This window comes from Pituophis catenifer, unplaced genomic scaffold, assembly GCF_029215685.1.
Source record: "Pituophis catenifer annectens isolate HBS135680 unplaced genomic scaffold, rPitCat1.0.hap2 SCAF_5, whole genome shotgun sequence".
Taxonomy (NCBI): domain Eukaryota; kingdom Metazoa; phylum Chordata; class Lepidosauria; order Squamata; family Colubridae; genus Pituophis; species Pituophis catenifer.
In genome coordinates this window covers 87,325,705-87,469,883 of record NW_027256885.1, presented here as the reverse complement: position 1 = coordinate 87,469,883, position 144,179 = coordinate 87,325,705, and the positions used below count along the sequence as shown (strand labels likewise).

General features: G+C 44.0%; 2 protein-coding genes across 2 annotated transcripts; both read left to right on the top strand.

Moving 5' to 3' along the window:
* Positions 1-27,557: 27,557 nt before the first annotated feature.
* LOC139317441 (protein orai-2-like) lies at positions 27,558-28,134 on the top strand. The gene has a single exon (XM_070944503.1). It carries the CDS (start codon positions 27,558-27,560, stop codon positions 28,119-28,121), a length of 564 nt encoding a protein of 187 aa, XP_070800604.1. The 3' UTR covers positions 28,122-28,134.
* A 37,561-nt stretch (positions 28,135-65,695) lies between these two features.
* SETD1A (SET domain containing 1A, histone lysine methyltransferase) lies at positions 65,696-131,923 on the top strand. The gene is made up of 18 exons (XM_070944520.1): positions 65,696-65,833; positions 89,532-89,627; positions 90,454-90,724; positions 90,807-90,913; positions 91,362-91,582; positions 91,716-92,742; positions 99,499-100,404; positions 101,510-101,686; positions 101,838-101,925; positions 102,331-102,464; positions 105,894-105,966; positions 108,182-108,454; positions 111,288-112,730; positions 114,371-114,540; positions 115,832-115,942; positions 116,645-116,764; positions 130,676-130,813; positions 131,344-131,923. Exons 1-18 carry the CDS (start codon positions 65,696-65,698, stop codon positions 131,515-131,517), a joined length of 5,667 nt encoding a protein of 1,888 aa, XP_070800621.1. The 3' UTR covers positions 131,518-131,923.
* The last annotated feature ends 12,256 nt before the right edge of the window (positions 131,924-144,179 follow it).

Below are 144,179 nucleotides of genomic sequence, written 5' to 3'. Positions count from 1 at the left end.
GAAAAGGAACTGTTTATGTTGAAGAGCTCGATGCATTCATTACTGATGTTTATTATATACCAACAGCAACTAGTAATTTGCTTAGTCAGAGTCACTTGTCTAGAGCATTAAAGTTCCAGGTTCACCACCTTGAAAAAGCAAGTTACATAGTTAAAAATTGAGATATTGTTGCTGAAACCATGTTAATTGGTGGTGTTTATTACTTAAAGCCAAAGCCTAAATCGCAAACACAGGCAAGTATACAAACTCCAAAAGAGGAGAGCACAGGCCCAAAGAGAGATGCTCCAGTGAGAGATCCTGTTGCTACTCCAAAGGCTCCTAAAGCCAACAAAAAGAAAATTAGGAAGCAGGTTGCTCAGAGCAAGCCTGAGGTTCCTCATAAAAATGTTAATGTTGAGAATTCACTAACTGGTAAACCTTTGCATTCCATGTGTATCCATAAATGGCATAGAAGATTGGGGCATGCCAGTTTCCGTGTTCTTAGGAAGATGCTGGAGTTCGCAAAAGGTTTGGATCTAAAGGGGTGTAAGGTGTTTTTGGATTGTGCTGTCTGCAAGAAAGCCAAATCCAAAGCAGCAGCCATTCCCAAACGTGCTACACGCCTGTCAACACGCATTTTTTATTTGGTTCACACTGACATAGTTGGTCCTTTTCCACAACATTTTTTAACAATTGTTGATAATTACTCTAGATATGGATATGTATATCCTATGAAAGAAAAATCTGAGACCTTTCAGATCTTTAAAGATTTTGCTGCTCTTGTTTCTACCCAACACCAAGTAAGCATTGCCAGAATCCAGAGTGATCGTGGTGCTGAATTCATGTCTGAGCGTTTCCAGGACTGGATGCGTAAGAATGGAATTCTTCATCAGACATCAGCTCCTTACACACTGGCTCATAACGGAGTCGTAGAACAACGACGAGGGGTACTGCAAACCATGATGCGTTGTCTCCTAGAAGACGCCAACCTTAGTATGCCGTACTGGGGTGAAGCTATCAAATATGCAAATTACATTGTCAACCGTACTTGGAGCAGCGTAATAAATCAGACTCCTTTCTTCATGTTGTATGGGTACAAGCCCGATCTCAAAAACATCCATATTTTTGGTTCATACGCTATGGTGAAGATTCCCTTAGCTCAAAGAAGAAAAGGAGGTCCAGCAGCAAAGAGACTGAGATTTATGGGTATTGATGATAACTCAAAATGGAGCAAATTTATTGACTCTAAACATGTAATTGTGATTTCCCAATCTGCTAATTTTGAGGAAGATGTTGACTGGTCCAGGATTCATTCCAATGATCCTGGAGTTTATTTTCCTAGAGATGATACTGCTGATGCTGCGCAGATTGATGATCAAGATTCCACTAGTTCTTCTCAACCTGATGTTCCGTCTTCGCAAGCCGCGGATGCTAATGCTAGCGACGAATGTGAGGATGAGGATGAAGCAGAAGAAGAATGGACTGTTGTTCCGAGACATTCCAAGAGGGTCACAAAAGGAATCCCTCCACAACGATATTCTTGGCAACTGACAAAAACACCCTTGCCTTTGATTTTCAATGTTACACTTCCACCTGATACGTTTACACAAATCAAGCATCTTCCTGATTCAGAGCAAGAGAAATGGTATGAGGCAATGCAGGTTGAAATGGACAGTCTAAAGAAACTTAAAGTGTTTACACCTGCAAAACCTCCAGCAAACAAAAGGGTCATTGGCACTCGATGGGTCTACAGAATCAAAAAGAAGCCAAATGGTGAGTCATTGTACAAGGCCAGACTTGTAGCTCAGGGTTTCGCTCAACGTTATCCTGAGGACTACACAAATACCTATTCACCAACAGTCAGAACTGAGAGTGTAAAAATTTCTTTAGCAACTGCAACTATCCTTGGTTTAGAAGTTTTCCAGTTCGATGTTGACACGACTTATCTACATGCTGACCTAGATGAAGAGATCTACGTGAGAGGCCCTCCAGGGTTCCGACAGCAAGAAGGGGATACCTGGTTTCTAAACAAAAGTCTTTATAGTCTGAAACAGTCTGGTTTAATGTGGTACTTATGTCTTACTTATAAACTAAATTCAATGGGCTTTATTAAGTCCGAAACTGATTAGTGTGTGTTCACAAAAAGATCTAACAGTACATATGAGATAGTTCTTGTTTTTTTTTTTTATTGAAAAAGTTTTCAAATACAAATTTTCCCCCTTTTTTCCTTCCCCCCTCCTCCCTAACCCCCCCTCGCCACCCATCCCCCCGTGACTTCTTCACACCAAAAACCTAATTCATAACAGATTACATAATATTTTACCATCGCCTTACTCCCTCCTCTATATACTGACCCTTACTTACTAAAAATATTATTAATATTGTTACTTTCCCCTTTTACCATACATTTCAAAAAAAAAAAGCAGTCTGCTATAACATTGTATGATAACTTCTAGTTTAGCATAATATTATTATAACTCCCAATTTAGCAATAAACTGCCCTTTTTGTCCTCCCCAAAACTTATATCTATGTATTATTACAACATTTCAAAGCAACCTTCCACTTTAAGACTGTATAATAGATCCTACTTTAACATTTATTCTTTGTGTATATTAATATAACATTTCAAAGCAGCCTTCCCCATAAATCCTAATTTAACATTTATTCAACTCTATCCATTTCCTCCACTACCCTAAATATATCACTTAAACATCCCTTTTCTTAAGCTAATCCATCAGTAGACTAACATATTTCCACCCACTTTCCTACAAAATTATCATGCACAACAATTCTTAATATCTTGAATCCACTGCCCACTCTGCTAATATATATATATATATATGTATATATTCCGTTATTTAAAAAAAAAAAGGACAATAACTTTAAATTTATAATCCATATAATATCTTCTTTGATGTCTTTCCACTGGATTGTTGAGTCCCTCATCCATAATTGGGTAACGTAGCATCCTGGTGCAACAGTTTGTTCAAAGTCTTCAGTCATCATCTGCCCCCATCAGTAATGAATATCCTCATATATATATAAAAGTAAAAACAACCACCCGAGTGACATTATGATTGTATTCCATATAGTTGTAATTGTGGCTTTCATCAGGATTATTAATTCCCATCATCGTAATGGGTAACAACCAGATCTTCTGCATGCCCCAACGTAGCTCTCTTGCCTTGTAGCTCAGAATAGTTATAATATATTTATCAATACAAGAAAAAAATCCAAAATAGATAATTCAAATCCAACAGTTTAAGGCTCTTTTCACATCCCAAAATTACGGCATTGCAGAGGTCTGTCACTGTCCTCAGGATGATATTAACCAATACTTCGCCTCCACTATCTTTTCACATATTCATTCATTTTTTTAAAATCACTGGCTTCACCGTTGCTTAATTTAGAAATTTCTGTTTTTATGAGACCTATTTCTTTTTTTCTTTTCTTTTTGTGGGTTTAATTTCCATCCTGTTTTCCTTTCTACAAGTTGTATATCAACTGATCGGTTTTCATTCTGCTTTATAAGTTGATCTTGTTGGTTTTGTTTTTGTATCTCATATTTCTTTTTTGCCAATTGCATATCAGCTAATTGATTTCCATACTTGTCTTTAACTTGGTGAATCATCACGTTGAAATCAGATGCCGCTTCTCTCATATTTGTAGATAATCCAGCTGGAGTATCGAGAGAATCCAAAGACAATTTGTCTACCGCAACCTCTGTAATTCGATGTTTTCCCTTTATTTCCAACTCCTTCTGCTTATCCTGTATTGTGCCTATAGATGTTAAGTTCATTTTCAAAATTTTTTGATAAAATTCTTCCGCTTTTTCAACAGTATCTAATTGGTATCTTTCTCCTTGATATCTCAATATTATGCCAACTGGGGCATCCCACCTAAATGGAATATTTCTGTATTTTAACTCAGTCACCAGAAAACCAAATTTCTTCCTTTCCATTAACATCTTGGGGGGGAGCTCTTTGTAGATCCATATCTTTCTTCCATACAATTGCAAAGTAGAATTGAAGGAATTTTGCACAATATTATTCCTAATTTCCTTATCTGTAAAATAAATCACCACATCTCTAGGCAATTGCCTTTGCTTTGCAATCCAGGAGTTTATTCTGTACACTCTGTCAATCCTACAAAACACTTCCTCAGGTTGAACCTTTAAAATCCCAGCCAGAATTTCAGAAGATATTTTCCTTAAATCATCTCTGTTATTTTCCTGCAAACCTCTGAGTCTGATCGCATATTCTGTAAAATTGTAATGCACCATTAGGACCTCTCTTTCAATCCGTTGTTGTAAATTTTCTGCATTACAAGACTTTTGTTCAACCTCCATTTTAGATTTTTCTTCTGAGCTATTGTCTTGAATATTTGTCAAATCATTTTCAATTTTTTGTATTTTATTATCCAAATTGTCCTCAATTTCTTCCACTTTAGACTCTAATAAGTTAGTATTTTCATCCAACTTAATCATAAATCCTACAAAACCATTAGCCATTTTTATAATCTTTCGATCCAGAATATCAAACTTTAATTGCACTAATTCTTTAACTTCCTGCTTAAATTTTTCAAAGTTCTGATTCACAATCTCATCCCTTCTTACAATCTCCTCCAAAAGAAATTCAATTATATTAAAATCAGTTTTCTGAGACTGGAGCTTTAAAACTTGGTCACGTAATTTGTTAATGGGGGAATCCCCCCCCATTGCTTGTTTGTCCGGCTTTAATGCCATGTTTCAACACAGACAAACTATTTTTTTTAAAAAAAAAGAAAAGAGAGGCAGCAGAGAAAAAAAAAAAACTTCTTTCCAACCAAGATCAAAATCAAATCTCCAGGAAGAGAAAAAACACAAAAGTAGAGCTTTATTTTCAAGTGTAGCCAAAAATATTTATTCAGCTACTTTGTATCTCAATAGGAAACGGAAGGACTCTCCCTTTCAGCCCCTTCTCAAGCCTCGGCAATCGCCCTTTTTAAAGATTCTTTTTTCCTTTTCCTTTTCCTTCTTCAATAATTGTTATAAAATAAGTGAGATACTTGCAATTCAGGGTCACAGGTCCAGCTCAAATCCCTTCAAATGTAACCAGGAGCATTTATTCTGCTACTTTGTAACTTAATAAGAAACGGAAGGACTTTCTCTTTTCAGCTTCCCTGCTCCAGTTTCGGCAATCGCCATTTTAAAAGGTCTTTTTTACTTTGTTGAATATCCTTTGCGAAATAAGTATTAATACTTGCAATTTAGGGTCACAGGTCCAGATCCAAATCTCATCATCTTTAGTTAATCTGTTAAATATCTTAAGAAGCTTGTCTTCGTAGCCTTGTTCTGCAAAAAGGCAGAAGTCTCCCAACGCCCGGAGCGGGCGGCGAGTGCTATAGGGAGCTTCCTCCGCCCGCCCCCAAGAGTAAAAAAAAACCCCTGGGGGCTACGGAGAGCTCTACCTACACTCACCTGCTCTATCCCACATTTCCTCCTGGAAATGGGGTTTTTCGAGCCGCCTTTGCGCTGTACAGGCGGCTCTTTACAGGCGAAGGGGCTGGCGGTCCCGAGAGACCGTCTGGTGGCTACGAAGAGCAAACCGGAAGCCTCGAGATAGTTCTTGTTTATGTTGATGATATTGTTTATATTGGTCCAATTAAGAAAATGAGTGAAGTTTTTGCCAAAGCTTTGCAGAGATATTTCACATTGAAATCATTGGGTCATATTAGCTGTCAGCCTCCTCTGGAACCACCTGTGCTCCGCCGAACAAACACCACACGCACACACTCAAAGGTGAAGCTATCCGGTTTAATTGTAGCTTACACGGTGGTCATACAGTAAGCACTGAAGTTTTCTGATGAAAAACAAAGTCGGAGACGCCCGATTCCTCCGCTTATCTGGCTTTATAGAACGCCCCCAAGCGCCCCGCCCTTGCTCAATTGTGCATTTAAAGTGACCGCGCTATTTACTCCTTCAGTTACTTCCGGATCTCGCTGTCCCTCGTATTGAAGGGCGTTTGTTTCCTTTGACATTGTTTTATTGACGCTGTCCCCAGATTCCCTATACCGTCCACCACCTGATATCACCGTGCCCAGCTAAATGCTACAACACTCCCCTTCACTGTGTCTCTATTCTTCTGGCTTGTCACAGTCCCCGGGATCATGTGTCGAGGGAATGGCTGACACTCGACATGCGCCCCCCCCCCCCCCAGGTCTCTTCCTGTAGGGACATAAAAACATTCGGTTATTCTTATTAAGTGGGAAAGTGTCCACCTGGTTTGTTTGGATATGTTTCATGGAATTGTTTTAGTAATCGTGGAGCATCTATATCCTTCGTTTTCACCCATGTTGCTTCTGATATAGGGTATCCCTTCCAATGTACTAAATACCTAAGCTTCCCATGATATATCTTAGAATCGAGGATCTTTTTAATTTCGTATGAGCTTCCTGTCACGGGCCCTGGACGTGTTCCTGTCTCTCTTATTTTGGCTGCTGGTTTTAGGAGACTACTGTGGAATACTGGGTGTATTCTTTTCAGTAAGGGGGGGTAGTTGTAAGGATACCGTTACAGGATTTATTATTTTGGTGATGGGAAAGGGACCTATATACTTTGGACCTAATTTTTTACTGGGCATACGCAGATTGATATATTTTGTGGACAAATACACTTTTTCTCCTATTTTGAAGGGTAGGTTATCTCGTCTCCATTTGTTTACTTGGGTTTTGTACGCTTCAGAAGCTTTTTCTAATGCATTTTTGATGTGTGGCCAACTCTGTTTAACCTTCTCTGTCCATTCTTTGGGACTATGGGAACTAGTCATTTGTACATCTAGATCGGGGATGGCCGGGAACTCTTTTCCAGAAACTACCAGGAAGGGTGTATAACCTGTACTGCTGTGCACGGTGTTATTATATGCTGATTCTGCGAAAGGTAAGAGTTTGTACCAGTCTGTTTGTTGGTATGACACATAAGAACGTAGATACCTTTCTACCATGGCATTGGCTCTTTCAGCGGCTCCGTTGGTATTTGGGTGAAACGCAGAGCTCAGTCCCTGTTCTGTTCCTAATTGTCCTAGGAAACGTCTCCAGAACTGGGCGGTAAATTGGGGACCTCTGTCTGAGATTATACGTTTGGGTGTGCCATGAAGTTGATATACGTGTTGGACAAATAGTTTCGCTAGACGCCCTGCGGACGGTAGTCCTTTACAGGGGACAAAATGCGCCTGTTTGGAAAACAGGTCAATAATAGTCCATATTACATTGTGTCCTTTGCTGGGAGGCAATTCAACTATGAAATCCATGGCTATATCTTCCCAAGGCCTCTGTGGTTCAGCCATGGACTGTAATAAATCAGACGGTTTCCCTGACAAGGTTTTAGCTCTTATACAGACGGGACAGCCTTGTACATATGTCTCTACCTGTTTTTGCATACGTGGCCACCAGAACTGTCTCCTCACTAGATGCATCGTTTTCACGAAACCAAAATGCCCTGCTGTTTTTACATCGTGGCATTGTCGTAACACCTTATCTCTCAATCCTTCGGGGATATATAATTTATCTCCTTTCCACATTAGTCCTCTTCTCTGTGTCACTATCTGGGGATTGGTCTTCAACCAACTGTCTGTTGCTAATTTTTTCCTCAACTCCACTATCCAGGTTGTGGAGAGCGGGAATACGTCCCTTCCTTGCTTTCCTGTCTGTTTATAAGGTATTAAGGCTTGTGTTATCTCCTCTTTTTGGCTCTCAAATTGCGGCATGCGCGATAGGGCATCAGCTAAATAGTTCTTTCCCCCTGGTATCGCTTTCATCTTGATGGTAAATCTGCAGAAATATTGCGCCCAACGTGCCTGTTTCGGGGACAGTTTATGAGGCGATTGAAGTGCCTCTAGATTTTTGTGATCCATCCATACCTCAGATTCTACCTTAGTCCCTTCTAGCAAATGCCTCCACGTTTGCAAGGCCCATTTTATGGCATACGCCTCTTTTTCCCAAACCGTCCAATTTCGTTCTGTATCGGTTAGTTTTCGGGAGGTGTAGGCACATAGTTGAAGAACCCCATGTTCATTTCTTTGTAGGAGAACACCTCCTACCGCCACATCACTTGCATCCTCCTGGATTACAAAGGGTTTCGATGTGTTAGGATGTCTTAGTATGGGTTCATTAGCGAAGAGGGTTTTCAATGTGTCAAATGCACGTTGACATATCGTCCAATTGATTTTTTGTTGTGGGTTGCCTTTCCCGACTGCAATTTTTCTCATCTTTAAGAGATCAGTCAACGGTAAAGCCACCTTAGCAAATGAGGGGATAAATCTTCTATAAAAATTTGCAAAGCCCAGAAAACTTTGTAACTGTTTTCGGGTCTTTGGAGCCTGCCATTCCAACACTGTCTTAACCTTATTTGGGTCCATTTCAATCCCTTTTTCTGAAATCCTAAACCCCAAGTAATCTATCTCTGTCTTGTGAAATTCGCATTTCGATAGCTTTACATACAACTGAGCCTTCAACAACTTCAGTAATATTTGCCGTACCAGACGAACGTGTTCTTCTAGGGTATTGGAGTATATTAGAATATCGTCTAGATATACGAGAACTCCGCGATACAGGTGGTCATAGAGTATACTATTGATAAACTGCATAAAAACTGCAGGGGCCCCCTGTAGACCAAATGGCATGACCCGGAACTTATAGCTGCCCAAAGGGCAGTTAAATGTGGTCTTCCATTCATCACCCGCTTTTACCCGGACCCTGTAATATGCTTCTCGGAGGTCCAATTTAGTAAAGATCTTCCCTGTCGTGAGAGTGGAAAGCAAATCTGTCATAAGGGGTAAGGGATAAAGGGGTTCCATACAGACAGTGTTTAATCCCCGAAAATCAACACACAATCTTAGCCCTCCATCTTTCTTCTCCTTAAACAGAACTGGCGCTGCCATATGCGCACGACTGGGCGAGATAAAACCCCTGGCTAGGTTCTGATCTATATAACGCCACAATTCCTCTAATTCAAGGGGAGTCATGGAATACATGCGGGGTTTAGGTAGACTAACACCTGGTTTCAACTCTATCGCACAGTCTGTAGGACGGTGGGGTGGAAGGGTCTCACATTCCTTCTCGCTAAACACACGCCATAGACCTCTGTATACGTGTGGGACTTTTTCTAGACAGGACATCTCCCTTCCAGTCGCTCCTACATCTCTACTGTCTTCAGGTGGATCAGGGCCTACTGCCAAGCGTAATTTGTGAAAACCTCCTTCCCACCAAATGGTAGGTTTCCACTTATCTAACCATGATAGGCCTAGAATGATGGGTTCAATCATTTTTTCTACAACCAGAAATCGTACTACTTCCTGATGATTCCCGATCTCAAGTGTCACAGGCTCTGTAACATGGGTAGCCGGTTGTCCTCCTAGCGTTGAACCATCCATTTGCTCAAAGTAAATAGGTTTCTGCAATCTCACTAGACGGAGTCCAAGACTGTCTGCTATCGCCCTTCGTAAAAGGCAACGGGTGCAACCGGTATCTACTAAGGCCCCTTGCTGTTCCAGTCTACCCGAACCAGGGTGTTTTAGTGTCACCTGGATAACGAAAGGTCGGACAGGATCACATACCATAGGATCCATGTGTTCCGTTTCCTCCTCAACGTTCCCCTCCTCCGTCGGTGTTCGGATGATGTCAGGAGAGCCACCATTGCCATCACGACCATTGGCCTCACCACCTCTTGTTTGAGCCACGATATGAGAGCGCTCCGATAGTCTGGAACGGAAACCCGCCCGCCTACCGGAACCTGATGCCTGGATGTCTGGGGCCCGGAGAGGCGGGAGTGGGCAATCAAGCGCTCTGTGGCCCTCCTGGTCACACCAGTAACATCGGAATGGTCTTCGTGAGGCAATACCACCTCTTACTCCTATAGGCATATATGTTCGAATGCCTCCCCACCCTGTTGGCGGCTTCTCCAACACCTTCCGTGGTGGGGTCATGGTGTCGCTTCGCATCCGGAACTCCTTCAGGCCTACATCCAATTCGACAGCCGCTTTATACCAGGCTGTTATGTAAGGACCAAGGCCCCTATAAACGCAGGCCTGACGTAGGTCTCTATCCAGCCCCTTATGGAAATGGTGAACTAATAAACGTTCGGGCCAGCCCCTCAACCGATTAGCCAAGGTACGAAATTCCTTTACATAGTCTTTAGCCGCTTGTCCATTTTGTTTTAGTGAAACTAGATCACTTTTGACAATGGCCTGGGTGCTGGCATCGTCCTCAAATCGACTCCGTAATGCTTCCAGGAACAGTCCCAAATCTGCCAGTTCTCGAGCGTGCATGGTGTGTAAACTGGCCACCCAGTCAGCTGCCTCACCTGTCAACACCGTTGTAACCGCTACTACTCTGGCCCACTGAGAGGAATAATAGTGCCCATAAGCATCCATGTAGCTGATCACCTGGCTTAGAAAGAGGGCTACACAGTCTGGATTCCCATCGAACGTGGCTTGTAAGGGAGGGAGACCCCATGGTATTTGCTGTACCCAAGGCCCTGGGATCCATGCAGGTGCTGGATCCCGTTCACGCCTGGACCGCTCTCCACCCCGAGGGGCTCTTTGTTCCCGTGAGTGGGACCGTCTAGCAGGCTCACCTTCCTGGTCCTCACAATGCCCCTGACTATGTGGCTGTCGTCGTGTACCATGTATCCCCTCGCTTGACAAGGAACCCCCCCCCGGGGAGCAGGGTCTTCATCCCTTCCGCCCCTGTATCGACTACGGTCTACTCGCAGCTTTGGACTGGCCAAACGCACCCTGGATTCGGACATTCTGCCTGTTGATGCTCCCACCCCACTTTGCCACGTATTTGACTGGTCTGCCCCGGGCGCCCAGGGCTGCCAAGAGGGGGCATCCCGGAAGCTAGCTTCCCCAAACCTCTCCCTCAACATATCCATGGTGGTTACACCGGGGCCGGAAGAATAACTCCAGTCCCCCTCTTCCTCCTCCTCCGTCCATCTCCTTTCCCGCCACCCTTGGAATTGAGGGGCTAGAGGGGGGTTAGCTGACGTCTGAAACCCCAACTTCCCCAGTATAGCGGTACTTTGCCACCAATTTCCAGATGGTTTTGGAGCAGCTTCAGTCCCCAATGAATCCTGTCTTTCCTGCTTGTCTTCTGGGGGCGGGGGTGACACCACTCTCTGTTTGGGGTGTACCACTGGCTGTTCGCAATGCTCCTCCGTCTCCACGTTCTCCCCCTCCTCTGCCTCCAGCTCCGTCCCCAAATCCAACACCGTGGCATCATCCGTCACGCCCTCTGCCATCACAGCTGCTTGCAGTCCTCAGACAGAAGAATAAAGCATCTCCGATTTTCTGTCAGCCTCCTCTGGAACCACCTGTGCTCCGCCGAACAAACACCACACGCACACACTCAAAGGTGAAGCTATCCGGTTTAATCGTAGCTTACACGGTGGTCATACAGTAAGCACTGAAGTTTTCTGATGAAAAACAAAGTCGGAGACGCCCGATTCCTCTGCTTATCTGGCTTTATAGAACGCCCCCAAGCGCCCCGCCCTTGCTCAATTGTGCATTTAAAGTGACCGCGCTATTTACTCCTTCAGTTACTTCCGGATCTCGCTGTCCCTCATATTGAAGGGCGTTTGTTTCCTTTGACATCGTTTTATTGACGCTGTCCCCAGATTCCCTATACTGTCCACCACCTGATATCACCGTGCCCTGCTAAACGCTACAACACCCCCCTTCACCGTGTCTCTGTTCTTCTGGCTTGTCACAGTCCCCGGGATCATGTGTCGAGGGAATGGCTGACACTCGACATTAGCACTTATTTAGGTGTTCAGATTGACAAAACACAGAAGGGGTTTAGTCTTTCACAAGAGGATAAAATTGAACAAATTTTGCATCATTGCAACATGAAGGATGCTAACACAACAAAGACACCCATGCAAACAGATTTTCACAACTTGACACATGAAGCAAGTACTGAGTTCAAGGATCAAACACTTTATCGTTCAGTTATTGGGTCACTGTTGTATATTAGTAGTTGGACCAGACCCGACATTGCACTTAGTGTTAATCTCTTGTCTCGACACGTAGGTAAGGCAAAACAGTTTCATTGGACATGTGTTAAGAAATTATTGAAATACCTAAAGCACACTAAACATATGAAGTTATTGTTAGAACTAACACATACTGATTATGCAGAATTATGTTGTTATGCAGATTCTGATTGGGCGAGTGATAAGAATTCACGTAAAAGTACTTCAGGTTATATGATGTTCTTAAATGGATGTCCTGTTTATTGGCAAGTGCGTAAACAGAATTTTGTTTCTTGTTCATCTACTGAAGCTGAATATGCTTGTGTTTCAGATGCATGTAATTCTCTAACATGGTTTGATGCTTTGGTCACAGATATCTGGACACGTCCAATCTGACCGATCACAGTGATGGAAGACAATGAATCGGTGGTTTATATTTCTGAATCACATTTCACAGGTTCTAGGTCCAGACACATTGACATCCGTTATCAAAACATAAAACAATTAGTGAAAAAAGGTTTTGTTAAATTGCAGTATGTATCTACACATGATCAAATTGCTGATATGCTCAACAAACCGCTTCCAGCAGCTCAACACGAGTATCTGCGTAAGAAGATGTGCCTTATTTGATGATGTACCTGATATTCGCTCAACTGGCAAAGAAGGGGTTGTCACTGTGTTTTTGTATTTACCAGATGAGCTTTTATTTTTGGACTTTCAGACTTACCGTAGCTTGCCAAGTTCTTATCAGTAAGCTAACTGCGCATGTCCACATTCTTTCACTTTCTTCTATCTTTCTTTGTTCTCCGGCCAGGAGAGGTGGCCGGGAAAGCTTTGCCAAGATGTAATTAATTAGCTAGTAAGATGTTTTATTTTCTTTATAACAAATAAATAAGTTTTTCTTAGAAAATATATCTTCGGGTTTATTTTCTTAAAGTATACTTCAAGGAAATGGTCACGATCTATTCTCTAATCAAGGTGCAATTACCCAAAAGCAGAATGGGATTAATTGCCACCCTGACAATCATGTCACCCCTAGTCCTTCTCTTCAGAAATTGTATTTCTCCAGCAGATTCCACACACCTGGAGGTGTGCTAGGATGCTTAGGGGTGTAATGGGATCATATATGGTGATCCAGAAAGAACCTTATAGTCTTATAGTCCTTAACTTACAATTAGTTCAGTGATTGTTCAAAGTCACAATGGCATTGAAAAAAGTGACTTACGACCTTTTTTCACACTTGTGACTGTTGCAGCATCCCCATGGTCATGTGACCAAAATTCAGACACTTGGCAATTGGTTCATATTTGGGAGGGTCGCAATGTCCCTGGGCCATGTGATCACCCATTGTGATCTTCTGACAAGAAAAATCAATGGGGAAGCCAGATTCACTTAACTGTGTTACTAACTTGACAACTGCAGTGATTCACTTAACTACTGTGGCAAGAAAGGTTGTAAAATGGAACAAAACTCACTTAACTGTCTCGCTTAGCAACAAAAAGTTTGGGCTCAATTGTGGTCGTAAGTCAAGGACTACCTGTACTTTTTAACAAGGCAGCTTCACCTGGGATTGGGTTAGAAAATTTGGTCTGCCCTGGGTTTCAGAAAATAGGATTGTATCTTTAAAAGCAGCTGCAAAAGATAGAGATGAGAGAAATATGAGGCAGCTTTCAGTCTCTGGGAATAGAGGTGGCTGTTGGCAGGAGGCCCGTCATAGTTCGTAGGAGCCAAAATTGGAATGTTTGTCAAAGTCCCTCTGGGATCTGAATTGCACTTTTCACGCAATTGCTCTCAGAATGGAACATCTTAATAAACTTGACTAAACTAAATCACAACCTACTGATGAGATTGTCATCTGGGTCGTTCCTAAATATGATAGGCAGCCCAAGGGCCAGGTTTTCAAATTCTTAGAAGAAAAGTCTAGTGTAGCATTTTTTCAACCTGAGCCACTTTAAGATGGGCGGACTTCAACTCCCAGAATTCCCCAGCCAGCATGAATTCTGGGAGTTGAAGTCCACCCATCTTAAGTGCCTCAGGTTGAGAAACACTTGTCTTCTGATATCATTACAGGTAGTCCTCAATTTATGACCACAATTGAGCCCAACATTTTTGTTGTTAAGTGAGACATTTGTTAAGTGAGTTTTGCCCCACTTTACAACCTTTCTTGCCACAGTTGTTAAGTGAATCGCTGCAGTTGATAAGTTACTAACACAGTTGTTAAGTGAATCTGGCTTTCCCATTGTCGGAAGGTTGCAAAAGGGGATCACATCTTTATCTTCATTTGATTTATATACCGCCCTATGGGGGGTTGTGGGGTTTTTTAAAATTGTCTTTTTGTAATCTTTTAAGGGGCTTAGGGCGGGGGGGGTGGGGAGGGAGGGGCATAGGTCAGGCTCGTTACAGGGGCATGGAACGGAAGGCGGGGAGCGGGGTGTGGAGGAGCTCAGTGTGGATAGGGTGGAGGGCAATTCTATCAGGACCGTGGTTGGGAGGGGCAGATATGGCGGGAGTAGGGGGCCACATCAGGTGGTGGGTGCACGCACCCGCTAGCTCCAAGCAGTGGCATGCCTCGGCCCCCATGACTCTTCTCGTCTCCCCGGCTGTCCAGAGTCTCAGAGCCCAGGCCTTAGACTGATGCTGTGCAACGCCAGGTCCGTGGTTAATAAGGCCCCCCTCATTTGTGAGTTAATACAGGAGGGGGGTGCGGACCTGGCAGGTATTACAGAGACCTGGCTGGGCCAAGAGGGGGGGTCCCCCTCATAGAGATGTGCCCACCAGGTTTCCGCGCATTCCATCAGCCAAGGGCCCAGGGCAGGGGTGGGGGGGGTGGCGGTCGTTATAAAGGAAGGTCTTGATCCGAGGGAGGCCACTGTACCTCAGATAGCCGGATGTGAGTCTCTCCTGGTGAAGTGGGGCCATGGGATGCAGGTGGGCCTGCTGATCGCGTACCTGGCTCCCTGCCATGTGACAGTGGCCCTGCCCGAGCTTCTCGACGTTATTGCCGGGGTGGCGGTTGATACCTCCAGACTTTTGGTCATGGGGGATTTCAACCTGCCGTCTACCAGTGAGGCGTCTGGGATGGCTCGGGAGTTTATGGCTTCCATGACAGCCATGGACCTGACACAATTAATTCATGGCCCCACTCACGTGGGAGGACACACTCTGGACTTGGTTTTTATCTCTGGTCAGTGGCTGAGTGGTCTGGATATAGGGGATATAGTTATTGAACCCCTGTCATGGTCGGACCATTCTCTCCTGAGACTGGACCTTTTGACCGCTGCACCCCAATGCAGGGAGGCGGAACCGACCAGGTGGTTCCGCCCCAGGCGCCTGATGGATCCTGATAGGTTCCAGAGGGAGCTTGGGCCAGTTCCTGAAACTCTGGCTCACGACTCGGCTGAAGATCTGGTGGCTGCCTGGGATAGGACGGCCACCGGTGCTCTGGACCGAGTCGTGCCTTTGCGGCCTCTGACCTGACGCCGAACTGGCAAGGCCCCTTGGTTTTCCGAGGAGCTGAGGGAGATGAAGTGCCGGAAAAGATGCCTAGAGAGTGGTTGGAGGGCTAGTCGCTCCGAATCCGACCGAACACTAGTTAGGTCTCATATTAAGACCTATCTAGTGGCGATAAAAGCGGCAAAGTGTAACCACTTTTCCACTCTTATTGCATCGGCAGATAACCGCCCAGCCGCCTTGTTTAGGGTGACTCGCTTCCTCCTACATCAGGGAGTGCGGGAAGACCCCTTGCAAGGGCAGGCTGAAGATTTTGCACAGTATCTGCACGATAAAATCGCTCAGATTCGGGAAGGCTTGGACTCTGACTGGGTAGATCCTGGCGGGGTGACTGAGGCTGGTCTTGAGAAAGTTACCTGGGATGAGTTCGACCCTGTGACTCCTGAGGACGTGGACAGGATCCTGGGGAGGTTAAACACAACCACATGTTTATTGGACCCGTGCCCCTCCTGGCTGGTACTGGCCACCCGGGAGGTAACACGAGGCTGGCTCCAGAGGATTATAAATGCTTCTCTGAGAGAGGGTTTCTTGCCTCCCACCTTGAAAGAGGCGGTGGTGAGGCCCCTCCTCAAGAAGCCTTCTCTGGACCCGGCCGTTTTGGCAAACTACCATCCGGTCTCCAACCTTCGCTTTGTTGCGAAGGTTGTGGAGAGTGTGGTTGCGCGACAGCTCCCACAGTTCCTGGATGAAACCATCTAGATCCGTGCCAGTCCGGCTTCAGGCCTGGGTACAGCACGGAGACGGCATTGGTCGCATTGGTGGATGATCTCTGGAGGGCTTGGGACAGGGGTTGTTCCTCTGTTCTGGTCCTGTTAGACCTCTCAGCGGCTTTTGATACCATCGACCATGGTATCATGCTGCGCCGGCTGGAGGGATTGGGGGTGGGAGGCACCGTGCTGCGGTGGTTCTCCTCCTATCTCTCTGACCGGTCGCAGTCTGTGTTGGCAGGGGGGCAGAGGTCGACCTCGAGGCGCCTTGCTTGCGGGGTGCTGCAAGGGTCGGTCATCTCGCCGCTCCTGTTCAACATTTATGTGAAGCCGCTGGGTGAGATCATCCATGGTTTTGGGGTGCGATGCCATCTGTACACTGATGACACTCAGCTGTACATTTCCACCCCAGACCACCCCAATGATGCCCTCGAAGTGATGTCCCAGTGTCTGGAGGCTGTGCGGGTCTGGATGGGGAGGAACAGGCTTCGGCTCAATCCTTCCAAGACTGAGTGGCTGTGGATGCCAGAGTCCCGGTATAGCCAGCTGGTGCCATCGCTGGCTATTGGGGGCGAGTCACTGACCCCCACAGAGGGGGCTCGCAACTTGGGCGTCCTCCTGGACACACGGCTGTCTTTAGAAGAGCATATGACGGCCGTGGCCAGGGGGGCTTTTTATCAGGTTCGCCTGATACGCCAGTTGCGCCCCTTTCTGGATCGGGACTCCTTGTGCACAGTCACTCATGCCTTGGTTACGTCACGCCTGGACTACTGCAACGCTCTCTACATGGGGCTCCCCCTGAGGAGCACCCGGAGGCTCCAGCTGGTGCAGAATGCGGCCGCGCGGGTGATTATGGGAGCGACGTGGTGCTCCCATGTAACACCTCTCCTGCGCGAGCTGCATTGGCTCCCGGTGATCTTCCGGGTGCGCTTTAAGGTGTTGGTTCTCATCTTTAAAGCACTCCATGGCTTAGGGCCAGGGTATTTGCGAGACCGCCTGCTGCTACCGATAACCTCCCACCGGCCAATACGCTCTCACAGAGAGGGCCTCGTCGGGGTGCCGTCGGTCAGGCAATGTCGGCTGGCGGCCCCCAGGGGGCGAGCCTTCTCTGTGGGGGCACCCGCCCTGTGGAATGAGCTGCCTCCTGGAATACGATTGATCCCGGACCTCCGGACCTTCCGTAAAGCCCTGAAGACGTTTTTATTTCATCAAGCCGGCCTAGCCTAAATGGTTTTTAATTGGGATTTTAAATTTTATGGATTTGGGGTTTTAAATTGGGTAGCCAGTGATTTAATTCTTTTTAATTATCTTAACTTTTGCATTTGTATGTTTTTTAATTTTGGCTGTTCACCGCCCTGAGTCCCTTCTGGGAGAAGGGCGGTATACAAATTAAATAAATAAATAAATAAATAAATAAATAAATAAATAAATAAATAAATAAATACTCCCGAAGGACTCAGGGCGGTGAACAGCCAAAACAGTAAAAATACATAAATACAAAATTTAAAAACAGAATAAAATCGAATTAGACAATTTGGCCCAGACAGATTAAAACACGACATGACAGTGGGACACAGCAACGGTCCTAAGTATGAACCCGTTGCCAAGCATATGAATGTTGATCACATGATCATGGGGATGCTGCAAAGGTCATAACTCTGAAAAATGGTCATAAATCACTTTTTTCAGTGCTGTTGTCACTTTGAACGGTCACTTAAATGAACTGTTGTTAGTCAAGGAGTACCTGTACTGTCACCCAACATTTACGTGGAGGCCTCTGTGCGTTTCCTAAGTGGGGAGATCCCTTTCTTCTGTTCCATTTCTCTTGCTAAGCAGGAAGTAGAAGAGAAAGGACACCAAATTGGGGTTTGGAGACAGCCCTTTTTTTAATGCTAGGATTTTCAGGAGGGCGCCATTAAAAATCTAGAGCTGGATGTTCCCATCCTGGAACTGAGCATGAAGTCGGTGTCCTCTACCTCCTCCTTCAAGTCTTCTTATTTATCCCCAGGCAGCACCTGCTACCTTGTCAGACTTTCGGCCAACCAGCTGTCACCACTCCATTTAACTCTGGCCCACTTTTGGAAAATAAACTGCTCATTTCTTGCCTCTCTTCCCCCTCCTATCCAGTAACTTGATTCATGGCTTCCAGTTGGGTGCTTTCCTGGGACATATTAACCCTGGAAATGGGCCTGGTGGCTCAGCAGACTGATAGCATTGTGATTAACACCAGCTGTCTGCAATTACTGTAAGTTTGAATCTCACCAGGCTCAAGGTTGACTCAGCCTTCCATCCTTTCTAAGGTAGGTGAAATGAGGACCCAGTTTGTGGGGGCAATAAGCTGACTTTGTATAAATATACAAAAGTATGAAGGCTATTGCTTAACGCATTGTAAGCTGCCCTGAGTCTCCGGAGAAGGGCGGCATATAAATCAAATTAAAAAAAAAAAAAAAAAAAACCTTGTTGTGAGACCCACTGAAGTGCTTGGAGAGACTTCCTTTTGTGCATCTGGAGAGGCTCCCCTTTTCAAGAACTTTTAAAAAATCCTGTTTACTCATCTGCCAGAAGGTGTTGATCAGATGGAGGGAGCCATTTTGATGGAGCTTAAAGCCAGTCTCCTCTTCCATCTCCTTCCTCTCCTCCCCCTGCCCCAAATTATCTGGGGAAACTGCCAAGGAACTGGAATTTAAGCCAAAGCTGAAGCTATAACCAGTCAGACCAGAATATGGGACACTGCCCCCCCCCCCACTTTTCTTCAGGCAGCACACTCATGTGCTAAATTGGGGATTAATAGCTTTAAGAGGCACTATGGACCATACTTGGCTGTAGAGGTAAGCACCAGGACAAATTGCACATGGTCTCCTCTTTTTGCAACTGAGATTCCTGCAGAGGTGGTAGAACTGCAACACAACTGGCGAGATTTATTGTTATAAGCTGGATCTAGCCCAATAACTCAAAGTCAGACTTCAATTCTTTTCTGTAGCTTTATTGTAGGCTTAATGGTACTGGAGGTCACTGACCTTGTACCTTTTCCTTTCAGGTATACATCTGGAATACCATGTGGACCACGTGGTCGGAGCTTTTATACCCAGGAGGAGGGGCAAAGAGGTAAGGAGTGGTTACAGGGGTTATGGGATATGTGGTCAGTTAACCCTTGCAGGCCCAGGTGATCAGGGAGATGTAGTAGTTAGACATTTACCATGACAAAACCCCCTCTAAATGTCTAACTGGGTACCTGGGGAAGTGGTTGTATACATACAGAGAATATACACGCATAGGCATGGATTACATGTAAACACGCATTTTAGACATGAGGTACGCATGCTGTTTATGTGGTAGGGGTTTAGTGAGAATATCTGCTGTTTGCTCCTCTGTGTCACAGTGTACTGCCTTAATGAAACCTATTTCTGAAAACTGCCTGACGTGTTTGTATTTAATGTCAATGTGCCTAGACCACTGACCTATAGCATCGGCCTTTGAGATCTCTATCGCTGCCTTGTTGTCTTCGTGGATGACTATTGGATATGAGGGTTCAGCCCAGATGTTGCAGAGCAGGTCATCGAACCACACTAAGTTGTTTGCGGCCTTGGATAGGCAAACAAATTCTGCTTCCGTAGTTGATGTGGCCACCAGTTTTTGCTTTCCAGTGTACCAATGGATGGGGCAATTGTTGAGTAGTAGCACGTAGCCAGAGGTGCTTTTTCTGCACTCTATGTCCCCAGCCCAATCAGCGTCAGCATAGCAGGTTAGCTTTGGTTTCTCGGATGTTTCTGGCTCTAGGCAGAGTAGGGCATCCGCGCTGAATTTTAAGTATCTAAGTAGTCTTTTGATGGCGTTCCAGTGTGTTACCGTGGGTTTGCTTACATGTCTGGACAGCAGATTGACGGCCAAGGCGATGTCGGGCCTGGTCCAGTTGGATATATACAGCAGTGACCCTATCGTTGATCTATACAACTTATTGTCTGTGAAAGGTTCAGATTCCTCGTACATAGTCTTCAGGAACTCTGGTTGCATGGGAGTCTCGCTGGGTTTTGCTTCGGACATGTTGCATTTGGACAGCAGCTCGATGATCTTTTCTCTCTGGGAGAGGCGGAAACCCTTGTTGGTTTTTATCACTTGGACCCCTAGGTATTTATCGATCTTTCCAAGTGACTTTAGGGAGAAGTGGCTACCCAGCTCAGTGGCGAACTTGTCACATCTGTCCTTGTGTTTGCTGATGTACAAGATATCGTCCACGTAAACGAGCACACCTTCGAATGTGTTGTTTTCTCTCTTCGTGAAGAAGCATTTGTCGGCTGAGGTGGCCTCAAAGCCCATGGATCTGAGAGCTTTGGCTAGGCAGTCATACCACCTTTGCCCGACTGCTTGAGCCCGTACAGGCTTTTGTTCAGCAGCCAGGTTTGGTTCTTGCCCTCGTTGTACCCAGGCGGCGCTTTAACGTATATCTCTTTGTCCAACTCGGCGTGCAGGTACGCTGTTTGTACGTCGAATTGGAAAACCTCCAAGCCCAGGATGGTGGCCACCACCAGGGCGCTTTTGACACTCTCCACCCTGATGGTAGGCGAGTAGGTGTCTGTATAGTCTTCGGGGTATCTTTGGGCGAAACCCTGCGTGACCAGTCTTGCCTTGTACAGGACCTTGTTGTCTTCTAATGTCTTGACTCTGAACACCCATTTGGTTCTTATTGGTTTTTTGTCCTCTGGAATTTGGGCAGGTGAGTATACTTGGAGGTTCCTTAGGCTCTCCATCTCTTTCTCCATGGCAGACATCCATTTTTCTTTCTCTTTCTGGGGGAGCCCGAGGATGTCCTCGTATGAGCTGGGCGTGAAATGGGTGTTGTGGATGGCCATGACGTAGTCCTCCAGCTTCCTTGGCAGCTTGTTTCTGGTTTCTCTGATTGGCCTGCTGGGGGTTGGCTCGGTTTCCTGCATGTTGTCTGCCTCTTTGTCTGTCAGGTCATCTATCTTCAGGGAAGGGTGCCCTTCTTTCCACTCTTTGATGCTTGCCTTGCGATTGTTGGCTTTATGCCCTCCGACCTCTCTGACCTCCTTTTCCCCTTGGCCATGTTCGAATGTGACCCTATTGGTGGGAATGTCGTTGGAGTGTACCCTCGACCAGTTTGCATTTTTGTGGAAACTGGCTTACCTGGAAACCACAAAACAGTTGTTGTTGTCGACAAATCTGTAGCCCTTTGTGCCCGGTTCGTAACCCACGAATCTCAGTCTCTTTGATAATTTTTCCCCTTTCTTTCTTAATTGCCTGGGGATGTGGACATCGGCTGGTGCGCCGAATATGTGTAAGTGTGCGATGCTGGGCTTTCTGTTGTATAACATCTCGTATGGTGTCTTATTGATAGAGCTTGACCACAGTCTATTCAGGGTGTAATTGGCGTAGTGTAGTGCCTCTGACCAGAAATGCTGCCCCATCCCAGCATCCTCCAGGGCGCACCTCATCATGGTTTGCAATACCTCGTTCTTTCTCTCTGAGACTCCATTTTGGAAGGGGGAGAAAGGTGAAGAGGTGTAATGCGCTATGCCCTGTTCTCTCAGCCACCTCGTGAATTCCTTGGCCATGAATTCTGAGCCCCTGTCTGTCATTATTTGCCTTATTCTCATGTTATGTTGCATATCTACTCTTCTGTGGAATTCTTTAAACCTTTGGAATACTTTGTTTTTGTGTCTGAGGGAGTAGACATACCCGTATCTGGTGTAGTCATCCACAATCGTGAGGAAGAATCGCTTCCTATGCCCTACAGAGGGTTTCAATGGCCCTACCAAGTCCATATGCACCAATTGGAAGGGGGACTCTGTGATTCGTTTGGATCCCCTGGGGATGGCCTTAACCTTGATCTTAGAACGCTTACAGATCGAACACTCCAAGTAGTTTTCGCAGTTCTTTACTTTGAGACCCTCGGTACATTCCGTCATTTTCTTTACAATGGGGAAACTTATGTGTCCCAGCCTCCTGTGGAGGAGGTGGGCGCAGTTATCATGCAATGGCTTACCGATAGATACAGACTTGTTGGCATTCTCATGGCCACTTCCTGCCTCTTGCTGCACCCCCTCTATTTCTGGACACTCATCTACTTTGTGGTTCGTGTTGGTATCAATGCCTTCTTCCTCTCTTGCGTTGGGTGTGAAGTAGGGAAGTCCCTCATGTATGGTTACCTTTCCTATCTCTTTCCCTTGCTTGATCAAGTGTGCCTTTCCATCTTTGAATTTTATCTCTATGTTTGTGTCCCGTGTCAGCTTTGTGATGGCTAGCACGTTGTGGGGTATCTCTGGCACGTACAGTACCCCTTTTAAATCCCCTATCTGTGTGATGTGTACGTATCCTTTCCCCACTACTTTGACCTTGCTTTGGTTTGCCACCTTTATTTCTGAGTCTACTTCTGTGAGTGAGTCTAGCAGCTCTGGGTTACAAGTAGTGTGACTTGTGGCTCCTGAGTCCAGGAGCCATGTGTTTCTCTCTGCCTTATGTTTGTCATTTGGGTCATCGTGCCTGATCCCATACATGGAGCCAGAGTTACTGTCCCTGGAGTGGTCTCTGCGCTTGTGGTGTTTCCTGGGGTTGGGTGACCACCCTCGACCCTTTCCTTTGGGTACCTGCGTTCAGGTGACCTCCCCCCTCTGCTGTCGTGTTGTCCCCTGTCCCTATGGTTCCTGGGGCAATCCCTCTTTAAGTGGTTCCTTGACCCACAAGAATAACATTCTGAGGTATCCCTGGCCCTATCTTGGAAATCCACCCTCTTCGTGGGTCTAGGATCCCTTCTGGACAGTTGGAGGTCCCTCCTCAGAGTGTCCTCTGCAACGAGCTGACTGGTCAGTGTGCCTAGTGTTAGGTATTGCAAGCTGAGGCTATTTAGTTGGGTTATGAAGCTGTCCCAACTGCTATCAAGAGAGTTTATGATTATGCTTATCATGCTCTCTTCAGTGATTATTTCCCCCCTCTGCATGAGCTCTGCCCTTGTAGCATTCATCTTTAAAATGTGCTCACTCATGGGGACCCCTGCCTTGTGCTTGGTGGAGTGGAACTCCCTAGATATTCTAGTGGTAGTGGCTCTACTCTGGCTATAAAACAGGTTACATAGTTTTTGCATAACATCATAAACAGTCAGGTTGTCCTCAATAGATGGATACATAGCAGATGGAATGGAGGTTAACATGATACAAAATGCCCTGTGATGAATACAGTCAATTTCCAGTGACCAGGGCTTTTGGGGAGGTCTGTTAGCTAGGAACAGTGCATTCTCTCTCATGAGAGCAACTCTTAATTGTTGACTCCACTCTATAACATTACCCCCATCTAACTGTAATTTTGGCAAATTGGCATAATTTGCCCCAGAAATGTTAGTAAGGTTACTTACTGGGGGCAGCTGTCCATGGTCCAAACTGTGATTGAACTCACAATAAGGCTTTGGGATGTCTGTGGCCATTCTGTACTTGCTTGGATCTATGTAGCTTGCTTCTCTTGTTACAGGCAGGTACTGGGCATGCGTGAAACTCATTCCGCGCTGGAGTCCATCGGGTGAGGTTCCTGTTGCTGGAGCTCTCAGGCCTAGGCCTAGGCCTGTCGGTGGGAGGCTGGACCCACCCCCGGTGGGTCCGAAGGTTCCTCCTGAAGGTGGACACCACTGCTGGATGGCCGGATCCCTGGCGAAGAAGGGGAGAAGGTGAGGAGGCAACGCGGTCGTAAGTCGAGGACTTCTGCGGGTCGGCGGCGCGGCAGCAGCGGAGGTCGTAGGTTGAGGATTCCCTGCACCCAGCGGCTCGGCAGTAATGGCGGCGGCGGTGGATCCTCCGTCGTGGTCGCTGGTCCCTGGTCGCGTGGATCAGCCTGGTGGATATCGTGGCGTGGGTGAGTAGCCGGTTCTTCTCTTCTCCCTCAGGCCTCGCGTAGTTGGTGTAGCGGGTGGCGAGTTCGAGTCCTGCGGTTGATCCTTCCTGCAGGTGGGCGGTTTTTTGTGCCGGTTGTTGGTGTTCGCGGTGCCTTTTGTTGGTTGTGGCTCGGTCGCCTGGTCGTCGTTGGTTGTCCTGGCCTTCTTGTGTTTTCCAGGATTTTTCTTCGATTTTTTGAGTGCTGCAGGAGGCTCGAAAGCGGAGCCGAGGGCAGCGGTGATGATCTCGATTGCCTTTTGCAACTCGAGATCGGTAGGCATTTTTTTCTTAGTTATTGTGGTCTCTTCGTGGTCGCTTTCAGAGCTGGGCTCTTCGTTGTCGCTTTCTGAGTCCCCTTCGTCTCTTTCGGGGTTCGGGCATTTTCGCGCCAAGGGATTCAAATCCTGGCATCCCATTGGCTGGTGCTCGTCCCAAGATGGCCGCCGGGAAGAGGGCACAGAAATGGATTCGGCCAGCTCGGGATCTTCGGGTTGGGGTGGCTTACCCTTTTTTGCTGGCTTTTCTCTCTCGGTGGTCTTTGGTGCCTCAATCGCTGCTTCTTGCTGCTTGAAGAGGCTTTGAAGGTCCGCAATGAGGTTCTCTTTGTTGCTGCTTGCCTCCATCAGTTTCAGGATGGAGAGTTTGAATTTATTCATTTTCTGTGCTGTTTCTCCTTCCAGGGCGGTGATTTCCTTGGATGGCCCCTCTTCATCTGATTGTGAGTCCAGGCTGGAGTCCTGTTCGCTTCCAGCTTCTGTCTCCTCCATGGCTGTGGCTTTGGTTGTAAGTTTCTCAGCCATCTTCTTGGTAAGAGCTCTGGTCTGTACTCTGTCTGCTTCTTCAGGGTAGATGTTGGGTTCAGTCATTATCTGGAGTTATGGGCAACCGACCTCTGCTACCATTTTGTTATAAGCTGGATCTAGCCCAATAACTCAAAGTCAGACTTCAATTCTTTTCTGTAGCTTTATTGTAGGCTTAATGGTACTGGAGGTCACTGACCTTGTACCTTTTCCTTTCAGGTATACATCTGGAATACCATGTGGACCACGTGGTCGGAGCTTTTATACCCAGGAGGAGGGGCAAAGAGGTAAGGAGTGGTTACAGGGGTTATGGGATATGTGGTCAGTTAACCCTTGCAGGGCCGGGTGATCAGGGAGATGTAGTAGTTAGACATTTACCATGACATTTATTTACTGTTGTTCTGCATTATTTTCCAATCAACTCATAGAGAATTGGGATCATCATCTAAGCAGCCCCAAGGAAGCTTGAAAACGGTAGTTTTTGATCAAACTTGGCTGGGCCTCAGTCATTCCAACTGCAGCAAGGGCACAACTGAGGGCCGATAGCTGAGGGCCATACTAATATAGGTAGCCCTCGACTTACCACAATTGAGCCCAAAATTTCTGTTGTTCAGTGAGATATTTAAGTGAGTTTTGCCCCATTTTACGACTTTTCTTGCCAGAGTTGTGTAAGTGAATCACTGCAATTGTTAAGTTAGAAACTCAATGGTTAAGTGAATCTGACTTCCCCATTGACTTGGCTTGTGAGAAAGTCACAAAAGGGGATCACATGACCCTGGGACACTGCAACCATCATAAATAGGAGTCAGTTGCCAGGCGTCTGAATTTTGATCACATGATCATGGGGATGCTGCAATGGTCATAAATTGTGAAATATGGTCATAAGTCACTTTTTCAGTGCTATTGTAACTTTGAACGTCACTAAACAAACTGTTGTAAGTCGAGGGCTACCTGTAACTGCCCCAATCGAGGACTTCATGTATAGATGTGGATGAGAGAGAAGGAGAGAGAAGGAGAAAGAGAGAAGAGGGGAGAGAGATAGAGATGCTTACCTGAATAAGTGAACTGTTCAGATGTGTTGAACATAAGCTCCTATTATCCCTGGCTAGCTTGAGATGGCCATCAGACCAGGATGGCACCAGATTGAAGAAGTCTAAGAAACAATTAGATCAGTGCTTCTTAAACTTGGCAACTTTTAAGTTATGTGGACTTCAGCTCCCAGAATTCCCCAGTCAACCATGCTGGCTGGGGAATTCTGGGAGCTGAAGTCCACTCAATGTAAAGTTGTTAAGGTTAAAAGGTTACGGCTGATTTAGATCTGGACATGGGAGCATAAATTGCCTAAACCAATGTGAGTGCTGTGCTGGTTTGAAACACATTTTCCCTTCAGCTCTTGCTGTTTTTCATTTTTCTTTTACTAGTTGAAAAAGAAAACATTACAAAGCCAGTGTATCTCTCTGGAAGGAACTGGAAGCTACCATTCTAAACAGACCTACTAGGGAGCGGGACTCCTTGATCTCCCAGGGAATTATTTCTGAGCAAACAGGGTTAGAATAACTTTGCTCCTGTGGCTCCTCCTGAGTTCAAAGCAGGGTGGGTTTTAAAAAAAAAGTTAGTCAAATTGTGCTGTGTTTACAACAAAGCTTCCTTGGTATTATTATGAGGTTTGTTTTTTAAAAAAATAGACGTATAAAAAAGGGAAGTTGCATGCAACGTAGCAAAGTACCAATCTTGGTTATTTAGTTGATTCAAGAAGGTCTCCAAGCATGACAGTGACCGCCTTGCATTCATGGAAATAAAAATGGGGGGTGCACAGAGTCTTGTCACTCTAGTGCTTTTTGCAAAACCAGCCATCCAGCCTCCTTGCCCCAAGACAAAAATAGGTGGCTTGTTCTACTTGTTTGATTTTTATGATGTCTTCAGATCAGTGGCAACTTCCTGAACTACCTTAGTCCTTGCAGTTTTCCAAGCAAGATTTCAGAAGTGGTTTACCATTGCCTTCTTCCTCAGGTTGACATAGAATGGCTGGCCCAAGGCCATCCCGCTAACTTCGTGTCCATGGCAGGACTAGAATTCCTGGTCTCCCGGTTTCTAGCCTGATGCCTTAACCCAGTATTTCTCAATCTTGTCATCTTTGAAATGTGTGGACCTCAACTCCCAGAATTCTTCAGCCAATATGGCTGGCTGCGGAATTCTGAGAATTGAAGTCCACACATCTTAAAGTTGCTAAATTGAGAAACACTGCCTTAACCACTACATCAAATTAGCTCAAATGTAGTTTGAGTAAGGAAAAACATCTAGAGGCACAGTAGAAGGAAGAATTGGTGATGGGGTGCAAAGCTTATTGGTTTACTTTCCAGTAAATGTCTCTGGACCAACTGATGGTTTGAACACTGGTAAAAAGGTCTCTAATTCCACATCTGCCATTACCCACCCACCCACCCACCCACCCACCCCCAAAATTATCTGCTCTGTTGAACTAAGATTAGTAAAACTAGATAAGTCGTGGGTTATCCTGCTGGAATAAAGACAGCGCCAAGATATTTGGCTTTTTAAAAACCAGTTGACAGCAAAAAAAAATTAAAAGCTGAGTTCACATTTGCACTGAGCCAGGAAGTTCATTGAATGGCATCCAGCGGTTACTTTAAGTTACAACAATCTGTCCTTCTCCAGGTAGCTATGGTGGAGGTGCAACTGGAAGACTACAACTACTCTTGGGAGCTGTTGGTGGCCTTCAGTGCCTGCACGACAGTGCTGGTGGCCATCCATCTCTTCACTCTTATGGTCAGCACTTGCATCTTGTCTAATATCGAAGCTGTCAGTAACATCCACATCCTCAGTTCGGTCAACGAGTCTCCCCATGAACAAATGCACCACGATATTGAGCTGGCCTGGGGCTTCTCCACGGCCTTGGGGATCTTCCTTTTCCTCACTGAAGTGGTGTTGATCTGCTGGGTCAAGTTTATGCCTGTCGGCAACATGGAGATGAGCAGGAAGTGCTGCACTCTGGAAATGCTCCATGATGGGAACACCACAGCCTCTGCAGACAGCTCTGGCTGGAATGCTGCCATGGCCTCCACGGTGATTACGGTTCCAGTTGGAGTCGTGTTCATCAACTTTGCTTTGCATTTCTACCGCTCCTTGGTGGGACACAAAACTGATCGGCACCAGCAAGAGCTGGAAGAACTTAACCAGATCAAATATCAGTTGGATGGAAAAGCCACAGCTCTGCAAGTGGTGTGAGTTGGCAGCCTCACTTGAACTGAAACTGATGTGAACTTTTAGAGAGAAAGGCCCCATCGGTTGCATCCTGATTTTGTCTCAACAGAAAAACTTGTTAAGTAACTGCCACTGTTGGAATTTAACCCCAAAGCTGTGATGTTGATGTCACTCCAGTCTCCAACATCCAACAACATTTGTTTGCATTTCCTAGGAAACTATTTTCAAGCCCAGAACTTGTTGAAATGGGCTGCTCCTGAAAGCCAGGGAGTGAAATCTAGGGAGCCTTCCCTGGGGAACTTCCTTGTTTGGTAGATTTTTGATTGTACAGTAAAATGTTTGCAGGAGGCAGTTGTTGGGAAAAAAGGACAGCTTTGGTCTCTCCAGGGGTGAGACTGTTGCTTTGTCCTCTAAGATTTCAACTTTTTCTGCAGAACGGGAGAAGACAATCAAAAGGTCTTTGGTATTTCTGACACTTCAAAATGGGTGGGTTTGAAAAGGTTAGTGCAGTCCATTCATTTGCAGTCCAAGGCTGCTTGGCTCCACTGGGAGATGGCTTCTGTTGTGGCCTGTCAGCCGCTGGCCCCTTCAGCAGCTGAATCAGATGAGAAGGCGGCGTGGGAGTCAGGGTTAGCATCAAGGCAATCTGAGAGCTCCGAGGGGGAAGAGGGAATGGAGCTGTCAGAGATAGAGGCAGGGGCAGAGGCAGAGGCAGAGCCTGGGCTGTCCATCAGCCCTCAGATGGACAATCAACAGCTCCCAGGTCTGGAGGTGACTGATGAGGAAGAGGAGGAACAGTGCCTGACGCGTGGATGTGCAGAAGGCAGAGAAGAGAAGAGCAGTGGAAATCTATGGGCCGGTCCTTGGGACGGAAGAGCCACCGCTGCTAGCGAAGCCCCACCCTAGCTCTGGGGATAAAAGGCAGGGGGCGGAGATGAATAGGTGTGGCAGACAACTATTCATCTTCCTGCTGATCCGCCATTGATAGCCTGCACTTCTGACTCCTGTCTGGAAATTATCAGAATTCTTCTTGGAATCTGCAGCGCCTTCTGAGCATGTGTGTTTGTGTCTCTGCTGCTGGAAGAAAGCTAGCGCACCTTCCAGGACTTCCTTGGCAAGTATGGGAAGAGAGAGAGAATGTGGGTCCAGCCTGAGGGAGAGAAGGGGAGAGGAGAGACTTCTGTGGGTCCAGCCTGAGGGAGAGAAGAGGATAGGAGAGGCTTCTATGGGTCAAGCCTGAGGGAGAGAAGGGGAAAGGAGAGGCCGATCGTAACTACTCATTAATTTTCAAACTCTGTTGATTTATCAAGCCCAATCACATAGTTTTGTAGCGGAGCACGGGTATTCAGCTAGTATGAAATAAAATCATGCAGCTAAAGCAACTACAAATGTGGCTTTGAAAGCTACAGTAATAAGGGAGTAGAAAATAAAAGATGAATGGGGACTATTTCTGAGAAGAGATGGAAGCCAAAACCAGGAAGGACCATCCTATTTCTGCCTGTCAAGTCTTCTTTTTAAGGATCAGCCAGAAGCTAAACCTTATTGCCATCTAGTGGAAAAAAATAATAGTGCTTTACTACATACACTCCACATAGCAAAGCAGTTTTTAGGAAGCAAAATACCATAATATGTTGAAATCAGATGTCTGCTTTCACTGTATGAACACAGTCAGGTTTTTTTATCACACACACACAAACACACATTTTTCTGGCTCAAATGTTAAAAATATTTTTTGTTACATTTTTAACTTGATAATGTGAATGTTAATTATAATCCCAATTTATATCCCCTTTTGATAAGGACAATAGGAATGAGATGGCAGGTACTTCTTTAGGCACCACATCAAAAGAATTTCAAGGTTAGTATATTGATGCATAGTGAAAAGTGGGTTTATTATTCTAAATTTTAGAATGCTGCTGTTCACTACCATTCACAACTAAATATAGATGTCAAGCCATTTAAAGAGAAAAAAAAGTTTAAAAAATGCTTTTTAAATTTAAAAAGCTATTACATTGAAATAATTACTCCTCAAAGCTAGCAAGCAGTTTACTAACTTTACAGTTTACCTAGGTGTCAAAGCAATGATGTTAACCAGGTTTTTCTGAATGGTCAAAAGTTCTAGGGCTGTAGAATTTATTCATGTTTGCTTCACTTTTTTTGAAAGAAATAACCCAAGGCTTATTTTCTTTTCTTTATTTTTATCTTGAGGTAGAAATGAGGTAAATATAGCAAATAAGGTGAATAAAAGAAATAATCATTCCAAGTCAGGTACATAAAGTCAGATCAAATATATGAACTCTGAATAACTTTCTCTATTGAACTTTGAGAGAACCTCTCTATTCACATGAGTATACGTGCTTGTTAGAGGCAGCTGAACTCCATTATTGGTAAATATATCTTCTGATGAGGCCCAGCTGTCATCCATCAGGAAAGCTAAGAGTGGGGTTCTGGTGAATGACTGACTCGGATAAAGAAAAGAAGCTGAGCAATTAGTTCATGGATTTCCCCATAATTACTTGACCTATGACACTGTGTCAAACACACTGATTCTATACATCTTCTTAATAGAATCAAAAACTACGGAAATTCAGATATATGTGAACATCTGAACGGTTATACATGGGAGACAGAAGGTTACTTATTGTTTAAAGTATAGCCATAATTTCTGCATTTAAACATTACAGCACTTAAAGGAAAGTTGTAAACTATAAAGTGATGGGTTAGTAAAGTTGTAATAGTTTAATAATTAGTAATTGATGGAGTAGTGAAAATGTGTAGCCACAATAATTTTATTAACTAGTATGTAATGGTTTGGTAATTAGTAAAGTGTAATGTAAGTATAATGTATTTTTAATGTAACCATATATGGAAGCCGGAAGGGCTCATAGAACTCTTTGTCTTGAAAACATATATAAATCGTGAAATCATAATTCATCCTTGTTCAGATTTGCAAGAACCAAAAACTGCACTGAACCTTTGCGCAAATAAATGCATCTGTCTGACCCAGGAATGTGTTTCAGCCTTTCATTTCTACAACAATCTATCTATCTATCCATCCACCCATCCACCCACCCAAAGTAATTCTTATTAGTTTAGTAACAATAAGAAGCTCAACACAAAGGTAAAGTGCTGTTTCAATATTTCAAAAGATACCTGAATTTCTTAAAATACAGATTAGAAGATGTCCGGCCTTCAGGAAAATTTGCAAAAAAAGAATTCCATTTTTTTCTTCTAGTCAAATATACTATTATTATATTGGGAATATGAAATTCTTACAGAACAATTACAAATAATCCAGAATTTTTTAATCATATTTTTATACTACCCATGTTATCTAAGTGACTTTGGGTGGCTTACAGTAAAAAACTCAGTTCAAATGAGTTCAACTATAGGAAACTAATTTCTGCCTATCCTTTACTCAATCTCCTTATTTTCTCTTAAACTACTCTCCATTTTTTTCCTTTTATACAAAAACACTCATTTCCATTATGGCCTGTCCTCTGATTTGCTAAAAATTTAGTGGAATTTCTTCATATGTTCTAGTACAATGAACAAACTGCTTCACCATTTTAATTCACATGTCTTATAAGCCATCAACAGAATTTTGTTTGTTCATGAAAGAATTTCTTATTCATAGCCTGTTTTTCCTTCAAGAGCTCAAATACCACAAGCATAAATACTCCTATCTCCTGCTTTATCCCCACAGCAATAATCTTGTGACATAAGTCGGGCTGAGAGTGACCGGCCCAAAATCACCCAGCAAATGTCTATGGTGAGGGGCGACATGTACCTGGATCTTCCAGATCCGTGATGGCGAACCTATGGCATGCGTGCCGGAAGTGGCATGCAGAGCCATCTCTCTGGGCACACCAGCCATCGCCTATTGCTCTTCCGGGTTCCGGCATGTTATAGAAATGAAAGACTGGAAAACATTCCTGGGTCAGACAGATGCATTTTATTTGCGCAAAGGTTCAGTGCAGTGTTTGGTTCTTGCAAATCTGAACAAAGAAAAAGCTCTGACTTCATGGCTTTTATATGTTTTCAAGACAAGGAGTTCTATGAGCCCTTCCGGCTTCCATATATGGTTACATTATGAATACATTATACTTACATTACACTTTACTAATTACCAAACCATTACCTACTACTTAATACAATTATTTTGGCTACACATTTTCACTACTCCATGATTAAACCATTACAACTTTAACTAACCCATCACTTTATGTTTTACAACTGTCCTTTAAGTGCTGTAATGTTTAAATGCAGAAATTTATGGCTATACTTTAAGCAATAAGTAACTTTCTGTTTCCTATGCATGTCCTTTCAGATGTTCCCATACAGCTGTATTTCCGTAGTTTAAGAAGAAGAAGAAGATTAAGAAGATATATAGAATCAGTGTGTTTGACACAGTATCATAGGTCAAGTAATTATGAGGAAATCTATGATGTAATTGCTTAGCTTCTTCTCCTTATCAGAGTCAGTCATCCACCAGAACACCATTCTTAGCTTTCCTGATGGATGACAGCTAGGCCCTCTCAGAAGATCTATTACCAATAATGAAGTTCAGCTGCCTCTAACAAGCACGTTTCTCTCTTATAATAATGTGAATAGAGAGGGTCCTTCAGAGTTCAATAGAGAAGGTCCTTCAGAGTTCATGGATCTGATTTTATGTATCTGACTTGGTATGATTCTTATTTTACTCACATTATTTCTTATTTGCTAGAATTCCTACTTTATTCACATCATTTCCCCCCTGTGGAAGTTTTTTCATGCATAAACTTCCATTACTTCCTACATAACACTCTATGTCCTTTAATACACAAAGCTAACATATAATATCCCCCAACATATGACTAATCTAGGCAAGAGATAGGTCTGTCTTGATCTTTTACTCTCCTAATCTATGGAGGTACTCCCTCCATTCTTTCCCAGACCCCATTTCGACATATGTGTCTGTATCTCTTTCACTGCTCTGATAGATAGCTGTTTCAGCACAGGGATTGCACAAGGAATAAAAGCTAGGCCCGCCACAGCACATATCAACAAGAATAACATTTGTTTAGAGGCTTCCTGTCTGGCTTCCGGCGCCGCCAGACGGTCCTCCGTGACCGCCGCCCCGTTGCCTGTAAAAGAGCCGCCTTTACATCTGAAAGGCGGCTCGAAAAACTCAATTTCCTGATGGAAATGTGAGTCTGAGCGGGCGGGGGTGGGTAGAGCCCTCTGCGAAGTCCCCAGAGTCTTTTTTAACTCTTGGGGATGGGCAGGTTGGAGCTCCCTATTGTCCCTTGCCGCCGCTCCGGGCATCGAGTGCAATCTGCTTTTTTTGCAGAGCCAGGCGCTGGAACCGGATCAATTAACGAAACTAACAGATGGACTTATTAAAAAAGATGAGACTTGGATTTTGGACCCTAAATCGCAAGTATCCTTAATGAATTTACAAGCATTTTAAAGTGAAAGAGGAAAAAAAAAAAAAAGCTTTAAAATGGCCGCTGAGGCTTGAGAAGTAGAAGAAAGTTGAAACTAAGAGTCCTTCCATAACAGATACAAAGTAGCGGAATATATACTGTTGGCTACAATTTGAAAGAAAAAGAGCTATTTTAAGTTCCTCTCTTCTTGGAGATTTGTACTTGATCTTGTTTGGGGGGTAAAAAAGAACAGCTTGCTGGAAGGATGGCGTTACTAATGAAATCTGATAGACAAGAAAGGGGGGGGCGCTCCCCCACCCACAACTGTTTGAGCAAGCGCTGAGCCTACAGACTTTGCAGAATGGTTTTAATTTAAAAGAACTTATTCAGGAGGAAATGGCAAAATGTTATGAGACTGTGAACCAGAAATTTGAAAATTTAAGGCAGGAAATTAAAGAAATGATACAACAAAAGTATGACAATTTGCAACAAAAGATTGTAAGACTGACTAATGGTTTTTCAGAAATTGTTATAAAGCTGGATACAAATATTAAATTGTTAGAGTCCAAAATGGAGAAAATTGATGATTTGGACAATAAAATATTAAGAATTGAAAAGGACTTAATAAATATTCGAGATAATAGCTCAGAACTAAAGTCTAAAAAGGAAGATGGTCACGAGACTTATAATGCAGAAGATATAAAGCAAGGAATTGAAAGAGAGGTTGTAATGCTGCAATACAGAATTACAGAATTTGCGATCAGAATTAGAGGCTTACAGGAGAATAATAGTGATGATTTAAGAAAAACATCTGCTCAAGTTTTGGCTGGGATCTTAAAGGTTCATCCTGAGGAGGTATTCAGTAAAATTAATAAGGCTTATAGAGTGAATTCCTGGATTGCAAAACAAAGGCAACTGCCTAGAGATGTGGTGATTTACTTTACAGACAAAGAGATAAGGAATGATATTGTGCAAAAATCTTTTAATTCTACTTTACAACTGAATGGGAGAAAAATCTGGATATTTAAGGAATTACCGCCTAAGATGGTAAGAGATAGAAAGAAATTTGGTCTATTGGTGACTGAGTTAAGAAGACAAAATATTCTATTCAGGTGGGATGTCCCAGTGGGTATAATACTGAGATATCAAGGAATAAGATATCAGATAAATACTGTTGAAAAAGCGGAAGAATTTTATCATAAGGTACTTAAAAAGCAAAATCAACAAGCGACAGAAATTCAAGAAAAGCAGAAGGAGATGGAGACAATGAAGAAACAACAAGTTAATGAGGTCTCCACAGATGAGCAGCTTTTGGATTCTTCTTCAGAGGTCTCAGCTGGATTATTTAATATAAGAGAGGCGGTTCCGGATCCTATTGTAATGATTTGTCAAACCACAAACCAGCATGGAAGCCAATTAGTTGGTATACAATTTACAGAACCAGAAAGATCTCAGCCACAAAAGCAAACTCAACAGGATCAAGTTATACACCAGCAAAACCAAATAGTTGATATACAATCCACAGAAAGGAATTTAGGATGGAGATCCAACCCACAAAAAATCAAGAAAAGAAGAAGTAGGTCTCACAAACATAAAAAATTTTAAACTAAACAACAGTAATGCCAGTTACTTATGAGAGGACTGAATATATGAAAAGATAATTGGCAAAGTATTGGTTTATTTTATCCTGAGGATAGGGCAGATCTCTGCAGTGCTGAATTATTTTGGGATGTGAAAAAGGCCCTAAATTGAATGGTTGGAAACATCTTGTTTGATTTTCGGATTTCTGGATAAATATATTAAGTGTATGTCGAGTTATATGGCAAGAGATTTACTGGATTGGGGCACGCAGAAGATCTGGTTGTTACCCTATTACGATGGTTGGAATTAATAATCTGGATAAAAGACACCTCCATAAACATTATACGGAATATAATTATAAAGTCACTCGGGTGGTTGTTGGGGGCTCTTTTTGTTTCTTTCTTCCAATATGAAGATATTCGTTACTGATGGGGGCAGATGGTAATTGAAGATTCTGAAAATACTGTTGGAATAAGGATGCGATGTTACCCTAACATGGGTGATGGAATTTATCATCCAGTTGAAGGATAATACAGAAGATGTTATATGGATTACAAGCAAAAAGTTTTTTTTTTCCTTTTAGGATTTTATTTACATAAGGGAATATTCTTCTAGGGGAGTGGGCAGAAGAATAAAGATATTAAGAATAATTATGGTAATTTTGTAGGAAAGTGGGTGGAGATAGGATAGGTTATGGATTGTTTAGTTTAAAGAAAAGGGATATTATGTTTAGATGTGAATGTATGTAATGAAGGGGGGGAATGAAATGGGTAGTTGAACTGAATAAGTGTTAAATTGGGATTTATTGAATAGTATTAGAGTGGAAGTATGCCTTGAAATGTTATATCGTATGGGGGGTAGTAAAAGGGTAGATTACGAGCGGAAATTGTTAAATTGGGAGATATAATAATATCATTATGTTAAATCAGGAGTTACTAGATATTGTTATAATAGAATATCACTTTGAAATGCATATTATAGCATAGTATAAGGGGGGCATGATAATTTTATTAGAAAGAAAGGGTCAGTATATGGAGATGGAGTAAGTGGATAGCAAAGTATGATATAATCTGTTATGAATTTGGCTTTTATTATGAAGAAGTCAAAGGGGAAGGGGGGTGAGGGGGGTTAGGGAGGAGGGGGGGAAAAAAAGGGGGAAAAATTTGTATTTGAAAAACTTTTTCAATAAAAAAAAAAAAAAGAATAACATTTGTTTAATCCACCCGGATCCAGGCACCCAAGAAAACCACATGTCCGTTGTTTGTAACCTTTGACCTATCTTGGATGCCCTATCCTGCAATTCCTTGGCAATTCCTCTGACCACACCTGATTTATTCATATAGAAGCAACAATCTTCTCCCAGAAATACACACACACCTCCTCTCTCTGCGGTTAGGAGGTCTAAGGCACGTCGATTTTGTAGGACCACTGCTGCCAATGAATCTATCTGGTCTTGGACTTCTACCAGGGTTCCAGCGATTTGGTTCAGGCTTTCTTGGAACTCCTCTGATAATTGCTGAAACTCTATTACTGAGTGTGTTACCCCACCTATACCTGTTCTCACAGCAGTTCCTATTCCCATGATTACTAATAGTGGGACTAGGATTGGTACCCGTTTCTGAACATGCCCCATGAGAGGAACAGGGATGGTATGTTCTCCACTGACAACACCTATTTTAGGAAAAAGGTGTACTAGTGTGCATGTTCCAGTCCAATTTGTTGGCAAACATAAATACGCATCTTTTCCGCAGAAGAAGAAAACTCCCTTTTCCCCTACACACACGCCTATGTTCATGGAGAAAGCATGGGTCCGATGGTTCTTTTCATTAGTCCAGACCCCCAAAGTCCCTGCCACAAACCTTCCAGCCAGTGGCTGTAATGGGACTTCTAGTGAAGGGTCCCTTTGCTTATCTCTGAGGATTGGGCCTTCAAAAAGATATCGGGAGGTAGTATTCCCAGGGGGAAAGAGGATACATAAACCTGTGCTGGATCTAATGGAGAGCCAGATAGGGAAGCGAGGGGGTTGGAATAGACTGGGGCACCTTTCCTGGGATACATTCCCAGATCCCTTCCATCCTCCCCATCTTGTGACGGTGGCAGTAGGTGGTAGTGAGAAAGTGACCTTATGATGAGATGAGTGATGTGCAGAAGGAAAAAGATCTTTGGTTAGTTTTACATCCATAAGGTCTGTTCTAGGACCAAAGTACACTTCTGATGGACATTGTTCTTCTGTCAGGGATCCTACAGGCCTACCAGGTTTCTGATATCTCTTTACACACAGATAAGGTGTTCCTATGAGTTCCACACCAGTGGCTATTGGGCCAGCAATGGGGAGGCGGCTTTTTCCCAGCCGTTGGAATGCCTTAGAAAAATCTCCTTGTATCGGAGATACTGGTGCTTTGTTTCTACTATCTTTTTCAAGGACTATTGTAGCCTTTGTCCTAGCCCAGAGTTGTGGCTTGACAGGAACGGCATGATAAGATGAGGGGCTGGCAGATAAACACAACCAGCATTTTTGACCTAGGGTAGGATCATACTGATTAACAAGGTTTTGACCCAATTCCAGTATCCTTGATATGTAGTCTCCTCTTCTTAGTTGTTGCAGGGGCCCGTTCTCCTTTTCTATTCCCCCCTGTACAGGGATTGTTAAACTCTTGATCTCAGGTCTAGGAGTTGGTTTAGGTCTAAGGCTCCCTCCCCACCTTCTGATACCACATTGTTGGCGGGAGTGGACTTGACCCAAAGTGTCCCCATTCAGTGTCCTGATGTTGTTAGTTCCCCTGGGATTCTTGACATCTTTAATTCCTTCTACAGGGACAAGGGGAATTTCTTGAACACCCACACAACATGGGAAACTACTGTTCAAGCTAGCATCACTCACTAGACCCTTGGCTAATAGTACCCACAGCCCTAAATAAATCAGTGACCTTATTCCCACACCCACAAGGCCTTAAGAGCACAAGACCCAAAGTTTACAAACTCACCAGGTCAGAAAGAGATTTAGAAGTATACGTAACTTGGGAGAGGTCAATATCAATCGTATCCCTAGGTTTCCCACAGAACTGGTCCTTATATATATAAAACAATACCCCCAGAAGTGCTAAACCAGTGGTTGCCCAGAGTCCCCACACCCAATCTTCCTCAACCATGAGTGTTTTTTTAATAATTGCTTACTGGATACTATCACTGTTAATGGGTTTTACATTACAATTTACAATCTTGGAATGTTGTCTTCCTCTGTTCCAAGCTTCGGCCGTGCGCTGGGAACCAGCTTTCGGGGTGGTTCAGCAAGGCTGACGATCACCACCGTGCGTTGAGAGTCCATTGCCGGTAGGACTCAGCAGGGTATATTCTTCTTAAACTTCAGCACCAATGGCCTGTCAGTTTTTGTCACCTGGTATGTGACTGGATCACTCTGGTCTGCGGGCTTCAGTCTCGTCCAGTGGATCCAGGATCTTCCTTCTAAGGTCTTAACTGCAAGAGGTGAACACATCACAACAGTATATGGCCCTTTCCATCTAGGTTTTAAAGGCTCATTTTTCCAATGTTTTATCCATACTCTATCACCTGGTTTGTAGTTGTGACCTGCAGTCGTAATAGGGGGAGGTCTACATTCCTGCATATAATGCCTCAGTTTGTTGACATGATTGTTGTGCTGTTGTAACTGTAAAAGTAATTTTCTTGCTTCTACCCCCACTTTTTGAACTAAATCTGGCCAGCCTTGAAAGTGGTGCTTGAACAAGGCAGGGGGTCTCCCATACAGAAGTTCGAAAGGAGACAGCTGGTATTTGGTTTGTGGGGCTGTTCTAAAAATGTACAAGGCCATGGAGAAAACTTGAAGCCATGGCAAGTGGGTTTCTAAGCACAGTTTTGTAATGATTGCTTTCAATGAGCGATTAGCGCATTCAATCTTCTTTCCCGATTGTGGCCGAAACACACAGTGATACCTCCATTTCAGCCCTGCAGCTTCAGCCAGGTGGCGATTTACACGTTGCACAAATTCTGGGCCATTGTCAGAGCTGATGGTAGATGGACATCCAAATCTAGGGATTATTTCCTTTAAAAGAAAGCATGCTACTTGTATAGCTAACTTATTTTGAGTGGGGAAGGCCTCAATCCATCCAGAGTAAGTGTCAATGAAAATGAGCAAAGCTTTATAACCATTGCATTTGGGCATATCAGTAAAGTCCACAACTAAATAGTCCATGGGTAAGTAGGAGATTGGCTGCTGTCCTGGTGGTAAACGCGGTCCTTGCTTAGCATTTACTTGTGCACACGTAGGACATTGGGAAGTTGCTTTGGCAACCAGACTCTGCAAGTTAGGTATGTAGAATGTTGCTTGCAACTGTTGGGCCAACGCAGTTTTGCCACTATGTGAGGTTTGGTGTGCCTCTGATACTAAAGGCCAGGCGAGTGAAACTGGTACCACTAGGCGATTGTCTGGAAGGGTATACCATCCCTTCACCAGATTGGCTTTCAAATCTCCTTCGGCTTTTTCCTTCTCTACCTGAGTATAGGTGGGATAAGATCTTTCAATGTAGGATTCGATTTCTTGTGCCATATAGAGATAATAATCATTCTTATCCAGGGGCAGGTGTGCTGCCAATTTGGCCTCTCTATCAGCAAATCGATTGCCTTGTGCAACGAGTGTGTCCGTCTTCTGATGACCCAGACTGTCACATGTAAATGCCTTATTCTCTAATATGTAAATAGTATATGAACGGGATATCAGGGGTTAATTTATTCTTCACTTCTTAATGTATTCATATTTCACCACTCCCATACCTAGCTCCACCCATTGTATATATAAGGAGCTGCACACACTCTCTTCTTTGCTTCTATCTGTGAATATTCAGTGAATATAGAATGCCTTATGTAAATAAAAGAAAATATATTTGAACTCTTAACTCTTATATAATTTATTGAGTCTGATCCTGAAAATATTGCAACAAGCTGGTAGCAGAGGATGGTTGAATTGACTCAATAAAAACTTAAATATGTCTAAGAGAGATAGGCCCAACACCAGGGCATACAGCAAAGAAATGGAAACGGATCAAGAAATAATAGATGAGTCCACAAATGCGATTTCGAGAGAATCCGAAGAATACACAACTGAAGACGAAGAAATAATAGATGAAGATGATGACCGAGAGGAAATTAAAATAGAAAACAACGAACTCAGGTCAGAAATATTAAAACTGTTAAAGAGCCAGAAAAATGATGAAAGCCTCATCGCGAACCTCCAAGACATGTTGAAAAACAGCGGAGCAGCGAGAGAGAAGCACATCGATACCGAAAAGTCAAAAGACTCCAAAATAGTAAGTGATACGACTACAGAAAAGAACGCTATAAAGAAGAAAAACGGTGATCCCGCGCAAAATTTTGAATGGCAGCCATCTTGGTTTCAACAGACCTCCAGAGTGAGCGAAGCAGAGCCAATAAAAAAACTTGATTCAAAACTTCTGGCGCGAAAGGCACTACTAGATAATGAAAACGAAAAAGAAAAATCAAACACCTCAGAAGAATCAGAATCAGAAAGTGAAGGTGATTCAACAGATACTCAAATAAAGTCAGCAATGAAGACGCTTTTTGCTGCATTTGGACCAAAACTAAAAATTACCAAAAAGTCAACCAGAAAACGAACGAGCAAGCCAACGTCTCAAAATCTACCCGCTCCCATCCTGACGACGAGAGCACCGACGCCTGAACCAAGAGAGCCCTGCAAATACCGTCCCACACCGCAGACCGATGCAAGCACCAACGCTCTCAAGAGAAGAAAAAGAACAAACGCCATCGTCAGAACCCCTAAGATCGAGCCGGAGACCGATTCATCTGAGGAGGAGCTGAACGAGCGAGCCGCAACGACGAGAACCTCTCACGACGACTCCAGGAACAAAATGAGCAACGCGCATGCGCGAGACTACGCAGACGGCCCGGGAAGACATGAGTTGCCGAAAGGACCCTGCAGACTCGTCGCGAGCATTCCCACGCCGTTTTGTAATTTCCACCATTTACAAGACCACGGACTACCTCCGGTTGTAAGTAATGGACCTAATAATGTCGGAAACTTGCCCAGTGACTTCCCAAAGCTGAGAATAGATGGCATTAATTTACAAGAATGGTATCAGCAGCTCCAGGTTGTCTTTATGAAAGAAAACTTACTGTTTTTCATCACTAATCCCCCAAAAAGACCTTGGACTTTAAAGTTAGACTGCTTACACCATAGAGCATTTTTCTTATTAATTTCTAGTGTATCTCCTGCCATGTATCACAGCATTAAGCAAAATCTGACTGTCTCAGAAATTATTCAATGCATGTTCAATTTGTTTCACAGTGATAGTGTAGCTACCACCACAAGAATGTCTAAAGATTTCTTTTCTTCTAGGATAAAACCAGGGGTTTCCATAAGTGAACATTTAATATCTTTAAACAAAATAAGAGCTGAACTGCATTTAAGGGGGGAGGTGATTTCAGACCAAACAATGAAAAGTGTTATCATCAACTCACTTGACCCATCATGGAACAATTATATGTCACATTTAGACACAATCAATCTAGGATACTTATCCATAGAAAGCCTATCCAATAAGTTAATAGCTGAAGACAATTCAAGGAAGAGTCGCTCTAACAATCACATAGAACACAAATCATATAGAAAAGTAGCTTTCCAAGAAAGATATAATGAAACATTCAGATGCCACAATTGTGGATCCAGGGAACACAATAGAAGAGATTGTCCCAAAATTACAAAAGAAAGACATAGGTCAGAACACAGAAACAAATACACCTATAGACAGTCTTCCATTGATAGACATAGATATAGAAGCCCACCAAATTACAAAGAGTATAGAGGGGGCAGAGATAATTCAAAGGACAGAAAATCTGGTTCACTAAAGGGACTAAACAAGCAAGACAACACTAACATACAGCAAACTGAGGATAATAATTGGCTTATTGATTCTGGAGCAACCAATCATACCACTAATAATAAAAATATATTATCTTCATTTATAGAAGATAAATTTGTAATAAAGGTAGCTAACCAAGAAAAGGTCCAAGTATTAGGTAGAGGGAATGTGACCTTACCTGGTCTAGGAAAAATAGAGGGGGTATTACTGATACCTGAGATACCTCATAACATATTAAGTGCCATAAAACTAAGCAGAGATTCTGATATTAATATTGTGTTTTCAAAAGGAAAAGCAACTTTGGAGAAAAATAAAACAGATATAGGTACAGTAATGATTAAAGGAGGCCTACCTTATTTAATAACTAAGGAGAAATGGTTACACAACATTGATTCAAATATGGAAGATTGTATTGAACCAGATAATGGAAACATTAGCAACAGTGACAATGATGAATGTAAAATAGCTCATGATAACAAGGATGCACATAATGAGAAAAAACCAAAAATAGGTAAGCCAATTCATGATGAGTGTGCTCATGTCTTACATAGGAAGTTAGGACATGCCAGTTTTCCTGTAGTACAGAAAATGACTGAACACGCAGAAGGTGTTAAAATAAAAAATTGTGAAAACTATTTGGAATGCTCAGTATGTAAATCTACAAAACTAAAAACTAGTCCCAGGCCTAGAAAATCAACAAGGTCAACTAACAAAATTTTTGATTTAGTACACATGGACCTGGTTGGTCCACTAACTCCATCAATCATTTATAAAAAACGTTACTTCTTAACTATTGTGGATGACTATAGTCGCTATGGATTTGTTTACACATTAAAACACAAAGATGAAACCTTTCAAAAATTTAAAGAGTTTTACAAACGCGTAGAAACACAACACAATATCAAAATAAAACAAATAATGACAGATAGGGGATGTGAATTCATGTCTAAGGAATTCTCCCAATGGCTGAAGGACAAAGGAATGTTACATTACACATCTAGTCCATTTTCCGCGTTCCAGAACGGAATTGCAGAGAGGAAGAACTCAACATTACAAACCATGATTAGATGCACATTGGAAGATGCTGGCTTAAGCAAACAATTCTGGTCAGAAGCCCTACAATATTCCAATTACACACAAAATAGAACCTGGTCCAGCATTATAAATAAGACACCATATGAAGTGATGTATAATAGGAAACCAAAAATAGCGCACATGCACATATTTGGAGTCACCGCAGACGTACACATACCTAAACAATTAAGAAGAAAGGGAGAAAATAAGTCTAGAAGACTTAGATTTATGGGATATGAGACAGGTACAAAAGGATACAGATTCATTGATAATAATAACAAATTTGTAGTTTCCAGAACAGCTGTGTTTCATGAACAGGCCAACTGGTCTAAAATACATCTTAATGAAATATTCCCAAGCAACAACACAGATACAAAATCCCAAGAGAAAAGAACTGTAGAAAAGCAAAATGACAACAAACATAGAAACAAAACTAAGACATGGACAAACAGTCAACTCAAAATAAAGACAGATACATTAACAAAAAAGGAAGCAAGATATTTGCATGACAATAATAGTAAACCTGAGAAAACAATTAGAAACACTAGAAACCAAATGCCAAACAAATACAAAGATTATATAATGCATATGGATGGAGAATCTACGACACCTAACACATATGAGGAAGTGTTAAAACTTCCTCCTAAAGAAAAAGAAAAGTGGGAATTAGCAATGGCAAAAGAGATGGAAAGTTTACAAGGATTAAATGTATTTACACCTGCAATTGCACCAAAAGACAAAACAATTATTGGCACTAGGTGGATATATAAAATTAAAAATTTAGAGGGAAGTAATACTCTATACAAAGCTAGATTAGTTGCACAAGGTTATGCACAGAAATATCCAGAGGACTATACTGACACATACTCCCCCACAGTAAGAACTGAAAGTGTCAAAATGGCTCTAGTTGTAGCATCAGCACTCAATCTCGATGTATTCCAGTATGACATACAGACTGCATATTTACACGCAAAATTAGATAAGGAAATATATGTAAGAGCACCTCACAGTCAATACACAAATAAGAATGAGATTTGGTTATTAAACAAAAGTCTATATGGGTTAAAACAATCTGGTAAACGATGGTATGATTGTTTAGTGAAAGTACTTAAAACTATGGAATTCAATGCTACTACTGCTGATAATTGTTTCTTTGTTAAAAAGGGTAATGATTACATAGAATTTGTATTGATCTATGTGGATGACATTTTATATATAGGTAAACATAAAGAAAGAAGAGAAACATTTGTAACAAAGTTAAATGAACATTTCTCATTGAAATCCTTAGGTAAAGTAAATAAGTACCTTGGTGTTCAAATTAGTAAAACTAGAAGGGGATTCAAGCTTTCTCAGAAAGATAAGATCATAGAACTTTTGAACAAATGTAATCTAAAAGATGCAAAACCCTGTGACACTCCAATGCAAACTGATTTCCTAAGAAATGCTGATGAATCATCCCCTGAATTCAAAGATAACACGTTCTATAGATCAATCATAGGTTCACTTCTTTACATTTCTAATTGGACAAGACCTGATATCGCTTTACCCCTCAATTTATTATCCAGACATGTCAGCAAACCAACAATGTATCATTGGGAAGCTGTTAAAAGAATATTAAGATATTTAAAAAATACTTTAGATTTTTGCCTAATGTTAGAACCTAATAATATCAAGGAACCGAAACTCACATGTTACGCAGATGCAGATTGGGCTGGAGACACTTCATGCAGAAAAAGTACATCTGGTTACTTATTTCTCCTAAACGGTTGTCCAGTTTACTGGTACACTGGCAAACAAGATTTAGTGGCCACTTCAACGACAGAAGCGGAATATGTTTGTTTATCTAAAGCAGCAAATAACCTTGTATGGTTTAATGATCTAATTTCTGATGTTTGGAAAAAACCTGCTCTACCTTTTGTCATGCATGAAGACAATAAAGCAGCCATTGAAATATCTAGATCTGACGCCATTGGACAGAGATCTAGACATATAGACATAAAATTTAAACATGTGAGACAATTATCTCAAGATGGATTTATTAAAGCAGTGCATTGTGAGACATCAGAACAATTAGCTGACATATTGACAAAGCCTTTGCCATCTAAACAACATAAATACTTGACTTCCAAGTTATATGTATTATATTGTTCTGAATCTGAATGTAATAAATGTAGCATATCGAATCGGCATTTAGAGGGGGATTTGTCACATGTAAATGCCTTATTCTCTAATATGTAAATAGTATATGAACGGGATATCAGGGGTTAATTTATTCTTCACTTCTTAATGTATTCATATTTCACCACTCCCATACCTAGCTCCACCCATTGTATATATAAGGAGCTGCACACACTCTCTTCTTTGCTTCTATCTGTGAATATTCAGTGAATATAGAATGCCTTATGTAAATAAAAGAAAATATATTTGAACTCTTAACTCTTATATAATTTATTGAGTCTGATCCTGAAAATATTGCAACACAGACAATGGATGACAGCTAAGGATTTGGGAAGTTGTGCAGCAGAAATCAACCTTTTAATTAAAGGGGCATGTTGGATTAATTTGCCTGTAGAGTCAGTGAAGCCCCTTTCCTTTTAAATAGCCGCATGTGCTTGAATAGTCAAAAAGGCATATTTACTGTCCATGTACACATTAATAGTCTTGTCTGTGGCTAATTCTAATGCTCGGATGAGTCCCCACAACTCAGCTGCTTGGGCACTGGTACCTACTGGAAGAGGGGCACTTTCAATAACTGCATGTTGGCTAACTATAGCATATCCTGCATAACGAGCTCCTTTTTCCATAAAGCTTGAGCCATCAGTGAACCAGGTAAGCTGGGCATTTGGAAGAGGGGTGTCAGTCAAGTCTGGTCTACAGGAATACTGATGATCTAACACATGTAGGCAGTCATGCAGCGGGAGGGATGCATCAGGTACAGGCATGAGAGTAGCTGGATTAATAGTGGCACATTGGTGAAGACTTATCTGGGGGTTTTCTAACAGCAGAGCCTGATATTTATGCAATCTCTGGTTACTTATCCACAAGTGTCCTTTGTTTTCTAGGATAGTTTGCAACGCATGGGATGTGTAGACTGCTACTTCTGAGGTAAAAGTCAGTTTGTTTGTGTCTCTCATAAGTTCTGCCACAGCGGCCAAAATTTTAAGACAGTGTGGCCAGCCTGGAGCCGGGCTGTCCAACTGTTTGGACAAGTAAGCCACCGGTTGTTGCCATGATCCTTGCTGTTGAGTTAATACCCCTAGTGCCACATTTTGACGGACATCTACATAAAGACGGAAGGGTTTGGAAAGGTCTGGCAACCCTAACGCTGGAGAGGATGTAAGTGCTTCCTTTAAATGACCTAATGAATTTGCTTGTTCCTTGCTCCATTCAAAAGGGTCTGTTTCTGCTCCCTGGGTTGATGCATACAGAGGTTTGGCAAGTAAGGCAAAATTGGGAATCCATAAGCGGCAAAAGCCCATGACTCCCAAAATGCCTCGCAGTTCTTTTTGATTTTTCGGTGGGGGCAGTTGCAAAATTGCCTGTTTCCTAGGTAAGCCTAAATTTCTCTGACCTTGAGACAGAGTGTATCCCAAATATGTAACGTCTTTCTTTACTAATTGAGCCTTTTTCCTTGAAGCTCTGTATCCACAGTCTCTCAGTAATTCAAGGAGGGTTTGGGTATTTTTGAAACAGTTATCCTGAGTGGTTCCTGTTACTAATACATCATCTACATATTGGAGGAGACAGTCCCCTTCCTGAACAGGATGGAAGTACTACAAGTCCAGAGCCAAGGCGTGCCCAAAAAGGGAAGGAGAATTCTTAAAGCCTTGGAGTAATCTTGTCCAGGTATACTGACAATGTCTATGCAGTTTAGAGTCTTTCCACTCAAAGGCAAACAAGTCTTGGCTATCAGGGTGTAAGGGTATAGTGAAGAAAGCATCTTTCAGGTCTATGACAGAGAACCATGCGGCTGAATGAGGGATGGTCCCCAACAAAATGTCTCCTTTGATAAGGGGGCCACTTGTTTATTAATTACTGATCGACTGGCTCCGGTATCGATCATCATGTGGACTTGACGTCCTCCCACCCATAAATCCATCATGGGCTCCGGGGGTGGGTCCGTGGGGCCCTGGCCTCTTCAGTCATCCCATTCCATTTCGGCTAGGCCGATTACTTCCTCCTTCTGGTACTGCTGGCTGAGTTGTCGTCTGTCTGTACCTCTTCTTCCTCTAAAAACTCCTCTCGGGGTCCCTCTAAAACTTCTTCCTCTCAACATAGGTCGCCCACGCCCGTAGGATACTCCTCTTGATTCCGTACTTCTACGGGGGCACTCTCTCTGCCAATGTCCTTCTTCTTTACAGATGGCACATTGGTTGGCTCCTAAGGTAACTCCTCCCAGGGCCAAAGCTAACATTTCAGTCTTCTTTCTCTCTCTAATAGCTTGCTTTTTTTCTTCTTCTCTATCTCTATTCAGGTAGACTTTTCTGGCAATTTCTAGGAGTTCACTAGTGTTCTTTCCTAGAGCTCCATCCAATTTCTGTAATTTTCTCCTGATATCCGGGGCACTTTGACTGATAAATCGTTCATTCAACAGGTATCTATTTGTCACATTTTCTATGTCTATCCCAGTATGGATTTTATAGGATTCTACTAATCTAGTCAAAAAGGTCTCAGGGCTTTCATCTTTTTCTTGGAGTATAGTAGCGGTTTTGGCATAATTAACAGGACCTTTTGCTGCCTCTCTTAAAACGTTTATGCATAAGAGGCGGTAGGCATCTAATAGAGGCTGGTGTTGGGTATTATTGGGATCCCAATTAGGATCAACTTCTGCAGCTGCTTCTGCTTTTTGCACTGCATTTCCATTTCCTGGAAACATTTGGGTTAAAACTTTTTCTTTAGTGATTTTGAATTTTTCTCGGTCCTCTAGGGAGAGTAAGGTGTTTAATAATTGCTGGATGTCTCCCCATGTGGGTCTATGAGTTTGCATTATTGTACTGAATAGATCCACTATTTCATTGGGTTTTTTGCTAAACAGCCCATATTGTTGTTTCCAATTAAGTAGATCTGTAGTTGTAAATGGCTGATATTGAAACAAGGGACGAATGATGGGCAGTCCCTGGGCATCAGTTCCATGACTTAAAAGTTCCCTCAAGGGGGCCAGAGTTTCTGCCTTCTTCAAACTCATCTGGCTCCGAGTTCGAGAACTAATGGGTTTAGATTCTTCTTCTATTTCTTCTTCCCCATCACTCTTGACTTCCCGTTTGGCTTGTAGTTGGTGTTTCCGGAGTGGGCTGGTCTTTGGCACCATATCCGCTGGCAAGGGTGGATAGGGGTTTCGTCTTGGGGCTGGCAAGGGTGGATAGGGGTTTTGTCTTGGGGTTACGGGATGTGGTGCATATGGGGGAGGGCGACTAACTTCTTCCTCCTCCTCCTGACTGAAAACTTTGTTTTTAAATATCTTTCTGTTGGTTTTATTTTTCTCTTTCATCAAACACACTTTCACACATTCCTGCTGACATTTCTTAAGCCAAGAGGGGGCTGCCTTTTGAGCAATCTGCCACTGATCTATGTATGGGAATTGATCCCAATGGCCATCCCGGGTAATGATCCGATGTACCTTGGATATCACTATTGGATCCAACGATCCTTCTTCTGGCCACCTTATGCCAAAGGTAGGCCAGACACTTATACACAACATCTTCAAGATTTCCGGATCACACGGGGAATCACCATAGTTTCCACTATAGGCACTCTTAAAATTGGCTAACATACATTGTAACGGTGTCCTGGGGACACTATTACTACCACCCATCCTAACAACACTACCCCTGGCTCACGACGCTGGACGTTCCGACAGTCGTCAATGAGAACCGCAAAGGTTTAACCACCCACACAATAATTCCTTACTGGAGACATTAGGACGATGCCTTGTCTCCTGGGGGGTGATCAGGCCCCCTCCTCTACCACTAAATTGGTAGGTATCCCTTTTACTTATACTTGCCTGCTGGCTTTTCTTCCTTCCTGGTGGCCACTTGTGGAGATGTATGGATCTGGTCTGACCTGAGGATCCTTGACTGGTCTGCTCCAGCAGCGGGTTCACGGCGTCTTCTCACCGAAAGATTCTGTAGACTTCAATGGAGTCTTTGTGGCCGGCCTGTGGACTTTCCTTGGGAAGGCGTCAGTCCCCGCTGGGGCAGCTGTCAGGGCAGAACAATGGTCTTTGTTCTTGAGTCCCTTCGTGGTCGCCAGAAAATGTTATAGAAATGAAAGACTGGAAAACATTCCTGGGTCAGACAGATGCATTTTATTTGCGCAAAGGTTCAGTGCAGTGTTTGGTTCTTGCAAATCTGAACAAAGAAAAAGCTCTGACTTCATGGCTTTTATATGTTTTCAAGACAAGGAGTTCTATGAGCCCTTCCGGCTTCCATATATGGTTACATTATAAATACATTATACTTACATTACACTTTACTAATTACCAAACCATTACATGCTAGTTAATAAAATTATTTTGGCTACACATTTTTACTACTCCATCTTTTTACTAATTTTACTAATTATTAAACCATTACAACTTTACTAACCCATCACTTTATAGTTTACAACTTTCCTTAAGTGCTGTAATGTTTAAATGCAGAAATTTATGGCTATACTTTAAGCAATAAGTAACTTTCTGTTTCCTATGCATGTCCTTTCAGATGTTCCCATACAGCTGTATTTCCGTAGTTTAAGAAGAAGAAGAAGATTAAGAAGATATATAGAATCAGTGTGTTTGACACAGTATCATAGGTCAAGTAATTATGAGGAAATCTATGATGTAATTGCTTAGCTTCTTCTCCTTATCAGAGTCAGTCATCCACCAGAACACCATTCTTAGCTTTCCTGATGGATGACAGCTAGGCCCTCTCAGAAGATCTATTACCAATAATGAAGTTCAGCTGCCTCTAACAAGCACGTTTCTCTCTTATAATAATGTGAATAGAGAGGGTCCTTCAGAGTTCAATAGAGAAGGTCCTTCAGAGTTCATGGATCTGATTTTATGTATCTGACTTGGTATGATTCTTATTTTACTCACATTATTTCTTATTTGCTAGAATTCCTACTTTATTCACATCAGGCACGCTGGTCTTTGTGCGTGCATGCACACCAGAAACCAGAAGATTAGTTGACCGGTGCGCATGTGCATGCTGGAAACTGGAAGCTCAGCTTCCCGGCGTGCGCATGCGTGCCGGGGAACTGCTCTTCTGGTTTCTGGCACTCCCATTTCGGCACTTGGTGCTGAAAAGGTTCGCCAACACTGTTCTAGATCAGTGTTTCTCATCCTCAGCAACTTTAAGATGTGTGACTTCAACTCCTGCAATTGGCTGGGAATTTTGGGAGTCAAAATCCACCCATCTTAAAGAAGCTGAAGAAGCTTCTGGGATAGGTAGTGAAACGTCTTTAAAGAAAAACCAGAAAGTCCAGTTGCCTCTTGAAAAAGCACCTTTGGGACACCCATCTTAAAGTTGCTGAGGTTGAGAAACATTGTTCTAGATCCTAGTCTTTAATCAAAATTCCACACTGTCTTCCACACTATACAACCCTCGACACTATTTGCTTTGGAGAAAGAATTAAATGTAATAGAGAATCTTCCAGAAAAGTAACTTTCTGTGGGCGTATTGAACAATATATTACTTACAGTATATATTTAAACCAATGTGTTAACGATGAGGACTGTAATATAAAAATCTAACCACCATCATGCCACAGTGATTGTTATATTAAAAATACTGTTATTATAAAAAGTAAGCATTGAATATCGTTTTTCAGGAAAGCATAATCTGTTGTTAAATTTTTACCTTCTATATGCATTATTACGCATTTAGTACAGACTTCAACAGGCTCCTTGGGCATTAATTAGAAGGAATATCTGGGAATGTTTATTCTGTTAGTTCCAGAAAGCTCATGGAAATGAGTCATGAAATGAAGCAAAGCGATCCTTATCTCTAGCTTTACCATGAGCTTTCCCAGTACCTTATTTTCTAGAGCTGGCAAAGCTTCAAAACTTTTCAGTAAGAGGTCAAACTCTGCATGCATTCCTGACATTCTACTTGAAGGTGGTGCAAATGAAGCAACACCACCTTTTCTAGCATATTAACCATGGGATGGATTTCTGCATGTCCCACATATATTAAGAGCACAGAGCCTCCTGAATTTGTTAGTCTTCAAGGTACAGGGGGTTTTTTTGGCCGGGGGGGGGATCCATGCATCAGTTCATCCTCTCCGTCTTGTTTCTCTTATGGGACTCAAATCCATGAGGTTTCATGGTTTTAGCTGGGAGTGAACGAGCCAAAAGCAGCTTTCGAGGGACGCAAGTCTTCATTTTGGCTTCATTCTTGCAGCAAAAGGAGCGCCGGCCCTTCTCCTCTGAGGCAAAAAGTGTCGCCTGTCCCATTAGGAGGAGCGGCGGCTTCTCTGACGCCGATTTGCCCTTTCGTCCTCCACCGAACTGAGTGAAAAATTTCCACTGGGGCCACCTCTCACCCCACAAGTCATCATGACGCCAGGGCGCACCGTCGGGTGTCTGAAATGATGCATCTTTTTTCCCTGTTGTGAGATATAAAAACCCCAATTGTATACTCACAATTCAAAAACAAGTCTGGTTCACAAAATCAAAGGTTTATTGGAGATATCATGAAGAAAATAAAAAGCGGTTGCAAGCGTGGCCTCTTAGACCCTTCCCAATTGGATTGAGTTCAAAGAGCGCAAAATGCAGTTTTCAAGCTACACATTTTATACTCCTACACAATGCACGCCACACCTAAGGATCCCTCCCAACTCCCCTTTATTCTCCTAAGTCTGTGATGGCAAACCTATGGCATGCATGCCACAGGTAGCACGCAGCTCCCTCTCTGTGGGCACGCAAGCCGTCGCCCCAGTTCAGCTCTGCTGCGCATGTGTGCATACCTCCCGCCAGCCAGCTGGTCGTCGGGCCACGCATGTGCAAGGGGTGGGCCGCATGTGAGGGGGGCTGTGCGCATGCACGGTGGCAGGGCACGTACGGGGGGGTGTTGTCCGCGCATTGCATTTTTGGGGTTCGCTTTGGGCACTCGGTCTGGAAAAGGTTAGCCATCACTGTCCTAAGTCATTCTCCAAGTTGTTTTACACTTTAAAGGGTCATCTTGACATTTCCTGCCTAACAACTGTAAAGTAGAACAATGTCAAAAAGGCACAATAGGAATAAAAAGACCCGGGTGACTGCACCCACCTGGGTTGACAATGTGACACAAGATTGATCACCTTATCCACTTCCCAGGCAGAAACAAAGAAACTGGTATGTTATATTCTTATATGGTAATCGTGCATAGCTAATGGATATCCTACTTGTATATCCTGGTTGAAAAGGTATAAAAACCTGTGTGTAGCAACCCTTCAGGGTTCAGACTTTGCTTGAGCTATCGCTGCTGAACCTTGCGCAATAAACCTTTCCCTTCGACAAAGAGCTGGTGTGGTCTCTTTTCTGTAACATTTTCTGGCACCCCAGATGGGACACCCAGGCGATTCTTCGCTCAGGACGACCAGGACCCCGTGGCGGCGGAGGGATCTCCTCCCCGGGTACCTCAGGCACCATGAAGTCATTTGCTTCGGAGGAACGGGACGGGGAGCCATCTGCCGACGAGGGGCACACCCAGTCAGTCCAAGGACCCTTTGTGAGAAAAGGGAAAGGAAAGAGTGTGAATGAACCCTGCCGGCAGGCGAGTATATGGTAAAAATAGTGTGTACCTATCCCATTTGAGGATAGAAGAGGGTGCCTGATCACTGCCCTGGACTCGGGACATCGCTCCTAAAGAAGTCCGTGTTAGGTTGTGTGGGAGGTTAAGCCATTGCAGTTCCTACTGGCGACCGTTGGAACATCCGGCACCGTAGGTCAGTGGCAGTGTGTTAGGAATGGGAAGAAAAAGTAGTGCCCCCATGACGCCACTTCAATGTATGTTAAACAATTTTCAGAAGGCTTTTAGCGGAGATTATGGGGACCTGAGGGCTGACAAGGACTCATTACAGAAGTTCTGCAAGAGTGAATGGCCCACCTTTGGCGTAGGGTGGCCCCCTATGGGAACCTTAGATCTCCGGATTATTAGCCTGGTGCATCAGGTAGTTACTGACCATGATCATGGGCATCCGGATCAATATCAATATATAGACCAGTGGCAAATAGCCATACAGGAAAGTCCGGATTGGTTAAGGTGTAGGGCAGAATGGATGCGGATCTGTGTAAGCCGCACGTTGGAAAGTAATCGGAAGAAGCAGCCCCCAGGTCGGGTGTCGGAAAAAACAAAGCCTGCACTGACCGAAGGGACAGAGGAGGATACCCTGCCCCCTCCATACGTGCCACAATACCCTCCTCTCCCTCATCCGATTCGAGTGGAGACAGTGGCAGTCCAGCCAGAAAACCGGTCAGTACGCCCCAAAGTGAGAAGCAATACTAAATTAAAGGAGGAAGAATTGGCAACGGATTTAGACTCAGATACCGGGACCCCTGTGGCTTGAAGAACCAGAAGTAGTGATAAAAAGGCCACTCTGGTAGCTCCCCTGAGACAGATTAGCCAGCAAGTTGTCGACGGGCAAGGCCAGCCACAAACTGTCTCCATGTTTCAATATACCCCTTTTACCACCACTGATTTACTAAATTGGAGACAGCATTATGGACCATTTGGTCAAAAGCCGAGGGAGGTCGTGGATTTGGTCCAGACAATCATGCAAACCCACCTCCCCACGTGGAATGACATCCACCAATTGTTAGGGACCCTCCCAAGCCCAGAAGATAGAGAGAAATGGAGGGCAGCCAGAGACAAAATCCTGAAAGAAAGATTCCCTGAAAACAATCAAGCAAATGAAAGAAGAATTAGGGCAGCGGAAGAAAACCCACAATGGGACCCCAACAATGCCCATCACAGAGCCCTGATGGTGGAGTTCCGCGCATTGACCATTGATGCGCTACGCCGAGCGGGAAAGCCTCCCGTTAATTTTTCAAAGCCCGCAACTGTACTTCAGAAACCCGATGAAAGCCCAGAGAGTTTCCTGGAATGATTGATTGAGGCATATGAACAGTACGCTCAAATTGACATACGGGATCCCCAAAATTTGGCCATGTTAAATGAGAAATTTATTGCTCAAAGTGCAGAGGATATCAGGTGAAAATTGCAAAAGCAGGAAGGGGCCTTGGGAATGAATACTAGTCAGTTGTTGAGATCACTAGGAAGGTGTTCGTGAATAGGGATAAGGTAGAGAAGAAGGAAAGAGAGGGAGAATGCAGAGGAAGGCAGAGTTATTAGCTGCTGCATTGGGGGAGTGGCACTCGGACCCAACCAGTGTGCCCTGTGTAAGGAAGAGGGGCACTGGCAGCGGGAATGTCCACGGCGAATGGAATCCCGGGGTCAAGGAAGAGGAAGGGGTAGGGCGTTACCCTTTCCAGCCCCAAGAGGACGAGGATTTAGAGGAAGAGGGATGGAAAGTTATGGGTCGAGAGGACAGGGAAGGCGTCCTCCTGATATGGGGGAATTGATCGGATTGGCCAAAATGGACTGGACCGACTGACGGGGACCGAGCTTAGAGGACCCATCACATTTCCCCATTCGAGATGATGTATGGCAAACCACCCACAGTTTTGTGTAAGGATGTGGTGGGCTGGCCAGATTTGCCTCATAAGGGGGGAATAGGAAACAGGGAATTGATTAAGCAATTGCAAGGGCTAAATACATGTATAGAGGCCATAAGGACATATGTAGGAGAACAAATGCCACCCTTGCTAAGCACTAAGTGCCATCCCTTTAAACCAGGGGATAGAGTATGGGTAAAGCATTGGAAAAATGAATCTCTTAAGGCTCAATGGAAAGGGCCGTATACCATAGTTATGTGTTCTCCCCTTGCAGTAAAAACCTTGTAATCTAAATCATGGATCCATTGGACCAGACTAAAAGGAGCTGCTAAGAGTGATCCGGTCCAGTGGGAAACACAATCCACAGACAAACACTTGGTGCTTCGGCTCAAACGCAAATGAGGTGGAACCACATATACTTTTCAATCACAGTAGTGACATTAGTAGTAGCTTTGCTCATTTGCTTCTGTTGCATTATTAAAAGGACACTCTGCTGAACCTTACTGGCAATAGGTTCCCTGCGCACGGTGTTGAAGAGCTTTGCTGGATCACCCCGGAAGCTGATCCTCTACGCACAGCAGAAGAATGGAGCCAGAACTTATATTAGTGATTATAGTATTGGGATGTGGAATACAAGTGGAGAGTAATGTGGTGTGTGTTGAGAATTTAGGCGAGTGGGGCCCTAAACGAAGCATCGTTTTTAGCGATCCAATAGGAAGGACAAATTGTGAGGCCAACAGTGTACTCAGACTAGACCCAGCCTACTGGGAGGATAGATGGCCCCAACCTTGTGGTGACCCCACAGGATTCGATTTACATATTTCAATAACATGTATGGAGAGAGGACCCGGAAACTCAGAAATATGCCAACACATAGGGAGATTGTTAAGAGTTGGGATATGTGGCCATATTTTGACACCTACTGGATTGCCCTTGTTTTTTTTTTTTTTTGTTTTTTTTTTAAATTTGATTTATATGCCGCCCTTCTCCGGAGACTCAGGACGGCTTACAATGCGCTAAGCAATAGCCTTCATCCTTTTGTATATTTATACAAAGTCAGCTTATTGCCCTCACAACTGGGTCCTCAATTTACCTACCCTAGAAAGGATGGAAGGCTGAGTCAACCTTGAGCCTGGCGAGATTCGAACCTGCAGTAATTGCAGGCAGCTGGCCTTAATAACAGGGTGCTTTAGACCACTGTACTACCAAGGCTCTTGTTGGCCATGGATTGCGGGCCACCCCCCTTCTTTGTAATCGGGCGAACGATAAGCCCCTGGCAGTTAAGAAAGGGTTGGGCAGGATTGTGTAAGGTCCACCAACATCCATCCTTGAGGGCCCTCGCCTTGTATCAAAACCCTCATGGGAGCCGTAGCCGCCGAGAAATCATAATAGCAAGTGAAAATATTGGGAGAACGGAGATGTGTGTCACTAACTATGGCCAGTGTAGTAGTGCTGGTAACCAAGAACCTGCCATAATATATAAGTACAATGTAGGAACTCCTCCCGATTGTGGAGAAAAGGAAATAGCTATTCATCCCGGGATGTGGATGTTTGACCCCCCAGGACCACACCCTTGTGAGACCCCCCGAATATTTGACAGAGCCATAACCCAGAAATGTATAGGGAAGTTGGTAACAGGGGACAAAATCTTTGTGTGTGAATACCTGGGAGTGGTTTTGAGACGAGGGATATGTGAAGGGTTGTCAGGAGGTTCCTTAATTCTCATAGACAAGGTCTTGAATCAGAATATCCAGTTGGATTGTGGCTCACCCTTCCTACAGGAATGGAAGGCCACTGATTTGAACACCTTACGACTAGGATGGGCAGGGACTTGTAGAGTCTCGCTTAAAAGAAACATACTAAAGACTAATGAATTCAGAGGAAGGAGAGCCATTTCAAGATGCGGAGAATGTATGCAAGGGTCTGCATTCATATATAATTCGGTATCACCCACAGTGTGTCAAGAAGAGAATAAGTGTCTCCATAACTTTCAGATATATAGGACTTGTGTGGAGGATGGAAAAACTTATTGTTATAAAGCAGACTCTGAGGGAATGGAGAATGCCCGACAAGGGGCATCGGTAGGAGGAGAACAATGTTATCAATGCATCCATACCACTATAACGGGAGCAACAGTTGGTAAAACTCTTGTATATCACACACATAAACCTCCCTCCTGTAACCAATTTGATTTAACATCATGTAAGGCAAATGGTACTTCATATAAGAGATGTAATGGGACTAAGGGGGTACTATGTTATGACCCAACATTGAATCCAATGAGTTGGGCTTTACAGATTAAATCCCATAAGTCTGACGGAACTGGGTGGGACCAGATAATATTAGGAACGTCCGCTTGGAAATCGACACTAAATACAGGTTTTAGTGTAAGATTTGATGTGTGCCAGGCTGCCAACCATTGGGCGGCGATAGACAGTTGTGGAGGAATTGGTTGGATTCAGATGTATGCATCCAATCATAAATATTTATGTCCCCCAGATGAATGTACCATATCAACGGTACGCTGCAAGTGGTGGTCCTGTGTAAAATGGAATACTGAAGCCCCGAATGAGTACTCAAAGATTAAAATTGAAAAGATACCCACAGATGTGACTAACTGTGGAACAAACACCTGTAATTTAGTTAACCTGACTGTAACAAATGGTAGTTGGTATTTGCAACAGACTAAGTGGAAAAACAAGCAGTGGATGTTCGGAATAGGGATCGATGGAAAAGAATATGACCCGTTATCAGAGACAGAAATACAGATTATAAGCAAAACAAAACAATCCCAGCAAAAATCCCTATTTTGGTCGTATTATCAAGAAATGGAGAAATTGAATATTCAGGAACTACCCTCCAAGGTTACTAACAATTTTGTACAGCTAGCCGAGGATGTGGCAGCCACCTTGAATGTTAGCAACTGTTTTGTGTGTGGTGGAACCAATATGGGAGAAAAATGGCCATGGGAGGCGCAGGAGTTGAATTATACCGTGGTGTTGGAGATGGAGCAAAGGGGAAACCTAACAGCAACCCCACGGAAGGATGGTAATTGGGCTCTAACCTCGAACCTTGTGGGATCAGTTTGCTATGCCTGGAACCGCACCACGGGTTGTCATCAGGTGGGATCATTAATGTGCCTATCCACTTGGAACAATGGTAAATGGTGGTCGGGAAAGGGAAAGCAGCCCCCAATAGAGGCGAAAGCTCTCCAGAATGTTACGCTCCTTCATCCCTACATCTCCCAGCCTCAGAATACCTTCCTTACTTGGTTAGCCCCTGATGGTATGTACTGGATATGTGGAAAATATGCTTATAGTCAACTCCCAGCTAATTGGTGTGGTGCGTGTGTTTTAGGAATCATAAGACCTGGATTCTTTCTGTTACCCCTCCGTCAGAGACAAGTGTTAGGGGTACCGGTGTATGATGAAGTACGAAATATCAGGACCCGAAGAGCTGCCATAGACACTTCTCTCATAGAGAAGGTAAAAATAGGCAATTGGAAGGATGATGAGTGGCCACCATTAAGAATCATAGAAGTATATGGTCCAGCCACCTGGGCTGAAGATGGAACCTATGGATACCGTACCCCTATCGATCTCTTAAACCGACTCATAAGGTTACAGGCTGTGGTGGTGATCATAACAAATGAAACCGTGAAGGGCTTGACTAAGTTGGCAGCTGAGAGTGTGAAGTCCCGAACCTATATTATGCAAAATCGCTTAGCCTTAGATTACCTCCTAGCCAAGGAAGGAGGGGTGTGTGGTAAGTTCAATTTGTCCAATTGCTGTATTGAAATAGATGACAGTGGAAAGGTCAAGGAAATAACCAATAAAATGGTAAAAATAGCCCATGTCCCAGTCCAAACCTGGAAAGGGTTCAATTTAGCAGATGCCTTCTCAGGCTGATTCCCAAAACTCCCAGGGTTGCAAGCAATAGTAGCACTCATAGGTCTAATTGCTGCTGGATGTATAATCTTGCCCTGTGTATTACCAATTTTTGTATGAACTGTCTCAAACAGTTTGTCCCTGCTGGCAAAGAGGGAGGCGGTAGCTCAAGTAATGGCCATGTGGGAATATGAGAGAATTGCGGACACAGACGATTATGAAACTTCTCTTGAAAAGTCAGAAGAGTTTCAAAGGGGGGAATAAAGTAGAACGATGTCAAAAAGGCACAATAGGAATAAAAAGACCTGGGTGACTGCACCCACCTGGGTTGACAATGTGACACAAGATTGATCACCTTATCCGCTTCCCAGGCAGAAACAAAGAAACTGGTATGTTATTTTTTTATTATTATTATTTTATTTCGAATTTATATACCGCACCTTCTCCCGAGGGACTCAGGGCGGTGTACAGCCAGATAAAAACATACAATACAAACATTAAAAACAATTAAAAGTATATATATTAATTTGGCCCCAGTTTAAAATGACAAACCAATTAAAAATTAAAAATATTTAAAAATATGTTAAGCCAGCCCGGCTTGCTGAAAAAAGAAAGTTTTAAGGGCACGGCGGAAGGCACCGAGGTCTTGGATTCTCTTTATCTCTGGGGGCAGCTGGTTCCATAGGGTAGGTGCCCCCACAGAGAAGGCCCTCCCCCTGGGGGTCACCAGCCTACATTGTTTGGCTGATGGCACCCCGAGGAGGCCCTCTCTGTGGGAGCGCATGGGTCGATGGGAGGTTGTCGGTAGCAGCAGGCGGTCTCGAAGATAACTAGGTCCTATGCCATGGAGCGCTTTAAAGGTGGTAACCAACACCTTGAAGCACACTCGGAAGACCACTGGGAGCCAGTGCAGCTTGCGCAGGAGCGGTGTTATGTGGGAGCGCCATGCAGCTCCCGTAATTACCCGCGCGGCTGCATTCTGGACCAGTTGGAGCCTCCGGGTGCTCTTCAAGGGGAGCCCCATGTAGAGAGCGTTGCAGTAGTCCAGGTGAGAGGTGACGAGGGCGTGAGTGACTGTGCACATGGAATCCCGATCAAAAAAGGGTCACAACTGGCGAATCAGGCGAACCTGACAAAAGGTCCCCCTGGCTACAGCCGTCAGATGTTCCTCCAAGGACAGCTGTGTATCCAGGAGGACTCCCAGATTGCGCGCCCTCTCCGAGGGGGCCAAAGACTCGCCCCCAATAGTCAGCGATGGAGTCAGCTGACTATATCGGGATGCCGGGAACCACAGCCACTCAGTTATATTCTTATATGGTAATCGTGCATAGCTAATGGATATCCTACTTGTATATCCTGGTTGAAAAGGTATAAAAACCTGTGTGTAGCAACCCTTTGGGGTTCAGACTTTGCTTGAGCTATCGCTGCTGAACCTTGCACAATAAACCTCTCCCTTCAACAAAGAGCTGGTGTGATCTCTTTTCTGTAACAACTGTAGGAAGTTAGCACTCACCCCTCTCCTAGAAAAATGAAATATTTTAGGATATACTAAAAAGGTAGAATATTTTCCCTAAAAGAGAAGTAGAAACTCAGAGAAGCAGAAACTCAGCCCCCCACCTTTGTTAATGGGCCATTAAGGCCTGAGCCACTCTATTCTACATAACAAAGATCTACCTCCTTCAGGTAGATTTAATTGACTTTATTGACTTTGACTTTATTGCACCACCCACCAAGTTTCAACCACACACACAGACAACCTAAAAGGCTAGCTATGACCTCTGGCAGCAACCAATCAGGATACTCTTCCTGGGCTCCAGGAAGTTCAAAGCCAGAGAGGGCATAAAACCAAGGGACTCACAGAATCTCTGCCCCTTTTCTGTTCAGGAACTCAAACCATGTGATCCTGTCCACCATTAAACCATCTTTCCAAGCAGTTTCCATGTTTCCAGTGTCTTTTTCCCCACTTGGAGCTGAACCCAGAAGGATATTTCTTCTAACACAACAACTATCTTATCATGTTTACCTTTAACTGATAGTGCTCTTGCCCAAGGCGTAGGTTCCTGTCTCCAAGGGAGCTTTTAGCAAGTTGTAGTGGAATGGAAGGACTAAAAAACATTCCCAGGTCAGCCAGAGACAGCTTTATTGCGCAAGGTTCAGAGCCAGATTTGTACCTGAAGCTTTGAACAACCAAAGAACTCTGATACAATGGTTTTTATACATTTCTAAGACAAAGGATTCAGTGAGATCATACATTTTCCATATATGGTTAATCATGAGATCATACATCCGATTTTCCTTCTGTTGGAAGAAACATCCTTCTGGGTTCTGCTCCAAGTGGGGAAAACAGACACTGGAAACATGGAGACTGCTTGGAAAGATGGTTTAATGGTGGACAGGATCACATGGCTTGAGTTCCTGAACAGAAAAAGGGCAGATACAGTAAATCCTCGGGTTTTTATGCTCTCTCTGGCTCTGCATTTCTTGGGGCCCCAAAAGAGTATCCTGATTGGTTGTCAGACTCCCAGGGGGTGGGGGCCTTGCTGGCTGATGGTCACATGTGCTTCCCAGGTCACATGTGGTGAGTTTCTGCTGCTATTGTGTAGAGGGCTAATCCCATCTTTGGCAATTCCTACTATGGCTCTGCCTGAAGGAGGCAGATCTTTGTTATGTAGAATAGACTGGCCCAGGCCTTAATGGCCCATTGACAAAGGGTGGGGGGGCAGGAAGGTGGGAGCTGCTTTGTCTGTAAAATATGCTTCTCATATTTCTCATCCAGGGAAATATAATATTCTGCCTTTTTCATATTTCCTAAAATATTTCACTCTTCCAGGAAAGGGGTGGGTGCTAACTTCCTACACTTCTATGGTTACATACACTGGATAATAAGTTCATCTAATTACTTAAAGCATTAATCTTAGTTTACAAAATTATCTTAGCCGCACAACTTTTCTTAAGTGCTCAGAGTCGCTAATGGGAGAGTTACTACTGTCCTTGGGTAAATTCATTGGATTAAGTAACTCTTTGTAACATATAGGTCTTTGTGTCATTCACAGTCAGGTCACTCAGATGTTTTTCCATATAGCAGTCCTTTCCGTGACATCTAGGTCTCAGAAGATATATTACCACTTAAAGGGGTTTAACTGTTTGTTAATGTAATTTCCAACAAGCACTTTCCTCTCTTATAATAATGTGAATAGATAGGGTCCCCCAGAGCCCATATATCTGACTCTGTATGATTCCTATTTTATTCACATTATTTCCTTTATCTACATTATTCTTTATTTGCTATATTTACCTCAAAGTCATAACACATTGTCTCTACTGATTACAATTTGTGGTCAGTTTCCAACAGTAAGAACATCATAGCTTTTTAATACATTTAACACTTTTATAAAAGAGTAGGTTATTCATTTCCTTCACTGTCAGCCAGGGAAGAATCTGCGAGGACGGAATCGCCGCCTCTCTTCCCTTCGTCCGAGTCTAGTGGCCATTTCGGAACCACCGATTCGCCTCGAGGTAGCGCTCGGCGGGAACGCCGAAAAAAATTCCAGAGCGCCGCCGAGCTGCCCGGAAGCCTCCCACCAAACGTTCTTGCGTGCTCGGAGGGCCACGCGGTGAGAAGCGGATTTCTTTTCCTTCTCGCTTTCCTCGAAAGTACCGATTAGAGGAACAAAAGGAGATCCGGCGGGCCCCGTCTCACGCGGAGGCGGGGTTAGTGGGGGAAAAAAAGAGCGCGAATCTCGCGAGGTCTGACGCGAGACACTCTCCTGAGTGCGTTGGCCCCACCCCCTGGTCCCTGTCGGTGGTGGTGGAAGCGGCGGCTTGTCACCCTTTTCCCCCCCCATTCCCTCTTTTCTTCTTTTCCCCCTTCCCTTCGTCCTTCCCTCACAGGGCGCGAGGCGGAAAGGCAAGACCAGCGGCGGAGCGTGTGGCCGAACCGGAGGAGTAGGGGGCCGCGCGTGCGCCCCCTTGAGCGGAGGAGGGGGGGGAGGAGCAGGTGATGCACACGGAGGGGTGGGGGGAACAAGGGTTCGCAGCGCGAGGCACCTTCCCCCCCTGCCACGGCGCGGGAGTGAGGGGGACGCCGCGGAGGAGCGGCTCGCGCCTGAGTGACGGGTGTGTTAGGCGGGGGGGGAGGCGCGCGGGCGAATGAGGGAGCGCGCATCTGGTGGGCGGGGTCGGGCATACTTGATGGAGAGGGGAAGACCCTGAAGGGGGGCGGGTTTGAGGAAGAGGAGGCTGAGGAGTTTGAAATGGGAGGGGTTAAGGGAAGGTGTAATATTGGGGGTGGGAAATAGCTGAAATATGGGGTCCAGGGTGGAGGAGGTGCAGAGAAGAGAAAGGGCCCTCATGGGGGGATGGTGGGGCGGGGTGGGATCCCGGCTGAGGAGAAAGAGAGAGGCGGGATGGCTTCCATCCACACACAAAAATCCTCACGTGCACAGAAGGTTGTGTTTCTTAGGTCTTCTAAGGTTGGGACACTGTACTGTAGATGGTTCCGCTGAGGAGGGTGACTGAAAAAGGGGAGCTTTTGGCGTGAAAAGCTGTGAGGAGGCGTTTGGCCAGAGGAGGAGGGATGGTTTTGAGGGGTTCTGTCAAGGGATCCTTTCTCAAAGTACATCAGGTTGATCCATGCCTCCAATCCGCCCCAGGCACCCTCCTTCAGTCAGTCTTAACTCACCCCTCTTCATACAGTTTGTGCCAACCGATAAACTGGGGTGACAGGTGAATTGGGGAAAAGAATCTAGCAGATATTTAGAAGAACTAGGATGAGGTAAGAGGTGTCTCTTGTGGCCTTGAGGAACACAAGCAGTGGTATAGCAATAGGAGTGAGTGGGAGAGCAATATTCTATAGAGACGGGACACTGGAAGTCAAAGATAAGGGTGGAAAAAGGAATAAACTTGAGTTGTGGAAATATTGGGAGGTTAAGGAAAAACAGATGGTATCTTCCTTGTGGAGATGGGAAAATTAAGAGAATTGCTTGAGAAAGGGAGGAAATTGGAAACAATCCTCTATAAGATAAAGAAGCATCAAGAAATTAGAACTATCATTAGCAAATCATAGATTGAAGATGGGCTTTCTTAGCTGTAAAGAAAATAGGTAAATACTTGAGGTAGACATTCAGTTGTCTACATAGACAACTGAAACAAGAGGGCAAATCTTTGTCAGTAGGCTTTATAGGCTTAGAGAATATTATATGTTTATGCTATTTATTATTCCCTTGGCAAAAGAACCGAACTCTGGGAATTTTCCCCACAGGAAATTTTATACCGGTAACATAGCTTAGTTTATTGTTTATGCGTTTAGTTTGCTCCATTTTGTTTGATTATAAATACCTGTAATGTTCAATTTTTAATTATTTGAATAATTCAGTTAATTTTTTTTGTGTGAACATATAAATTTCTTCATATGGAAGTGGTCATCCCCAAAAGTTCAAATTTGGGTCCTCATATGTAGATTTAATCTATCATCAGAATTTTGCATATAAAATCAGAATGCTATAATATTACTGCCTGAAAATATTTTAGAATTCAAGCTTTTATTTTTATTTTTATTTTATTTTGAATTTGTATACCACCCTTCTCCCTGAGGACTCAGGGCGGTGAACAGCCAAGTAAAAACATCAAGCTTGAATCCCTCATGAGAATATATCATGTTGCTTGCTTTTTAAAACACTTTTCTGCTTTCTTCCTAGTCTCTTAGAGATTCCGTTTCAAATTATGGATTGAACCAACTCTTAACCTGGTTTTATTGAGAAGGAGAAAAAATACTTGTATAGTTTATATATTGAAATTTACCAGTAGTTTGACCACAGAAGAAATCATCTACAACAGGTTTAAGTTTATTCCTTTCTTTTACTGTGATATAATTTCTATGTATTCTGAGATATGTATGCCTGTCCTTATGCAATTAGCAGCTGCATATGGGAGTAGAATGTAAGTTACAAGGTTTTCCAAGATTGCATTGCTACTTAAAATTAATTCAATATTTTTTTAAAAAAATCATCTGGCAGATTATGAATACATTGACACAAAAGTATGATTTAGGGTCAAGTGAAAATGAAATAAATTAAAACTTATAGTCAGGGATTTTTTAAAAAAATTGATAATTGATAATTTTATAATATTGTGGCATATACTCCGAGGTTTTTCCCAACAGATTTTGGTCAGGCATCTGTCTACATTACTTTAGTTCAAGGATGGTTTGATTCAGGGATGGATATCTGAATAGAGGAGATAATCCCATTTCTAAATACCTCCATAAGGCAATATTACATTTTTATTAAAGAATCATTATTTTTCTGACTTTCAAGAACTATTTGGCATCAGCTTATTTTTCTTTGTTTCTTCATATAACAAAAGTCCCGTCTTACTTTGATCATACTTCAGTTTCTGAGATTGCATATCATTTGCTAACCAAATATTTCTTCAGTCATTAGAAATAGAGGTGTACTTTTCTTTTCTGAAAAAGATAAGTAAAAAAGTCTGAATGATCTAATTTAAACACTTTTAAGCAAATTTCTATGTGCTACATTTTGCAGATTCAGCCTGTCTCTGAAAAAAACAAGACTATAGAATCACGAGTCCAGGCAGTTCTGTTCTAAGTATATTGAATTACATTAGCCTTGTATTGTAGACTACAAGCCTTGATTAGTATAAATATGCCCACTGGTTCCAAAATGACCCCAGCTTTTAGTAGTTTGTTCTAGTCAAAAGTATTGTCTATCTTGTATTGAGACAATTATGGTAAACTGTCCATAGAATGCTAGACAATATCAAAGTAGGACTTGACATTTAGTAGCACTATTCAGGGGAAGAGTGAGCAGGTACATTAACCAGGCCTTATAACTTAGGCTATGCTAAACAGATCTTGAAATAGATGCAGGAGAAATTTTGTGAGCAGATTGTTTCACTGTGCTTAATATTAAAACTTCTGGTTCCTTTATATACAGAAAGATATCCTTAGATGGTGATTCTGAGTATGAAAGTTTCAGAGGTGGATGGCAGTAGAATCTGTCATTGAAATTACTTCTGCTGGAAATGAAGATGTGATTTAATATATTCCTTTGATTCCATGTGCATCTTGCAGTGTAAATGAGTCAGAATGGATCCGGAAGGTGGGGGTGACTTCCAGAAAACCCCTAACTTCCAGTGGAGAAACTACAAGCTCATTGTTGATCCTATGCTTAAGGATGGTCCGCACAAGATCTACCGCTATGATGGAGTGCATTTCAGCACTAACGTAAGTGGATAGTATTGGATTTTTTTAATATATTTTTTACTAAATTGTAAAGCATGTGAGTCATTCCTGCTGAGGATGGATGGTCTAATGTTTGGTAATATCTCTAGGTCCTCTTTTATATCTTTTCCAGATTCTATGTATTGCTTCTCCTGTTTTCTTCATGCACTGTATTTTGCTGAGTGTTAACATTTTAGTTTGCTTTCCATCTCTTACATGAGAGCAGATACAGTGCAGTGTGACACAAATCTTTGGATGAGTCAGCTCTGTAGTGATCCTTGTCCAGCTTTTTCATGACTGCCATAGGATCCCCATTCCATACTGCTCTTTTTCTGTGTGTGTCATTATACATTTAGATTATGTAAATTAGCTAACGCAAGAACCTGAGTACTTTCCATAGTTTTCAAAAGGGCCATTGCCAAAAATTCTGATATTTCCTTCTGTCATATTGAGGTTGGCTTTTAGGAACGTCATCTACACTCCACCACTTGCCAATTTTGATAATGTTTTGTACTATCTTGCATGCACTAGATTTCTGCTGTGAAACTTGACTAGTGGACCCTGTGTGTTGTCTCTGATAAAGAGATCTGTGGTTCATTTGAACGTGTTGATGGTCTAGGAATCCAAAAAAGGTGATTTTAGTGAGGGGGAAGGTAGGAGTTGACTGGATTTAGGTAGTGTCTAGGCTTTTGCTTAAATCTCATAGTAGCCAGTGATTTTCTTAGCATGCTCAAGCATTTAACTCCACTGAAATCAGTAGGAGTTTAACTTACTTTCTTTTTCTAACACATGTTGATCATAAGTTTTTCTGTATAGACTATGAAGGCAAACATTCCAAGAATGTATTTTAACATTCTTGGCCCGGAGGGAGGGGTCCCCCTGGTTGAGATGTGCCCACCAGGCTTCAGATCATTCCATCAGCCGAGGGCCCAGGGGAGGGGCGGGGGGGGTGGCGGTTATTATTAAAGAAGATCTTGGTCCGAGGGAGACCACTGTGCCTCAGACTGCTGGGTGTGAATCCCTCCTTGTGAGATGGGGTCATGGGGTTCAGATGGGCTTGTTGCTTACGTACCTGGCTCCCTGCCGCGTGGCAACGGCCCTGCCCGAGCTACTCGACGTGATAGCCACGGTGGCAGTTGATACACCCAGGCTTATGGTCATGGGTGATTTCAATTTGCCATCCGTTGGTGAAACGTCTGAGATGGCTCGGGAGTTCATGGCTTCCATGACGGCCATGGACCTGACCCAGTTAGTTTATTTTTATTTTATTTATTTTATTTCCAATTTATATACCGCCCTTCTCCCTGAGGACTCAGGGTGGTGTACAGCCAGAATTAAGAACATGAAATACAAATATTAAAAAACAATTAAAATATATATAAATTTGGCCCAAAAATTAAAAATCACAAACCAATTAAAACATTTAAAAATTTCTTCTTAAACCAGCCCGGCTTGCTGGAAAAAGTGGGTTTTAAGGGCACGGCGGAAGGCACTGAGGTCTTGGATTCTCCTTATCTCTGGGGGCAACTGTTTCCAGAGGGTAGGTGCCCCCACAGAGAAGGCCCTCCCCCTGGGGGTCACCAGCCTACATTGTTTGGCTGATGGCACCCTGAGGAGGCCCTCTCTGTGGGAGCGCACGGGTCGATGGGAGGTCGTCGGTAGCAGCAGGCGGTCTCGAAGATAGCTAGGCCTTATGCCATGGAGCGCTTTAAAGGTGGTAACCAACACCTTGAAGCGCACCCGGAAGACCACCGGAAGCCAGTGCAGCTCGCGCAGGAGCGGTGTTACATGGGAGCGCCATGCTGCTCCCGTCACTACCCGCGCTGCTGTGTTCTGGACCAGTTGGAGCCTCCGGGTGCTCTTCAAGGGGAGCCCCATGTAGAGAGCATTGCAGTACTCAAGGCGAGAGGTGACGAGGGCATGAGTGACTGCACAGGGAATCCCGATCAAGAAAGGGCCGCAACTGGCGAATCAGGCGAACCTGACAAAAGGTCCCCCTGGTTACAGCCGTCAGATGTTCCTCCAAGGACAGCTGCATATCCAGGAGGACTCCCAGATTGCGAGCCCTTTCTGTGGGGGCCAAAGACTCTCCCCCAATAGTCAGTGATGGAGTCAACTGACTATATCGGGATGCCGGGAGCCACAGCCACTCAGTCTTGGAAGGGTTGAGCTTGAGCCTGTTCCTCCCCATCCAGACCCGCACAGCCTCCAGGCACTGGGACATCACTTCAAGGGCATCGTTGGGGTGGCCTGGGGTGGAGATGTACAGCTGGGTGTCATCAGCGTACTGGTGGTATCTCACCCCGAAGCCACAGATGATCTCGCCCAGCGGCTTCACATAAATGTTGAACAGAAGGGGCGAGAGGACCGATCCCTGCGGCACTTCACAAATGAGAGGCCTCGAGGTCGACCTCTGCCCCCCTGCCAACACAAACTACGACCGGTCGGAGAGAAAGGAGGAGAACCACCGCAACACGGTGCCTCCCACCCCCAACTCTTCCAGTCGGTGCAGCATGATACCATGGTCGATGGTATCGAAAGCCGCTGAGAGATCTAACAGGACCAGAACAGAGGAGCAACCCCTGTCCCGAGCCCTCCAGAGATCATCAACTAACGCGACCAATGCCGTTTCCGTGCTGTGCCCAGACCTGAAACCCGACTGGAACGGATCTAGATAAGATGTTTGTCAGGTTTCGGTGCTATCTTGAATAAACTTCATTCTCAAGCGCAAGCTGTCTAATGAATCATTTTATTTTTAAGAATAGCAGAATCCGACATTTCTGACTCAAATTGCAGCCAAACTGGCCCCTCCTTCCAACCCCCTCCTCTTCCGCTCTCCAACCCCCAACGTCCCATTGGCCATCATACAGATCCATCTCTACATCCCGGCACGTTCTTTTCACAGGAATGCAGCCCCCCATCCTCGTCTCCCAGGAAACCCTATCTGTACATACAAAACTAGGTAAAAGTTCATCTCAGCAATAAATCAAGCTTCCGCTCTTTCTGCTTCAACTTGTTATGTCAGCGCTGGAAGAAAGCCTAATTTGGAACGCTGACATCCGGCCCCTCTCCCTTCACTTCTGCGACATCACCTATCCCATAGGGAAAACACAACAAGATTAGTCTCATCAGCCCCTCCCTGGCTGTGCACCCCCCCTCCCGGCTTTCCCGGGTGGTCTGCATGGAATTTTGCTATAAGGCGATCAGCTTGGATGTTTGCGCTCTTCACCCAGGAAGCCTCTGACAATGGGTAACCCTTCCATTTAATTAAGTACTGAAGGCGCCCCCTGTGCCATCTTGAATCAAGAATCCGCTGCACTTCGTAGTGCGTTTGGCCCCCAACAACCAGGGGCCCAGGGGGTTCACGTGGAGTTGGCCTTAAAGTAGACCCCACTACAGGTTTTAGAAGGCTACTGTGAAAAACGGGGTGAATTTTCCCCAAAAGCCGTGGCAACTGCAATTGCACTGTAACGGGGTTGATTATTTTTATTATAGGAAATGGTCCTATAAATTTTGGGCCCAATTTCCTGCTCGGGAGTCTAAGTCTCAAGTACTTGGTGGAGAGGTAAACTTTCTCTCCCAGCTGAAATGGTCTTTGGGGAGTTCGGTGCTTGTCTGCTTGGTCCTTATAAGATTGAGCCGCCTTTGCCAGCGCCCTCTTAACATTTTCCCAAGTTTGTCTCAACATTGCCATCCAGTCGGTCAAACTGACTGAGGAAGGGGGCTCCCTCGGGTATTCTGGCATGGGAACAAAATCCATGCCACTCACTATTTTGAACGGGGTTAGCCCCGTGCTGCTGTGGACAGCATTATTATATGCAACCTCCGCAAAAGATAGGAGGTCTGCCCAATTGGACTGCTGGTAGTCGACGTAGCATCTTAAATACTGTTCTATCATAGCGTTCAGTCTTTCTGCCCCCCCATTGGTGCTCGGGTGAAATGCTGAGCTGAGCCCTTGGGATGAACCTATGGACCGTAGAAACTCCCTCCAGAACTTTGCTGTGAACTGGACCCCTCTGTCGGAAATGATTCTCCTGGGGACTCCATGTAGGCGGTAAATGTGTTTCAGGAACAGTTTGGATAACTGACGGGCTGAAGGCAGTCCACTACAAGGAATGAAGTGTGCCTGTTTGGAGAATAAGTCTATTACAGTCCAGATCACTGTATTTCCACTGCTCCTCGGTAGGTCTACTATAAAGTCCATTGCAATCTCCTCCCATGGTCTTGTTGGCTCAGCTACTGGTTGCAACAATCCAGGCAGGCACCCTGGCCTTGTCTTCATCGTGGCACAAATGGTGCAGCTTTTTACATAACTGTCTACGTCCTTTCTCATATGTGGCCACCAGAACTGCCTTCGTACTAGGTGCAGAGTCTTTAGGAACCCGAAGTGTCCTGCTGGTTTAACATCGTGGCTCCTCTTGAGAATCAGGATGCGTAAACTCTGTGGGACATAGAGCTTTGTCCCCCTCCATGCTAGTTCATCTCTTTTTGTCAAGAGATGTTGATTGTCCCGATACCAGGGGTCTGTCAGCATTTCATTTTTTAATTTCGCAGTTAAGTCACTTGCAAGTTGGCCTTGCTGGTCACGTCGTTGCCGTCTGGTTACCACTTGGGCCGCAGCTTGGGTGGAGGGGATGATGGCATTCACTACCTGCTCCCGCTCACTGTTGTATTGGGGCATCCGGGAGAGGGCATCAGCCAGGAAATTTCTCCCACCTGGGATGTGCTTAAGCTCGAAATTGAAACGATTGAAGTATTGTGCCCACCGCACTTGCCTGGGCGACAGTTTTCGTGGGGTTTTTAGGGCCTCTAGGTTTTTATGATCAGTCCAGACTTCAAATGGTTTCTGGCCTCCCTCTAGAAGGTGCCGCCAGGTCAACAAGGCCCACCTTACTGCAAACGCTTCCTTCTCCCACGCCGCCCATCGCCTCTCCGTATCGGTGAGTTTGCGGGAGGTGTAGGCGCAGGGTTGTAGATCACCTTGGTTGTTCTTTTGGAGTAACACAGCTCCTACTGCCACATCACTTGCATCTGCTTGGATGACAAAAGGCTGTTCTGGATCCGGGTGTCTTAAGACAGGTTCTTTTGCGAACAGTCCTTTTAGCGTCTCAAATGCCTGTTGGCAGGTCAGGTCCCACTGTAGGGGTTGTCCCGGGCGAGGTTTCATCGCTGGGCTCCTGTCTTTAGGAGATCTGTCAAAGGTTTGGCAATCTTCGCGAACGAGGGGATGAATTGTCTGTAGAAATTCGCAAAGCCTAGAAAACTTTGCAGTTGTCTGCGGGTGCGAGGGGGCTGCCATTGTAGAACTGATTGGACCTTGGCTGGGTCCATCTCTATCCCCTCATTTGATACTCGGTAGCCCAGGTAGTCTAGCCGTGATTGGTGGAAATCGCATTTTGGCAGTTTGACATATAGGTTTGCCCGTAGCAGTTTTTTCAGTACTTGGCGGACGAGGGGTATATGTTCGTCTATGGTCTCCGTGTAGATAAGAATATCGTCCAGGTAGACGAGGACCCCTTTGTAAAGGTGTTCATGTAAGACTTCGTTTATTAACTGCATGAACACTGCCGGGGCTCCTTGCAATCCAAAAGGCATTACTTTAAACTGGAAACTACCCAGGGGGCAGTTGAATGCTGTTTTCCATTCATCTCCTGCCCTTATGCGTACTCGGTAATAAGCTTCTCGAAGGTCTAGTTTGGTGAAAACCTTCCCTTTAGCTAGGTGGGCTAACATGTCTTTCATGAGGGGGAGGGGGTACAAGTTGTGTACGCAAACAGCGTTGATATTTCGAAAGTCGACCACCAGTCTCATGGAGCCGTCCTTTTTCTCTTTAAACATGACCGGCGCCGCTACCCTTGGTTTCACTGGCTCAATAAATCCCCTTTGTAAGTTTTTGTCTATGTAGTCCCGCATTTCCTGCATTTCTCGGGGCGTCATGGCATACATTTTAGGTTTGGGTAGTTTCGCTCCTGGGATAATCTCGATAGCACAATCGGTCTCACGGTGGGGGGGCAGAATGTCACACTCGGCCTCGCTGAATACCCCTGCAAGGTCTTGGTACTCCCTTGGGATCTGGTTTGCGTTACAAGCGGTGGTGGGTGCGGCTGCCAATTGCTTTGCTGTACCTTCTGGGAGGGACCCTTGTGTTGGTGGTGTTTTCTTCTGTAGTGGAGGGCTGCTTTGGGGTTTCAGCATGGGAGGGAATTCTTCTGGTCGGGGCGGCAGGGGTTGGGGCCCCTTTGCTATTCTCAGCCTGCGGGTTCCCTCTTGCCACCAAATGATTGGGCCCCATTTGTCGAGCCATGAGAGTCCCAATATGACTGGTTCTGTCATCTTGGGGGCTATTATGAAGCGGATTGTCTCCCAGTGATCTGCGAGTTCTAGTCTCACGGGTTCAGTCAAGTGTGTGGCGTACGTTCCTCCCACTAGGGACCCATCAACTTGCTCGAAGCGAATTGGTTGTTTGAGCTGTTTAGCTCGGATTCCCAATTTTAGAACTGTGGGTAGGTTGATTAGGCACCGTGTGCTACCCGAGTCTATTAGGGCTTGGAAAGTCTCTTGGGCCCCTGTTTTGGGGGCTGTTAGGCGTATGGGGAAAAGAAAAGGATGGACGGGTCCACTCACCATCGGGTCATCCTCGCCTTCGTCTTCCGTGTCATAGGGTTCAGGGAACTGATCTCCCTCATCTGGGATTCCTCTGGTTTCGGTCAGATGAGCGAAAAACTCAGGGATTTGGGGAGCTTCCTGCGGTACGTGGGTGACGCGCTTGGGCCCTCGTTCCGGTCGTGCTTTGGGCGGTGGAGCTGGTCCCGGTCTAGGCGTTCCACATCTTGCTGCTATGTGGCCGCTTCCCCCACATCTGTAGCATTTCAGTGGGCTCCGTGGGGCAGTTGGTCTGTAGGAGGGCTGTGATGTTGGGGTTTCTCGTCTGTTGAGTGGCCCCTGGTCTGGTCGGCCTCTCTCCTTTCCCTCTGGTGGTTTTGACGTGTCACTCGCCCGCAGCCCTCTGTCGACTTTTATCGCTACCCGGAACCATTCAGCGAGTCGGTTTGGGATGTCACGATAGGCAGTCACTTGGGAAATTCTTTTATCTAGGCTTGTTCTAAAAAAATACACCAGCAATCGCTCTGGTAGGGGAGGCAGTGTCCCAATGACTCTCCTGAATTCACGGATATGCTCTCTGATAGGCTTCCCCCTCTGCATTAGGTTTCTGAGCTCGTCTTCCACATAGGGGTCCTCCTCCTCCTCCTCATAACGGGCTCTCAATAGTTGCAAGAACCCATCCGCATTTTGTAGCTGGGGAGCCCTGTATTTGTAGAGTGATGCTGACCACCTCTTTGCTTCTCCCTCCAGCCCTTCCGAGATAGCATTCACTAGGGCTCTGGGGAAAGGGTAGAGGTGTCCGAACCGCTCTATGTATATCTCAGCTGAATCGAGGAATTGGGCGAGGTTGTCTGGGTCACCATCGAACTTCCCTCTGAACTGGGGTGGCTCCTCCCTCTCTGCCCTCTCCTCTCTGTGCTGAGCTCTGGAGGGCCAGCCCTGGTGTTGATAGTCCTCTGCCTCGTCTCTCATCCTGGGGTGGGGAGGTGCTGCCTTGTCTGGGCTTCGCTGCCATTCCCATCCCCAGCTCGCCCTTCCCAATTCACTTAGGGGTTTTTCTTTATCTTTTACCTTTGCAAAAGGGGATTCCGTCTCTAAGGCTTTTGGCACAGTCCCCAGGTACTTATCTGCTTCACGTTTCTTTGCTTGAAGTTCTGCGGGGAGGGAAGGTGAAGAAAGTTGAACCTTTGTATTTTCCAAGTTGGCTGGAATCACGACCGCTTCTGCTCCTCCCGTTTCTTGAAGCAGGCTTTCCTCCGATAGCTTGGCTTCAGCCATAGTCCTTCCGACCAGATGTCTGGGAGGGAATGGGATGATTTAAACTCAGCCAGCCTGGATTTGGAGGAGAGTTTGGCTGTCTGTCAGGTTTCGGTGCTATCTTGAATAAACTTCATTCTCAAGCGCAAGCTGTCTAATGAATCATTTTATTTTTAAGAATAGCAGAATCCGACATTTCTGACTCAAATTGCAGCCAAACTGGCTCCTCCTTCCAACCCCCTCCTCTTCCGCTCTCCAACCCCCAACGTCCCATTGGCCATCATACAGATCCATCTCTACATCCCGGCACGTTCTTTTCACAGGAATGCAGCCCCCCATCCTCGTCTCCCAGGAAACCCTATCTGTACATACAAAACTAGGTAAAAGTTCATCTCAGCAATAAATCAAGCTTCCGCTCTTTCTGCTTCAACTTGTTATGTCAGCGCTGGAAGAAAGCCTAATTTGGAACGCTGACAATGTTTCCTCCAGGAATTGTGGAAACTGTCGCGCGACCACACTCTCAACAACCTTCGCCATAAAGCGAAGGTTGGAGACAGGACGGTAGTTGGCCAATATTGCCGGATCCAGGGACGGCTTCTTGAGGAGAGGCCTCACCACCGCCTCTTTCAAGGCAGCGGGGAAGTGACCCTCACTCAACGAAGCGTTGATAACACCCTGGAGCCAGCCTTGTGTAACCTCCCGGGAAGCCAGTACCAACCAGGAGGGACACGGGTCCAGTAAACATGTGGCCGCACTAAGTCTCCCCAAAATCCTGTCCACATCATCGGGAGTCACAGCATCAAACTCCTCCCAGATAACATTCTCAAGACTATTCCTCGTCACCCTGCCCTGATCTACCCAGTCAGAGTCCAAATCCCCCCGGATCTGAGCGATTTTGTCATACAGGTATTGTCCGAAATCCTCCGCCCTGCCTTCCAAGGGATCCTCCCGCACTTACGGATGGAGCAGGGAGCGGGTCACCCTAAACAGGGCGGCCGGACGATTCCCTGATGACGCAATAGAGGCGGAAAAGTAATTAAACTTTGCCGTCTTTATCGCCACTAGGTAGGCCTTGAGGAGCACCCGGAGGCTCCAACTGGTCCAGAATGCGGCTGCGCGGGTAATTAGGGAGCCGCCTGGCGCTCCCACATAACACCGCTCCTGCGTGAGCTGCACTGGCTCCCAGTGGTCTTCCGGGTGCGCTTCAAGGTGTTGGTTACCACCTTTAAAGCGCTCCATGGCATAGGGCCTAGCTATCTTCGAGACCGCCTGCTGCTACCAATGGCCTCCCACCGACCTGTGCGGTCCCACAGAGAGGGCCTCCTCGGGGTGCCATCAGCCAAACAATGTAGGCTGGTGACCCCCAGGGGGAGGGCCTTCTCTGTGGGGGCACCTACCCTCTGGAATCAGCTGCCCCCAGAGATAAGGAGAATCCAAGACCTCGGTGCCTTCCGCCGTGCCTTTAAAACTTTCTTTTTTCAGCAAGCTGGGCTGGCTTAACATATTTTTTAACATATTTTTAATTTTTAATTGGTTTGTTATCTTAAATTGGGGCCAAATTAATATATATCCTTTTAATTGTTTTTTAATGTTTGCATTGTATGTTTTTATCTGGATGTACACCGCCCTGAGTCCCTCGGGAGAAGGTGCGGTATATAAATTCGAAATAAAATAAAATAAATAAAAATAAACATTATGAAAAGGGCATTATGATTAAGGCTTATGAAAGAGTGCTGGTATAATACTGAAGGCACATGGTTCTTGGTAGTTTCCAAGCCTGTTTATTCATAGTCTGTACTGTTACAGAAAAGAGACCACACCAGCTCTTTATCGAAAGGAAAGGTTTATTGCGCAAGGTTCAGCAGCGATAGCTCAAGCAAAGTCTGAACCCCGAGGGGTTGTTACATACAAGTTTATATATTCTTTTCAGTCAGTATATTCATTTCCGGATGTACACATGATTACCATATATGGGTATGACATGCCCACTTCCTTGGTCCTGCCGGGGTAGCTCAGCAATGGTGAGATGTCACGTATACTATGAGCGGGGGCTTAATCTCATCAATCCACTTTATTCCCCCCTCTGAAACTCTTCTGACTTCTCAAGAGTTTCATAATTGTCAGTGTCAACAATTCTCTGATATTCCCACATAGCCATGACCTGGATGACTGCTTCCCTGTTTGCCAATAAAGACAAACTATTTGACATATTTTTAACAAAAACAGGCAGAACACATGGTAAGATGATACATCCGGCCGTAATTAAACCTATTAATGCCACGATCGCTTGTAATCCTGGAAGTTTAGGGAACCAGCCACTAAAGATTTCTTTGAAATTGAATCTATCCCATTCCTGGTCAGCATTGTGGGTGAGCTGTCTCATTTCAGTGGTTAATTGCTTAATAGCTTTCCCTGTTTCATCAATTTGTAAGCAACAATTAGAGAGGTTAAATTTTCCACACACCCCTCCTTCCTTAGCCAAGATGTAATCCAGAGCCAACCTATTTTGATATACAGCTGTCCTTACCTTATCTGTGGTTTCAGACAATATGTTCAAGGCCTTGTCTATCCTTTGACCGGCCAGGTCTAGGACTGCCTGTAACCTGATAATCCTGTTCAGCATATAAATAGGGGTTCTGTATCCATATGAGCCATCCTCCGCCCAAGTGGCCTGTCCATATATGCATACTATTCGCTCAGAGTTCCAAGTGTTGGTTTTTTCATATTCTGCCAACTCTTTACATAGAAAATTAGAGAAGGCTGTATTCACATCCCTTCTGCGTCTCTGTAGGCCCACTATGTCATACACAGGAACACCCAACACTTGTCTCGACTGAATAGGCAAAAGGAAGAAGGATGGCTTAATCCATCCTAATACACAAGACCCTGACCAGTTCCAAGGTAGTTTTTCATATGCCAAGTTGCCACATATCCAGTACATGTTGTCTGGGGCAACCCATTCCTCCAAGGTACTACTAAGATAGTAAAGTGAGGCAATATTAAATTTACTGGGCTCTGTCTTATTACCAGGAGAGATCCAGGTTTTATACTCCTGATCCCAGTATCCTAGACAGATGAGGTCTCCCACGGGCTCAGTTTGATTCCTCACAAAACAATTTCGCCCCACTAGGTTAGTTGATAATGTCCATATAATACCAGAAAGGCGAGTTCTGGCTGAAATATTCCCTGCCTGAGACATATTGAAAACTTCAGGGCTTGCTTCCAAGGCTTCCCACGGCCATTGTTCGCCCATATTCGTACCACCGCACACAAAACAGTTCCTTACTGTCAGTGTTTTAGCCACTTCTTCCGCCATTTCTACAAACATATTGTTAACCTTTGTACTAATAGAGAGTGGATCATTATCCAATTTCCTTAGATTATCATATACAGACCAGCCTAAAGTTCTAATTTGCCCTTCATGAATCTTCTCCATTATTATGGTTAGGTAAATCAAAGGGTCCTGGCCTGTTCCATCAATTCCAAACTTTTAAAGGTGAATGGGTTCTGAGTACTTCTAACCTAACCCGGTTACTGTTTTCGACTCTTGTGAATTTGCCCAGTCCCGCACACCCCTGGTATCTACCTCCTGTATAGTCACACATTCTCACCCTGCACATTTCACTGAACCTGCGCAGGGTAGCCACTTCTCATGTCTGGCTGTAATCCAGGTGGTATCGGTGCTACACAGATATTTATGGTTGTGTTTGTATGCATCTTTCTAAGAGTCAGATCCATATCCCACTTTACCTGGTCGGCCTGGTTTATCTATAGGCGTACACGCATCAAATTCCAATATTATTTTCTCACTTCCCTGTCTAAGGACAGTGGTATGATTCACATATGCATACCGGCCCTCTATTTTCTCACCATAAAGTTGTCCAAACCCTGTATACAAGGTGACATTCAACTTTTCTGGAGTTTCAGGTTTGTAACAGATCTCCTTACTTCCTAGAATACACAAGGTGTACATGGTTCCATTTCTCTGACATGTCCTTCCCGTGGGCTTACAATCTTTCGGGGCTTGGGTGTGATAGATTAACGTAGTCACAGTGGCCAAACCTTGCTTCGCCTGGGTAACACATTGTTGACAATTATCAGAGATGTCGGGTTTTACAGCTTCCCTGTCTACGGTTCCTGCAAGTATTCTGATGTATAGCAATGGCCGCTAGGGATTGGTGTTTTCGGACTGAGCATAACCCTGCCCATCCTTTCCTTAATTGCCATGGGCTGATTGCGTGCCCTTCAACAAAGAAAGGTGGGAAAACGCAATCCAGACTTAACAGGGGCAGGCCAGTGTCTATTAAGGCATGTCCACATATACCAATTTGGAACAGCCTACCCAGATTCATACAAACTTCCGAATTTCCTGGCCCTTTCTCTAGGCACATTATTGAGACATGTATATCAAAAGTTGTCGGGTCATCACACGGTTGGGGCCACTTATCCTCCCAGTATGCTGGGTCTAGCTGAATTATGTTGTCGGTCTCACACTCTGTCCTTCCTATCGGCTCGCTAAAAATAATGCTTCGCCTAGGGCCCCACTCGCCTAAATTTTCAATACACACTACAGTACTTTCCCCTCGTGCACAATACCCTAATACCATAATTAGGAGTACAAGTCCCAGTTCCATTCTTCTGCTGTGCGTAGAGGATCAGCTTCCGGTGTGACCCAGCAAAGCTCTTCAACACTGTGTGCAGGGAACCTATTGCCGGTAAGGTTCAACAGAGTGTCCTTTTCAGGATGCAGACAAGTAAAACCACTACCAAATGTCATTACTTCAATTGAAAAGTTTATATGGTTCCAATTCATTTACGTTTGAACTTAAGGACCAATGGTTTCTCTGTGGGTTGTGCCTCCCACTGGACCGGGTCGCTATTAGCAGCGCCTTTCAGTCTGGTCCAATGGATCCACAATTTGGATTCCACGGTTTTTACTGCAAGGGGAGAACACATCACTACGGTATATGGCCCTTTCCATTGTGGTTTAAGAGGTTCATTTTTCCAGTGCTTTACCCACACTCTATCCCCTGGTTTAAAGGGATGGCATTTTCTACTTAATAAAGGTGGTGTTTGTTCTCCTACATATGTCCTTATAGCCTCTATTCATGTATTCAATCCTTGCAATTGCTTAATTAATTAATTTCCTATTCCCTATTCCCCCCTCATGGGACAAGTCTGGCCAGCCCATCACGTCTCTTCGTAAAATCGTGGGGGGTCTTCCATGATGACTGTATGGGGCGTAGGATACGAGTCTTTAAATACTTAGTGATAAGTTTCTGAATGGATTCAGTGGCTTCTGGGGTATAGTATCTCTGTTTAACTCGTACAGGGCAGACGCCTGGCTTGTACGTCTACCACCACAGGAGGCTGGAATCTTGTATATCCCGGAGGATTGTCTTCCGCCCATACCCCAGGGACATCAAATTCTTGCCATTTCCCAGATTTCGGAGTCTCTTTAATAACCATTAGGCGCCAGGTGTGATCTGGGTGATGGTTCAAGGTTAATTCACTACCATCGGGTGTAAATGTGACCGTCGCCCTTAATTTAGTAAGTAAGTCTCCCTCAGAACGGGGTCACAATTTGGGTGTCCTCCTAGACTCACAGCTAAGATTAGAGCAAAATCTGACAGCTGTGGCTAGGGGGACCTTTGCACAACTTCGCCTGGTGCATCAATTGCGACCCTACTTGGATTGGGAGGCTCTCCTCACAGTCACTCATGCCCTTGTCACCTCACGGTTAGATTATTGCAACACGCTCTACATGGGGCTACCCTTGAAAAGTGTTCGGAGACTACAGTTGGTCCAGAATGCAGCCGTGCGAGCTATCGTGGGTGCACCTAGATACACCAATTCTCCGCGAGCTGCACTGGCTCCCTATTGGTCTCCGGACACAATTCAAGGTGTTGGTTATTACCTTTAAAGCCCTACATGGCTCAGGGCCAGGTTATCTTTGAGACCACCTTCTACCACATAGCTCCCAGCGACCGGCAAGATCCCACAGAGTTGGTCTCCTCCGGGTCCTGTCAGCTAAACAATGCCGGCTGGCAGGCCCGCGGGGGAGGGCCTTCTCTGTGGCTGCCCCAGCTCTCTGGAACCAGTTACCTCCTGAGGTCCGGACTACCCCCACCCTATTGGCCTTCCGAAAAGCGGTGAAGACCTGGCTTTTCCGGCAGGCCTGGGGCCGTTGATCTCGCTGTTGCAATCTTGTGAGATCCGGCCATGAATGGTGTGAATGGGTTTTAATGTTTTAATGTTTAAATGTTTTTATAATGGCTTTTTAAAAAAATGCATTGTAAGCCGCCCTGAGTCTCTGGAGAAAGGCGGCATATAAATTGAATAAATAAATAATAAATAAATAAATAAGTATCTCCCTAAAAGCGGGATTGGTCATTCTGGCATATATAAAAATTGATGGCTGAGAGCCGTATTACCTAATTGACGTAAAATAGGTTATAGTATAGGCCTTCCAAGCACTGTTCCTGACACTCCCTGAATTTTTACTTGAGACCCCGAAGGGGGGGCTATTGGTTTATTAATTACTGACCAACTTGTCCCAGTATCCAACAAGAAAGTCGTATCCTTCTTTCCCACCTTTACTGAAACCAATGGCTCTGGGGGTGGGTCCTCTAAACCTGGTCCCCGTCATTCAGTCCAGTCCATCTCCGCTAATCCAATCAGCTCCCCCCTCTCTGGGGGGGGGGCTCCTTTGTCCTCTTATCCCATAACCTCCTCTTCCTCTCATCTCGTTTCCTCTCATGGCGGGAGGAGGCAACGCTCTTCCTCTTCCTCTACCCCGGGATCCCAATCGCCGTGGACATTCCTGCTGCCAGTGTCCCTCTTCTTTGCACAGGACACACTGGTTGGGTCCAAGAGTCACTACTCCTAATGCGGCAGCAAGTAATTCTGCCTTCCTTTGCATTCGTCCCTCTCTCTCCTTCTTCTCTACCTTGTCTCTATTTACAAACACTTTCCTTGCTATTGCCACTAACTGACTGGTATTCATTCCCAATGCTCCTTCCTGTTTTTGTAGTTTCCGCCTAATATCTTCAGCACTTTGGGCAATGAATTGTTCATTCAACATAGCCAAATTTTGTGGTTGTCTTATGTCAATTTAGGCATACTGCTCGTACGCCTCAATTAGCCGCTCTAAGAAACTTTCCAGGCTTTCATCAGGCTTTTGCAACACCGTGGCAGGTTTTGAAAAATTGACAGGAGGTTTTCCTGCCCTGGTCAGTGCTTCTATAGTGAGGGCACGGAAATCCATCAGGCGAGTCCTATAAATTGCATCATTAGGATCCCAATGTGGATTGACTTCAGCAGCCCTATGTCATCTCTCGGCTTGATGGGCTTGATCATTATCATTAGGGAATCTTTCCTTCAGGATTATAAAATCCTGGCCGCCCTTCATTTTCTTGGTCCTCAGGTGTGAGAAGGGTTCCCAGGAGTTGGTGTATGTCATTCCATGTGGGCATATGGGTCTGCATTATAGTTTAAATCAGATCCACAACTTCTCTAGGTTTTTGATTAAATGGGCCATAATGTTGTTTCCAGTTTAATAGATCCGTAGTAGTGAAAGGAGTGTATTGAAATATAGAGGCTATATGGGGCTGACTGTTGAGATGGGTTTTATAGACTGTGACCCTCATTCGCTTACAAATGCATCAAACAGGGCGGAGAGGAGTTTTAGAAAAGTAAACAAGTTTAATAGAAACAAACAAAGCCTATAAAAAGTACCAATAATCATCTCCCTTCTTTGGTGAAGTCCATCCAGCTCTTTTGGAGTCAAAGTCCAGGTCTTCATTCCTTCCTCAGAAGAAAGCTGTAATGACTTCAGCTCTTTGATTCTAGTCCGGGAGAGGCAGATAAGGAAGCAATCAATTCTCTGCTGTGCTGTTCCGTGCTCCGTGAGTTGCTCCGCGTGTGTGTGAGAAAGAGTCTGTGGGAAGAAGTGCGAGCGCACACACACGCACACATCTTGCTAACGAGCAGCTGCTTATATGCTGAGTCATTGTCAGTTAGAAAGCCCGGGAAAACTCAGAGTCAAGGGCTGCGCTCTGATTGGCTCATTTGAATGTTCAAGCCAGGAACCAATCAATGGTCGCAGCAATATGCTGAGTGAACTTTTCTCTCACAATCCCCTTCTCTGTGGCCATTGATTACAAAAGCATATACATATAAATCGTTGGATACATACATCACAATAATAAACGGTACATTTTCACATAGCCAGAGATATTTTACCTAGGAGATATTGATGTTGATCCCGAGGTAGTGGTTTAGTTAGTATGTCTGCTATTTGTTCCTTGGTCTCACAGAAAACTGTCCTAATGAAACCTATCTTTGACAATTGCCTGACATGCTTATACTTAATGTCAATGTGGTGTGACCTCTGTCCCACAGCATCAGCCTGCGATATGTTGATAGCAGCCATGTTATCCTTATAAATGTTTATAGGATATACAGGTTCTTCCCACAAATTAGCTAAAAGATCATCAAACCAGATCAGATTGTTCGATGCTTTAGACAAGCATACATATTCTGCCTCGGCAGTGGAAGTAGCAATTAACTTCTGTTTACCTGAGTACCAATGAATAGGACTCCCATTCAAAAATATAACATAACCTGAAGTACTCTTCCTGGATCTAATGTCCCCTGCCCAATCTGCATCTGAGTAGCAGCACAAACCCGGTTTGTCTGATATGTCTGGTTCTAACAAAAGTGAATGGTTCGAGGTGCTCTTTAAATACCTCAGAACCCTTTTGATTCCGTTCCAATGATATTGTGTGGGATTTTCAGAATGTCTGGACAAAACATTTACGGCTAGACTGATATCTGGCCTTGTCCAACCTGCGATGTACAGTAACAATTCTATCACGGATTTGTAAAGTGTCTTTTGTTCAAAAGCTGCACTTTCAACGTACATGTTCTTAAGGAAATCTGTTTGCATAGGGGTGTCACAAGGTTTGGCCTCTGCCATGTTACATCTTTTGATCAGTTCCAAGATCTTATCCTGCTGAGAAAGTTCAAACCCCTTCTCAGTTTTAACAAAGTGTACTCCTAAGAATTTATCGATTCGGCCCAGAGGCTTTAAGGCAAAATTCTTACTTAGCTCATTCGAGAACATTCTGCATCTGTTCTCAGACTTGCAGATATATAAGTTATCGTCCATGTAAAGCAAGACTGTTTCCTTTGTACCCTGGTGGTTTCTAATGAACACACATTCATTAGCCGATGTGGCCGTAAAACCCATTTGTTTTAAACTTTTGGTAAGACATTCGTACCACCTCCTGCCAGATTGTTTAAGACCATAGAGACTTTTGTTCAAAAGCCAAACATCACCTTCCTGATGATTTACACCTTTAGGAGCCCTGACACATAGTTTCTTATCCAACTTGGCGTGTAAGTAGGCAGTTTGTATGTCAAATTGGTACACACACTCTCCTTGAATAACAGCTATAGTGAATGCGGTCTTTACACTCTCTGGGTGCACTGTAGGCGAGAAGGTATCAACATAGTCATCAGGGAACCTCTGTGAGAAACCCTGTGCAACCAACCTCGCCTTGTAAATAAACTTCCCATTATCAATAGGTTTCTTCTTAAAGACCCATCTAGTGCCAATTACCTTCTTGTCTTTTGGTAATTTCGTTGGTGTGAATACCTCTAGCCTTTTCAGACTATCCAATTCGGTATCCATGGCAGCCAATTCTGTTGTTCTCTTTCAGATAGAGTTAACACATCCTCATACCTTTGGGGTATGACTGAAACCTGGTCAACAGAAGTGACAAAACCTTCATATCTCTTTGGCTTATTGCCCCTGGTGGTTCAAATTGGTCTACTTATTGGTTCTTCATCTACATCAGAACTGTCTGATGAGGTGTCCTCCTCATTATTATCATTTTGAACCTTTAAAGTGGAGTGCCCTTCTTTCCAGGCTACTCCCTTCCTTTGTTTTAATATTCCCTTTAAGGGTGTGTGGGATGCGCGTTCTTCATCCTCAAAACCAGATGCGTCACTATCGCTAGATAGATTTTCTGACACATCTTCCACTTGTTGGTCCAAATCACGAGGAGGGCCTCGAGTCAGGATCTCGTTGGCATGAATCCTGCTCCAATTCGTACTTTCATAAAAGGTAGCTGACCTGGATATTACTAACCTCCTGTTTGAGTCCACAAACCTAAAGGCTTTAGAGCAGTGGTTCTCAACCTTCCTAATGCCGCGACCCTTTAATACAGTTCCTCATGTTGTGGTGACCTCCAACCATAAAATTATTCCTAAAACCATTGAAAATATGTGTTTTCCGATGGCCTTAGGTGACCCCTGTGAAAGGGTCGTTCGACCCCCAAAGGGGTTGCGACCCACAGGTTGAGAACCACTGCTTTAGAGCCTGTCTCATAACCAACGAATCTCAATTTAGCTGAGACTCTGTCCCCCTTCTTTCTAAGTTCCTTGGGGATGCGGACATCGGCCATCACTCCAAATACATGAAGATGCATTAAACTTGGTTTATGGCCATACACTATCTCGTATGGGGTCTTTTGCACCACACTAGACCATACACGATTGAGAGTGTAATTCGCATACAGAGCTGCTTCCGCCCAATATGAAAAATCTAGGTCAGCGTCCTCAAGAGCGCACCTCATCATTGACTGCAGTACACCTTTCCTTCTTTTGACAACTCCGTTCTGAAATGCGGAGTAAGGCGCAGTCCGTAAATGGACTATACCCTTTTCCTTCAGCCAACCAGAGAACTGAGCTGAATTAAACTCAGTTCCTCTGTCGGTCAAGATCTTCTGAATATTGACCTTGTGCTGATTCTCAATCAAACTGCAGAACTCCTTAAACTTAGATAAGGCCTGATCCTTGGATTTAAGAAGATAAACAAATCCAAACCTACTATGGTCATCAACAATTGTCAGGAAGTAATGATTCTTGCCAATGGAGGGTTTCAAAGGACCTACCAAGTCCATATGTACCAACTGGAATATGGGTTCAGAATACCTCTGAGACTTCCTGGGTGCGGGCCTTACTTTGGATTTTGCACTTGTGCAAATAGAACAATCCAAAAAAGTGTTACAATCCTTAATCCTAACTCCCCTTGAGCATTCAGACATCTTTTGCACAATTGGAAAACTCATATGACCCATTCTACGATGCATAAGGTGAGCACACTCATCATGTAATGGTTTGCCAATAGAAATTGCATTGGCGTTTACATACTCCTCACCATTTTGCTCAAGATTAAAACACACATACTTTTTACACTTTAAAACATTTCTACAATTATCATTACGACTCCCCTTCTCTTGGGTACCTTTAAACTCATCATCTGATTCCGATTGAGATTCATCATCACTATCAAAAGTAGTGACCTGGTTGCTAGCATCAGACTCCTCAGCCCTTATAATGGGGGAATAATAAGGTAAACTGTTAATCTTCAAAACTTCCCCAACCACACATTTATCGTTGGTAACTACAACAGTTCCTTCTGTGAACAACACCTCTTAGTATTCTCACTTATTTTGATAGTGCTGAGCAGGTTATGATCAATTTCAGGTACATATAAAACACTATTAGCCTCCCCAAGCCCGGGGATAAAAACCTTCCCAATACCAGCAACTCTTACCCTTTTGCCGTTGGCAACCTTGACCATAGACTTATGTTCTTTCAATTCAGTAAACAACTTTCGGTCGCTTACAATGTGTTTACTTGCCCCACTGTCCAACAGCCACAGTTGCTCTCGTTGCTTTCTTGAGAGCCTTGATTATATTGTCTCAACCCCAGCAGCAAAATTGGTAGTAAACTTAAACATCCCCTTTGTCATCTTTCTTTGGCCATCTACCCCTTCTCTGGCTGGAAGGGTTACCTTGTGGCTTTCTATGTGGGGTAGATGATCTCTTTCTATACCTGTCACCTGAAGGTGCCCTCTGGCGTGCCCTGGCGTTAGCATTACGCGGGCAGTCTCTTTTGTAATGATCCCTGGATCCACAGTTAAAACATTCCCCAACAGTATACATCTTATCAGGGCTATTGGACCTTCTTGATGGTCTCTCCTTCCTATGGAAGGCCGCCCTGTCCTTCCTTAAGTTATCCTCTGCAATGAGTTTACCAGACAGGACTTCCAGGGACATATTCTCATAGCTGGTATTATCCAATTGGGAAATAAAGTTATTCCAGCTAGCATCTAAAGAATTCATTATGATGCTAATTAAACTCCGTTCAGATACAGGTTCCCCCCTTAAGATCAATTCTTCTCTCATCTTATTAAGCTCATACAGGTGTTCATTCATGTCTACCCCTGCCCTCAATTTAGCAGAATGGAACTTTCTGGAAATCCTGCTAGTTGCATTAGAGTTCTTACAGCAAAATAGATTAAACAATTTTTCCCAAACCTCACATATGCTTAAATTATGGGGGATACTTGGGTACAATGCTGGATCAATTGACAATAACAAAATACAAAAAGCCTTATGATGTAACAAGTCAATTTCCAGAGTCCAAGGTTTGGGGGGAAGGCTCTAACAGCAATGACAATACATTTTCCTTCATTAAAATCACCTGTATGCTCTTTTCCCATTCTTTTAAGTTTTTGCCACTAATGCTGAGAGTTTTAAAACCAGGCGGCAAGATGCTGGTGCTTGCAGGCATGGAGACAGAAAACTGTTGCTGTCCATGATGTTGCAAATTCCTAAACGGACAATACAGCATTGGTATTGAAGCAGCCGGCTTGAAACCTATTTGCTGGCTGTTCAACAGTTGCTCCTCCCTAATGGGAGGGGTCGAAACACCAAACTGAGCATGCTCACAACTAATTCTTGCCTGAACACCAAGATGCGAAAATCTCCTCGGCTGCTCCTCAGTAGAAGGCCTCTGGGACCTCAACCTCAGTTGGTGCAGCCCCGGAAATGGCTGCAAAAGCTGGAGATGCCGCAGGAGAGCCTGCTGTGCCTGAAACAGGCAAGGAGCAAGTCACAGTCATCGAGGGGGTGTCAATACGGGCCGTTGTCACGCACTGGGTAAAAGGTGGCTGGAAATTGGCCCCAAAAGCCGCTGTTAAAACTTCTATCGCATTTGCGATTTCCAGTTCGGTAGGCGAACTTCTTGGTCCTATTACTGGAGCCGTCGCGACCGGATTGGTCGTCTGGGTAAGGTTCTGCCCAGCCATCGCCATCAGAATTAAAGTTCCTGCCGGCTGGCCATCCTGGGTCACTCCAGCGGTAGGCGCTGCAAAGTGAGTGACTTGGATGCCAGCATTCGCATGTCTTCGCATGCCATCAATAGCTGGTTGGGCAGTAGGTGGCGCCATATTAACTTGGTCACCCTGAATTGGGGTTTGGCTGGGCGTCACACCATTTGGCGGGAAATCTAAAATGGACAGTCTGTTGTTTCCCACCCTCTGCTCAGAGTCAATAAAAGGGGTTGCAGGACAGGATTGGGTATCTCTTACCAGTCTAGCACCATCCAGGGTTTTTCTCCTGTCCCTTGCCACTGTTTCCGTGGCCACAAACTGCAATAAGGCACTAATATCAGCAATTGGGTCCTCACTTGTTTCTGGCAAGCCAAAGAACTGAAGTATCGCTGTTCTCATTTCTTCCTTTCCTCTCAAACTCACATTTGGGGCCAGAAGGGGCGTCCCTCTGGTCTCAGAACCAGAGCCAGAGCCAGAACCTCCGGGATTGGCCCAAGCTCCATCTGGAACCTATCAGGTTCCATCAGGCGCCTGGGGCAGTACCATCTTATCGGTTCCGCCTCCCTGCAGCGGGGTGCCGCGGTTCGAAGGTCAAGGCGAAGGAGCGAGTGATCTGACCGTGACAAGGGCTCGATGACTATATCCCCTATCTCGAGATCACTCAACCACTGTCCAGAGACAAAAACCAAGTCCAGTGTGTTTCCCCCAGTGTCATGGAAGCCATGAACTCCCGAGCCACCTCAGACGCCTCACCCACGGATGGCAGGTTGAAATCCCCCATGACCGTAAGTCTGGGGGTATCAACCGCCACCGCGGCAATAACGTTGAGTAGCTCGGGCAGGGCTGCTGCCACGTGGCAGGGAGCCAGGTACGTGATCAGCAAACCCGTCTGAACCCCGTGGCCCCACTTCACAAGGAGGGACTCACAACCAGCCGTCTGAGGTACAGTGGTCTCCCTCGGCCTAAGGCCTTCTTTAATAATAACCGCTACTCCCCCGCCCCTCCCCTGTGACCTCGACTGATGGAATGCGTGGAAACCTGGTGGGCACATTTCTACCAGAGGGACCCCTCCCTCCGGGCCCAGCCACGTTTCCGTAATACCCAGTGCCTTCCGCCGTGCCCTTAAAACTTTCTTTTTTCAACAAGCCGGGCTGGCTTAATTTCTTTTTAAGGGTTTTTTAATTGTTCTGTTTTGCTTATCGTTTTAATTAATGGGGCCAAATTTATATATATTTTTAAATGTGTTTTAATATTTGTATTTGATGTTTTTATCTGGCTGTTCACCGCCCTGAGTCCTCAGGGAGAAGGGCGGTATACAAATTCAAAAATAAAATAAAATAAATACCCGCCAGGTCCGCTCCCCCCTCATAAACAAGATCACAGATGAGGGGGGCTTTATTTACTATGGACCTGGCGTTGCACAGCATCAGACGAAGGCCCGGGCCCTGAAGGTCTGTACTACCTGGAGAACGAGTGGAGCCTTGGGGACCGGAGCACCCTACCGCTTGAAGACAGCGGGTGCGTGCTCCCTTAACATGATATGGCCCCCTGCTCCCGCCATATCTACCCCTCCCACACACAGTACCGATGGTAAAAACACAGTCTGAGCTACCCCGGCAGGACCAAGGAAGTGGGCATGTCATACCCATAAATGGAAATCATGTGTACATCCGGAAATGAATATACTGACTGAAAAGAATATATAAACCTGTATGTAACAACCCCTCGGGGTTCAGACTTTGCTTGAGCTATTGCTGCTGAACCTTGCGCAATAAACCTTTCCTTTCGATAAAGAGCTGGTGTGGTCTCTTTTCTGTAACATTTTCTGGCAAGCCAGCCAGGAGTCACCAGGTGATTTTTCGCTCCGGACGACCAGGACCCCGCAATGGCGGAGGGATCCCTTGCCCAGGTACCTCAAGGTGCCACGAAGTCATTTACTTCAGAGGGACTGTGTCTCCTTCTGCTTGCGGCTCGGACTGCGTCTGGGAAGCACTACAGCAGAGAGAACCAGCCGGAGTCAGCCCTAGCTTTGCTGTCCATTGTGGACGCTAGATCGGCCCCCTGCAAACTCTCGTCTCTCAAGGAGCCCGGCCGAGTTTCCCGCGCCGCTTCAGCGAGCGCTCCTTGAGAGACGAGAGTTTGCAGGGGGCCGATCTAGCGTCCGGGCTGGCTACAAGAGAAACGTTCATTCTTGGCCGTATTTGAGATTTCTATCTGCAATGGACAGCAAAGCTAGGATTGACCCCGGGCACTTCTCTCTGCTAACAGGCGGCCAAGCTAACTGCCTGAAGGACCCCATCCTGTCCCTGGGAGTCAAAATGCTGAAGCACAAGCGGCATGGGAAACTTTGGCCAGGCTCCTCGAGAGAAATGCAAAGATTTCTCTGTGGACCACCAAAATTTTCTCGCAGACCAGCAGTGGTCCGCGGATCACCGGTTGGTGACCACTGGGATAGTGTACAAGTTATGTTTATGCTTTAATTGTTTAATGAGTTTTAAAGTTTTATTTGTAATTCTGTTTTTATTGTACATCTCCTAGAGTCCGATTTGTGAAATGGGCAACTATATTAATTTGATAAAAATCAAGAAGTACTTAATGCCATTTTGTCAGTAAGGCTTTTGAATCACCACTACTTTCTAATCTTTTCTCAAGGATTCAGGTCACGCTCCTGTAAAAGTTGTGCAGGATCCGAGACATAGGAAATGGTCCAAAACCAGAGATCTTTCTCTTCCTGTCCCAAAGTTTAAGGTAAGCTACAATTTCTTGGTTATAGAGCATTTTTCTCCAGTTCTCTTAAAGCTTCCAGATCCATTAGCACAACACCAAGTATCACACCTGTATTTCTTGGAAATGCATTCTGGGATTTTCTTTCATTTCTAAAGATTTCCCCAGGATAAAGAAGGTTGGAAGATAAGAGTAAGTTGATAGGGAAACTGAACCCTGTCAGTTTAAACAGTAAGCATATATATCTACCTCCTTTGACATTGATGCTGAAAAATAAGGTAGTATTCAAGGAGATTGCTACAGATCTTTTATAAAAACTAAAATTATCAAAACTGAGCAAGAACAGCAATATGGCCCCCAGGAGGACAGACCATGTTGTTACATTTTGTTAGACTTTCTGTATTTCTTTTGGATGCATTTTGGTGAAATATCAATGGATAATAAATGTGTGCTTCAACTGTAAAAAATAAAAGAAGATGAGAGTCTTTCAAAGAAGTACAGGATATCTTCAGAAGCTGTAAATAAAGGATATCCAAAGTGTGTGGGTGTATATAAAAGTGTCCATTTTAGTTTTGGAAATTACTGCCAGGGAAATGGTAATAAATTGTACTTGAAATAATATGATCTGGGATTTAAATGGAGAAATATCTGCTTCATCTACTTCAAGGGCCAGAGACCTGGACCCAGCTGATCAAAGTTCAGTCCAGCAGAACTGTGATTTCCAAGTCTATCCTTATCAGTATTCTTTAAAAATTTGCCAACTGCCAGTTTTATTAATTATTGGTATGTAACTTAACTGGAGGTTGATTTTAGCTTCCTCGTCTCATCTTGCCTTCTGTCATTGCTGCAGCTAGATGAGTACTATGTGGGCCAGATCCCTCTGAAGGAGGTGACTTTTGCCCGGCTCAATGATAACATCAAGGAATCCTTTCTCTGTGAGATGTGCAAAAAGTATGGTGACATTGAGGAGATTGAGATTCTGTATAATCCAAAGAATGGCAAGCACCTGGGTCTGGCCAAGGTGCTCTTCACCAGCACAAGGGGGGCGAAGGAGACAGTCAAGAACCTGCACAACACTTCAGTAATGGGCAACATCATTCATGCCCAGCTTGACATCAAAGGTAATGACCTTCCTTTAGTCGCTCTCCTAATTTAGTGTCATCACCCTGATTTTGAATGGCAACTGCTTTTTTGTTTTTACAGGTCAACAACGTATGAAATATTATGAACTGATTGTGAATGGCTCTTTCACACCCCAGACTGTCCCAACTGGAAGCAAAATGCTGAATGAGAAGTTCTCAGCTGATTTGGTAACTTAGAAATGTATTTGAATCTACTGGATTAGTTTAGGTGCCCCTTTTTCTTCACAAGATCTCCCCTGTAGGTTTTCTTCTCTGTTTAAGACTTGCTTAATTGTTTGATCACCCAATAAGAGAGAATTTCTTACTAACTTCTGCTTTCTTGATACAGCTAGGATACTGCTTCCTTCCCTCTGCTGAACTGCATTCATTGCCTACCTGCAACTCTCCTGTGTCCTATAGGTAGTAGCTGATGCCTTGCTTTAGGTAGCTCAGTCTTCAATTTTGCCATTTGTGCACTTGTGAAGTAGCTAAGCTAAGAAAATGTTATGTGTCATCTAAGAAAGATGCTTACCTATTAGGCAGTGTGGCTTGAGCCGCTTGACTTTGCATTGCACATGAATTTTAGCTCTGAGCAAGAAGTGATATCAAGCGATTGTCAACATTATTCTTTTTACAGTCAGAGTCTCGAAGACACCATTCGGCCAATTCGTTGTACCCGAGTAATACAATGCCTTCAACACCTGGCAACGGCACCCCTTGTTCTCAGGACACTCCATACTCCAGTGGCCGACAAGACACACCTTCTTCTTATGGCCAGTATACACCACAGTCCCAGGGGACTCCATATACCCCTCGGGGAGGAACACCATATTCACAGGATTCTGCCTATTCTAGCAGGTAAGGGTTTCTCCTGCCCCCATTTGAGACAAGATTTGGGGAAATGATCTTAAATAATATATGAGCCAGTTCATTGGGGGCAGAAAAGATGGGCAGGTGCTCATGGAACTACTTCTTTCTTTTTCTCTCCAAGGCAAGGGACCCCAGGCTACTCAAACTACCAGCCAGAGTCAACGTCATACAAATCGTCTCGGCATGAGAACAGCTTTTCAGACTTGTACTTCCGCCGGCACTATACTTCATCCACATCATCTTCTTCATCTTCCTCCACTCACTACCGCAGCAATGACCATCACTACCCCCCTTACAGTCAGCAGTTCGGTGGTGGCAGCAGCAGTAGTAGTGTGGCCACAACCAGTAGTAGCCGATATCAGCGCCTCTCATCCACCTCAGGGCGATCTTCCTCCTCCTCTTATCGCTCTCATCCAAGAGAGGACTCTGGCTTCCATTCCCGACACAGAGAACGTTCTCAACGGGATGATCCTACTCTTTCATCCACAGTCACCACCAGTACTTCTTCCACCTGTGTTGTCACTGCAGCTTGCTCCTCATCTGTGACAACGGCATCAGAAAGCATTCAGTTCCAGAACAGTCATGGTTTTGCCCAGCAGAGTGTGGAACATTTCCCAGCACCCAGTGTGCTCTACCCATCTTACACAGCCACCCCAGAGCCCTTCTCTCTGCCTGCAGAACCCCACGCTGTGGATCAGGATTACCGGCTGCTCCCCACGGCAGAAACATTTGCAGCCAACTCCCTGCCTCCCACAGAATTTCTTGCTCAGGAAACTAAAGAGAACATCAGTCCAGCAGTGACCATAGCCCCAGGGATTGATGACCAATCTCATTCTCCTGCTGTGCAGACCTCACCAGCCCGATCTGGTTCCCCTGCTCCTGAGACTACCAATGAGAGCGTACCCTTTGCTCAGCACAGCAGCTTGGACTCCCGCATTGAGATGCTGCTGAAGGAGCAGCGGTCCAAGTTTTCTTTTCTCAATTCAGACACCGAAGAGGAAGAGGAAGAGAAAGAGGGGACCAAGGGAGCAGAGCCACATGGCCCCTGCACCCCACCACCACCTGTTCCAGTCAGCTTTGAAGATGTGGTGCCAGCCGTGGATGCGGCAGCAGGAGACGAATCCCCGAAGGCTAATGGGCAAGACAGAGTAAGTTTTCAGGATTTGGAATCTGCTTTTTGTTTTGTTTAATAGAATTGATGTGAGTGGTTTTCCAGCTAGGAACTTGAGACTCCAAGCATGAGGTATCACTCTGTCTTCTGGCTTTATGGACTGAGTTCAATCTTAAAGAGACGCCTTCCTTTGCACACGCTCCCAGATTCATCTCAGTCCTGAGCTTGGTTGGATGGATTTAGAGTTCTCTCTTGTTAAATTTAGTCAGATAGTTCTGGTTTAAATTTTTTTGCTTGTTTGTTTTTTTATTTGTTTTTGTTTTCTTTCCCCTTGTGGGGGTTCCTTGCATTTTTAAAAGGTTTTGAAGAGTTGAAGAAAGATCGTCGTGGGAGGGGGGTTCCTCGGCTGAGGACCCCTGGCTGCATCCGTGCCCAGCTTTAAATTTGTTTTTGTTGCCTTTGCTGGCAGAGCACTAGGCGAGGGGATCTCAGCTGTTTGGCGGCTAGAAGAAACGCTGAGCCTCGTGTGGGCTCTGATCAGGCAGTGGACAACGGGATTCAGCCATTCCTGCCTTGTGCCCTGACCACCTACTCTCCGAGGCTGTAAGTAGTAAGGAGGGGGGTGGAAGCACCGTCTGGAGGACTTTGGGCATTTTGGCGCCAAAATAGTGCTGAGGAGGCCACCAGATGCGGTGGCCATTTTGTTTTCCCCTAATTTTAAAGGCACGGAGCAGCAGCTGCCATAGGGTTCGGGTTCTCGGCCCTCCAGTGCAGCTTAAGCCCTCAGGGACGCACAAAGGAGCCTGGACCCGGGTCCTATTCCACTGAGGTGAAGAGGAGGCCTGGTCACAGTTTGCTGACCGGGGAGGGGAGGGCCATAGTGCAGTGGTGTGTAGCCTGCACAGGACTTTTTCCCCCTCTTTTGAACTGGAGAACTAGACTGATTCCTTACTTCAGCTCCACTTCTGATCTACGTATTTTGCCTCAAAGGAACGTTTTTCTTCAGATCAAGTGAGGCTGTTTCATCTATTCTGCAGTTGAGGATTATTCCTTGTAATACTTGGTGGAATAGAGATTTAAGGTGTTTTTCTGGACACAGTATGGAGAACAGTGGGGAGTCTCACAGAAGATCTACCCACAGCACTAATAGTGGCCATGGGTCTAAGTCTGGCAGTCAGACTGCAGCAGCAAAGATCAAGGCCAAGGCTATGGCTCTCACGCTCCCATCAAGAGCACAGGAAAGGGCAGAGAAGAGATTACATGATGCCTTAGAACAGCAAGTGGCAAAGAGTCAAAAGGCAACAGCAAAGCGTAGACATTTAGATAGTCCACAGCCTGCTCAAGATTCTGATTTGGCAGAACCAGGGCCTTCTACCAGTTTGTTAGTGTCTAGAGAATTATCTCCTCCACCTTTGGAAAGAGAGCAGGTAGAGGAACAGGAGCAGAGTCTATCTCCTTCACCTGCGGTGGCACCTCAACCAGAGGGTCAGGCCGCTGGACAGGAAGTTGAGATGCCTGCGATTGTGCAGCAATGGATTGCTGAGGCAGTGCAGCGGGGCTTTGCAGCTGGTCAGGCTAAGTCCAAAAGATCACAGCGGAAGAATGTGGAGGTGGTTAAGCCACAGAGTTCTGCTGAACAGAGACCAGCTAGGTCACAGCCAGAATTGGAATCTGAGGTCTCAGTTTCCTCTTCAGAGTCAGAGGGCTCATTACCAGGTGCTTCTGAGCAGTGGGATCAGGAATTATCTGAAGAAGAAGGTCTGTTACCGGAACAGCCTGTATTCAAGGGGTTGTTTAGACCACATCTTTTTAAGGCTTTGCTCATGAAGGCTAAGGTCACCACGAAGCAGGGTACTTCGGAAGAGACGGGGGTTAGATCAGAACAGGATCCAGCAGTTTTACTGTTTTCAGAACCGGTTGCAGAAACTGATATTATACCAGCTCCCCAGATGTTTCTAGACATGATTAAGAAACAGTGGGATTCGCCAGGAACTCATACCAGCTCCTCTTCTTATGAAAGGAGATTTTATAACACCACACCCGTTCTCACAGAGCTCCTGAATATCCCGGATGTGGATGAACCGGTGCTAGCATTGTCCTCTTCCTCAGCTACCTTAGCCGAACCAGAGGAGGTGCTAAAAACGGATGACCGTAAGTTAGAGCAGGCTCTTAAAAGGGCTCACCAGGCGGCGGCCTGGGGGATCAAAGTAGCCACGGCAGCGTCCTTCTTCACCAGGGCATCGCTGTTGTGGCTTAAACAGATGCAGGACAGGGTACCAGTTTCAGATCTCAGAGCTCATCGGGATTTCAATAAGATAGTGGCGGCAGTGGAGTATACAGCTGATGCCACACTACATTCAGCAAAATTTGGAGCGCCAGCCATCACTTCTACGGTGACGGCTAGGAGGCTCTTATGGTTAAAGAATTGGCAGGCAGATTCCAAGCATAGATGGCGCTTGGCCTCTGTTCCCTTTAAAGGGTCCAAGTTATTTGGGTCAGCTTTAGATCCCCTTTTATCTGAACCAAAGGACAGGAAGAAGGTTCTTCCAGCTTTATCACGAAAGGCGGACACCCGATCTACTTCGCAGGATTGGAGGTCTTATTTTCGTCCCTATGAGGGAGCAGGTTTCTATAAAGGTCAGAGACGGTTTTACCAAGGCCAGGGCAGTCAAACGGGGCAGTTCCATCAGTCGGGGATGGGGCAATCAGATAGGAACAGAGCAGGCCAGCCCAAGCGTTCCTTTCGTGGAGGGAATTCACGTTCCTTTTGCAGGTCCCATTGACTGGAGGCTTGAAGCTCCCATTGGTGGCCGGCTAGGCCTTTTTGCAGACCAGTGGGAGAAATCCACCACAGATGCATGGGTAAGGGAGACCATCACTTCAGGTCTAGCTCATTTCTTGCGGTTCCCCCAAGGGTTTTTGTCTGTTGCCCAAAGTCAAGAGATGTAACAAAGAGGTGGTGTATGGAAACAGCCATTCAGCATCTGATAGACATAGCAGCAGTGGAGCCCGTCCCCTTATCAGAACAGGGGAAGGGTTATTACTCAATGCTGTTTGTCATACAAAAACCCTCAGGGGGACTTCGACCAATTCTAAACCTGAAGGGCCTAAACAAGTTCTTGAGGTATCGGAGGTTCAAGATGCACTCCCTCCTGTCAATTTTGGCAAATGTTCGGAGGGGGAATTTCTTGACCTCCATCGACCTCACAGATGCATATCTGCACATTCCGATTCATCAGGAGTACAGACAGTACCTGAGATTTTATTATGACAGCAGACATCTCCAATACCGAGCGCTTCCATTCGGCCTAGCCTCTGCTCCCAGGGACTTCACAAAGATCCTGGCAGCATTGGGGAAGGTACTCAGGTCCAAGCCGATTCGTCTCCAGGCTTACCTGGACGACATTTTGGTGCAGTCAACATCTCTAGCTTGGGCGGAGTCAGATCTGAATACCACGGTCCAATGTCTGCAGGTTCATGGTTTCTGTATAAATATAGAGAAGAGCCATTTTCTCCCGACAAATTGCCTCATTCATCTAGGGGCGGTTATAGACACCACTCAGTGCCAGGTGTTCCTGTCTCTGGACACGTTGGAGGACATCAAGAGTTTGACCAGACGGGTGATGGCTGCACCCAGGGTGACTTTAGCACAGCTCTCCACCCTGTTAGGCAAGATGATTTCATGCGTAGAGATTGTGCCTTGGGTGAGGTTTCACGCCAGGCCTCGGCAATGGTTCATGTTACCGTTTCAGAAGTCAGGAAGGGCAACATCACGGACCAAGGTCAGGATTCTGGGGTTGGTCAGAGCATCCCTGAGCTGGTGGATGTCTGGATGGCTGTCACAGGGATGTTACTTCCTAGTACAGGAGAGAGTCACAGTGACCACAGACGCCAGTTTAGTAGGATGGGGGGCTCATTGCCAGCATCAGATGGCACAGGGTGTTTGGTCATGGGCGGAGGCACGGAAGTGCATCAATTGGCTAGAGCTGAGAGCGGTACGCTTGGCACTCAGGCACTTCAGGCCCTACCTCTTGAACCGCCATGTACTCCTTATGACAGACAACATTACAGTAAAAGCCCATGTAAACAGGCAGGGGGGTACACAATCCCAGACTCTCATGAAGGAGGCAGAGAGGCTCTGTCGTTGGGCGGAACAAAATTTGAGGTCCATCAAAGCAGAACATTTGGCCGGACAGGACAACACATGGGCGGATTGGCTAAGCAGGGAGGCCTTAGATCAGTTGGAGTGGCGGCTGGACCCAACATTATTCCAGGAGATTGTGACACGTTTCGGTCAGCCGACCATCGACCTCTTCACCTCACGGACGAATGCCCAGCTACCCCAGTTTTTCGCTCGGTTCCCGTGTCAGGAAGCGGAAGGAGTAGACGCTCTTCATTGCCCTTGGCCTGAGGGCCTGTTATATGCCTTCCCCCCGCTGGCACTGCTTCCGAAGGTCATCAGTCGGATTCTTCACTTCAGGGCAGAACTCATCCTGGTAGCTCCTCATTGGCCACGGCGACTGTGGTTTGCGGATCTGATTAGTCTATCGGTTGCACTGCCCTGGAAGATCCCGCCCGACAGGGTCTGCCTCTCTCAGGGACCTGTTTGTCACCCAGATCCGCAATGGCTTCACTTAACCGTGTGGAGGTTGAGCAGTGATTGCTTGAAGGGAGAAATTTCACCGCAAGCGTGATAGAGATTATGCAGGCTGCCGGGCGCCCGTTGATGGCACACATTTATAACTCCACCTGGCGAACATTCTGTTTGTGGTGCTCGGGGCAGAGGATTCAGGCGACCAAGGCAACAGTGCAGCAGCTTCTGGAGTTTCTGCAAGCTGGGTTGGAGAAAGGGTTATCACCAGCAACCCTTCGTAGGCAAGTGGCTGCTTTAGCTTCAGTGTTATCGTGTGGGAGGAGAATTTCTGTTGCTCAACATCCTGATGTAAGGATTTTCCTCAGGGGGGCGACTAACTTGAGACCAGCAGTGGTACACCATTATCCCACCTGGGATCTCCAGAAGGTGTTACAGGCCTTGTCTACTACACCTTTTGAACTGCTTAGGCAGGTCCACCTCAGTTTCTTAACATATAAGACTCTTTCTAATGGCCATTACATTGGCCAGACGCATTTCGGAGCTTGTGGCCCTCTCTGTGAGGGAAGACTTGTGTATCTTTCATGTGGATAGAGGAGTTCTACGTTTAGATCCGGCCTTCATGACCAAAATTAATTTGTGGTTCCATCGGGCACAAGAATTGGTACTTCCGGATTTTTGCCCGAAGCCATCTCACCCCAGGGAAAAGCTCTGGCATAAGCTGGATGTGAGACGAGCATTAAAGATTTACATTAAGAGGACAAGGTCGTTTAGGAGATCGGAGGCCTTATTTGTATCCTCCTTGCCGGCTACGATGGGGCTGAAGCTTACCAGCTCAGCGGTGGGCAGATTGATCAGGGCTACCATCGCCAGAGCTTATGAAGCTCAGTCACTGCCTCGGCCCAGGGAGATAACCACTCATTCGACTCGCAGTGCAGCTACCAGTGTGGCCTGGGCGACTAAAGCATCAGTGGAAGAGATCTGCAGAGCGGCGACGGGTCATCTCCCTCTCCGTTCATCCAACACTACCGGATTGATGCTTATGCCTCAGCAAAGGCTGCATTTGGACGGAGGGTTCTGCAACGTGTGTTGGAGATGCCCAGATTGGAGGACCAGACTTCTTCCCACCCTTGAGGACTGTTGGCTTTGGTAAGTCCCATGCCTGGAGTCTCGAGTTCCTAGCTGGAAAATGGGTGTTGGTCCTACCTGATACACCCTTTTTCGGCAGGAACGAGAGACTCCAGCCCCACCCTGATTTGGGGGTCTGGTCTTGGAGGCGTCCTTGGGGTGTCATTGCAGGTGCAGTATCCTGGAAACCTTGTGGGACATCATTGAATCTGGGAGTGTGTGCAAAGGAGGGTGTCTCTTTAAGATTGAACTCAGTCCATAGAGCCAGAAGACAGAGTGATACCCATGCCTGGAGTCTCTCGTTCCTGCCGAAAAAGGGTGTATCAGGTAGGACCAACACCCATTCTCTGTTGGCAGTCTCTGAACAAGCAACCTTCTGGGGCAGAACAATACCATTCACACAGAAGAATGTTTCAGGGCTGATGTCTAAGGAAGCTTGCTAAAGTACAGTGGGTTTTTTTTTTAAAGGATCTAGGGTAAAACCCCTAAATGGGCCTGAAAAAATAGTATGTTTACTGCCCAAAGAATATTAGGACAATAAAATGGAGCACAGAATAGTTTTATTCTGCAATTTTGAACATAAGCCTGCTAGATCATAATATACATAGGTGTACTTTTTCCCTGGCTGTATGCACTGAAAACTTTGCAGTGAATTATGAATTATTTTAATAGTATGTCAGCTTAATTTGAATTATTTTAATAGTATGTCAGCTTAATTTGCATGCCTATCAGGTGGTAATTTTGTTGGTCTTGCAAATAATCAATTTTTGAGAACTTTCAAATGGGTTGCTTAACCAGGCAATGTTTAGAAAGAGAAATCAGACTAGTAAACTTTCTGTAATCAAGCATTTTAAAGTTTGGCAGATGTGGCCCTGTTTTTCTTAATTTTTAAGATGAGAATATCAGTAGCTTTATTAGACTGGCAGGTGAGGAGAATGCAGGAATGGGGAACTCATATTTTGCGAGCTGCAAGTGACAGTTGATTGAACTGCCTTCAGGTGAGTAGATTATCTGCCTAATTCATTCACTCTACCACTTTCTTTGCTGTTCTCTTTCCTTCCAATTCTTAATCAGGCATGTCAGCAGTCTTCAGGTGAAGACATGGAAATTTCTGAAGATGAAGCCGAAGTTGAGCCTCCAACTCCTGTGGCAGAGGTGTCCGACCCACATTTTTCTGTGATGCCATCAGTGCTGGGCCACATGCAATTGGGGGTGTCCTCCTTTGCTTCTCACCATCATCCAGAACCACCACCCTCATATCCAATCCAGCCTCTCATGTCCGTCTCCCTCCCTCACCTGGCGGGTAAAACCCATTCACTCTCTAATTTTGGCCAAGTCGGTCCCCGGCACGGTCATAGCCTGTCCGATTTCAGAGGACAAGCAAATGTGGTGGGTGGAGGCCGTGGTGCTCCCCACATCTATGACTTTGTCAACTCCTTGGAGCTCATGAACCGGCTTGGCAACCAGTGGGGTGGGATGCCCATGTCCTTCCAGATGCAAACCCAGATGCTAAGCCGCCTTCAGCAGCTGCGTCAAAGCAAAGGCCAGTATGAGGACCCTTTCTCCTATCACCGGGACACGGCTTCTTTCTGTGGTCATCCTCTGTACAGTGCTGGGTACTTACTGGAGCAGGGCAGTCACCACTTCCAGCAAGACCACCTTTTCATGCAGCAGCCATCAGCAGTTCGGACCTCAGAGCAGCAGCAACAACAGCAACATCATTCCTCGGAGCAGCCACCTCTGCCCCCTCCACAGAGGCTGCTTGATTTCCGGACAGCTCCATGGGGATATCAGGAAGAGGTGGCTCCACTCCCACTGCTTCCTGAAGATCCACACGCCTCTGTAGTGGACAGTGTCCTTGCAACCCTCATGCAGGAGATGAAGAGCATCATGCAGCGAGACCTCAATCGCAAGATGGTTGAGAATGTGGCTTTCAGCACCTTTGACAAGTGGTGGGAGTGCAAAGAGGAAAAGGCCAAGGTGATTTTGCAGCAGGAGAATGAAAGGAATGAAAGCCGCCCTGAGTCTCCGGAGAAAGGCGGCATATAAATTGAATTAATAAATAAATAATAAATAAATCTGAGGCAAATTGGAAGGAAATGAGAGATAGGTTATCTGTTTGTGTACAGGTAGTCCTCGACTTACGACAGTTAATTTAGCGATGGTTCAAAGTTACAACGGCACTGAAAAAAGTGACTTATGACCATTTTTCACACTAATGACCGTTGCAGCATCCCCATGGTCATGTGATTTACATTTGGATACTTGACAACCTACTCACATTTATGACAGTTGCAGGGTCCCGGAGTCATGTGATCCCCTTTTGTGACATTCTGACAAGCAAAGTCAATGGGGAAGCCAGGTTCACTTAACAACTGTGTTACTAATTTAAGAACTGCAGTGATTCACTTAACAAATGTGGTGAGAAAAGTCGTAAAATGGAGCAAACTGACTTAAGTTTTTTACTTCACAACATAAATTTTGGGCTCAATTGTGGTCGTAAATTGAGGAATACCTGTATTGTCTATTTGAGTAGTTTGACAATATTGGGCCCAAGTAGATACACACACACGACCACAATTGACCACAATGTATTAGGAACCCAAATAACTCTTCATATGTTTTACAAGTTATATCTTGGATGATGGGTTTGGGTTTCTAAAATTGTGGATTACGATATCAGGAAGGAGATCAAAGAGCAGTGATGGCCTTGAGATGGGGGAGGTTCTCTCCTTGAGCCATAATATGGTTTATTTGGAAATAGCTTTCTAATATGAATTATAGCAGTTCTGCTTTCTTATATGAAATTGGCCCATATGTCACAATAGGTGAGGATGATAGTAAGCAGTAGGGTAGTTTGAAATAAAGGTAGGCATATAGGTAGGCAACCTTTATAAGAAGTGAGTTCTTTCATAAACACAGATTAATAAAATAGTTCTCAGACTGTAGTTCTGTGGGCCAGCTTACTACTTTTGAAAACTCTTCTGTTGTATACCCTCCTTTCTTCCCCACATCCAAAATGCTGCTTTCTTCCACTCTGCCTCTAATCATTTCCTAATCAATGCTGCAATCTTATTGTCTTTAGCCTTTCCAGAACACTGTTAAACAGCTAGCCAAGGAAGAGGAAAAGGACAAAACCAAACTGAAAGATCCCGCCCTTCTGTCTCTAGTGGACTGGGCCAAGAGTGGTGGGACCAGTGGCCTGGAGGGCTTTGGCTTTGGGACTGGCTTTCGAGGAGTCCTCAGGCTCCCGTCCTTCAAGGTAAAGGCCAGGGTGTCCTCTGGGGCTGGAGGCCTGTTCAGGAAACTGTACAGAATGGAACTCTCATTTCTTAAGGGACAAATGATTTAGTTTGACTGTCATCTGAAATATGGTGCTCTACTCAGGAAACCCCATTTCTTTTTTGCCACAGGTGAAAAGGAAAGAACCCTCTGAAATCTCAGAGTGCAGCGAAGTGAAACAGCCCCACCCTTCTACTCCTGCCGAAGAGGATGAGGAAGGTACGTTGCCTCACCTCCAGGCTGTTGTTTATACTCTAACCTTTTATAATCGGTGAGAGGATGACATGTTTTATTTTCTTACAAAGCATCAGTATCCTTTGCTTTAGCAACCAGGCTGTCCCTTCTCTCTGGTTTACAGTCTGAATAGGTGTGATGCAGAACTGGATAAAAAAAGAAAAATGAAACCAAGATAGGTTTGCCCAGCTGTGATGGAAATGGGCTGCATAGGGAGATTTAGAGTATACCATCCCCTTGAGAATGCTAATGTTGCTTTTCCTCACTGGGCCATTGGTCTCATTGTCTTGGGAGAGGCTGAGCCTATGTGGCTGCAGCAGGAAAGGGAGATGAAGTTCCTTGGTGTCTCTTGCTTCTTTCTTCATTTTCTTTCTCTATTCCACTTTGCAGATAAAAAATCCTTGCAAATACCCAAGACCGCCAAGAGGGATGATGAAAGGATCAAAGGTTCAGGAAAGCGGCGAAAACTTTTTTGTCTGGACAGTGAAGGAGAGGAGGCATCTGAGGAGGACTCCTCAGAGAAGGTGAGAGGAAACTAAAATTGTTTGAGCTGTTCCTGCCAGCATTATGCTCATGTACTCTGGATATTTGTGGGTCTTCCATGTTACAGTTGGCTCCCACCACAAATTAACTTGGAAACAGTTTGAATGTGTATGTGTTACAGAAGGCTTATTGACCTCTAGATCCTGAGTTACCCTTGTGTGCTTGGTCAGATAGCATGTTGATTCCCAGGAGAACCTTAACTCCTTTCATTTCTTGTCATGCTTCTCCAAAAAAGCCTCCCAAGGGAAATGGTTCCCCTGTAAAATTCAGAATAATTTTGCAAGCCTTAAATGTCGTTGCGATAAATCTACTAAATCTAGGGGGGTGCGGACCTGGCAGGTATTACGGAGACCTGGTTGGGCCAAGGGGGGGGTCCCCCTCGTTGAAATGTGCCCACCAGGTTTTCGTGCATTTCATCAGCCAAGGGCCCAGGGGAGGGGTGGGGGGAGTGGCGGTGATTATTAGGGAGAGTCTTTTTTCTGAGGGAGACCACTGTTCCTCAGATAGCCGGATGTGAGTCCCTCTTTGTGAAGTGGGGCCGTGGGGTGCAGATGGGTTTGCTGACTGCGTACCTGGCTCCCTGCCACGTGGCAGCGACCCTACCCGAGCTACTTGACGTCATCGCCGGGGTGGCGGTGGATACCCCCAGACTTATTGTCATGGGGGATTTCAACCTTCCATCCGCGGGTGAGGCGTCAGAGGTGGCTCGGGAGTTCATGGCTTCCATGAGGGCCATGGACCTGACCCAGTTAGTTCAAGGCCCCACTCACATAGGAGGACACACTCTGGACTTGATTTTCATCTCTGGTCAGTGGTTGAATGATCTTGGTAGAGGGGACTTAGACATTAAACCCTTGTCATGGACAGATCATTCGCTCCTTCACTTGGACTTTCCTACCGCTTCCCCCCGCCGCAGGGAGACGGAACCGACTAAATGGTTCCGTCCCAGGCGCCTGATGGATCCAGAAAGGTTCCTGACGGAGCTTGGGCCGTTTCCTGAGACCCTGACACACGACTCGACTGAAGAGCTGGTGGCCGCCTGGGAGAGTGCGGCCGCCGGAGCTTTGGATCGTGTCGTGCCTTTGCGGCCTCTGACCCGATGCCGATCTCAATTGGCTCCTTGGTTCTCTGAGGAGCTGAGAGAGATGAAGCGTCGGAAAAGACGCCTAGAGAGCATTTGGAGGACTAGTCATTCTGATTCCGACCGGACACAGGTGAGGTCTTATATCAAGACCTACCTAGTGGCGATAAAAGCGGCAAAATCTAACCATTTTTCCGCTCTTATCGCATCTGCAGAGAACCGCCCAGCCGCCCTGTTTAGGGTGACCCACTCCCTTCTTCGGGGGGGGAGTGCGGGAGGATCCCTTGCAGGGTCGAGCTGAGGATTTTGTGCAATTCCTGCACGATAAAGTCGCTCGGATTCGGGAAGGCTTGGACTCCGACTGGGTGAGTCCAGGGGAGGAGACGAGGGTAGGTCTTGAGAATATTATCTGGGAGGAGTTTGATCCTGTGGCTCCCGAGGATGTGGACAGGGTTCTGGGTAGGATTAGTGCCGCCACATGTTTATTGGACCCGTGTCCCTCCTGGTTGGTACTGGCCTCCCGGGAGGTTACACGAGGCTGGCTCCAGGGGATTATAACTGCTTCTCTGAGTGAGGGTGCCTTTCCCGCCGCCTTGAAAGAGGCGGTGGTGAGGCCCCTCCTCAAGAAGCCTTCCCTGGACCCGGCTGAATTAGTTAACTACCGTCCGGTCTCCAACCTTCGTTTTGTGGCGAAGGTTGTTGAGAGTGTGGTGGCACGACAACTGCCCAGGCACCTGGATGAAGCTGTCTATCTAGACCCGTACCAGTCGGGCTTCAGGCAGGGGCACATCACAGAAACGGCATTGGTCGCGTTGGTGGATGATCTCTGGAGGGCCTGGGACAGGGGTTGCTCCTCTGTCCTAGTCCTATTAGATCTCTCAGCGGCTTTTGATACCATCGACCATGGTATCATGCTGCAGTGGTTGAAGGGGTTAGGAGTAGGGGGCACCGTTTTGCAGTGGTTCTCTTCCTTCCTCTCCGGCCGCTCGCAGTTTGTGTTGGCAGGGGGGCAGAGGTCGACCTTGAGGCATCTCGCATGGGGAGTGCCACAAGGGTCGGTCCTCTCGCCTCTTCTGTTCAACATTTATGTGAAGCCGCTGGGTGAGATCATCCGTGGTTTTGGGGTGAAGTGTCACCTGTACGCTGATGATACTCAGCTGTACATCTCCACCCCAGACCACCCCAACGATGCCCTTGATGTGATGTCTCACTGCCTGGAGGCCGTACGGGCCTGGATGGGGAGGAACAGGCTCAGACTCAACCCATCCAAGACTGAGTGGCTGTGGCTTCCGGCGCCCCGCTATAGTCAGCAGGTGCCATCGCTGACTATTGGGGGTGAATCCTTGCCCCCCACAGAGAGGGCTCGCAATCTGGGTGTCCTCCTGGATGCGCGGCTGTCTTTAGAAGAGCATATGACGGCCGTGGCCAGGGGGGCCTTTTATCAGGTTCGCCTGATCCGCCAGTTGCAGCCCTTTCTGGACCGGGACGCCTTGCGCACGGTCACTCACGCCCTTGTCACCTCCCGGCTGGACTATTGTAATGCTCTCTACATGGGGCTCCCCTTGAAGAGCACTCGGAGGCTCCAACTGGTCCAGAATGCGGCCGTGCGGGTGGTTATGGGCGCAACCCGCTGTGCCCGCGTGACACCCCTCCTGCGCGAGCTGCACTGGCTCCCAGTGGTCTTCCGGGTGCGATTCAAGGTGTTGGTTACCACCTTTAAAGCGCTCCATGGCATAGGACCCGGGTACCTCCGAGACCGTCTTCTGCCACCAATAGCCTCCCACCGACCAGTCCGTTCCCACAGAGAGGGTCTCCTCAGGGTGCCATCAGCCAAGTTATGTCGGCTGGCGACACCCAGGGGGAGGGCCTTCTCTGTGGGAGCCCCAGCCCTGTGGAATGAACTGCCCCCGGAAATACGCAAGATCTCCGACCTCCGGGTGTTCCGCTGTGCATTGAAGACCTTGTTGTTCCGCCAGGCAGGGCTGTCAATATAATAATTTTAAATTGGGGTATTTTAATTTTTAGAGTTTTAAATCAGCCAAATCTATTTAATTATTTTAATTTTTAATTATTGTTGTGTCTTGTGTTTTTAAACCTGAGTCCTTCGGGAGAAGGGCGGTATAGAAATAAAATTATTATTATTATTATTATTATTATTATTATTATTATTATTATTATTATTATTATTATTATTATTATTATTATTATTATTATTATTATTATTGCTCTGTGATTGGGAATTCTACCCAGACTTTGCTATGGATGCATTTTGGGGGATGAGTGGGTAGTGGGCTTGTCCTTGAGGAACTTTATGTCACTGTCTTCCTAGGAGGAAGAGGAAGAGCGGCGCAAAGATGAACAAGGTGCCAAAGGACGCAGCAGAAAGAGGGAACAGTCTGAAGGTATTTTTACGTTAATTGATGAGACCTCATTAGCTGACATACATGGTGACATGCCATTATCTACATCATGCTAATCGTCATAACAGTTTGTTGATTCCTGTGGAGGTTAAAGTTGGGTTTAAATTGAAACTGTTTATCTTGTTTTGTTTTGGATTTTATTTTGTTTATTGTATGCTGTCTGGAGAGCTGCATTGGTTAGCCAGGTAAATTCTTTAAACAAATAATTTCAAATTCTTAGAAATGTGTTTAATACAGCTTTTAATGAATTCGTTTCTTCCAAATGTGCACTCATCACCTCCACCACTCCAAGATTATCTTTCCCATTCATATTATTTTCAGAGCATTTCTCTGTCATAGGTCAGCTGAACATCAGCATTTGGCAGTGTTTCTAATGTAAATATATCCATGTGCTACTCACTGATTAAACCCCCAAACTAAACTCGGTGTAAAGTATTCAGTTTGGGCCTTATCTATTTCCCTATAAGTGTATAAAAGAAAATACTTTGCAGGTATTTTTCAGTTCAAAAGGAAGGACAAAGAATTATCGTATTTTTTTGGAGTATAAGACGCACCGGAGTATAAGACACACCTTAGTTTTTGGGGAGGAAAATGGGGGGGGGGGGAATCTGCCTACCAGGTATTCATCTGGCTAGCGTCCTTAGCCTGGTCAGCTTCAGCACATTAGTTTGTTTGCTGGTTTTGAGGTTGGGGCTGGTTTGGGGCTAAAAAACAGCTTCTAAAGCAGGGGTCACCAACCTTTCGGACCTCAGGGACCACTAAATTCGTTATTTTAAATCCCATGGACCACTAATATGATCTGCCTAATGACTGGCTGGGTGGGCGTAGCTAGGTGGTCATGTGACTGGGTGGGCGTGGTCAACTCGGCGTCATGTGGAGGGGCGCCTTGCCAGCCTCTACTCACCCCTCCCCGCCACTCCTTGCCTCCCTGCCCGGGCTCCTTAGGGCCCCAACAGGAAGCAGTTGTTGGAGCTAAGCAGCCACCACGAGAAAGAGTTGGCAAAACAGCTCAGTTCAAATTGGATCTGACCAAGAAGGAAGCTCAGTAGAAGCACCTCACTGAGGACTAGGAGCATAGGCTTTCCAAGCAGAGGGAAGACCTGCGGGAGTGCAAGGCCAGGTACAGGCGCCTGGAGGCTCAGCGGGCTGAGATGGTCAGCCAGTTCCAGGCCATGATGCAGTCCCATTGGAACAAGGTCCTCTGGCTCTTTGCCACCAGTGGCACTTCCCTCCAGCCTTTGCCCAAAGCCCTGCACCAAGAGGCCGAAGCAGACCCCAGGTTGGAATTTCTGTCCCCCTCTGACGCACACAAAAAGACCCCAAAGGGGGAGACTCTCTGCAGCAACACAAACGTTCATTGCACGTATCTGTCCCAGGGGCCGTAGTTTGAGGACCCCTGATTTAGTGCAATATAAAAAATGCAAATACTTTTTCTGCGGACCACCAAAATTTTCTCACGGACCACCTGTGGTCCACGGACCACAAGTTGGTGACCACTGTTCTAAAGCACAGCTGATCGTCGGAGGAAGCAGCAATTAGAAAAGCAGGCAAAGTGCAGAAGATCGCTTCGCTTGCAAGCGCCGCATTGGGGCTAAAAAACAGCTTCAAAAGCACAGCTGATTGTCGGAGGGAGCTCCAGTGACCTAAGCAGGCGAAGCGCAGAAGGGGTAAGAGAAGGCAGCAGCTGTTCTGGGTAGCCATTTTGGGCACCGCACGTTGCATTTTCAGCCTCCAAACGCATCGCGTTTTCGTGTGGCGATCGGCAACGATGTGCTTTGGCGATCCCTGCAGCCTTGAAGGGCTCTCAAACGGAGTGTTTGGAGGCTGAAAACGCGACACACGGAGCCCAAAAACACAAGCCATTGTCGGTGGCAATCTCTGCAGCCAGGAAGAGGCCAAAGGGTGGGGGCCGGCGGATGGTCGGGGCTACATTCGGAGTATAAGACACACCCAAATTTTCAGCCTCTTTTAGGAGGGAAAAAAGTGTGTTTTATACTCTGAAAAATACAGTAGGTAAGTGTCTAAAATCTGGCCTTCCTGTTTCTTCAGTTTTCTCAGATTGAAATGTATTGTTCTCATTTGAAACAACAACAGTAATAATAATGGAATCCTGAGAAAGCTAAATTCTGGACCCGTCATCATGCAACATGTGGAAAAACCTTGGAATTGTTTTATTTATTCTTTATCCTTGGCACAGATTGTGATAGTGATGGTTCATCCAAGTATTCACCTTATGAGGAGTCTGATGAGGACAGTGACAGCACTTCTGATTCCGAAAGCAGCTCTTCTTCCTCATCTTCCTTGTCATCATCGTCATCATCTGATGAGGAGGTTGAGAGCATGGATGAAATAGATGATTCTGCCACAAATATCCATCCATCTGAGTCATTGGGACTCACGGAAGAGAGAATATGGCCAGGAACAGACATTGAGATGGACAAGAAGAAGTCAGAAGCAGCTCTGCTTCAAGGTGAGATGCTAAGCTCTGGATTTCCCTAGGAAAAACCTATTGGTCCTTCCAGAATGAAGGTTGAGAAATGGGGAGGACAGCAGCTGCATTTTACCACAATTCCTGTGCTTTGAAGCTAGGAGTAATTTGCCCTGTTTGCAGCCACTAATTCAAAAACAACCTCAGGGCTTTGTACACATGTATGCTGTCCCTAGATGACTTAATTCTGTATTACGGTTTTTGGTGCCACTTTTCTGCCGATAATGCTCAGTTTCTATCTATCTGTACCAGACATTTCCAAATGTTTTTCTGATACTGCCTCAGAACTAATATGTCCAAGGTTAACCCATTTTAACTTTGTTCCCCTGGCCTCTTTGTATGAGCTTTCAGTGTCCATTGACAATGACATAATCTACTTTATTGATCAAAGATAAAGCCTTAATGTTCTCTTTGACGTCTGTCTTTCCATCTTCAGTTTGTCACCAAATCATGTGGCCTCTTTTTTTTTACACTCCTACAGAAGTTCTCCTGTCTCTCTTCCACATCACCACCACTATTGCACCTGAAGCCCTCACAGCCTAAGGTTCTTTTGACAGGCCTTAATAGAAGCTGGCCACGTGGAATGATAGATTACAAATCAGACTAATTAATAATAAATTATCATGAGTAGGAATAGGGAGAAGGGCTCATTTTACTTGGACATGATGATGATGATGATGATGATGATGATTATTATTTATTCAATTTATATACCGCCCTTCTCTTAGTGGACTCAGGGCGGTGCACAGCCAGAACTAAAATACATAACAATACAAAATTTAAAATTAATTAAAAGAATTATATACTTTGGCCCGAATTAAAACAATGCGAATTAAAACCCATTAACAGATTAAAACTAAACAATTAATAACCATTAAAAACTAAAAAAGGGGGCGGGTTTTCACGCCAGCCCTGCTTGCTGGAAAAGAAGAGTTTTCAGGGCACGGCGAAAGACCCGGAGATCCGATATCCTTCTTATCTCCGGGGGCAAATCGTTCCAGAGGGCGGGAGCTGCCACAGAGAAGGCCCTCCCCCTGGGGGTCGCCAGCCGACATTGCCTGGCCAACGGCACCCTGAGGAGTCCCTCTCTGTGGGAGCGTACTGGTCGGTGGGAGGCTATGATGATATTAAGAGAAATGCAAAACATTCCAAATGAAATGTGGAATGTTTCATAGAGGTAGTCCTCGACTTACAGCAGTCTGTTCAGTGAACAAAGTTACAATGGCACTGAAAAAAGTGGCTTAAGACTGTTTTTCACACTTACATCCGTTATAGCATCCCCATGGTCATGTGATCAAAATTTGGATGCTTGGCAACTGACTCGTATTTATGATATTTGCAGTGTCCCAATGTCATGTGATCACCTTTTTGGGCCTTCTGACAAGCAAACTCAATGGGGAAGCCAGATTCACTTAACAACTGTGTTATTAATTTAAGAACTGCAGTGATTCACTTAACAACTGTGGCAAGAAGGTCATAAAATGAGGCAAAACTCATTTATTTTATTTATTAATTTATTTTATTTTATTTATATGTCGCCCTATCTCTGTAGGACTCAGGGCGGCTCACAACAATAAAATATCAGAATAAAAGTGTGTTAAAATACATGTTAACCCCCCCCAGTCCAGGCTGAACAACCATGTCTTTAAGTTGCGGCGGAAGGTGCGGAGGTCAGGGGCCAACCGGAGCCCCAGAGGAAGTTGGTTCCAGAGGGTGGGACATTTAACAAATGTCTTGTTTAGCAACATAAATTTTGGGCTCAGTTGTGGTCATAAATTGAGGACTATTTGAAACACCATATGGTCATGCTCAGAATGGCTAATTTTTGTGTGCAAAGTAGCTGCTTTGACTGTGAAACAAGTTACTTTAACCATGAGGGTAAAGGTTTATTCTCTTAGCTTGTGGGTTGGTTTCCAAACATTTTGTTACCAGGCTAGGTAATATCTTCAGCAGAGTTTAAGGGATGTCAGTGTCCCTTATTTCCTTATTTTAACCATGTTAGAAGTGTTTGACCTCAAAACAGCTCTGAGTTGCTGGAATGTTTTACACACCCATCATGGTATTGATATGATTTTGCATTAAAGCCTTCCCCAAGAGAAACTATGATTGCTTTGATTGTCAAAACGGATTATAGTAGGTCATTGCAATCTAAAAATCATATTTAAGGGGGTGGGGAAATCTTGGTCATTTGGATTATCTTGGATAATTTGGAACTGGTCATTGTGCCTTGAGTGAGAACTCTGGGTTTCTTTGTTCAAGGATCTGTTTGTTTGTTTCCTTGACTGCCTGTGGTATTCTGCAACACTAATGGAATGTGGGAATGACCTTGGGGAAAGGGGGGGAAGAGTTGTTGCCTAGGAAACAATCAGACGAGAGGGAGGAGCCCCCAGTGGCTTAATGGTCAGAGAAGAAACTTAGAAAAGACCCGCTCTAATAAATCAAGCAGTTAAAAGTGGCATCAGGAAGTTTTCTATGTTCAGACTTGCAAAATTCTCTTAATGTAGCCTTTCAATAAGGTAGACTTAGCTCATCTAGTTGTGTTGTCTGTCTACTTTACCCTGGAGGGTTGACAGACACCAATTCAAAAACATCAAGACTCTTCCTGTCCTGCTTCTTTAATGCTCAGCTACAAATGTTAGCAATCTAATTTTAAAATCTCCATTTAAATAAATAGACCAAATCAAGAATCCATAGATATAGACTTTTTTTCTTTTTGTCCCTTCATTGGTGAAAATAAGAAAGCTTTTTATATCTTTATACCTAGCCCTGAAATAACTCCTTAAATAGCTAACATAAAATTTATTCCCTCATACAGGCCATGTTGTTGAGGAGAAGCCTCCTCCTCAGAATGATACTTTGCTAGTCCCAGCAATAGAGGAGAAAGGTGTCTGGACAGCCCCAGAAGAACGAACACAACAAGAACGACCTTCGCCCATTCCACTTCTGCCACCACCCAAGAAACGCCGGAAAACAGTGTCCTTCTCAGCTCCTGGTGAGGATGAAGGGACCTTGGACAAACCACTGGAATCGGCACCTTTCGGTCTCCTAGCCCCATCGCCCCCACCTCCTCCTGTCCCCACAGAGAAAGCACAATCTCCATTAGTTCCTGTGGAACCCATGCTACCACCCCAAGTGTCCTTAACCTCAGATGCCCCAGTTCCAGTTACCTGCCCCTTGCCTCCCACAACCTCCCTGGTAAAGCTAGTGGTTCCGCCCAGCCGCAGGCGGGAGCCGCCAAAAGCCAGTCAAAAGACAATCGGCAATCTGCCAGCAGACCATGCTTCTCTTGTGAAATGTTGGTCAGAGGATATGCCAACTGGTCGGTTCCGAAACCGTTCTCGCTCCCGAAGCTCAGTACATTTGAGGGTACCACAACCCCCAGAGGAAGACAGACTGCACATGCGTGAGCAGATGGGGGCGTCCTCATTACTGGAGCTGGCCAATCAGCCTGACCTGGCTGTATTGGCAGATGTGGCTCTCAAGATGCCCGCCGTTGCCGGTAGAGAAGATTTGGAGGAGATTTCGGATGAATCTCAGGAGCCAAAGCGTCTGCTTCTGCTGCCCGTGTTATCCCTTGAAGTCAGCAGCATCTTCATGGAGCATAACTATGCCATGGCAGTGCGTGCAGCACCAGTAACTGTCTCCCAGAAACAAGATGAGGCAATGCTGCTTGGTTCTGCTGACCTGCTGCAGATGGACGTATATAATGAGCACATTGGTGAGGTTCTGGAGGCTCCTGAGGAGATCGTGGCAGATGCCAGTGAAGTCAGAACTGAATCTGAAGTGGGCGATCTTGTTGCACTGGCTTCTCCACCTCCCCAACCTCTCAAAAAGCCTAAGGCACCTGCTGTCCCAGACCAGCAGCAGCCACAGACGAAACCTCCACATGGCCTAGAGGAGGAGGCTGTAAAAGATCCAGGAGCATTACCTTTTGGCCCAGAGAGTCTGTTCCCTTCTGAGAGTGAGGAGGAGGAGGAGGAAGAGGATGACGAGAGCCTTGACAGCAGTGATGAAGGGGAGATTCGTAGGAGATCTCTGCGCTCTCATTCACATAAGCACACCCCTATCCAACCCCCACTACCGCCCCCAGTCTTTGAGACACGCAGTGAATTTGAACAGATGACAATCTTGTATGACATCTGGAATTCAGGACTAGATTTGGAAGACATGAAATACTTGAGGCTGATGTACGAGCGCTTGCTGCATGAGGACAATAGCACAGACTGGCTGAATGACACCCATTGGGTCCAGCACACCAATATCCTTCCTGAAATATGTGTTAGATTTGTGGGTAGGCTGTGGGTCTCCTGAACTTGTATTGAAAGGATAGCAAACCTGCGGCTTTTCAGGTGCCTCTGTGTTACAGTGTTCAGTGTTCTTCAGCACAGGCCAGGCTGGGAATTGTAGTTCAGCATCTGAACAGCTTCTCTGTCCCACTTTAGCACTCTTTTATCATACCACCAGCAGAGATTTCTGGGTATTATATTTTGTTGAGTTCTTCTGGGATTCCTCTGTTGCACATTCTAGTCCTGTTCCCTCCTTTCCTTCAAAGATCTGCACTTCTCTAAGTAGAAGGAATGGCTGTTAACCAAGATGGAATCTGTAGTGTCAATACATCTAGGGCTTTCCATCCTCCCTACCATATTACCTATTTTATTTAAAGGAGGTAGGAAAAGAGTTAATTTCAGAATCCCATTATTAGACTTCATTGGGCAAACTTCATGGAATTCTATCAAACGTGAAGTATATAGCATAAAGAATTTTATTTTCCAAAACAACAATCTTTGGTGTACAAGACTATATTTTAAGTGCAATGATACTATCTCTCCTCCAGAGCTGTTATTTAGTCTCCTCTCAAAGGTGCATTTTCAAAAGGCAACGGCTGTTTTTTCTTTGAGGAGGAAGAAGACGTTTCGTTTCTTATCCAAGAAGCTTCATCAGTTTTGCAGGATGGTGGGGGCAATGGAAGGAATCCCTCCTTCTATCTCCCCCACCATCCTGCCAAAACCGATGAAGCTTCTGGGATGAGAAGTGAAACTTCTTCCTCAAAGGAAAAAAAACAACAGTCCAGTTGCCTTTGAAAAAGCACCCTTGAGACAACTTATGACCTGAATGACTGAGAATCTCCACATACATTCAGTCTCCTATTTTATTTTATTTTTACCAAATTGCAGTTGGTGATTGGATTGTGCTTCATGGCAAATATTGAAACTGAGATTACTTCTTACTACTGTGATAGATTCCAAAGTTTTGGGCCAGCTAGTTAAAACAAATTGCAAAAGATACATGTTGCCCTTATTTAGCAGCCGTCTAAATTAGTGACTGTTTTCTATTATGACTGTGATGAAAAAGTAACTTTATGACTAATCCTTGCATTTAAGACCTTCACAGGTTTGTAAAGCAAAGGATCAGCTGAAGTAATATCACAAGCACAGTCACCGTTTCACTTTGACCGCTTCACTTAACCAAATGGTCAGTCCCAATTGTGGTTGTTAAATGGAGTCTTGCCTGTATTTTAAAAAAACTGTCTTAAAAATCAAAGATTGCAAGATTTCAGTTTTGTATATTCGATTTTAATGCTGCCTAATTAGATTTAAAAACAGTAAGATGCACAGTGGGGAGGTGGTTTTCTTTTTCTGATTATTTACATATAAAGATATACATTCTCCTCCCTTCCTCTTGGTCCAAGGCCTTTAAAGGAGAGTCGTATGAGCAGGAAGTATTTGTGGCAATACTTCCTGCTCATATTTGTCTTCCAATAGATGAAAATATATGTAGCTCAGGGTTGAACTGTGGAGTTTTTGGTGCTCTCTGAGGTTGTTTGTAGACATTTCACTACCTAGCTAGCTAACGTCATCAGCGCTATATGATACTTCTCCTTGACTCCCCTGCCTCCACTCACAAACATTGCAAATCCCAAACGGAAGAGGAAATCATCTGACCTGCGGGAACATCAAACAGGTTGTGCCCGTAGTGAGGGCTACTACCACATCAGTAAGAAGGAGAAGGACAAATACCTTGACATGTGCCCAGTCACAGTGCAGCAGTTGGACACCGCTGATACCCAGGTTTGGCCCCTGTTCTTGTGATGTGTTCATCTGTTTAGCATGTTCTATACAGCACACTCCAGAATAACTGATGGAACCATCGAAACACAATGAGCATGAGTAGACCCTCACACATTATAAAGACTAGGACTGACTATAAACCACAATGAAAAATTCTGCACCACAATAATTCTTAAACCTTGTGTGAGAGAAACGCTCATAATCATGTTCAGCTTCGTGGTTTAACCAGATTTTTCTTAATCTGTGTGAAATTTTCTACTGCTACATTTTGTAATCATATTGACAAGTGAGGTTTTAAGATTAAGATGCTGAAGGTCCACCACCAGCAACCTGGGAATGTTTCTCAGCAATTCTTCAATATTCTTAGGTTTCACAAGACATTGCTTAAAATTGTTAGTCATTTTCCTTTATTAATAAAGATTGGAACTGTTTTTAAAAGTGAAAATCCAATAGCAGAAAGCAGAAGAATGGGAAAACAATGCAGAAGTGCAGTTTATGTGAAGTGGAAATGTTGAGTGTGCTCTCATTTTATGTCCTATCATTGCTCCAACCAATTAACCTGGTAACTCTAGAAAGAACAACCTTTGTTAAAGTTATTTTACGTAATGGTACATGCATATGTTAGCCATACCATGATTTAGAAGTAGTTATTGTTCATTTTTATTATATTTAGGTTTATTTATTTATAGATTTTAAAGTATTTAGATTTATTTATTTATTTATTTATTTATTTATTTATTTATTTATAGGCTTATAAGTAATTTTATAGGCGTATAAGTTATCAATGTATATGAGTTAAGTCTTACTGTGTTATGGAAAAGAATATTCAAATTGCAAAATTTAAGAAGTATTATATGTAGCTAGCTCCTAAGGCACTATCAGCATGGAAGACTATATGAAAAGCTTTAACTGTTGGCAGTATAATATGCAAATTGATAGTTACTTTGTATGTTTATTTTGTATCTTGTGCAATAAATAGTATATGTGAGAAAGTCATTTTTGCTGCCGTAGAGCAGTATTTCTCAACCTTGACAAGTTTAACCGATGTGGACTTCAGCTCCCAGAATTCCCCATATACTGGTAGATGCTCTGGGGAATTCTGGGAGTTAAAGTTCACACCACTTAAAGTTGCCAAGATTAAGAAACACTGTCAGAGAGAAACACTGTCCACCTTAAGGCATTGTCATCTTGCCAAGGATGGCTACATCCATAATTCAAATAATGAGATTTTTTCTTCCTGACTGCTTCCTTTACATTCATTATTACTAACAAGCTTGTTGTGCCTTCCCAGGGCACCAACCGCATCTTGTCAGAACGACGATCTGAGCAAAGGCGTCTGCTGAGTGCCATTGGCACCTCTGCCATCCTCGATAGTGACCTTCTGAAACTTAACCAGCTGAAGGTACCAAAGCGATTTTATTAAGCAAAATGGAAGAGAAGATGTCAGCTAGCGTTGGGAGCATTGTGGATGGAAAAAATTGGGACAGTAAACTTTGGTCTAATGATATTGTCTGATGATGTTTTCCATTGAGGCCTAGGATATATTAAAGCATTTTTTAAATTTAAACACCTGACACAGATGAACAGTGATAGTACTGTAAATTAAATAACTCCCTTTCCCCTTTTCATTTATTTTAGGTATTTTATAATTGGCCAAAATTGAAGACGCATTTCCTTTTTTGTGCAACTTCCCTTCAGAATTTTGAGGACTGATCATCCTGTGTTTTTAAAAAACGATAAAACCATAATAAAATCCTATGGAGATTCTCAGTTGTCCAGGTTATGGTTGTCCCAAAGGTGCTTTTTTTCAAGAGGCAACTGGACTTTCTGGTTTTTCTTTGAAGACGTTTCACTTCTCCTCCAAGAAGCTTCTTCAGCTCTGAAAACCGAGCTGAAGAAGTTTCTTGGAGGAGAAGCGAAACGTCTTCAAAGAAAAACCAGAAAGTCCAGTTGCCTCTTGGAAAAAAAGCACCTTTGAGACATAATAAAATCCAGTTTACATGCTGTTTTTTTTTGTGTACACAAGGCAGTTTCTCTCAGGCAGCAGAATAAAGAATGTACACTCCATTCCTGGGGTTTCCCTCTTCCTTATATTTCCCTGCAGTTCCGGAAAAAGAAACTCCGGTTTGGACGGAGTCGAATTCACGAGTGGGGCCTGTTTGCAATGGAGCCAATCGCTGCCGATGAAATGGTCATTGAATATGTGGGGCAGAACATCCGCCAGGTAAGCAAGCAAAACCAGGCTGAGCTCTGTAAAGTAATACTACTACTTTTTTTTAATACCTTCATCAGTCCTGCCAGATGTCGGATGCAACAATATGATGGAGGTTTTTAATAACAAGTAATTTACCTTAAAACCAAAACTATTACTGTAATTTAATGTGTGCTTTTTTTAATACATTGATTTTATTTAATTTTGAAGAAAAGACAGTTATAATGCTTGGAACATTAACATCTGAACAACTGTAATTAATATTGATAGAATAACTCTATTCTTTTTATTTTGTTCTCTTTTATTTGCATTTAATATTCTAAAGCCCCTATGTAAGAGAATATTAAGAATCTATTATACAAATATCACTGAATTAAAATAACACAGCGTACTAAAACCTAGAAGATGGAACACTAGCTGATTAATATGGTTATATTTAATAATATATGCTAGTCCTATATCAACATTCTATTGGCATACTTTTAGTTTTTACAAATGTCACTCATTTATGCTGTTTTCTGGTTTTAATAGCACTGTTGTACTTTTGGTTATTCTTCATCATATTTTCTGATTAGCAGGTGATAGCCATTTCTAAAAGTTTTGCAAATAAACGCTTTTTCTTTTTTGGTCCAGTTGGGTAGTAGAGAACTGGTAATGATATGCAGAGCAGAGTTTTTCATGATTTAATCCTCATATTTTTCAAGTTCCTACTTTTGTTAATGTTTCTTTTCTGTTTCTTGCTTGAATTTTAGATGTGCTTAGCTTATTTAAAAGTTTAGGGCATCTTAATTAAGTTTTTACTATGAAAAATCAGATTGTTAACATTCAGCAATTTGCTGCTGAATGTTGGTGCTTATGGGTTTGTGGGCTGATTCAGGTTCCCCCATCCATGGAGTAGTCCAAATCGTGCTTCCAGCCTCAATCCATAGCTTTTATTTTCTTCACGCTTCAAGTGAGATGCTAAACTCCATAAACTTAAGGAAGTCCACAGTCTTTTCCTATATATGAGCCCTTTAAAAAATAAAATATAAAGTTTGAATGGTTTCCAAGGCAGCTAAAGTTACAGACTCTTTTTCTCTGATGCTTCTGATTGTAATATTCTCCAAGAGATAAGGAGAATCCAAGACCTCAGTGCCTTCCGCCGTGCCCTTAAAACTCACTTTTTCCAGCAAGCTGGGCTGGCTTAGGAAGAATTTTTTTAAAATTTTTAAATGTTTAATTGGTTTGTGGTTTTTTAAATTTTGGGCCAAATTTATATAGATTTTAATTGTTTTAATATTTGTGTTTCATGTTTTTAATTCTGGCTGTTCACCGCCCTGAGTCCTCAGGGAGAAGGGCGGTATATAAATTGAAAATAAATAAATAAATAAATAAATAAATAAATAAATAAATAAATAAATAAATAAATAAATAAATAAATAAATAAATAATATATCAAGAGAACTATCGGGCTCCTATTTGGAAGCTGACTTCTTCCCTTGCCTGTCTCCTACTTTGTCATTAAATTACCTATTGTTTTTTTATAAATGGTGAAAATGTGCAGCAGCTAGAGTAGATGAAACAGGAGAATATAGTGAAATTGAGGGGAACTTGACCTGAGTTTGTTCACGTAAGGCTTTTAGTGTTGGTCTGTTCGAGAGGTACATGCAGCTAATTGGCACTAGAGGGTGCTATGAAGGCTGCATGGAACAGCCCTACTTTTTCAATGCTGAGAGCTTGTTTGGACCCTGGATTGAATAAATGCCAGCTGATTTTGCATCCACCTGAATAAAAGCATGGAAAGTGCTAGTTGGAAGACTGCACAGTTGCACTTTGCACAGTCTGATGACTGCACCCCTCCCTTCTCTTTCCCCAAGAGAGGAGGTTTCACTTCTATTCTTTTTTTTTTTGAATTTTTAATTTTTTAATATAATAATTCCAACTTCAATTAAACAGTGTGTCATCTGGGTACAAATATCTTTGTAAAATATTTACAACAATATTCATTACATTAGCATTAATTCTATAATATGAAAATGATAATATCAAACATAATAGTCATAATATTTGCTTCTCTCTCTTAACATATCTTTATTTCACAAATCTTTTTCTTTTGTTTCCCTGTTTCTAACTTCCTTGTTTATTATCTAACCATTGGTAAAATAAGTCCCTTATCATATAATATTCAGTTTGTTCTTTCTCCTTAATTGCAAGCGTTAATCTATTCATTTCTGCACATTCTAATATTTTCCTGATCACATTCTCATCTGTGTGGATTTCTTCACTTTTCCAATTTTGTGCAAATACAATTCTAGCTGCAGTTAATATGTGAATAATTAGATATGTGTTCCCCTTACTATATTCTGGTAAAATCCCCAACAAGAATATTTCTGGCTTTAAATCAATATGCTGCTTTATCATTTTTTCCAGCCACGTGTGTATTTTTGTCCAATATTTTTTTGCTTTTGAGCGTGTCTACCACATATGATAATATGATCCAGGTATCTGGTGGCACTTTAATATCTTGTCTAATTCTGTTAGTTCATTATAAAAACCATATAGTTTAACAACTTTCTCATATCTAGAATGTATCTGCACTTGTGAGTACCATGCCACATCAATCCCTTGATCGCTCAATTCTTGTTTAGGTTTGAGTTCCCCCTTTTCATTCAAAATATCTTTGTACCTAACAATATTTTCCATATTAATAACATTTGGGTGAATCAGTGTTTCCATTGTTGAAAGTCAAACTGGTATCGTCAAGTAATATTGTTCTCTAATTTTCTCCCACACTAACAATAATGCATTCCTAATATAATGTCTTTGAAAGTAACCATGTATTTTATTTTTCCCATACCACAAGAAAGCATGCCAGCCCAATTGCAAATCGTGCCCCTCCAAGGTCAATAGTCTTGTATGCCTCAATACAATCCATTCTATCACCCTTATAAGTACCGCAGCCTGATAATACAATTCCCAATTCAGTAGCCCAAATCCTCCTCTATTTCTTGAATCCTGCAGCATTTTTAAGCTTATTCTTGCTTTTTTCCCTTGCCAGATATATCTTAATATTATTTTATTGAGTTCCTCAAAGTATTTTTTTTCCAATTTTATCAGACTTGTTTAAAATAGATATAGTAATCTCAGTAATATATTCATTTTTATTGTAGCTATTCTTCCTATTAGTGATAATTGCAGTGTCGAGATCCCATCGACACTACAAGATTAGTGGCGACCATGGATCCTGACGTTCTATATGATGTGATACCTGAATCAGCGGCAAGGGGGGTGGTTTGGGAGATGGAATATGCTGTCCGCACTGGTGATGGGGGTGTTAGCATAAGGATAGGCGGACGGTCACGCCGCGGCCAGGTGGAGGATTCCTATGCCGCCCTTCCGTTCTTTACGCTTCAAACAGCCAGGTCGCGCATGGGCAGAAGCCAGGATGACCCGGAAGGGTGGGCGATCAGCGGTAATTGAAGGTGCAGTTATTTAAACGGCGTTGGGAGGCAGCCGCTCCCAGCGCCGACTTTGTGTATCCCAGCATCAAGTGTCAGGCTTGCTGCTGCCGCTGCTGGGTCTTGTTTGAAGTAAAAGCCGTTTCGTTATCCAAGACCTGTGTGTGGCGTTTTTCTTACTCACCGGACCAGACATGCAGTTGAAGCCGTGACAGAAAGTCGGCGTTTTTCCCCTTCGCTGGTCTGACTTGCCGGTGCGTGTTTGCTATGGCAGAAGGCACGACGGCCGGTTCACTGGCGACCGAGGAAACTATGGAGGATACCGTGGGAGAGGCGGTACCGGGCGTCCAGGCGGCGGAGGAGGCGGTGCCGCCGCCAGTGTGCCCCAAGGAGAGACCATCGCAGCAGAGGGAGGGCGCTCCCCTCGATGACAAGGACTGTGGTTCTTCCAGCGGACTGAAACCCGAATTGAGTGAGTGGTGGCAGAGCTCCACTCTTGCTGGCTCAAAACAGCTGTCGCCTCAGCTGGGAGAGATCTCCTTCCAAGGGTGGCAGGAGAGAAGATGGATTGATGATGAAGAATGCGAGTGGAGTTACTCCACGGGTTTGGGAGCCTCCACCCTGGATATACTGCGAGAAAAGTTTGGAGAAGCTAGTTTCCGGGATGCTCCTTCTTGGCAGCTGTGGGTGCCAAGCCAGGATACTTGGCAAGGTCAAGGGGACACTCGAAGTAGCACGGGGACTCGCTTCCATTTGGCGAGCCCGAAGCTCCAGATTGACAAGGGGTTAGCTAGGGACGGGAGGAGAGACCCCTCCCCAACCTCTGGCCCTATACCTTCCTCAGGGGGGGGAGGTTCCTCGTGGGTCGGGCCAGGGCCAGGTTGCCTCGAGGCAGCGTGGGTCCCAGCAGCCAAGCCAGATGGGTGCACATGTCCATACCAATCAACAAAGGGGGGGGGTGGAGTCCCTCAGAACCCGCGGCCGGTGGGCCCGGTCCCGGTATGGGTGCCTGGTGTTGGCCAATACCAACAACAGGTGTGGGGTCCTCCCCCCATACAGGCTACCTTTGATGGGAGTGCGGACAGGGTATCTCTGTTCCTGAGTCAGATACTCAGTTATATGGACCTATATGGTCGGTTGTACCCATCGCAGTGGGCAATGGTGGTCGCTATCACTACTGTCCTAACGGGGGAAGCAGCGGACTGGGTAGCTGACTTACATAGCGACCATGCAAAGGAGTTAGCAAATGTGGGTCTGTTTCTGGAGGCATTGCATTGCCGATTTGAAGTTCAGTCAAGAACACAGTTACTAGAAAGTGAACTGGTAGCCCTAAAACAGGGGGGTCGCCCTGCTAGACAGTACGTCAAAGAATTCCGTACCGTGGCTGGTCGCCTACGCACGTGGCCTAAACGTCTGTTAGTGCATCAATTCCGGCTGGGGTTGGACAGAGAACTACGTCAGGCGTGTGTTTACCGAGGGCTACCGCCTAGATTATCGGAATGGTTCAGTGCAGCAGTGGACCTAGATGTGGGGTTGCGGGAGTTCCGTACCCGGGGAGTACCTAGTATTCCTTTCCCTCCTCGGCGGAATATTGAGAAACCACCGATCCTTCAGGGGTTGGCCTCCTCCCCGCCTCGTTCCTATGGGGAGGGGTTCGATCTGATGTTTCCGATGTAATCAACTGGGCCACCGAGCAGCCGACTGCCCCATGCCTCCTCTTTCGGCTGCCACTGCACGAGGTCCATCGTCAACTGGGAGAGGTTGTGAGCGAGCCCGTTCGTCATCCGAGTGGTCCAGAACAGCCACATCTACTGCATCAAGGGGTACTCGAGGGACACAGGCAGAGGTGGATACTCCTCTTGGACACGGAAATGCTCCGGTGGTATCGGACAGCAGCGAGGATGAGGCACCGGCCAACCCGATGGTAAGTGACCCGGTGCACCCTTTTCTTATCCCGGTTACCCTGAGACACCTTAAGACAGCAAAAGCACTCCAGCAGGATGCCCTAATAGATTCAGGGTGTACCCGGTGTCTCATCCGGGAGGCTGTTGCTGTGGAGTTAGGGTTGCAGACAGCGAGACTACAGGCCCCTATTCGTTTCGAACAGATGGATGGCTCACTTTTAGGTGGAAAGCCCGCAACGAGGGTGACTGAAGTGGTACGGTTGGAAGTGGGAGAACATTGGGAAAGGATTCGCTTCATAGTTGTTGAGAACATGGTCGAACCCATCATATTGGGGTTGGTGTGGTTGGACAAATGGAGGCCCAATATCTGGTGGGAAGGAGGTTTTCGGAGGCTGCGGTTGAGTGTAGGTCCGGAGCCAGAACCGGAGCACCGGGGGCGGGCTAAGGGGGAACGTTTGGCCGCCTCGCCGCAGACGAGTTACCCTGATGTGTATAAAGACTTAGCGGCTGTTTTTAACGAAGAGGTATGCGAGGTACTGCCCCCTCATAGGACGACCGATTGTGCTATAGAATTGCTGCCAGGTGTCCGGTTACCAAAACCACGCATGTATGCCATGACCAAACCAGAACTGGAAGAGCTTAGATGTTATATTGACAAGAACCTGGCTAGGGGTTTCATCCAGCCCAGCAGATCACGCATGGTCCTGTTTTGTTCCGAGAAAAGGATGGAGGGCTAAGATTATGTGTGCACTTCAGGGGCTTAAATGCTGTGTGTGTTGAACATCTATACCCCCTTCCTTTAATGAAAGACCTTCTGGCCACATTATCAACCGGAAGGATATTCACTAAATTGGATTTACGGGAAGCTTATTATAGGGTGCGTATAAAGCCAGGCGATGAGTGGAAAACCACGTTCAACTGCCCCTTAGGCAGCTATAAGTTCCGGGTAATGCCGTTTGGCCTACAGGGTGCTCCGGCCGTTTTCATGCAAGTAATAAATGAGGTATTGCATGAACATCTATATCGAGGTGTGCTGGTTTATCTGGACGATATTCTAATCTACACCAAAACAATGGAAGAACATACAGAACTGGTGCGACAGGTGTTAAGGAAACTATTGCAAGCAAAACTCTTTGTTAAATTGTCCAAATGCGAGTTTCACTGTACGAAGTTGGACTATTTGGGATACCGCATTTCAGGGGATGGTGTGGAAATGGATCCGAAGAAGGTAAGCACGGTGCTGGAGTGGCAGGCTCCTACAACACGTAAACAGTTACAAAGCTTCCTTGGCTTCGCACATTTTTATAGACAGTTCATTCCAACTTTTGCCCAGATAGCCCTCCCTTTGACGGACTTGCTTCGCACAAAAGGTTCAGGTGTGAAGGCGAGGCCAGGACAAGTGCTACTGTGGACACCAGACTGTCAACGAGCATTCGAACAGTTGAAGGGCCTGTTTTCACAAGCACCAATACTGTGGCACCCCGTTCATCGTACAGGCCGATGCGAGCGATGTCGCTGTCGGTGCTGTGTTGTTGCAAAAGAACGCAGGGGGGGATTTACAACCGTGCGCATATACGTCTCGCAAGCTGACTGTCACAGAATGGCGTTGGGCCATTTGGGAAAAGGAAGCATTTGCGGTGCGGTGGGCACTACTTACCTGGCGGCACCTATTAGAGGGATGTGGCACTAAATTCGAAGTATGGACAGACCACAAGAACTTGGAAGCACTTCAGAATCCCAGACGGCTATCGCCTAAACAGATTCGTTGGGCACAATATTTTCAAAGATTCAATTTGGACTTAAAATATGTTCCAGGAGGGAAGAATTTTCTAGCAGATGCCCTATCACGACTACCACAATTTAATAGCAAGAGGGAGGAGGTAGTACAGGCTATGATACCCGGGACGCAACAGGTGGCTCGAACCTCACACACTGAGTTCTCTTCATGGGAGAGCGACTTACGGCGGGCATTAGGCGAGGATGCCTGGTATAAAGAACATGTAACTGAAGTAACCTACCGGGACGGACTTGCATGGATAGGAACTAAATTGTATGTCCCGGAATCCTTACGCCATTCCGTGCTACGTAGGTGTCATGATACCAAGTTAGCGGGCCATTTTGGCTTTCTAAAAACATTACACCTGGTAAGACGCCAGTTCTGGTGGCCACGCATGAGAAAGGAGATAGAGCAATATGTGACAAGCTGTAAGGTCTGTGCAATGGCTAAACCCCGACCGGGGAAACCCCTCGGCCTTTTGCAATCCGTGGCAGAACCAAACAGGCCTTGGGAGGAGATTGCCATGGATTTCATTGTGGACCTCCCAGAGAGTAATGGTAACACTGTGATATGGACTGTAATTGATCTTTTCTCCAAGCAAGCCCATTTCATCCCATGTCATGGGTTGCCGTCCGCTCGGAAGTTGTCAAAATTGTTCATATGGCATGTCTACCGGTTACATGGTGTGCCTCGACGTATTATATCAGATAGAGGCGTTCAGTTTACTTCAAAGTTCTGGCGCAGTTTCGTGAAACTAATAGGGTCATCACAGGGTTTAAGTTCAGGCTTCCATCCTAGTACCAATGGAGCAGCAGAGAGGACAAACGCTATGATAGAGAGGTACCTACGTTGTTACGTATCATATTAGCAATCAGATTGGTCAGAACTCCTCCCTTTTGCAGAAATAGCATACAATAATGCTGTCCATGGGAGTACGGGAGTTACACCTTTCCAGGTAGTCTCAGGTAAAGAATTTACCGCAATCCCTGAATTGGAGTCTCAAAACCAGGAGAATGTGGGCCCCGATGTGTGGGCTACACGTATTGGGAAAATATGGCCCCAAATAAAAGAGTCATTAGACAAAACAACCAAAACATATAAGGTCCAAGCAGACAAGAAAAGAGCGGATCACAAACCATTCGTGCTAGGAGATCGGGTTTATTTGTCTACCAAATACCTGAAGTTGCGAGTGCCTAGTCATAAGTTGGGCCCCAAATAACTCGGTCCCTTCTCTATTGTGAAAGTAATTAATCCAGTCACAGTGGAACTAAAATTACCACCGTTACTAGGCAAGGTCCACCCTGTGTTCCATAGTAGCCTGCTAAAACCGGTAGATTCTGTCAGAGAACACCTAAATAAACCAGGGCCGATAGACGGGGATCACTATGAGATAGAGGAGGTGTTAGACTCCAAAATCAGTAGGGGAAAACTAAGATATTTAGTCAAATGGAAAGGCTACCCATTTGAGGAAGCTTCCTGGGTTAAACCTAAAAGCCGACCGATTACTTAAACGGTTCCATAAAAAATACCCATGGAAGCCCGGGCCTTGGGGTGTATGTATAAAACCATAGGGTGGTGTTAACATGTCTGTTTATGTTTTCCAGGAAAATCCCTGGTAGGGGGAGCCGCCTGTCGAGATCCCATCGACACTACAAGATTAGTGGCGACCATGGATCCTGACGTTCTATACGATGTGATACCTGAATCAGCGGCAAGGGGGGTGGTTTGGGAGATGGAATATGCTGTCCGCACTGGTGATGGGGGTGTTAGCATAAGGATAGGCGGACGGTCACGCCGCGGCCGGGTGGAGGATTCCTATGCCACCCTTCCGTTCCTTACGCTTCAAACAGCCAGGTCGCGCATGGGCAGAAGCCAGGATGACCCGGAAGGGTGGGCGATCAGCGGTAATTGAAGGTGCGGTTATTTAAACTCAGCCGCTCCCAACGCCGACTTTGTGTATCCCAGCATCAAGTGTCAGGCTTGCTGCTGCCGCTGCTGGGTCTTGTTTGAAGTAAAAGCCGTTTCGTTATCCAAGACCTGTGTGTGGCGTTTTTCTTACTCACCGGACCAGACACGCAGTTGAAGCCGTGACATGCAGATTTTTCTATTTCTCCAAATCTGCTTTAATTTGTTGCATCAGTTTATAGTAATTATCTTCCTTACACATCTTACTGTCATCTTGCTGTCATCACATCTTGCTGTCAGATAAATCCCTAAGTATTTTACTTTCTTAGTAATCTGAATATCTATTCTCTTCATTAACTCTTTTTTCTGCATGTCTGTAAGGTTTTTAACTAATATCTTAGTTTTCTCTTTATTTATTTTCAATCCTGCCACTTCGCCATATTCCTCTATTTTTTTTATTAATTTAGGCCCTGATCCTTGTGGAACTTCCAGAATGAAGACTAAATCGTCTACAAATGCCTGTAGTTTATATTTTTCCTTTTTTATTTCCATACCTTTTATCTCTGTGTCTTGTCTAATATTTCTGTTTAATACTTCCAATGTCAATATGAATAATAGAGGAGACAGGGCATCCTTGTCTTGTACCTTTTTTAATGTTAACCTTCTCTGTCATATCTCCATTTACCATCACCTTTGCTGTTTGTTTATAATATATCGCCTTAATCATGTTAATAAATCTCTCCCCAAAATCCATATCTTTTAATTGTGCTAGTATAAACTGCCAGTTCACATTGTCAAATGCTTTCTGTGTGTCTAGAAAAATCAACGCCATTTGTTTCCCTGTATGTGCTTCATAGTACTCCAGTGTATTTAAAATTATTCTCGTGGTCTTTAATTTGTCTCTTAGGTAAAATCCATTTTGATCTGAATGTATAAATTGATTTAAGAACCTTTTTCGTCTTTGCAATTATTGAGGCATATATTTTATAGTCAGCATTCAGTAAGGATATTGGTCTGTAATTTTTTATCTGTTGTAAGTCTGAATCTTCCTTCGGTATGAGAGTAATATATGCTTCCGTCCATGAACTTGGTACTTTTGCTTCTAGCAGTACTTCATTGAATACTTCCAACATTGGTATACTTGAAAGTATTTTGTAAGTCTTTATAGAGTTCTGCTGGTAGACCATCTGGGCCTGGTGTTTTGCCATTCTTTTGTTTCTTAATTGCTTCTGTTAATTCCATCGTTGTTATACGTGTTATCTAACATAGCTTTCACTGTGTCAGGTATTTTAGGTAATTCCGCTTTTTCTAAATATTGTTTTATTTTATCTTCTGAAACTGTCTCTTGATCATATATTTTTTCATAGTAGTTTTGGATCACTTTCTTTTTATTGTCATTTTGTTGATGAAGGATTCCTTCCTCGTCCATTAATTGGTGTATCAGTTTTTTTTCTTTCTCCTTTTTCAATTTGTATGCCAGCCATCTTCCCGGTTTATTTGCATTTTCAAAGAAATTTTGTTTAGCACTTTTAATTTTTTGTGCTAATTCTTCTTTATTAAGTTCAACTTATGTTTTATTAATTCCATTTGGTTTTTTAGATTCTTTTTTGTGATTCTTTTTGTAGTTCTATCTCTAGCTTCTTATATTCTTCTTCTAATATCTTTTGGTTTTGTTTCTTCTTATTTTTCTTTCCCATATAAGTTATAGCTAAACCTCTAATGTATGCCTTAGCTGTGTCCCATACATTTTGTAATGAGGTGTCTTCTTTTCTATTCTCTTTAAAGAAAAAGTCTAATTCTTTTTCCATGAATTGAATAAATTCCTTATTTGTTAATATCGATTGGTTCAACATCCATCTTAATTTTCTTTTTTGTCCTTTCCATTTAACGTTTATTGGATTGTGGTCTGCCCAATTACTTGTTTCTATGTTTATTTCTTGTACATTAGATTTTAATTCAGCTGACATCCATATCATATCTATTCTTGACCAAGACATATGCCTATTTGAATAGAATGAATATTGATTTTCCTTAGGATGTATCTCTCACTTAGGGTGTATCTCTCAAAACATTTATTGTTTCTTTTATGTAAAGATTTATTTTTATTTATTTATTTATTTTATGTGATTTGTATGCCGCCCTATCTCCGTAGACTCAGGGCGGCTCACAACAATAAAAACAAACCCAATGAAACATAAAATACATACAAAATACATAAATGTATAAATATGAATTTAAAACATATATTAAAACCCATTAAACCCATTAAAATAATCAAAACCCCTCAACATAAGAAGAGAGCTACTCCTCTCTTCTTATGTTGTGATAGAAGTGTATATAGTTTTCCAATTTTGGAATGTTCCAACAGTTTATTGTGTTGTTTTTTAATATAAACCTCTTGCAAGCAAATTATATCCAACTTTAATTTTTCTAGTTTACTAAAAGTCCTTTTCCTTTTTATAGCCGAATTCAATCCATTTATGTTTATTGACAGTAATTTTATTTCTTCTTCCATGGTTTTACTTATAGATGGGTTTTGTTCTGGTCACTCTTATCTCTCTGATCTTTTGCCTTTGCTCCTTCTCTCTTTGCTATTTCCTCTAACTCTCTTTCATCTTCTTTTTGTTGCGTTTCTCTCTGTATACTGCATGAGTCAAAAAGAGGGCTGTGAAAATATTTACAGACCCCTCGCATCCTGGACATAAACTGTTTCAACTCCTACCCTCAAAACAATGCTATAGAGCACTGCACATCAGAACAACTAGACACAAGAACAGTTTTTTCCCGAACGCCATCACTCTGCTAAACAAATAATTCCCTCAACACTGTCAAACTATTTACTAAGTCTGCACTACTATTAATCTTGTCATCGTTCCTATCACCCATCTCCTCCCACTTATGGCTGTATGACTGTAACCTTGTTGCTGGTATCCTTACGATTTATATTGACTGTTTCCTAATATGATTTGCTTGCTTATTTGTTCCCTATGACTATCATTAAGTGTTGTACCTTATGAGTCTTGACGAATGTATCTTTTCTTTTATGTTCATTTGAGAGCATATGCACTAAGACAAATTCCTTGTGTGTCCAATCACACTTGGCCAATAAAGAATTCTATTCTATTCTATTCTATTCTATTCTATTCTATTCTATTCTATTCTATTCTATTCTATTCTATTCTATTCTATTCTATTCTATTCTATTCTATTCTATTCTATTCTCCTATGGCTTCCTCTTGTTGTCTATCCTCTTTTTCCTCTCTTACTCATTTCCTCTTGTTGTCCAAAATAGTGCTCATAAAATTGTTCTGCTTTTTCTATGGACTCCAGTCTATGTCTTTGCTCCATCCAGGTCATCAATATTCCCTCCTGTATCAGCCATCTAAAATTTACTCCATTCCAGTGGTGAAATCTAAAATTTGTTACTACTGGTTCTGTGGGCGTGGCTTGGCGGTGGGGGTAATGTGACTGGGTGGGCGTGGCCAATTTTTTTTTTTTACTTTTAAAACCATTTTTTCTATAACCTCTTCGGCAAAGAGGTTGTAAAAAAAAATGCTTTCAAAAGGCTCTGACGATCCCAGCTGAGTTGCCTGATCGGCAGAGGCTTTTTTTCTTTTAAATGCCTCTGCCGATCAGGCAACTCAGCTTGGATCGTCAGAGGCATTTAAAAGAAAAAAAGCCTCAGCAGATCAGGCAACTCAGCTGGGATCGTCAGAGCCTTTTGAAAGCATTTTTTCTACAACCTGAAGAGGTTGTAGAAAAAATGCTTTTAAAAGTAAAAAAAAAAGCCTCTGATGATTGTGCGGCTCAGCTGGACATGGGGGGGGCAGGGATTTTTGCTACCAGTTCTCCGAACCACCCGCCTCCAACACTACCGGATCAGGCGATCCGGTCTGAACCGGGAGCATTTCACCATTATTAATGAGCTGTCTTGTCAGAAATTGATATTTCTTTCTTATTTCTCTTACTCTTCTGGGGATCTGTTTTAAAACTACTATTTCTTTCCCTTTGTATTTGAAAGGGTCATCTCTCGCTCTTTGTAGTATCTCTGCTTTTATTGTTTTTTTAGTAAATCTCACATGTACCTCTCTGGGGTGTCTATTTCTTGTCACATATCTAGTGTAGACTCTAAATATTTCATCCATCTCAGCAAGGACCTTTTCTTTGGTCACCTGTAAAGCATTTGCCAGCAGCTCTGCCATTATCTCCGCCAAGTTTTCTCCCTTTTCTTCCTCAATATTCTGGAATTGCAAGTAGTAATCAGCCTTATCCATCTCAAGTGATATTATTGTTCTCTCATGACTTTTATCTGCCAGGGTAAGTCTGTAATCAACCTCTTCCATTCTTTTCTCTGTTTCTTCAGCTTTCTCTTCTACTTTCTGAATGCGTTTTTAGCCATTATTTGTTGAAAATTCTCTATTTTATCCTCTACTTTTCCTATTCTTTCCTTAATGTCTTCATGCATGGCCTGAATCATAGCTTTCATCTCTAATTGCATCGTGTTCATTTTCTCTTGCTGCAACATAGCATCCAATGACCTTTGGCCTGCTGGGCTAGATGCTGCTGCTGCTGCGGATGGTGCAGATGTAGTTTTCTTCATTTTGAGATGTTTTAATAAATTTAAACCAATTATTAAAGATAATAACTACAATACCCCAACAGCCCCAGTGTTGACGGCCCACTTCACTATCTTCTTCCAATTTCCCTTTTTACAAAGCTATTCAGGAGTCAAAACATTCAATATTACTGTATCCCTTTTTCCGTCTTCCTTCTTTTTTTCAATCTCCAAATAATGTCACTGTTGTGTTTTTTTAATTGAAGTCCCAGAGGAGCGTAATTATAATCCACAAAAATTTTCACTTCTATTCTGAGTCTCTGCTATGCTCATTCCTTTTCAAAGATGGTGGCAGATATGCGTGAGAAGCGGTACGTCCAGGAAGGTATCGGGAGCAGCTATCTTTTCCGTGTGGACCATGACACAATCATCGATGCTACCAAATGTGGCAATCTTGCTCGTTTCATCAATCATTGCTGCACGGTAAGTTATGTGGGGATGGTTCCTTGTGATTCTTGCTGCTGTCCGTTCTGTGACAAGTTTAGCCTTTTACAGAGAACATCTTGGATGGGCATGTGGCTGCATGCACACATGCAAGAGAGAGAAAGAGAGCAAGAAGATTCCTTCAACAGACTTAGCATTTAATATATTGGCACTCCTTAGAATAGGGCAGCCTGCTCCGCGCTCTGCCTAATAGCATTTAGTCTTACCAGGATCAGGACTCTAGGTGTCTATCGGAACCATCAAGAAATGTCTTGGAACAGTGGCATAAGGGAAAAGGGAAAGAGCCTGATCAGCAGAATGCTGATCAATCAGGAATGTACATTTCCCTTGCCACTTCCCTCGTTCCCAGCATCTTTTTGTTTCAGTCCCAAATGGCCTTTGGGTTCCCTTTCCTTTCTAATACAATGGTGACCGCAGAATGGAATTTGAAAGGTGCTTGCATTGGCAAGAAGTGACCTGCTGCTTTCTTTAAGAGCCTCTTCACTTAGATCTGTCTTTCCTTTCTTTAGCCCAACTGCTATGCCAAAGTCATCACGATAGAGTCCCAGAAGAAGATTGTTATCTACTCCAAGCAGTCCATCGGCATCAATGAGGAGATTACATATGACTACAAGTTCCCAATTGAAGAGAACAAGATTCCCTGCTTATGTGGCACAGAGAACTGTCGGGGGACCCTGAATTGAAACAGAAGCCTGGCATTCCTATTTATTTTTTTTGCTCACTCCATTTTTCACCAGTAGTTTAGCATCTCTTCCCACAGAGCTGCCATGGGAAAGTTCTCAGTCGCCTTAAAACCCATCTGGAATCTTTTAGAAGTTTTCCATTTGCCTCTCCTCAGGTTCCTAATCAGTGAGAAATTTCCTTTTCTTCCAGTCAATCAGAAATGGTTCTCTCCTTCTCTTTTACACTGGTGTTTCTGTCATTTTTGATCCAACTCCAAAACAGGTAGCAGTTAAACACCTCTCCCTCCTTGGATTAAGAACAGCTTTAATCTTAATTGCCTACAAGTCAGTTCTGCTTTTAAATTTGGCAAAAAGTCTCCTGTTCACTGAAGGGTACACTAAACAAAATTGATTCCCTTCAGTTTAAGGATCTTCAGTGTGTTGATAATAAAATGTTAGCAATTGCAGGGTCCAAGAAAAACCCATGAAGGATTTTGAGACCATTCAGTGTTCAATGTTCTTGAAGGGCATAATGCTAAGAGTTGATGAATCCTTGAAATTTTATAGTTGAGTTCTTTAAATCATTGGATTCTTTTATAAAACATTCTAGGTTTATTGAGATGTATATGAGAACAGTTCTGGAAGCAAATCCTTTCCTAAATGGACTTGTTCTGATATTCAGAGTTTTCCCTGAACCCTTGCTAGATATAGCCAAGATTACCCAGGGATTATCACTTCCCAGTTTCATTTAGCTATATTTTTTACCATGTGCAAAGTTTTGAAACTTTTCTGGCTTCAGAGGATTTATTCCTAATTCCATCTGCCATTTATTCTTTCAACCACGCATTTAAGGTTACAATAGCAAAGATTCTGAAAAGTAATTGTATGGTGTCATTCAGATTGAACCTCCCTTTCCTTGTGTTGTGTCTGCCTTGCAATAGGTATTAAGAAGGAGGGGAAAAATCTAGAACCCACATAAGCAAGGGAGCTGTTTCTTTGCTACAGTTATGGCCTCAATCATCTGGCTCATAGCATAAACTAAGACCTTATCCCAACCCCCCTCGTTCCATATTTTTTTCTTAGGAGAAGAAAATTGTGTATGTATCTAGTCCAGATGGATTGGCTGTTTCTTGTAGAAACACATGTTTACTGGTATGTAAATATTTTATTTTTGTTGTCCACTTCATACTAAAAAGAGCTGTAAATAATGTTTCATTGTATTTCCTTCTCCTGCTTTTATCTATATTTGCATCGTCCCACCTTTCTTTTTTAATGCAACATGGGAATTTTTTTTTCTTTTCTTATCCTGGAGAAAATGGATGGGGTATTGGAGGTCAACAATGCATATTTCATTAACCACTTACATGGGAGTCAGTTAAAACAAAAGACTTTAGGCACATCAAGCTATTTGAGCAGGATTTATTGTTTCTAAATTGTCCTCTCGCCATTCTGGTTGTTTTTGTGTATATTTCTGAACTGCTGTACTGAGATGGCAATTCTGTTGAGGGCATTTTTTCTCTCTCAGTGGACTGCCTAGAGTTAAGGTATATTGAACGGCTTCCAACTTCCCCAACCTGAATGTCTGAACATACATTGCATAGAGAACAACACATGCTCTGCAAATTCTGCTTTAATAGTGGGGACATAAGTGGGAAAGAGGAGCTGTGCTTTTAGGATAGGTTTGGGGTGGGATGCCCAAATCCTTGTTGCTCTACCATGTCGAAAGTAAACATAAAATTACACACACTAAATGGGAATAAATTGTCAGCTCCCCACAGCCTTCCCTTTTCAACTGTTTTTTGCCCATCCCAGTAACCTGATAGCAAAGATGAACCTGTTTAGGTAGTGATGTACCCTGTTTCCCCCAAAATAAGACATCCCCTGATAATAAGCCCAATCGGGCTTTTGAGCGCATGGCAATAAGGCCAAGCACTTATTTCAGGGTTGAAAAAAATATAAGACAGGGTCTCATTTTCGGGGAAACACGGTAGGAGCTGCAGACCAGATTTTTAAGTGTGTCCCCTTTATCTCTTCTTTCTGAAAATGGCTCCTTCCTCATACTGTCATTATTTAGTGAATAAGTTGGGAACGTGGTTCTAATTAAAGTTTATTTCAACATTTGAAGGCTAATGAAGGAGATAGTTAAATGGTATCTTCTCACTGCACTATATGCTGGTCAGTATTTTATGCTGAAGGTGTCTTTTATATTGGTGGAAGTCTACTCCTGCTTGGTTTGGGCCCTTGGAGAAGAAACTTCTACATTTTGGGATCTTTTTAGATCTGTTTCTTTCGCAGAATGCATTAGTTAAATAGTTTACACCACCCCAAAAAGATTGTTTGGGGTCTTAATTTTCTTCTAATGGTCTTAACCAGCTAAAAAAGTGCAAGAAAACCCATTTTCTTGCTTTATAGGTTGCACCGAACTTAAAGAGACCAAAGGAAATTTTCAGGGGGGCTGGAGTTTGAATTTGCAGTGGAAACCTTGCACAGACTTGCCAAACTCAGCTGGATAACTTTTTGCTTCTCATGTCATGTGGTTTTGTTGTCTGTATTTTCCCCCTTGCAATGTTCCTATATGTCAGGGCTGTCAAACTTGTGTTGTCACGGCAGCGTCATGTGATGTATTGGGACTTTTCCCCCCTTTGCTAAACCAGATGTGAGTGTGGCCAGCACGTGACAGATCCGGCCCACGGGCCAGGAGTTTGACAGCCCTGCTATATATTGAAAATAAGGAAGTTGCAGCCACCCATTTTAGCAAGGAGAAGTGGAAAGGCTAAATCACCTGAGAAAAGAGCATGGATGAATGTGGAGAAGTAGTGTAAACATTCACACAAATATGTAGCTTCATAGTTGTCTTGGTCCTAAACCATCAATCTTTCTAGGCCCTGGTTTGCTGCTGAGGACTGACTCTGATATCACATTCTGTAATAGCGGAATTCATTGTTTTGTTTTAACTACATCCTTCCAGATATTTGTGTCTGGGTGATTCTGCAACTGCTTTCTGACTGGCCCTGAGAATTGACCCTAGAAACAATTCCAATCATTTCCCCTTTTACTATTTCTTACTTTCCAAATGTGATTTTCCTTTGCTCAGATGTTTGTGCACTTGTACTAGGGACAAATGTATAACCTACAGGACTAAATTGTGAATTAAAGCAGTTATAGTTGGAATCACCCATTCCATCTAGCCTGTCCCTCAAGTCTCCGTGTAAAGTGACAAAATTTTGGCTTTCTTCTGTGATGCTTTTCTTTGGGGTTTTGTTATAAATACCCAACCATGGGCCAGTCGGTTTTGAACATAATTGTGTAAAATGTCCCATGGAATTAGTTTTCAAATTCCTCCTGAATTGTGCAGTTATTAGATAAAGCCTTAATAGCTTTTGCTTGAAACTTTGGCAAGATAATATCAATTTAATGTTACTCTGTTAATTCCAAAAAAGCTGCCTCACACACATTCCTTTAGGGTTTAAAAAATTAAACCGCACAAGTTTCCTAAATTGAGATGTCTTTTAAAAGCTGACAAAATTGCACCAAATTGTTATTATACCTCAAACTTCTGCTTTTTATTGGATTTAAATATTTTCCTCTGAAACCTTTTCATCAATGAACCACAGAATATTGAATTCTATGTTTTGGGGGGAAATAAGTGACCCTTTTTAAAGAATATGCCTCCCCTTATTTTAGACTTGCAGGTAAAAACCTACCAGGGCTAGCCAGAGGATTATAGCTGGGAAAAATTATTTACTTTGCATCAGTAAGACTATGCTAAAGAATCTTGCTCAAGTGGGTTTTATTGTGATATTTCATCAGCTTTAGTTTATTTTTAAAAATTTTCAAATATGCCTGGTTGTGTCCTTGAGTCATGCAAAAATAATCCACACTGTTTCTCTGCATAGCCTGAGTGTTCCAGATGCTCAATTTATGTACTCATGGTGGCTAGTTTTCTAGATTGATCATGTACTTACAATAGCCATCATATTTTCAAGAAATGTCATCTTCCACTTGCCTCCCATTTAATTACATATGTATTTTACTTTTTAAATTAGTTGTGGGAAGCTTCATTACTCTCACCTGTTCATTGTGAAAAGTAGACATTTTGGTTCCGTGTGTGTTTCCCTTCTTGCCAAAATCTACATTGTCTCAACTGATCTACACAATCGCCTCTACCAGTGATAAATTTCCTGCATCCAGTTTAGCCACATACCTCCTACTAGGATGGATAAGATAGTTTTAAATTTGAAATAAAGCAATGAAACCCGTGTAAATTATTCTACATGCTTTAATAAATCCCTGAATTTGGCCTCTCCCTTTCTCTCTCTCCTCCCTTCCTCTCTTTCCTGACTCCTTGCCAACTTCTAAAGATTAATGTTTTGTTACTCATTTTTCTTTATATGTGGGATTTTTTTCCTGTGTACATATATGTAAAAAGAAAACAAGGGGGGGGAAATGATAATACAAAAAAAATTATACCAGAGAGGGTTAAGCTATTTAATCTTCTCTAGCAGCAAGGGCAGCTTGCCTGGGGTTTTGTGTTTTAACACAAAGGATGGAAATGTATGGACATGGATGGATAGATTTTCCTCTCCCCCACCTCCCTCTTTCCCTCTTCCCCCTCTTCCCTAGCTGCCCAGTGAATGGATGTTTTTTTAATTTGCATACCTATTCTGTCTATATAAATATTATATATATATATATAGATATATATAAATATATAAATATATTTTCGTTTGATCTTACTGGCTTCCTACTTGTAAATGTGTTAATAATTTGTGGATTCATTACTTGGTGCCAGATAGCACATTTTTATAAAAGTCATTAAACTTTTATTGTACAAAAATGTATGGCTTTTGTCCTTATTTCTGTGCTCTGGATCCCCTGGAAATACTTCAAATTTCATAAATAATGCTGAAAATTCCATTAGTGGGCTCCAAAATATACAAAGGCGGCGTGATGATGAACTATAGGTAGAAATAACTGGATTGAAGTCACTTCAACTGAGAGGTTAACTCTGATTTAACCCATTTTAGTCATAGGTCCTGCTAGGATATTGCAAGGGAAAAAAGGCCAAGCTTGAAATTAAATTCTCATGAAATGACAGAAGATTGTTACACTGGTTTCTCTTTAAAAAAAAATTATAGGAATCATCCATCCAGATTTGCCTTCTCTTTACTAGTGCATAATGTATCTGCACCAGCATTTGTTCTTTGCAAGTCATGATAATTAAGTCTGAAAATCAATCAGTTCTATGCTAATTAAATCACAACATTTGTGACTTCCAGGGTGGCGCCGTTCTCCCTGCCTGATTTTCTGCGTTTTGGAAGCCAGTAACGGCAAAGCAGGTCCTTGGAGGGGACAGCTATAGTGAGGGGAACATCCAGTGGTGATGGGGAGAGGAGTGATCCCCCGTTACGAAGGGTGAGAGCCCTGAAAACCGGCATAGAAGAGACCAGCTGTCAAGGCGAGGTCCAGAGACGTGGCGGCCCGACAAAGATATGAGAGGAAGCAGAAAGTGAGAAGCAGCAGAAGTATCAGCGGATAGGGAAAAGAAAAAATGTGGGACACCGAACTCTCTCTCTGGTGGATGGGATTTACAAAAACTACTGAATAGAAGTAAGTCTCCGAGGTGGAGGTGGCGGCGCCTTAGCGGTGTGAGCGGAGAAGGAAGAAGACGGAATTGTTGTGGATTGGTGAGGAGGGAAAGCGATTGTGAGTGGATTGAACAGTTGATACCTTGGAAACGGTTTCGAGAGACAAAAACCTGTGGTGAAACCCAGCAGGAAGAAAGAAAAGGCTACCTTTTGGGGACAGTGGTGATTGAAGTGGAGAAAAGTAAAAAAAAAGTGAAGAGAAAGACAGTGACAGTGACAGTGCAATTTGAAGGCAGCCACAATTCTGGAAGGAAGTTGCAGAGTGAACAGAGAGACTGAAGACAAAGAACTGCGGTAATTTAAATGACTTTGAAGGAGACCTCTTCTTAAAGAATTGTATATTGTGAATACCCTGGATATTTCAAACTTTTACTGTATATTCTAAATACTTAGATAAGCCCGAAAGAGACTTACTACTGAGAAATTTACATTGAATTATTAGCTCTAAACTTTAATAGTTTATAGAAACATATTGCTTTTTCTGATTTCAAACTTTTGATTGATTTATGTATATTTAAACAAATTAACTAGTCTTAAGTACCTACTGTTGATTAATAATTGTATACATAGAGATCCTTATATTTACTCATAGGTATAATAGTTATAAGAAATTTTAAGAAAATGGATGTTAACACTGTATTATTATTGTAAGGAAGGTTTAGAGTGAAAAAGGTGACAATTGATGGTATTGTGGAATAATTTTTTCAAAAATTTTAAAATGTCAAATACATCCACAGTAACAAAAGTGGCAAAAAAAAATGTCAATGACAGCTTCTCCAGCAGGGCAAAAGTTAATTACAGATATGGTGTGCAGTGAAAAACCAGGACCAACACCAACCCTGCAAAGTCTACAATCTTCACTAAATATGATTCAGGAGTTTATGATAAAAACGCAGGAATCAATAACAAACAATCATGAGGATATGAAGAGTGAATTAAGAGAAGTAAAAGAAGACATAAAGAAACTGGATAATAGAATGGGAAAAATTCAAGATTCAATAACTAAAAATGAACAGAAAATAAAAGCGATAGAAGAAAGAACGGATCAAACTGAAAAGAAGCTAGAAGAAACCGAAGAAAGATTGACAGTGGCAAGCAGAGACTTAGTAGAGGCAATTACTCATCTGGAATTAGAGAGATCTTCCTTCTACCTGAGGTTCCAAAATATCACAGAAACAAGAGATGAAGACCTACACAAATTGATGACAGACATTCTAGCTGACCCACTACAAATAGATAAAAATGAATTAAGGAGCAACATTGATGAAATATATAGGGTGCAAACGAATTACGCTAGGAGACACAGACTATCACGGGAGATACATATAAGGTTTGCAAAAAGAGCGGTCAGGGATGAAGTTTATAGAAGAACGAGGGATGACCAATTGACCTACAAAGGAAGAGAGGTCATAACTCTCAAACAGATACCAAAGAGAATAAGAGAGAAACAGATTACCAGTTCCTTACAACACAATTAATAAAAAATAAAATAATGTTTCGCTGGTTGATGCCAGAAGGATTGTTAATAACATGGCAGGATAAGAAAATAAGGATAGACACAATGGATAAGGCTCAGGAATTTTATGCACGATATATAGAGGAAGAATCAGACAGCAGAGAAGAACTGGAAACCCAAAGTCAAGAAGAACAACAGCTAGAAGAAAAGGGACTGGAACAAGATATGAGAGAGAGACGTGATACTGAGACCCAGGAAGAGAAGGAATGAGAACAAGAAAGCAAAGGAAAATGAGACAAAGGAGGAAAGTAAGGGCGACAAATAAGTAGTGGAATGGAGGAAGAAGTGACATTATTTTCGGTTAACATAAACTGATTAAACTCACCGATAAAGAGAAGACAAGTAATTGCTAAACTCCAAAAACAAAACACAGACATTATATGTTTACAGGAGGTCCATATGAAAAAAGGAGAAGGTAATCTTTTGGAAGCCCCTAAATTAGGTAAAATATTTTTGGCCCTAACAGAAGTAAGGAAAAGAGGAATCGCAGTCTATATAAAAGATGGGTTAAAACCCAAACAAATATACGCGGATAAAGGGGGAAGAACGTTATTGATTGAGGTACTAATAAAACAAAAAAGAACATTAATTGCAGTCATATATGCACCAAACACACAACAGAAAGAATATTACCACAAATTACATAAACAAATTGTAGAATTGGAAATAGATAATGTATGCATATTAGGAGATTTCAACGCGGTGGTTGATCCCAAATGTTGTAAATCAGAGGTCCAAGCTTTTGCTCTGTTCCAAAATGTCTCCAAGATGTCTCTCTCGACTTTGTAGAGAACTTTATTTTTATACAGTATTACACAAGCAGACAAAAGGTAGCACAGTAACAGTATTCTGATTGGATAGAAGTTATTCACCCCCCTCTCAAATTGCCATCTTCTCTAGGTAGTATATTAGATCATCCATATCCGAGCCAATAATGAGGTAATGAAGTAAACAGGAGAGATCCACAGAGCACAAGCTGGCAGTGTGCTGCTACAGCCTGGCGCTGAGACCTTTGACCTACTGACCTACATTCCACTCTGTTTTGTTTTATTTGTCAGGCCATCCTCTTACGAGGGGCCAGAAAAGGGGTTATTATCAGGAGAGGAATATCCCTGCAGTTGTTTATACAAGGCATAAACCTGACCCTGAGGCAACGTGAGAGGTGGTTTTGGGCGAAATGCAGAAATACATATGTTACAAAAAGAGGGAAGACACTGAACAAAACAACACCCACCAATTAAAATAGTACAAATGATGACTGAATAACGTAGGATGTTTCCCAATAAGCCTGTCGATAACCAAGACCAAAGGCTTTCCCACCAAGATCCTAAAGTATCAATTTTTACATCAGAGGCCAAATTATGTAAAATGTTAAGTTGATGCTGAATGTTTCTTGACTCATCTAAAATGTTAAAGCAACAAAGTTATATTTTCAGGAACTGATACAAATCAATTGCGTTAGGGGATGAATGCTATACAGCTTCCCCCCAACGAGCTATATTCTTCTAATCAAAGTTCGCTTTGAACAAATACTCAAATTAGTAAAGTTTTGAATTACTAGAGCAGGTGTACATACAGGGATTAAACATGTAGAAAGCAAATTTTCCATTTATACACTTCAGACAAACAAACGGCATCAGTTTTTGTGATGTTTGCAAGCTGCACCCATAGGTTTTGTTTCATCCGTTGTTCGAAAGAATGTTTAGGTGGGATGACAGCTGCTGATGCCAAAGTACAGTTATTAACAATCAAACACAAACAAATTATGACTAAGGAATTGGCAGTTAAAACCGCAAAAATGGCAGCGCACAAATTCTCGGGTGTTTGTTCCACTTGTTGCTGCTGCAGCACTGTCTACGCTTTGGTAGTCAAATTCTTCACATCTCCCCATGTCACTGGATGACTGGCACGACGGGATCGGGTTGGTTGCCACGCTGTCTGTAGAGTCACCTTTGCCATCTCTGGGATAGGGTTCAGGGGTTGGTGCCACAACATCCTTGGCTGGATGAACACAACACGCTGGTACCCACAAAGGTCTTGTAAATGTAAGTGTCAGACTTCGATGCTATCTCATAATAAATGAATTTCCAAACTGCCAATCTTTAAGGAAATCTTCTCTTTAATTGAGCACAGCAACCGGATCATGACTCGATGCGGACAAGACTGACCTTTTGCCCCCCAATCCCTCCCTTTCCGATCCCCAATTATCTGCTTCTCATTGGCTATCTTCCAAGTCACTCCACTGACTTCTTGTCTCGTCATTTCCCAGGAATGTCTCCCCCTCCTCATTTCCACGACAACCGGGCTTCAAAGGGATTTAGCAGGCAAAAGTTCAGGGCTTATCTCTCTCCTCTCTATGCCAGCGGTGAGACGCTGACAGTAAGCACAGCAGCCTAGCCCTGCCCCCAAGTAATCAAAGGGACCGGTCCTAACCATGTTTTGTCTGGTAATGCTCTATAATATACCAGAGGAGGAGGCAAACTTGTTTTTTGTTGAAAATGCCTCTGATAAGCGGTCGAATTAGAAATTGAAAAATTCAATTGATTCAAAGTAAATAAAACTTTTGTAACCTGTTGTGTTACCCATGACAAATTTGGGACCCGAGAGCCCTCCTTTTTTATTTGTTTGTGAAGGCAGTCCTTAAAGGACCTATTAGCATGTTCCACAATGGCTTGACCTGTGGAATTATAGGGAAGACCATGAGTAACAACAATATTCCAGGTTGTACAAAATTGCAAAAAAGCCTGGGAAGAATAGGCAGGCCCATTATCCGTTTTTAAAGAAGAAGGCTTGCCCAGAGCTGTAATGGCTGAAAAAAGATGAGAAATAACATGATTAGCTGTTTCCCCTCATTGAGGGGTAGCCCAAATTGCTCCAGAATAGGTATCAATAGATAAATGAATATATTTCCAAGGAGCTAAAGAAGGAACATGGGTAACATCCATTTGCCATAATTGATTAGAGGTGAGACCATGGGGATTAACTCCCGTGTCTCCTGAAGTGGATGCCCCAGAGCATTGGGGACAGGATGAAACAATTTGCTTAGCTTGCTCTAGTGGAATGTGGCAAGCTTGTGCCAGCCCTCTGGCATTTTGATGGAAAAAAGAATGGCTAAAAAATGGATCTGTAAACAAAGTAGGTAAAACATGAACAGCAGCATCAGCATGACTGTTGCCTTCAGAAAGAGGCCCAGGAAGGGATGAATGACTGCGTATGTGAGAAACAAAATACAAATGCTTCCGGTCTTGTAGAAGTTGCTGTAAAGTGAGAAATAAAGCCATAACATTGGAATCAATCCTGGGTGTGATATAAGCACCTGGAAGATTAAAAATAAGTTGACACACATACTGAGAGTCAGAGATCAGATTAAAAGGTTGTTGAGAAAAAGTGTGGAAAGCTAAGATAGCTGCAGACAATTCTGAGCGCTGAAGTGAAGACTGTACTGTAGTATAAGATATTTTCCAGATGTCGTCATGAGAATCCTTGTAAGCAATAGCTCCTCTCGTTCGTCCTCCATCAGAAAAAACTGTAAGAGCTTGCGGTAGTGGAGAAGAAGAAAGTAATGAGCGAATAGGAAAGGAGGAAGTCATTAAGCAAGCAAACCTAGGATCTTTAGGCAGATGATATGAAATACAACCTACATAGTCAGTTAGAGCACACTGAAGAGATAAATTATTCTGAAAATAAAAGTGAAAGTCAGATTTTGAGATAGAAAGAACAATATTTATTAAGTCAGTTCCATTTCTTCTACAGGCTCAAGTACACCCCAAGGTTATAAGTTCAGCAGTAGCTTGGATAAAGGGCAAAACATTTTTAGATGGTAATGAGACAAATAAAGCCATTCAATACAATATACTTTTTGCTGTTCTAAAACTCCCAATATTCCTGTGGGTAGTTTACTAGTAGGAAATATTAACAGAGATAACTGACAATCTCTATGAGGGATTCAATCCATAAACTGAATACTCAAGTTGTTATTCATTTTTTCAACTGTAGCAAATACTACAGATGGAACTATAATTAAATCTCCTGGCTTTTTTCCTTTAGTCAATAACTCAAATAATGGACTAAGTAAATGCGTAGGTAAAGAAAAATATGGGCGGACCCAATTAATAGTACCCAGCAATTGTTGCAAATTTACCAAGGAAATAACTTTGGGTAACTTTAAACAAGGAAAAGCCAGAGCAGAAAAAGACTGCAACAGTTTATGTCCTAAGGAGTGTGCAGCTGTATTTTTTCTGGGGCAATTTACAATCCATTTACACATAAATCATTTTGTATTTCAAAAAGCCAATTAGGTTGTATTTTTTGCACTCCAATTAAAATGTCATCCATATGATGATATACCAGGGTTTTGATCCCTGATGAAAGAGAGGGCGAGATGTTACAGACATGCCCTCCCTTGGATTTTTACACTCTCTTTTAAAATAACCAGGTTTTCCACAATCGTAACACTTTCCTTGAGGTTTGCTGCCTGGTGATAAAGCAGTTGCTAACAAATTAGTTTTATAAGAAGATGTTCTTATATCCTGACCAGTGGTGGGTTCCTCCCGGTTCGGTCCGGTTCGGCCGAGCCGGTAGCGGTGATGATATGACGTCACCGAACCGGTTCTCCCCCCCGCCCTCCCACGTTATTCTTTCCTTTTATTTGGTCCCACCCCCAATCTATTGCTGCCTCCTGAGTCCCAGCTGATGACTAGAGGGAAAAAAAATGTTTAAACTCTTGCCGCGGGGCTTCAAAGGGCCGTCCTACAGCTGATCAGTGTTAAAAGCAAACAAATGAGTTGGGTCGTAAGTGCGAGGACTGGTCGTAAGTGTGAGGACCTTCTAGAAATGACTCTGACCAGCTAGCCACGCCCACCTAGTCATATGACCTCCAAGCCACACCCACAAAATAAGCCACGCCCACAGAACCGGTAGTAAAAAAAATTAGAACCCACCCCTAATCCTGACACACTTTAATCATATCTGCCAAATCAGGATCTTTTCCCAGCCCAACAATTGCTCTTCGACACTCAGAAGTGGCATTGTCTTTTGCCAGCCTCCTGATGTTAGAGAAGGCCTGTTGACGCTTGCCAGAAACAGGCACTTTTCCAAAGGCTTGATAAGCACATTCAGAAGAAACTTGCAAAGTTGCAGCTGGTAGACAAACAGAAAGCATATCAGCAATTTCTTCTATATTCTCCCCCCCCCCTTTGTCTAACTGTTTCTTTAAATTCTGCTTAATGGGGGTGTAACTAGCTCCTTCAGAAGGAGCTGATGGTTCAATTAAAGATGGTTTTGGGGTGACAATTTTAATTTTATCATAATCAGGTGGAGGGCTTGTAGTTAATTGTTGCCCTTCCAAAGCATCAGAGCCATATTTTTCTATTGCCTGACAACATTGATACCATTGATGTAATATTTTCACAGGTGCCCGAGGTTCAAGATGTAATGTATGTCCTATCCTTGTCCAGTCCCGTAAACGAAGTGACCCCTTTTCAGGGTACCAGGGACAATGTTTCCCTATCTCAACTACC

Excerpts from the sequence above, each read along its gene's own strand:
- SETD1A (XM_070944520.1), top strand. The coding sequence starts at position 65,696 with ATGGATCCGGAAGGTGGGGGTGACTTCCAGAAAACCCCTAACTTCCAG. Across the intron at positions 92,743-99,498 it reads AGGCTAATGGGCAAGACAGA|GCATGTCAGCAGTCTTCAGG; the intron begins GTAAGTTTTCAG and ends ATTCTTAATCAG. Across the intron at positions 112,731-114,370 it reads CCATTGGGTCCAGCACACCA|TCACAAACATTGCAAATCCC; the intron begins ATATCCTTCCTG and ends CCCTGCCTCCAC.
- LOC139317441 (XM_070944503.1), top strand. The coding sequence starts at position 27,558 with ATGGTGGAGGTGCAACTGGAAGACTACAACTACTCTTGGGAGCTGTTG.